Source organism: Nyctibius grandis, chromosome Z (assembly GCF_013368605.1).
Source record: "Nyctibius grandis isolate bNycGra1 chromosome Z, bNycGra1.pri, whole genome shotgun sequence".
Lineage (NCBI taxonomy): Eukaryota > Metazoa > Chordata > Aves > Nyctibiiformes > Nyctibiidae > Nyctibius > Nyctibius grandis.
The window spans coordinates 81,493,952-81,638,130 of NC_090695.1; the positions used below are offsets into that span (position 1 = coordinate 81,493,952).

Consider the following 144,179-nt stretch of genomic DNA (forward strand, 5'->3'; position numbering starts at 1 on the left):
CTGTAACATATTTAACTATGAATTCCTGCTATTCAGAGGTTCTCTTTTTAAAAAAGCACCACAATGTGTAAAACAACGATGTTACTTGTAGATTGCAGTCACCCCATGCCATTTGCAGCAGCGCAGCCTTTCTATACCCCTGTGCTGCTGAGAACCAGGGACCAGACGTTTTGCAGTGGGGCAACCTGTGATGAAGCAATACAGACTGACTGGCTGATACCAAGACAAATCCCACACCATCTACCTGTTGTTTGCTCTTCTCCGGAGCTGTGTAAAGCTACTGAAAAATTCATCCAGTTTTGGGGCTGTGCATTTTGTTTGCTTTCCTTGACAAAGCAATATAGCACCAGATAACTAGGATGGGGTAAACCTGCATCACAGCTGTGTAAGGTGTGAAGGAAGAACATTTTCCATTAAAATCCTGCTAGGAGGGAAGTGGAGCTCTGCTTCTGGATCTTAATGGGAAGTTAGAAAAAGTAAATTATGGGACTATCAACACGGTGTGATGGAAGATCAAGAAAGAACAGGTCCTGTTTTCACTTTCACTTATCTGGGTTAGAGGAATGTTCCTCTTGCATCACCAGCAGGCCGTGCTGCCATTCAGGGAGACCTGGACAGGCTGGAGAGCTGAGTGGAGAGGAACCTCATGAAGTTCAACAAAGGCAAGTGTAGAGTCCTACACCTTGGGAGGAATAACCCCATGCACCGGTACAGGTTGGGGGCTGATCTACTGGAGAGCAGCTCTGCAGAGAAGGACCTGGATGTTCTGGTGGACAACAAGTTCACCATGGGCCAGCAATGTGCCCTTGTGGCCAGGAATGCCAATGGTATCCTGGGGTGCATTAGGAAGAGTGTGGCCAACAGGTCAAGGGAGCTTATCCTGCTCGTCTACACGGTCCTGGTGAGGCCACATCTGGAGTACTGTGTCCAGTTCTGGGCTCCCCAGTTCAAGAAAGACAAGGAACTACCGGAGAGAGTCCAGCAAAGGGCTGCAAAGACGATCAGAGGACTGGAGCACCTTTCTTATGAGGAGAGGCTGAGAGAGCTGTGTCTTTTCAGCTTGGAGAAGAGAAGACTGACAGGGGATCTTATCAATACTTAGAAATACCTTTGGGGTGGGTGTCAAGAGAATGGGGCGAGAGTCATCTCAGTGGTGCCTAGTGACAGGACAAGGGGCAATGGGCACAAGCTGAAACATGGGAAGTTCCCTCTGAATACGAGAAAGAACTTCTTTACTTTAAGGGTGACAGAGCACTGGAAGAGGCTGCCCAGGGAGGCTGTGGAGTCTCCTTCTCTGGAGATATTCAAAACCCGCCTGGACACGACCCTGTGCAATGTGCTCTGGGTGACCCTGCTTTGGCAGGGAGTTGGACTAGATGATCTCCACAGGTCCCTTCCAACCCCAACCATTCTGTGTGATTCTGTGATCTTTACCTGTGGGATTGATGGGTGTGACGTACAATGTTGGGAAGCCAGGAAAGATCAGTCCTGTACTAGGAATTCAGGACAGTCTCAGTGCAGTGGCCAGAAGAACCCAATTTTAACTGGACTTGAAGGGGACTGCTATTATCCTCTTGAACCCTCAGTGGGCAGTACCACGTATGTCATTAAGAAGTTACCGCTAATACTGAGGTATCCCTGCTCTACGGAGCAGCCTCCAGAGAAAAACATCCCTTTAGGGCTACGAGGTGTGCTGCCTGCACTCCCGGCCACTGGCTGCCTCCTGCTAAAGAAGTGCTCATAAAACTCAAATCGATGTACTTGATCTGTGCTGAAAATTGCATGATGTTCCACCATTGCTGCGAAAGAGGTTATTAGTTCTGCAAAAGCTGCTATATCATTTCACAGAGACATTTCCCATTGCTAAAGTATTTTTGAATTAAATTAATTTCTGAATAAAAAATTAACTGAGAATTTAATGGATGGCACCAGGGTCAAAGTTTGACGTTCTGAATTCTTTTTGTGTTTAAAAAAAAACATGAATGAAAACATAGTTCACTCCCACCCTATTTTGTGTATCTTTTTGTTAAGTATCCATATAAATGACTACCTGTGAAAATGTTAATGTGATTATCACCACTATCAGAAAATCTTTTCCACATCTTAGAAATAATTCTTTTTTTTTTTGCTTCTCTTAATATCTGAAATGGAAAGTGAGCGCAGAAAGATAACACCTTAGTCATGGATCATTTTGTTTGACCTCTGTGGAGAGAAGCAGTTTACTTTATGGTGCTTATCTTGTAATAAAAAGTTAATACTAACTTTGTTTTGTTTTGTTTTGCTCTGTTTTGTTTTGCAGGTGAGGTATCTTAGCTGCGTTCCATAAAAGCACTTAAGACGGATTACTGGGAAATACATCTACAGTTCTGAATGTTTTGGAAACAAAATATATTAACAACAAAAAGAAAACTTGGTCTTTATCTGCGTTATGGAATATTTTTAAGGCAATAATTGTTGGTAAACTGTACAGTGAGATGTGCAGGTTGCACTGCTTTGGGGGCAGGGATAGTTCTGCTTTTGGACAGCACGTAGCATAAAAAAAAAAATCTTTGAGAGGAGGCACTACCAGAATGTAAAATAAGTAAAAATCTGACTTTCAGTTTATTTCTAATTTTTCTTCACGGATTCATCAATCATCCCCAGCTTTTGAGCAAATCCAATAAGGCATGTTTAGCACATGCACTGTTCCTAGTGCATGCAAAATTGCAAGGTGTGTGTTTCTTCACACTGGAGTACAGTTAAGGAGTCCTGAAGTCAAAGCCATGCAAGGAGAACCTGGAGAGTGCACAGAGACTGCTAATTTACGTGCATCTGCAGGGACATGCATTAACCCATGCGTTTACCCATGCAGGTCTGAGTACTTGGCTGGGTTCTTCAAGTCGGAGCAAGTCTACTGAGTTGATACAGAGTTAAACTAAATGGAAGATGAAAAAGCTTCAAAATACCCTTGGGATGCACTTACAACCACTGTACCAAAATATGTATTTATCTGCTTGCTTTCTGGCATATATTTATTTTCCGTGGGATTTAACAGTAACTTTTACTTGGTCCCTTTCATTATTTACCTATTGCACCGTGTACTGGAAATGCAGCTCTTCTATTAAATTCCTATTTGTTTTCTTTCTTGCTTGCTTGCTTTCAGCACCAAGGGCCCTAATGGACAAATAAGTTAATGACATAGTTTCATTCTAAACATATATAAACTCCAGAAACAAGCTGATTTACAGCCAGTCGTAATTTTGAAATGGAAATGAACTGGGAAAAGCTACAATCAGTACCTAAACCATGATTCTCCTATTTTATAACATTTATAAATTACATCTTAAAATTAAAAACTGGTTTGTTTCTATGAAATGTGGTTAAGTATGTTTCATTCTTTAAAGGTGTCTAGAGAACTATCTTCATATTCTCTATGAAATTACTGTTTTTTCAAAACTTCTTGCTTTATCCTTGTGTTTCTTACACTCAGCAATAACATTATAGCTTTATATTAAACAAAAGGTAAAATTCAATGAAAAAAAACAAACCATTTTCAACTCACAATTTTTATTACTATTTTATATTAATTTTCTAAGTATAGAGTTTAGCTTTTTAGAAATCCTGTAGATCCTTTGCATACAACATCTTTTTTTGAAGTTGCATGAGACAGAAATTATAAAACTGAGCTGTGAGATTAGCTCGGTGTGTGTATATGTGTGTGTGTGTAACACAATCCCTGATGATTTTTCATGCCATGTCCTGCTGGCTATTCAGAACGCTTTTTCCACCAATACAACTTAACTTTAGGTGTAATTAATGTATAAATCTTTCCCAGTTTTCTAATAAAGTAAACAGCTCATACTGCTCAAACACGTCTCTTTGCTTGGACTCCTAATTAAAATCTTTGAATTCTTTTAAATTCCTGTTTCTAGGCCTTTCAGGAAGTTGAGCTGATAAAAAGGCTCCTCTTTTTGATCTTGATCTGTTTTAATCTGAGTATTATGGTGACGGGTACAGTCTAAAGTTCTGTGCAGCACTTTCCTATAGTGACAGAAGAATTAAATATAGCACAGCACTAATTAATTTTAAATAAAGTTTTTTTAAATATTCAGGACCACTCAATACACGACCACAACACGTTCATAGCTGTTTGTAGTATAAATGGCTTTGAGAACCGTGAATTTATTTCTACGTATCGCTGCTGTTTTGGAAAGAGCAGTGTTCAAACCCGCGTGGTGGCAATGGTGGAATACAAGGTGTCCTCGGCATCGCTTCTTTGCAGCCAGGGCAGAACTAAACTCTGCTCAGTGGTCAATTCAGAGAAAATTGAAGCAGCGTAGACTTTCTGTCGATATCAGTCTCTACAGTCTTGCTTTCTTACCCTTAAATGAATGAGTGGAATTAATGGGTGGCATGACTGTGAGCAGGGTGCGTTTCGCTGCAGGTTCAGCTACATTTTCATGCAAGGGATGGTTGAGGATGTCAGACAAACTGCAGGTCACAGTCAGGAAAAGAGGAAAATCTGCCCATGGACAACCATCCTACTCCCCATTAACTCTGAGACTTTTGCCTGACCTCCAAAAGCTCAAGCTAGGGCCAACACAGTGTTGATCAAGGAATAAACTGTGCTGGCCAAAGGGCTGCTGAGTCCTGCTTCCACTTGAGAAGAGAGAAAATCAAGGACTGAACCGTGACTATAGACTGCCTCTTTAGAGCATCTTTCATGGGAGGTCATTTAATCCTGCTTGCTTAGGAATAATTTAAGGGATAAGCGAATCTGTCTCCAGATTTGTAATGGATATTGTGCAACAGAAAGCAAAAAGGCAAAGAGCATAAAATTTGGACCTTAAGTGTACATAAACAGTAAGAGTATTTGAGGGCAAGATTAGTTCTGTTTTACTTAACAGAAAGCCAGAAGACCACCGTGTATGGATCTACAACACCGATCAACAGCCTTCTAGGAGGATGAAGGTGATATCACCAATATCAAGCAATGTGCAATCATTTAGCCACTTTAGCCATTTTCATGCCACTCCTCCATATGAGCCAGCTGCAAACAACTCATTTTTGTATTTCCCTTTTTACTGTTGTTTTAATCTTTGTGCCAGTGGATCAAAGAGTTAGTAAAATTTCACTGCTGCTGGAGGTCATTTCACAACTAAACGCAGCAATTCAAAGTGGGAAACTGAATGAAAGCCAAGGAGATGTTCAATGAGGTGGCAGTCTGGATGCACTCTTTGAATAACATTTGCAGAATTGTTTGATTGCTTTAGAGCATGCAGGAAACAATGAAACAGGCACAGCACTAGCATTGACTCTAACTGTTGCATTCAGCTCAAATGTTGCCATTCCACTCAGAATTACAAATAAATCTGATACTGAATTACCTAATATCAATGTTACTGTGTGTTTTTGCATAGCAAAATACTCAGAAAAATGGCGCCTCCTTCAGCCTAAACATTAAGAAGGTAAGACTTGAATCTGCTTATTCATATTAAAACAATTGCAGGCTTCACCAGTCTTAAAATTGTCGAACAAGTTGTGTTCTAACAGAACAGAACTGTAATTTAACCACATCTCACACGAGTTAGATCTTTACATTTTGTTTCTGACAGCAACTGTAGAAGAGTATACTTGGAAACTGTCAATACTACACATACTGGTTTTATTTAAAAGAAGCAGTCTGGTGTAACTAGCCTTACATGTCAATGTGTGGACTCCAGTGCCTACCACTCAAGGACAATGTTCATCTCAGCTTCTAAATCTCAGCATGCAATGTACGGAACTCAATCTCCAGCCCAATTATTCTTGGAACAGCAAGAAACCATAGATATCTAACCACACTGGAACTGACTGTGCTAATGAAAGGAGTATAGTTTTGTGTCAATCTTGTTGCCATCAGTGGGTGCCAATCAAACCAGATATCCTAAGTGGCAGCAGAAAAAATAAAAAGTAGACCCTAGTTCTTTTCTTTTTTTTTATTGACTATCTCAAATTAATACAATTGTTTAATTGTTTCTTGGCGTTCTTCTTCATTTCCCACCACACTAGTAAAAAAAATAAATTATAAGCTCTGTCTTTCTTACACCACTCATGGTACAGCATGGATGCTATACCATGAATTCAACATAAAAATCCTGTGGGATGAGTAATGGAGGGAGGCAAATTCATTAGGGGAAAGAAAGTAGAAACATGAACAAACTTTAAAAAGGTCTATTAAAAAAGTAGGTTATGTGATATTTTTTGCCCCCTGCTTTTCTCTTGGTTAGGTTTGTTTTTGAAAGTGTAAGAGGTGTCTGTGCAACTCGGTTTTGTCTCCTGCTCGATCCCGCAGCGAGGTCACAGTGTCTGTAGTACTTTGTAGGTTTTGCTAGAGAAATGGCAAATGTTGGTATTTGAACTGGATAGGAGTCACTGACCCCTGTCCTCCTTGACTCCTCCAAGATCTCAGATAAATTGTTGCAACCAGCTGCCTAGTACCTCAAGGTGAATTTCATCAATTCTGGTGACTCAAAAACAAGTAACTTAACCTAAATCCTCCCTGATCTGCTCTTTCCCTACAGTAGCTGGAATTTTGCCCTTTTAACATGACTGCTGGCCATGACAACTGATTTCAGCCAAGTAACCTCTGAAAAGCAAAACCACATGAAACTCTTTTGCTGGAGTGCTGTTCATGTGTCTTTTGTTCTCCTGACCAGTGAACCAACCCTTCCCTTTGCTTTCTGCCTCACTACCACTGTACTTACAGAACACTTCCCAGCTATCTTTTATGTTTCTGGTGACATCTGAACTTGCTTTGTGCCTTAAGGACAGGACAACAGCTTCTAGTGAGTCATATCCAAGGTCCATCTGGCCTTTTATCCTGTCTCCAACCAAGGTCAAGAGCAGCTGTTTAGGAAATAGCATAAGAACTGGGCAAGCGTGTATTAATTTATCAGCATCTTGTGGTTGAGGAACATCCTGACCAAGAGATTCCATCTTTGCATATAATAGCCCTGAGTGGATTTTCTTTTTCCAATTAATTTTCCCCATAATTTAAAGGCATTTTTAGCATACGTGATACTCCTCAGTATGAAGTTCCATAGCAAAACTGCACACTGTCAGAAATAACCTCCATAGTCTGTGCTGAACCTACCACCCATGAACCTATCCAGTGTATTCTTACTAATTTATCACTTTTCTCTCTCTGGTCCTTGATTCTCCCATGTTTTGTGAATTTGCACTTCTTTGGGATGTGCCAGCTCTTATGCCTTCTTTGTGCCTGTGTGTAGCAGAGTTAACTCAACTGAAGCTCCCATTGAGATGTCGACACCATTAGATTTCCTGTGCTCTCTTGTGAAAAGGTTTGGGTTTGGTGAGGTGGCATCTTCCAACTCTCCTTCCTCTTCTCCCAAAACCCTGACTGAAAGAGGAAAGTTGGGAAAATTAACAGCGTTTTTATTTGTAATTCAGCACTGAAAAAATAACCTTAATTTCCCTTTGACAGTTACCTCCATATAGAGCAGAAGTTTGCAGTCAGAACGGGAGGATTTTGCAGCCAGTTTGCATTTTGTAAATCACTGTTGAAGCCACAAGACGAGAGAACAATACCTCATGCAAGTGAGGGCAGTGGGTTCAGAACAGAGATACCTTGAATAAAGCTAAAGATGCCAGCTCAGGGTTTGGCATCAGTGAGCCCAACATAGATTAATTTACCCACCGAAGAAAAAAATTATCCTGTATTTAGCTCCATGATACCACAAGAAGACATCCATGAGCAGCAAGCCAGTAGCGTAACATCAGCTCGCTGAGCAGGGGCTGAAGTGAAGGCATGTTTGGGGAATCAGATCCAGCTGTAGCTGTCAGCCTGAGCACAGGGCTTTCACAGGGGACATTTATAGATGGACACAGACGTTTCCCAGTCACAGGACTTCCTTGAACACACAGTCCCCCCCAAAAAAACGGATCAGTATTGTCCTATATCTGATTCTATATCCTCGCCAGAAATAAGCCAGCCAATCCCAAAAGAGCATGTCTTTTCTTCATTGATCCAAATCATGTATTCTCCACATAAATAACTGTTTCCTTTTTATTATTCATTCCAGCTGAGTGGACTGCTTACCTGGCCACATAAATGTCTTCAAGTAGATAAAAGTCACTTAGCTACAAACCACATGCTTTGGAAGGGAAAATTAAGGAAATTCCAGGAGTAGTTTACAGGCAGAGGTTGTGCTCCTACGGTTGTCATTCTAGGGAGGATAGTTATCTGCTTGGTTTTGCATTATGTCCCCAGACATCTCTGTGTGTGCGCACACATCTGTATTAATAAACGGCAAGTTTATATGCAAATGCACGCATGCCAGCAAAAGAGCGTGTGTATATTTCCATATATGCTTATGTTATACAAACTCAGTTTTTCAGAACTGGAAATAAAGAAGCTATGCACCCTTTTAAAATTGCAAAGCCGGTGCAATGTCCCCTCATTTGCACATGCAATTTTGCAGACATCATTGTTGACAGAGTTTAAACCTTTACACCGGGACTAATCTCTACTAATTTGTGTTACCTAACTGTTAGGCACTATCGGTTAGAGAGAGGCACCTCCAGAAATCAGAGTCCAAAGAGGTGGGATCATTTATCATCTGGATGCTACACAAGCACCTTAAGAGCTTGCTTATATTGGATGTCTCACTTCAAGACAGCTAAAGTTAGAGGAAATAAATCTTTTTGCCAGCTACTTGATTGCTGCTAGACATCTCAGGAAGATCATCTGAGTATGCAAATAACTGGATGGGAAAAAATGAGAAAGATGGGTAATATCACTTGTGCTCCAGCAAAAACGTGTCAGAGAACTGAAGAATCCAGGCAGAGCTGAATTTCCAGCCTCCTAAAGCATGCATGTGTTGCAAAGTTGCACACAACATGTTTTCAAAATCTGCATGCAATACCAGCCTTCTGTTACATGCATCTATTGCCACATCCATATTCTGGCAAGAGCAAAGAAGTTTGCAGATAGAAATGCCGCTGTTGGTTTTAATGGGCATAAAGAACAAAACAATAACCAGCACAAGTGACTGGAGCTGTTAAAATGTATCCATTGCTGCTTGGCTTCTTCAGACTGCTGGGTTTTATGGAGGAGCCAGGAAAAGCGTGGAGCTGTCAAAATCTTGTAGAACATTTTCCTCCATGAAAAGGAAATTTATACAAAATATTTGAATATTCTTATTTTAAACAAATGGTATTGCTAATGCTCCTCAATATATTAAAAACAGAACTTAGATGGAGAAATAATTAAAATGTGCAACTCAAAGAAACAAACACCCCTCTCAACACTCTGTTCATTCAATTTTAATGATGTCCAATACACGACCTTTTATCTAATGCTTTGACACTCTTTCAGATGTTGAATCAAGAGAACATCCTAAGTCTTCCTTTCCAAACGGTGGGAAATCAAATATTAACCTACTGTGAGAAAAACTAGTGCTGCACATCAACAGCATGACCCTTGGTTTTATCCATCAAGAAAGCTTCAATTACAAAGCTGTTGATCCAGCCCTTTTTATAAACGCTCCATATGCAACACAAAACAAAAATAGCTAGGCCATTACCACAATCATCAATGATCTTTTACAAGAGAGATTATTTAAAGTATCTCACCCATGGAAGAGAATTCTGTATTTACAATCATTTATATTGCTACTTAGAAATTAACAAAAGATTTCATCTTTATCGAGGCATTTAGACTGTGCTTATCAGCGTGGGATTACCCTTAATGACTTCAGGAGGGTTAGCTCAAATAGAGGGGGAAGAACTGAATTTTGTCTGGTTTGTTCACAGTCATTTCTGAAAGTTAAGGAGCGAATCAATGTGCAAATCTAATTTGTGCAAAACAGCAGAATTACAGCTTTGTTCATCTTTGGAAATTATCACCTGAGTGATGCTGCACATGTCCATATAACCGAAGACACGTTCCATGGCCTTTGCAAAAATATAACATAAAAGACAGTAGGAAATAAAAATGCTCATTTCACATGGAGTTGAGTATATAACTATCTTCAATATTTATGAGAATATTAATTTTTATTTGTAGGGTTTATCTTGAAAAACATCATTTGAGGCTTTTTTTTCCTACTGGAAACAAGACAAATGGGAAATGTTTTAGCTGTACGTGCTGTATCTCCTACTCTATTGTGGAGAGTGGCCGAAGGAATCGTGAACACGTAAAACAGCTGTGCCCTATTAGCAATCTGTCAGATGGTTGCAAGCAATACATTTCCAGCCACTTTGAACAAATGCCCACACCCTCAATTCTTCACAGCAGAGTCTTGCATGCCCATTTTATGAGCAGATGTGTTATTGTAATCACACACAATGCAGCCATTCAAGGAAAAAAAAATAACCAAAAACCAGAAAGATCATCTTTTGAGTTGGAGTGGACTAGCAAAATCCACTTCTGTAATATAATGAAAATGTTTTTATGTGAATCTAAGGAAGCATTTGAGGAGAAATGTCTTTCCAGGGTGACTTGCCCAGGCACAGTGGCAGGAGAGACACTTAATTTTGGAGATGGCAAATTGAAGTCTGGAGATCCTTGTTTTCTCCTGCTGCCTGTGGCAGTCTCCCTTCTGGATTTAAGCTGCAGCTCAGGGAGATGGATTCCACTTTGGACCGATTTGCAACCATGCTAGAGGGTCAGGTACAGTCAGTCACCCAAGATGGGCTCCTCGGCAGTGCCAGGCATCTGCAGGGAAGGAGGAGACGGTCACCCCAGGCTGCCCTCGCCATTAACAGGAGCAATCAGAGCCTGATTCATATGGCCTGTTTTAGATGCTTACCTTTGCACGAGACTTATGCCTATGTTTGGTCGAATGATCCCCACCCCTGGTTTCCCTTTGGCCAAGGTGACGTCCGATGGGTTGCAAATTTAAAAGCCATCTGTAAAGTCCTGCATTTTCCAATACGATTGAACATTTTATACTCTAAGGATTGGGACTTGCACACCAGTTGTGTTTCAGGCTCTGATCTTGGTAATTTAACAGCAGATTCCAGTGGAGTTGTTGCACTAAAACCCCAGCTCTCGTCTCCTAAAGAAATTCAGTGCTTGAATGCCTTTAAACCAGCTAGACACAGCAACTTCCACGATAGTGTCAGTCAAATGCTCTCGTGGCATTTATGATGGAGAATGGGACCGTCTTTGTTACTAATGCACACTAAGAATTATATATGTACTTGTTACTATGAGTACATGATGGACAATTTCATGTATCTATTTTGCTTTTATGCTAAACTATAATATTTCATAATGGGAGAGAAAAAAGCGTGGGGATTACCTGTTAATTCTCAAGTACTCATATACTGCCCATCAGTGTTACAATAACCCTTAAAAACAGCTAAGTATTCAAAACTGAGCAATTAATTCATTAATTAACTGCAAACTTTGTTCTGTTGACATTTGCAGACTTTTGTTTTGCTAGTGGGGCTCCTTTTTCTGGCCTATTTGTTTCACATGAGAGACTTATTTTCCCCTGTTCTCTGACAACACAGGGATAAATGAACAACACATATAAATGAAAAAAGCTGGCTCAGTCAATGGCATTTCAAACAAAGAAGCAGAGGCTGTACTTTGGGGCTGTACATAAATGTAATTTGAAGGGGTAACAATGAACTAAACCATATTTACACAGGCATTTGTAATAACAACTCACAAGCTTCACAGGATGTTTTACTCTTATTAGCTCAATAGCACAATTTGTTCGTCACTTGGTATCTCACCCAACCTGTAAATCTTCCTGCTAGATAGGAAATCCAGTCCATTTTGCCATCATCCTTCACATTAAGCACATGTCTGCTGCTGCCTTACTGGGGGAGAAGTAAAATCTAAGGATCCTTTAAAACAGTTCATTATTTTTTAATTCTACACTACAGCACATTAAAATTAAAATGAAAAGCCCTGCACCTTATATTACTTGATGAGCTTTACAGAAATTGTCATAATTGTGTGTGGGGTTTTTTAATGACTGCTTCTTGTAAAATACCTTTGGTAGTGCAAGATCAAAGCAAAGCAGAGATGTCTGCTACAAGAAGATAATTCAGGTAAACACACTCAATGGTAAAAATGCAAATGTTGAAATGTGATTGACTTCACTTCTATTTAATGTTTATTTTCCCTGCCAAAGCAATGACAAGTTCAAACTAATTCCAGACCTGCTATAAATTAAATCAGAACTACTGTAAGTCAACTTGTTTCCATCTTTTTTTAACTTAACCTAGATCTCACATGGTAAAACACTGCTCAAAGTTTTCATCTAGTCAGCGTTCTATTGTGCTCCAGGAATGTGAGAAAGAGCTCAAAAGAAATTAGCCAGGCTATAAATATTTCCAAAATAATTCTGTCATTAATTAAAATCATACAAGATGAAAAATCATCCCTGTTTCCTATATGACAGCAGCTCTGACTTCTGCACGTACCTCACGTCCCCTAATTGTGATCTGTCCTCACAACTAAACTTTTTAAATCAGTAAAATCCCCTGTCTGGGAATTCTAAAACTGGGAATTCTCAGCATCATTTGCAAATTTCACACCATCCTTTTTTTTCTTCCTGCCATACATGCTACTGCAGAGCATCACCCTTCAGGACAGCTCTGGAGTTATCTGAGAAACCTTATTTTATTTCTAAGGAGAGATGGCTGAAATTGGGTTTCCTGCATGTATCTGCATTAGGCCCAATGCTGTAAATCCCAAGCACGCCCACTGCAGCCTGCAAGTGCCTTGGATGGGTGCAACATCTTCACATGACACCTTCCACAGAGCCTACAGCAGCATAAAAATAAGCAATAACAACGCTACAATTAATTACCATTAATCATGACAACCCTGTTTTTTCAGACATCAGGGATGAGTTGTGTTGTTGCCAGATTAAAGCTTCCCCTGCAGAAAGCTGCTTGCTATTTACTGTATTTGCCTGTCACCCTTGTTGTGTTCTCCTGCTTCATAGAAATATTAATATTCCCTCCAAAACAGGATTCTCTCTGGATGAGAGCACGTTAGCGCGAGGAAATGTCAAACAGCCTAATTCAAGCGCTTTTAGAAAACAGACATAAAATTGAGACTGTAATAGTATAAAATAGAGAGGTGAAATTACGTTCCAGCAGAGAAAGAGAGGAATCAGTGACACGGAGACAGAGTTATAGACAGCTCGACTTCCATTACATGTCTGTACCGAAACGCACTTATTCACAATAGGAAACACACACCTACCCACAGCGCCACACAAAACATTACACTAATTTTCATTTATAGGAACCGCAGCACCGGCAAGGACTGTCATCCTCGCTTTGCCATCCGGTGCAAATCCCTCCGTGAGAGGACAGCGCATCTCTGGGCCATCAGGGACGTGGCATGATGCCCAGCACGCTGTGCCAGCACACATGTGCTTAGGGAAAGCACCTTTGGCAACAGCCCTCCCAGCAAGAGCAAACAATCCAGAGCTAACCTGGCTGATGTTTTGTACCTCACGTACAAACTTCTGTTGTTTTGTTTTGTTTTTTTTTAAATTGTCCCATTTGTTAATGTAGTGAAGAGACACAGCAAGGAAATTTAGGATGGGTAAGTAAATGAAGCTGCTTTTCAGCGGTGAATCCCACCTTCTCCTTCTGACCCCACTGGAGGCTGGGAGAGGAGGGACTGGAAAAGGAGGAACGGCATGGGGATAAAAAAAAATCTTTGTATTTGCTTCTTATTTAGCAGATTTTGACTCAAACAATACACTTTAAAATAACTTTAAAAAGTGAAGGGTTTGTTTACTTATCTGTTGATTTGGGCAATTTCACTGACCTGGTGCCCAGCGCGACCCTATGAACAACAGCATCAGGGCAACGAAGAGGACGGTGAGCTGCAAGATGAAACTTTGTGAGCCGTCTTGGCTGCCAGTGAGGAGATGATGGAGCAGGAGCGAGGGCTGAACTGATGTCCAGGACTGTGAAATAGCAAGTGGAGGGAAGAGGATGCTGGGGGAAGACATTGTACACTCACTTTTCTACTGAACCATCAAAGGGCTTGCAAAAAGAGAGGAAGAATAGTAACTGGCAGTGCCAGACATTACGCACTTTTCTTCAGCGTATTTTCTCCCTGTTACAGTAAAGTCCAGTTTCAATCAGCCATCTGCTTGAATAGTTGCTGAATTGTGACCCTGGTGGAACAGACTGTTGGTAAGCAAATCACATGTCTTTTGGAAAAAGGTGGACTACGACGTGCAGGATCCACATAATCATACACTTGAAATTACAGTTTGTCTAAGTGCACAGATAAACCTAAAAATGAAAATAATGAAAAGGTTTGGCTGTGGTATAGCTCCCTAGGAAGACACTCCAATTGGGTGCAAATTATTGAACTTCAAAGCGGTCATTCTCTGAACGGAAGGATGGCTTCCACTCCCCAAATCAGAGTGAAAACACCTCTGGTTTGATGTATGCAATGTAACCATCACAGCAGTTTCTTGTGGCCTCCACATCGGTTGAGCTCGAACAGCAATTCCCTAAACAAAATATTTCAGTGTCTATATGAACACTTAAAGTTTGAGGCGCATGTAAGAAAAGACAGAGGATTGTATTTCCTCACAAAAGACAAACACTCCTCCAACAGAGAAAAGAAGATGAAGTTCACTTTCACCTCAGTCAACTCTGCTTCTGCATCAAATTTTATCCATGTTTTTTTGCAGTCAACCTCGATATATATATGGGGTCTCTTTTACAGTTATTTGCTCTCACATAATTTTGCCCTTCTTCCAGAGACTTGTATTTTTAATTTATGCTTTATCAGAGGCTCTGAACCGAAGTTTTCCTTAAGATGTGATCTGATGGCTTTGGAAAGCCATAGAGAGCTGCAAGTTGCCAGAGCCCCATTGCCTTTCAGGCTGGACCTGGTGGTCGCAGGCAGAGGGCTGTGAGCTCAGCCTTTAAACACCACTGCTCTGAAGGGGAAGGAAAAAGAAATAAAAGAAACTTGGTGCAAAAAGGCAAGCAAATCTGAAAGGAGAAACCGAGATTATCTCGCAAGAGGCAGAGTGAAAATCAGCCGAAGGAAACCAGAGGACAGGAAGGAATCTCTTTAATTTAATCCCTTTTCTTCTCTTTAATGTCTTCTAGCAGAAAATGTAGGATAAAGTAAGTGACAGAAGGACCCTAGATATTTTCTGAAATACGAAGGATATAGGATGCAGCCTCAAATACAGATTTTATCCACGTAAAAGTGGCTGGTCACGTTACACGCGACTGACTCCACTGTGATAAGGCAGTTCCCTGCAGATGAGCATCAGTAAAATGTTTATACTGTACCTCCGCATCCTGGATTCTGGATAGGCAATATGCACTAACAAAAAAATTATTTTAGGAGTGTTTAAGACAGTGTTAAAGTATTTCATAGAGACTATTTTTTCTCTGCCTCTGCCTGTAGACCCAAGTTCCCTAAATAATTATCAGTCAAAATACAGCAGGCTTAGAGAGAGGAATGAAACCCTCGAAAAGTGCCAAACATATCTTTTCTGGGTACAAATATATGCTGCCTGGAGAGCCTTACCATGGGCTTTTTTAGGGCTAGAAGCACATGATGAATCCCTTTAGGAAAATACCTTTTATGCAGACATAAAACTTCAAATTTCATCTTCAGTTAAGATGGCAGATACTAAAACCATTATATCTTTGGATATGTCAAAAATTTGCAAGCCACAGATAAAATTTCCTCTCTGTTTTTTTTTGGGCATGTGCAGCTGTAATACCAGGACATCACTCACCCCTGGGGAAAAAGAGGGAATTTTCTCAATTTAAAGTGGTGGAGTCCTGAATTTTATTTAACAAGTCCTGGAGGAGATGGATCTATAGTCAGCAGGAAGGCTAGATGATCAAAGGGACATGTTAAACCGTTGTTTAAGTTTTTTTTAATGTATTTCACCTGTTTATCTCCTTTATCTCATATTAAACTGTGAAGGTTGCGAGGAAGGGACACCCCTCTCTAGACGACTATTTTTAACTGACAGCTAAACAGATAATCCACGAATTTTGCTGGCTGCTGTGAATCCAGTTCTGACATGCTCCACTCCACCCCCAAAAATCAGGGCAGTGCGGCCAACTGTTTTGGGGTCAGGAATGGCAAATATTTTCACAGCAATAGCCTATAGTGCAGAACCAGGACATAAATGTCCTGCCCGTGGGCTTTATCTGAAGCATCTGCTCAGTCCCACTGGCTTTCCAGGTGCTTGAGCACTTTCTTAAAGTTAAGCAAGTCCTCAAGTACCCTTCCTGAAACAAGGATGCTTTCCTAACTTGGAGTCTTCACCTGTTTAAAGCAAAACTTGACACTACTGCAAAAACACGTTTATGGGAGGATGTGCATTATATATTTTAAATTAGCTTCTGCTTCCCCAGGTTTAACATAGTCATTGGTCACTTCCTTTCCTCAGATTATCTGAAGAAGGGAGACCAAGCTGCAGTTTATGGGTTAGTAATTCAATTCCTTGAATATTGATTGAGTATTTCTTATTCAAGCAAAAAAAAATCTACTTCTAGGGATCAATATGTTCCTTGTACTGCAGGGTGAGCAAAATAAAATGAGGGCGCAAAGTTTCTAAAAAAAAAAATAAGTGTAAGTGTTAAAGCTTTTTCTCATAAGGAGTTAAAGACGTTTTGCCTGAAGGTACCAACCAAGGCTGGCACAAGAACTGAATCAGTCTGGGCTCCCTTCCACCCACATTCCTCTTTCAGAGTCCTACGTAGGCTCCCACGGTCGCTGTCATGTGCAGAAAAATCAGTGAGCTGTAGGAGGGACTTAAGTAACGTGTTTATCTCTCTGCTAACTCAGGACTATTGTCTACTTTCTGGTGGTCTGTTTTTTTCTCCTTCTGGTTAGTTGCTTTTTAAAATGGCGTAAGAAATTGGGCTTTTGTATCCTCCTTTTGAAGGGGAGTAAATGAAAGGGTGCAGAGTGCATAACTGAGAAAATATCTTTTTTTAAATGGTTTCCAAGATAACTGCAAAACAACATTCAGGGGAAAAAAAAAAGAAAAAATGGGCTAAACCACATTTTTTAAATTTTTTGAGTGTAAAACACATCTTTGGTTCCTATAAAGTTAGAATAGTACTATCATTCACGTCCATCATAACTAGGGAATTGAAAATAGAAATTCTTTGTGACAGATTAATTATCATTGAACTTTCTTCATTGTTTTAGATGCATGCATATTTAAACACCATTACTAGTATTAATATATTAATTTTATATACAAAATTATCCAGAATTAAATAGAATAGAATCACAGGTACAAAACAAAGTGGAAATATCTCTTTGCGCAGATGGAAGTCTACAAGCAGGTGACACACTGTACAGTTGGTGCAATGAACAATTTTTTTTAACAGGAAAAGCCTAATGAAATCTTTACCTCCGCCTAAAACAGAATAGCCCTTGGTTTCTAGGCTGGAGAAGTTCCCATCATACATCCATTAAAAATTCTTCAGATAAACTCTAAACTAACCAAACGAAAAAAAGCATTTATCTTCCTTGTTGTGGAAAATGATGGTAATCATTGGTAATGATTGGGGAATGACTGTCAACTCATTCGTAACGCATGTCAAATGACATGATATTTATTCATAGTCTTCCGTTATATTAGATATGCCAACTATTCACATAAAAGAAACAACTGAGCTCAACTCAGCACAGGGAGTAAACACAACGGGATAAATTCAGACCTGATTTACCAAATGTGATTATTTTGGATTGCAACCATTTCACTCTATGGTAAATGTACACAGCTAATTTTAATTTACTAACACTATCTTTACCCTTATGTAACTGTACCAGCTTTAACAGAAATAAGCCAACTTTATGTCAGTGTGACGAGGATCAGACTCTGGACCAAACAGTCAGTGTTAGATGTAGGATTTAAAGATAAAATTCTCCTGAATTTCTTTTACCACAGAGGAAAAAAAGGAGCGCTGTTGCCATATGGTCTCCAAACAAAAATTCAATTCTGGTTCCAAACAAGCAAATTGATAAACTACATTACTCTCTTAAATAAATGTATCCAAAAGTGGGCATTTTATCGCAAGGAGAAGGAAAGAGATAGAGAGAATAAGTTATTTCCTTTAGGAGATGAAAGCATGATGTGGAAACCAAGAAAATAAACTTAAATGGTGGTGTAATCCCCAAAGAAAAACCTTCAGTAATACTGTGCCCACAGCAGATAGCTCACAAACATGTAAATAATTTTATCTATAAATAACTGAAGATTACAAGAAACTGATTTAAATAGTTTTATTCTAACTTGAACCGACAAACAGGGTGATTGGAAAAACAGAATTATGACAGACTAGAGGTCCCACTTGATAAAAACTCTATTAGCTGTGCTGATGTGAAAGGATTATTTTAGGAATGAGAAAGAGGAAAGGAAGAGAGAAAGAAAGGAGAGACAACCGCTTCTGGGTGATGGGGAGGCAAAGGCGGAGAGGATGGCTGCGTATCATGCCTGCTTCCATCGCTTCAGGCTTGCCACATTAAAGCATCACCATATGGAAAGGGGCACATAGTACACACACTCCTCAACCCAGATTAATACTCAGGAAGGCTTCTGAGATATTTATTAAAACAATGCTTGCTAGTGTAGGTTTTCTGGGCATCTATATTACGCTTACCACTATGATATCTGAGCACTTGGAGTCTGTGCTATAGTTTCTTAATTACAGTCTCAAGTGGACACATGACTGTATGGTGATGGGAACCTTTACCTGCAAACAGCCACGATGCTTGTAGCAGATGTGCTAGGATGCACAGGGCAGTGAGCCACAACGTTGGGCAAGGGCCTTTATTTTATTTTATTTGTTTGTTTATTTATTACCATGAAGGTAGCAGGTTGGCTGCAGCCTCTCCACCCTTGGAGCTATTCTGAACTCAGCCGGATGTCCCCGCACAGCCTGACACGCCTGGTCCGCTCTGAGAGCAGGGCTGGACGATGTGGCCTCCGTGTAAAATAGTGCATGATTCAGTGAACGAATTTAACTGGATTTGTGCGTGTGCAGCACTCTCAGTCGACATTCATGTATAAAAGATATGCAACTCACAGGGCAATACTGCACGAGTTTTCCCACTGTTCCTCGTGTTACAGCCCTAAGTAGCTAAACGGCATCTCAGGCTGTGACTGGGACAGTGGCATCAAGCCACAAAATTTTTTTGCTGGGGAGTCAGCTGAAATTGCCCTGTACCTAGACAAAGCTGACCACTAATTACATGTGCCAGCTGTCCAGGCTCCCGATGTCCTCCCTGCCACCAGCAGCTGCTTTACTCCACCCCAAAGTGGCTTTTCCTTCATGAACCCTTTAGCAGAACGGATCTGGCTCTGCACTGGTGGTGTGCACGGCGGTACCCGTCCTGGCACCCGCGGTGATGGCTATAGGTCACCATGAACTGGCGTTTTTTTTTCTTCCAGCCACCGACTCCTGTAATTGCAATCATAATTCCACAACCATTTAACTTGCCTGACATGCCAAGAATAAGCAGTAAATCACTCTGCAGGTTTGTGCAACCTTCTGTGTTCACCAAAACCTGGAAACAAACTATTATTTTTTTCTTTTGAGGTCAGAACCTAATTTGCCCACAGCAGGAGGCTTTGTGTTAGACCCTGAGGGAGAGGGGAGAGCTGGGGCACCATGGTTTGGAAAACCACAGAAGCGGACGTTTATCCACAGGTCAAGAACAGTGCACACAGCTAAGATGTAGGTGCTTTCTTACACTTTTATTTTCAACCTCAGAGACATCGACTTTACAGTCAGGCAGGGGGAGTGGAAAGAGAAGAAGGAGAGAAAAAGAGAAAGCAAAGCAGAGAGATGGTTTTGTGTGCTTTATAGGGACAGCGTAACTGCTCTCAGAGTCACGTAAGAGCAGATCACAGGTTGGTGGTTATTAGAGTCTAACCAAAGCCTCACAGGTTAATTTCAATTAACATGATTATTTTAATCTAGTGGTGCTCCATTGGCAAAAGTCAACTCATCGCTGTATTTTTCTATCAGATCTTATCAGCCCTCCAGTTCCCTCCACAGAAGTCACCCCTTCTATATGCCTGCTTCCAAGCCATCTGATGCAGCTCCTGAGCGCTGTAAAGCCCTTGTAAATTCTGCCGTATGAAGGGACATCTGCAGACACACCGAGTGAGAAACGCCGTGCGGTGAATGCCCTTCGCTCCGGGGACGATAGATGCTGTCGTGAGGAGGCTGACAACCAAAAGCAGGTTGTCTAAACCAGTGTGGAAGGACCATGGCAAAGGGGCCCTTGGCAGGAAGCGAGTGAAGTTTGCAATTAAGCATGTTATCAAGCAGTCCATTATTATCAATGCCTTGGGCTAATCACGATTAGAATTTAAAAAAATATAAGAAATAGCCCAAAGATTGCCCCAATGAGTTTCCAGTTTAAAAAAAAAAAAGAGAAAAAACAGTGGGCAGAGACAGGTAAGATGAGTGAAAATTGAGCCATTATTGCTTAGCCTGATAGGCAGCAGGCATCTTGCCAAGGCCAAACAAGATCATCTCGGGGAGTACCTACCCACGGAGTGCCATTTTCAGATAATAAAGTTGCAGGCATAGAAAGTCCACAGATTTTTCCCAGACTGTGTGTGGTGCAGTTCCTAAAACTTCTTCAGCATAGTACCTTGAGAGGGTGGTTTTTTTTCTTTTTCTTTTTAGTTATCATTGTCTGTTTCTGGCTAAGATGACGTTTAGGTATTAGTGGAAAAAAAATCCCCTTGTGACACAGTGGCAAAATTCGTGTTAATTGACAAAGCTAAGTTCTGTAGCACTTTCTTTCTCATAGGTTTCTGATGCTTCCTCCTTTAAAAAAATTTAAAGGGTCCTGCAAGTCTCTAGCACAGGCCTAATTCCAGCTTCAGCATCAGCTTCAGTAAGTGAAAAGTTGAGCAGTCTGCGCTCCTGATTACAGCATAAACATTTAATAAATATTCTTTCTTTTTATCCTCTGCCCTTTTCAAAAACAAAAGGTTGTAATTTACACGTACGGTGGCTCCTAATTGCCTCTTCACAATACCTGCTTGTTTTACTTATTTTCTATCTTCTTTTGGGAAGAGGTGGAGCACGTTAAAAGACAGCAACGTTTCTACCCTCACCTACATGTCTTCTGTAAAACAGTGCTCCCCACAAAAGCACCCCCAGCTCCCTCCGCCCAGAAATCTGCAGAGCCCCAGACAGGATTTCCTACGCACCCACCCGTGATCTCAGGCGATAATTCTACTGAATTGCATTTTTAGTTACAGAACAGCTATCTGCGAGCATATGTGTGCCTATATGGGCACACAGCTACATATTTGGTGCAAAAGCACCAAATTTGTTTCTTCACTTTTCTGTTTCATAGCTATTCTGCAACAGACATGATTGCTGCAGGATGGATTTGGTTTGTGGGGCGTTTGTTCATTTTTTACAGCAAAGTACGGCTGCAGGAATGGTTATGTTTGGGCTCCATATGCAGGTTCCAGCCATATATTCAAGCTGGACAATAAAGAAGGGAAAAAACAGCTGATACACAAAAGGGACCGTCTAGACAGTGCCCCATCAGTCTGGGTAAATTTGGTGCTGGCATTCCCAATGGGATTGTAATATAATTGTTCTGGTGTCTGCCTTCATTCCCCCTGTCAAACACCATACCAAATATACATCGTTTTTTCAATACAATAGGCCCAAACTGTACCATTAGATGGAAGAAGCTTTGAAACAACCACCTAAGCAAATATCTCCTAATATGCAGAAAACCTGTTCGTTAATTGCTGGAAGAAAAAAAAAAAACACAAAACCGAAACCCACTCAGTTTTTAATCGGAATTGAATTAATTTGACTTTCAGTCAAAATATAATTATTTAATTTAAGAATCTAAAAATATTTTGCTAGGAAAAAAGTGAAAATACACTTTTGTACGGGAGCAAAGTAAAGGCATCTTCTGTAAGTTTATTAATCTCCCAAAGAAAATTTAACAGAAATTCAGAGATATGAAAGTGGAGTGATAGCTATGGATCATAGATGGTAACGACGGAAAAATTAATGAAAAAAGAAAAAAAGCATTAATGAGCAAAAAGTAAGGAAAAAATGCTGCCATTTTACCTTCTCACAATTAAACCAGCGGTTTCTTCTTGAATTTCTGTGAAGTGACTATCTTATTTAGTTGTAATGTGTTCAAAAGACATTTGACAAATATTAGAAGCACAAATTTATCTTGATTAAGACTTGTTCTATATATTTTGGAAAAATCTGTGAAAAATCTGGAAACCATGAAAATTTTATCAAGAAATTAAAGTAAAAATAAGGAGCTTCAAAAAGGAAAAAAAAAAAAGGAATTAAGAACATTGGCTGTGTCACTGATGTCCACAGACACAACGGTAGAAGTCAAAATACGCAAATAGAATGCAAAGACATAAAACCCCTGCTTTAGGAAAGTAAAATACAGGAAATGTGTTTCCGATTTGTCCGTCTTTACAGTTATGTGTTATCTTTCATGCTGTTTTCTCCTTTGTTTCAACAACAAATTATTCCAAGACCTTTAAATAGGACTCAGGCATGATTTTAGTCATTTCAAAGGGATGCTACCCTGACTAACTTCATTTTAGAGTGTGTCGCTCCCAACGTGCATCAATAGCTATTTATGTGGCATATGGAGAGTCCACACAGGCTACAGCTCAAGGCCATGGAAAAAGCCACGCTGTCTGAGGCCAGGCAGCGCCTGCACCGTACCCTTGCACGACCACGCTGCTGACACTGCGAACAGATTAACGTGGACTTCTTCCCCATCGTTCACCTATTCTGACAAATGGTAGCCAGAAGCCTGAAATACCACAATAACCCCAAAAACAGGTTATGTTGCAAAAAACCCACACAAACAAAAATCTTCCTCCCAAATCCTCTCATTGTGTTAAGTTTGCTTTGCAGAAACTTTGGTCCCAGCAACTTTTTGCAGGATGAGTTATGGAAAGGAGAGGGAGGAAACCCCAGGTAACAGGAGGGGAAATAAATCCCCCCACCTCTGCCCAGAAACACCTTGAAGGAGCCGGCTGAGCTGTAGCTCACACTGAGGGGAGAAAAATCCCAGGTGCTGCCCATCGAGAAACACGAAGACTAGGAGAAAATAACATAAATGTGACGACAAAAACATTAAATAAATCAAGTGCACGTTTAATGTGGGGGTCGCCGGCCCCGCTGGAGGAGGGAGTGCAACAACGAGGTGCGGTGGGGGCAGTCTGTGGGGTTTGGGGGTGCTATGGATGCTGGTGGTGGGGGAGTGTGCGCCCTTCGGGCCAGGGGATACTGAGGATGGGGGGTGCGGGGGGGGTCGCCGGCACTCTGCAGCTGCCCCTCTTGCACTCGAATAAAGGATAACTTTTCTTTCGGGAGGGGGAAGAGATCCGTGAATAACCTTATCCAATAAGAGATGGGGCATATTGAAAACTATATTAAATTACCCTGATTAACAATTTAGCCACGAACAGGGGAGCTTTGGGAGATCTCTATAGGCAGGGCTGGGGGCTATTCATGCCAGCAGCTAAGAGGTCGAAAGGTTTCTGAAGTTCACAGGCTCGGAGCCTTTGTTATGCTAACAGACAATCTCAAATCAGCTGCCTGCTGGAGTGTGAAATATAAATGATTCCTTGAGAACTTCCAATAAGTTGTCACTCTTGTTCTCCAAATACCAGGACAGGCTGCTAATTTCTAGCAGGGCCCTTTTCTCGCGGCATCGCGAGCCCTAAATGGATGCCTTTGTGGTTCAAATAATCTTTTTAAGGAAGCTGCCCTGCCGTAATAGCCCAAACGCGTCTTGGTTTTTGGCCGTGAAACAAAAATCGGGGATTTCTCCGAACTTGAATTTCCCCTTGCCGGAGGTGGTTGAGGTCGGTGGGACGGATGCTCCCAAATACACCGAGCCAGCACCCGGGGCAGGGCGGGGAATCAACAAGGGGCGATAGCCTGGGAGCTGCCGAGAGCCAAAAACTCACACCCCCCCCGCCCCGCCTTGCTCTGAACAAAGCCCGGGGCAAGATTTACGGCTCCAAAGCCACCCCCTCCTTCCTGCCCCGTTAGGTGTGATTTAGGGAGCGCCGAGGCAAAGGGCGTGCAGCCGCACCCCCGGGGCAGGGGCGAGTTACCTGGAGCTCTCCCCTGCCCAGGGCAAGGCTGCGAGGGGGCTGCGCCCAGGCGGTCGGCGAGGTTTGGGGGTGGGTCTGAGGTCTGGGCACAACGAGAAATACTCACACCCTTCTGCAGGACATGGGCGCTAATGCCATTGCGAGGAGAAGAATTAGTTAATCGTCTTTATACACATGGAAATCAGTCTATTAGATGATGTGATCTGCTCATACCCTGGGAGGAGAGGGAAGCCCCGGAGTGGGGGGCGAAGTGGGCGCGCAAGGTGCGGCGGAGGCTCCGCGGCCGCTGAGCCCCGGGCTGCCGGAGCGGGGGGAAATTTCTCCTCATCGAGATAACAGTGATGATAATTATAATAAAAATTACACGTATTTAGTTTGCTTACACTGTTAATAAAAATACTGCCCTCCCGCCCCCCCCAGGCACCCGCTCCCTCAGCCAAGGAAGACGCACACGGACACGCGAGTTTTTTGGGGTTAAGTTTGGTTAAAGGAGGAGTTGCGCGTGCCACAGGCAGGTCCAGGCTTCTCTGATAAACGCGGCGCGGGAGGACGATGCCTTTTGCCCAGTCCTGTACCGATACGGACCGGAGGGTGCTTTATTTCGGGGGCGGGGGAGAGGTGATAATTGTTTTCCTCCTAATCAGCATTTATTTTCCCTTTTGGAAGTGGATCTCGCCAATTGTTGTCTATAAAGCTTTTAGAAAAATTCTCCGAAAACACGAGAAATAAAAAGTTTGGTTTATGTTGTTTTGTCAGAGGAGAAAGAAGGTTTGGGTTTTTTCCCCCCACCCTTTTTTTTTATTATTTTTGTGTGTGTGTGTGTGCGCGCGTGTCAGCTGACGGAAGTATGAGGTTTATTATTCTGAAACACCACAGTCACGAATTCTCCATGTCCTCAGAGTTATTAATAACGCTGAGCACCTCCAACGCGCTTTACATTTAAAGAGGGCTGACGAAACACACACTAATCAGTGTCGCTGTTCTATTTTGCATTTCAAGACCTTTTTCTTTTAAGGTAAAAAGTTTTCCATTTTCCCCGCAAGTTTTCAAACAAATTAAAACCCGCTACGTTCAAGCTACTATTGAAGGTTTGTTAGTAAATTGCCAATAGTGGCATAATCAATAACGTCTGTAATATCTAATCCTGAACGGGACAGTCTGCTTGCTAATGACGGTGTTGCTGACGGCATTTATTTCATTGACAAATAGCTTCGCACCCTTATTCTCACATTTTTGGTGGTAGAGTCTTGAAATTCAAAATTTAGCTTTCCTTCTTTAAAAAAAGCTGTAACAAGGTAGGAACTGTGTAATGCTCGTTGGTGCAATTATTAAGTTACAGTAAGTAGTTTTCTTTTTAGGAAGATTTTATTTTTGAGCCGATATCTTTAAACAATACGATACTTGTACGAAGTTAAGAATTGGAATAAGTATTGCTTTTGTTGAAATACGATCGACATATTGAAATAGAAACGACGTCAACAGGAACCAAAGCTCTTCAGCTTTCTACAGAGATAATGAGAACGATTAAAACAGTACATAGGTCTTTCAATACATATCAGCAATTTAGCCAGAATGAAGTTCATTTGGGAGAGAGAGAGCATTCAGATTTCCTATTTTATCATTCCTGAATGGTACATGTGCATGTTAGTTTGCAGACAAATTAATCTCGTTCGCAAGAATAATATTTTGCTTACATATTTACTTTTTGTAAATACATTTCCACAAAGAGCCACTGAACGCAAAAATTATGTTTCATTCATATGTATGAGTAAATATAAAGGAAGATGTAGTTTGCTTGTAACCACTAGACAGCGATTGCCTGAAGTGCCAAAGGGGAACGCAACTTTTCTATAGGATACGGAATGATGAAACTACCTTTTTGCATATCAAATGCTATCTTGGAGGCTAATTAGGGTGAAGGCAATAAGACAGCAAAATGAAAGACTGGGTGGAAAAGAACCGAGGAGAAAAAGTGCAATATGACACCCAGAAGATGGCTGCCTTTTCATTCTTTCTCTATCATTATAGTCCAATATGTGTAGGAAGATTAATGGAAAAGGTTCTTTAGCAAATCAGCCAGAGGAACTACAGTTGCGTTCTCCTAACGCATATGCAAACAGTAATAAAACGTATTAAGCACAGTTAAGCTTATATAAACACAGCAGAACATCTTTATGTTTAAAAGTTTCTTTATGTAAAAGAATCTTTATGTAAAAGTATCTTTATGTTTAAAACATCTTGAGGATTTCTTTAGGGAGGCTTCTCAAACTCGGGCAAAAAATATGTCTTTATATGATCGCATTAACGTCTCTCCTCTCAGCCGAAATCTACAATTACTAAAAATAATGGCAGTAAAATGAAGAGAATGTTCAACGTGGGATCAGAAGCTTAATAAAAAAGACCCATCTATATTATGAAACATTAGATTTTTCCGCGAGTTTAGACAAAAATAAGGCTTTGTATGAACTGTAAATAGTTTGGATTTTAGTCTATTCAGCAAAAATTGTTAGGTTACAAGGTTACTATGTGGGCTAAGACTACAGACGAAGAACAAAGCAAACGGTTCAGTTTCAATAGGAAATATAATAAAACCCCCTTTATCTAAAAGCCATCAGGGACAAGCACTCAATACAAGTTAACAAGCAGGAACTGATAAGATAACATTTATATGAGGTCAGAAGTCAAATGCCAGTCAAAGGCTTTTAACCTCTTGGGTCATAAACAGGAATAGTTAAAACACATAGATAGTTATTTATCGGATTTTAAAGGTATCTGATCATTGTGAGTGAATGACGCGATGATTTAACTAATTGGGATTTATAGAAGAGGAACTTTGTCATCGTTAACATAAAATGCAAAGCTTCTAGCCTATAATTCTTCTTCTTTTTTTTTTTTTTTTTTTTAATTCGCGTTTCTGTCTCTCGTAAATCTATAAGACCAAAGCAGATAGGCAATCAAAACGATAAACATTGTCTTAAACCAGGCGCATACTCAGTCAATACGTGGATTGATCTGTGCAATCCAAGGCTTGTCTGAGGATTCAATAAGCTAAATATTTACAGTCAACATACATAAAAGAACAATAACCACCCTCCCTATTGTGGTGTTAATGCCACTGGAGTTTTGTTTTGTTGCTTTTCTTCGAGTCCGCTAAAGTAAAAAGAAATCTCGCTCCACAGTAAAAACGAAGGAATTTCCCTTCATAAAAAACTCCCAGCATCTGATATTAAAAAATTACCTATTTTTAAGTGCATAAATATTGCGGCTGGATTTAGAAGAGCTTTAACCACACTTCTAACCTAGCCGGGAACAGTAATTTCTCCTTTAAGTAGTTTTTATTTCCGCTTGCAGATTGAGTCTCCAAATTCTGTAACTTGACTACATTTATGTCCAAACGTGCATTTTGAAGGTAATACAAAAAGTTACTGAATAAAATATAATATCCATCATCCAAGAGAGAAACGGGGATTGATGGAAGGCCTTTCTAGGCCCACTGTTTCTTTAAACAGGGTTCACAACACACTAGGCGAACATTGTGGATTTAAAATGCTTTTAAATATTTATCAGAAGTATTTTATCACCATATTCAAATGACACCTGGAGTGCACTCACCTTTATTGACAATTCCTGTTCTGAAAGTCCATTTGCTTCACGAAAGCCCCCCAAGCAGAACAACAAGGACCAACCGCTTTCATTCAGTTAATGTTTAGTAAAAAACCAAGCAACCTTAATCAGCATGCTGATTGCATCGTCAACTAACAAATAATTTACTACTCTGAGCATTGCATTCTATTAAAAGCTCATTAAATTTTCTGTTCTCCAATGGGATCTTTAGCTTTTGAACTGCTTGCTTTTGCTCCGAATTATCACTTATTCCATCCTTTTTGCAATTTTTTTTCCAGAGCATACGTGAGAATTTAAATACCTAGACCATAAAAGTCACGGAAAAACAGATCTCAGATTTTGATTTCTGTTGTAAATTCAAGACGCTTGTGTGTCGGGGGTGAGGTGCAGAGGGAAACTACTTTGCTAGATTCTCACTCAAGCAGTTTAACTTTGGTGAAACACCCCTATTCCACGGAGAGGAATGGTGGGTGATTTAGGTGTGGGTATGCTTTGAACAATTGCGGGGCGGGTGTGGGAGGACGTGGGGAACATAACGGCAACATTTTGTCCTGTAAGTTGGAAGCGACGCTTAACGAAAAAGAAAAAAAAATGTAAAAAAAGTCCAAGCCCCTTCTATTTTATTCGTGTAAACAATGAAGAAAAGGAAAAAAGAACACCCTTTGGGTTACGGAGTACAAAACTTCTTGCCTGTCCTAAATATCAGGATGCTTTGGGGGGCTCATGGGCGGGGTAATAAGCTCATCGTCCTCAGTCTTGCATACTAAGCTGCACTTAATGGTTATATTTAATAAGTAAAACGCAAGAAAATGTCAGCCCCTAAATTAACATGCATCTTTGGATTGCTAATTGTGCTCATTGCAAATTTGGGTCATTTTGCATGAGTGACTCTAATGTAGGGCTGAGATTGCCATATAGCGCGGCGGATTCCCGATTCCCTGGGCTAATCCCGAACTCGGTGATTGTGTCAGGTGCAGTTCTGTATGCTCCAGCAGCTGGTTCATCCTCATCAATGCAAATAAGGCAACTCCTACAATCAAAGCCTCGTGAGTCTCAAGCCTGATTGCTGAGGGCAGGCTAAACCGCTGCACAGGCTCACTTTCAAATCACACCGATAAGACAACTGTAATGTCCCTCCGGTTCAAAACCAGCCTTTTGCCAAACAAAACAAACCAACAGCAAAAAAAAAAAATATAACAATATAGGGACATGCATCAGTTTGGGGGTGTACGAAACGTAGTCAGGTCTTCTGTGGTACGTGGGTGAAATAATATATATATATATATGCCCTCTGAACTTGAAGAAAACTGTGCAGTGGAGATAATTAACGTAATATTTGAATACTTATGAGGAAGACGGGCAGCCAGTGATTATATGTAAAGCGGGGGTCGCCGCTTTTCTCAAGGACGTTTCCTCCAAAGCGCCCGTCCATTTCCAGGGGGGCAGCGGAGAGCCCGGGCGCCGTCCGGGGGCTGTGGTCCCCCGGCCCCCCGGGCTCTGCCCCGCCGCCGACCCCAAAGGGGAGCCAGGTTTGGGGTGTCCCTCACCCACCCACTCATCTTTTCCTCCCGGTTCTCGGGAAAACCCTAAGGAGACCCCTCACTGAAATCTCCCCTCTGCCTGCCCCCAAACTTCGGGTGTTGTCCCAGCTGCCTTTCCAGAAAGCCTCCAAACGTGAGCCAGACGTTGCCTGAAAACGATTAAGGGCGTGATAGAGACTGTAAAAACCCAAAGGCCACTCCAGTGGATCAATGTCTATAACACGTGGGTATACTATAAATATAATACATATAATAACATAAGTATAAAACAGGGGGAAATCAGCTGTTGCAGGAGGAGGTTGCAAACGCTCATGTACAGGGGAAAGCGGCGACCTGCAGCCTCAGCAGCACTACCCAGGGGCTGAAAATCGGGCGCAGGCAATATTTGGTACTGGAAAGCCGCCCCAGGCAGCGGAGCCGCGCCGCATCCCTCCCTCCTGCCCGCAGACTGGCATCAGGCGGGCATGCGGTGATGAGCAGATGCAGGGATGAGGGGATGCAGGGATGAGGGGATGCAGGGATGCGGAGATGAGGGGATGCGGGGATGCGGGATGCAGACGCCCGCAGCCCGGCCCGGAGACAGCAGCACGGCTCCAAGCGACCCCCGGGCGGGCAACAAGGGGAAAGCAAACGTCCCCTGCAAAGTTTGCGGAAGGAAACACCAAATTTCTCTTTTCCCTTGCCCCTTCCCTCCACGCATCACCCCTCCTGCCACCCCCGTTCACGGGGTTTGAGGGGCGGCGGAGGCAGCGCCAGAAGGTGCGACAAGTAAACCCGTCCCGCAAATCCCGGATTTCCACAGCGGCTGCAGCCACACACGGGGTCCGCGCACACTCGCGCCTCTCCCCCTCCCTTCCCCTAATAGGATCAACAGACATTTTCCTAAAAGCAAATCAGAATTTGTCAAATCGTGTGTGACAGTCGATTTGCTCACAATATCCGCTTCCTTCGGTAAGGAGACAGCACCGTCCTCAGACAGTTTAATCCTGGCTGACACAGGGCATCTTTCAGGCAAACGTTTGCCTTGGCAAAGCACCTACACCCTCCTGATTTCTTCACGTCTCCTTCCATCACCCCCGAGCAGGGTCCCGGAGCCTGGGGGACCCCGGGCATCCTGGTGATGCAATTCGTGTACAGCATTATTGCTGTGAAAAGTTCCCTAATGTTTTTCGTAATCTGCTTTCTGCTCTGTCCCAGGTTCAAGAACCCCTTTTGGGCTCCTCGAGCCGTGCCGACGGGGGGGCGCGGGGTGGGGGGCGGTCCGTGAGGCAGCACCATGCCCATCCCCTCCCCAAGACCCTCCGACCCTTCCCTACTGCACTAGTCTTCAGACACCGGTGCGACTCGCACAGGCTGCAGGAGGAAAGCAAGCTCTGTCCACCCAGAACAGGACTGAATCCTGCAAATTAATACACCTGGAGTCCAGCTTTCAGGTCGTGCCCGCTCAAAACGGGACGAGGCAGCTGCCCCCGCTGCCCTGGGCTAGCGGCAGGGCTGCTCGGCTCGCCACGGGCGGTGCCGGACCCCAGCAGGCTCAGGGGGAATGCTCTGCTTCCTCCAGGCGCTGCAGCTATGTCTCCATCCCCTTGCAGGGCTGTTAAAAATAAAAACCCCTGTTCCACACCGAAATTCCCTTTACCTCAGGGATCGCCGGTTTCTTTGTTTTGTTTTTTTTCTTCTTTTTTTTTTTCCCCTGCCCCCGAGCAGGAAGATTTTTCTGGCTCTCTTTTCTTTTTCGTAAACAGGTGCTGTTAGGCAGCAGAGAACCCCCAAAAACGTCTCTCTTACACAGAAGCCCATACAAAGTCTCTTACCACAGTTAACATTACAGAGAAAGTTTCTTAGGTTGATCTGAGCTCTAATTTTGCTACACATTGTGAGGACACAAAGAGGAGTCTGAGATTGTTTAACTTCCAGTTACATCTGTACCTCTATAATTTTGTGCTGTTTTCTCTGTTCTTCACAGGTGAGGACATCACATTTGAATCAAGGGTTACTTGACTTTTTAGTAACCTTCTTATAAACTAATTAGAACTTGGTGAAAATAACAGTAAAAATTATTTGAAAAGGTAATTACATCAAAGTTTTCCACCAGTCATATTCGTTTCTAATGTCATTCTCCCTCCTGCTTTTAAAAGCATTTCCTTTATTTGCAACTGATGATCTTTGAAGAGTTGGCGGGGTAACACATTACCAAAATGATACACTGACTTTGAAACTTAAAAAAATAGAGCGAGCCGCATATCCTGAGTAATTCAGGGTGAGCTGATGGAGCAGTAGCTCCGTAGTTAGCAGTCGTGAAGGTCAAGGCACAAAAAGGCTTTAACTGCATCCAAACAGAGGAAACAATACCGCATATGCAAATAATCTTTACAGCAACCTCCTAAATCCATTTGACCTGATACATGGGCAACCCTTCCCAACATAACCAGAGAGCCGTTTGGCTAAGAGTTTCCTAGGACTAGTCAAGAGATTGCAAATCAGATAAATTCCTCCCCTCTTAGGAAGACTAAAAGCTATCTCACACTCATTCCTGCAAGCCTCTTGGTGCGCTTGATAAGCTCACTGCAGCTTGAGCTAACCTCCCATCTTCTTCCTGACCAGAGTGTTACCGGAAAATAGTAACCAAGAAAACTCCCTAAACCAAATGATAGTTTAGAAAGCCAACATTGGTTAATTGCAGCACTGGGTGCATGCTCCTCCTAGCATGCACACCTAGGAACAAAAGCATACTCATTATATACATTATAGAAAAATGAATATTCATATAATTCCAAGAAAAGCCCACTTATTCCAAGAAACTTATGCATATGCTAATACATTATGTAATTGTCTTTGTGCATGTGTACTAAATTGGGGAGGGGTCTGGGGTGGTCCCTGGGGGTCTCTAGTCGTCGCAATCCCCCTGTAATTGTGCTTCTGCGCAAGTGTGGTCAAGGCCTTCTTGTTGACAAGTGCAGGTGGCCTCAAGGAGAAGATGTTGTTGTGGTTCTCACTGGACTTATCTCTCCTCCGGCGCCAGAGTTTGTGAATCAAGTTAATTTAGACATCACAAAGTTGTTTTTCACAGTCCTGTTTGTCTTTGGCCCTTCTTTATAATTACCAAGGAATTTAACAGAGACCCTGGATTTTCTAAGACTAAGTGCAAACAAGAATCGTTGATGACTATAACGCTGTTATCAGTCCCATAAGCAGACTCTATCTACAAAACATGCAGTTTGCTTCAGAACGTACTGTTATTCTCTGTTATTCTAGCTGAAAGGAAAATTACTGACAGCAAAGTTGATTCTGTGTAAAGGCAACACAGAGCAGGCCTTTTAGAGCCTACTCTGAGGCCTACTCTTGCTAAGCCGTTGCTAAACCGCCTGGTATCAAGAGCAGAAATAGAGGCGCTAAACTCCCTCTGCTTTTTTTATAATATCAGCTAAGGAGTTCTGACTTGTCCCACAGTAAGGGCCATACATTACTTCTTCACTGAAGGAAAAATTGTGACAGAGGTTCATGCACATCATAAACACATAAAAATACTTCAGGAGCCTGCTCCTGGTCAGTGACTCTCCTTGAAAAGGTTATTTAAGTACCTACTGTTAACAGACCTATTTTAATGTGGCTCAACCTTTGCTCACACTCCTTAGAGCCACCCTGTGTAGGTGATCTTGTAGCAAATGCTCACTATGTATTACTGTGTTCTTACACTCCATGAGTTATCCCAGCCATTACATTTTACAGCCTGAACAAACAAAGCAGGCAGACCAATAAAAAAAGTAATGTAGCTCAAAAAAAAAGCTAGTAATGAATACATGAAGATGATCTAATGTTGAAATGGCTCAGTGATACACACTAAACACACAATTTCTAGATAACAATAGTATATTCCGTGGTCAGAGTCACAGCTTTGGTCAACACAGGCTACTGAACTGACAGTGCCTGTAGTGAAATATTAGCTACATCCAGAAAGTCAGCCACCATGGACAGAAGTTGTACCAAACTCGGTTTTCCCTGTGGGTCAAGTGCAGAGAGGGATATATACCAGGGTACACACAAGAAAAGCTCAGCAAGACACAGGTTGCAAGACAGCAGGGAAAAGACAGATTGACCCGGACTAGCAAACAGGTGAGGAACCTCCCAGCAGAGCGCTGGGGATAGCTGTGTAGGATGGGATGTAAAGCTTGGTGCCAGTGGCTGCCTAAAAGCCCATCTCTCAGCTAGTCACAAAAAATTCAGCCCTGCACAGACAAGAGGGAAAAAAGAGATGCCAGAACATAAGGTTGTTTTAGGTACACGCTGTAATCTTCAGCATTTATAATTCCATCTTTATTCTGGGTACCAACCTTAGTTTGAAAGCACTGCCATAACCCTTACACATTCACACAAGACAGGTTCTCTAGTGTCTTCAATTTATCCTATTTGCACACCAAAATGCCTTAGCTGAAGCTCATATAAATACTGGAAAATGATCATATGATTTTTAAAACGACAACTCTGACCATTAAGGCAATACCCAAGATACTCTGCTGGTAAACAAAGAGGAACAATCCTTGCTATGAAGGAGCAATATGCCAAATCAGAGCTATCAAATCAATTTCATTTTCCATTATTTCCTGATTTTCTGCTCTTTCACTGCACAGACAACTAGCTAGTATTTAAAGGAACACGGGAGGGTGGATCTGGTTGTAACGTATTTACTCAAGTAATACTACTTGGATGTAGTAATGAGTTTGTTTTAAAATATTCATATTATATAAATGTTAGTTGAAGTTGACAGTAAATATTGAACAGACATATCAAAAGGGCAGCATGTCATCTTCACTTCTCCTATGCTGTCTAACATCCAGGCAGCTGTTTGCTCTGTTGGTATCCATTTTCTTACAGAAAATTAATTTTTAAAAATTATACCAAAACGATGATTGAGTATGACAGAAGAAGAAAGGAGAGAGTTTAAAGATCATGCTGCCCACAAGAGCTTAGGACCAAATTCCCAGGACTGCTGTATGATTTGTATCAATAATTAATACTTCATTATTAGGTCTCTTTTTCAGGACATTAGAATGGAAGACACATGGAAGAGCCAGGTCTAAAGCTATTGTAATTTTTCAGCACAAGGGAAGCATCAGGAAAGTGATATTACTAAAAAAACTTCCATATTTTTTTTCTAAGTGATGCATGACAAATAAGTGTTTCATAAGCATTCGCGCAGATACGGCAAAGATCAAAAACACTCCCGAGACAGGGACAGAAAGAAGAAAACAGGACTAAAAGTGGTGTGAGAAAATGTCTTAGCTACATGTTCCCCATTGTGTCTAAAGGCAAAATGCTCTGACTCCCTCCTGTTTTTTTACGATACGGCTTCTAAATGTGGCATTACTTACCAAGACAGTCGATACTGTTTACATCCTTTTTAAGCTAAAAAAATTCTCCCACGCCCAAAAGACCTCAGCGTAAACGTCTTCACAACACTTATGCTCCTAAAGATGCTACACACAGGAGTCTGAAATGGAGGATGGGTCTACTGGACTCAAAATACTGCTTGTGTGATGTGAACAGGGATTTGAAGAGGGAAGAGATAGTGCGATCTAATTTCCTCCTAATTTAATATTGACATAATTCTGTCTGCTACTTGTGGGTTACTGGGGGTGGAGTTCACATTCCTTGTGCCCTCCACAATCCTTCAGAATTTATATGGGCAGATTGTATTAAGCATGTGTAAATGCAAATGTATTCACAATTACGTTTGTTTACTTTCATGACTAAAATACTTTTTGTTTGTCTTTTGGGCTTGTTTGTACTTGTATATTACTGATGTTACTGTTTGCAAAGCACTTCTGAACTAATACCCCATTATGAATGCTTCCTTGTTCAGCAGCCAGGCCGAGTTCAAACATTTTTGTAGCGAACTTAGTTTTTGTGGGGTTTTTTCTTTTTTTTTCCCCTCCATAGACAACCAAACCAAAATGCTTTGAAATATTTATAAAACACTCACAAAGGGGGGAAAAAAGCCTCAAATGGTTGCAGTGAATAGAGAAGCATTTTGAAAGCCGAGGGGCTATTTAAGCATTGTCTTAGCTCTTCTTTTTCCCCTCATAGTCAGCAAAGTCTTTCTGCAGAAAAAAACTATCAGAATCCTTCTCTGTCAAGCTGCCTTGTGCACTTTTGGTTAGAGAACTGCTATTAACCGATTGTTTTCCAACAGTCTTACACCGACAGAGGATATAGTTGCATGTAAGTGCCAGGAAATTGAGACACGTGAAGCAAAAATTATTCTTCTTGGGAGGCTTTTGCCACCAGCAGTTTCATGATTTTAAAGTCTCAGATTTAACGTATTTCTCATTTGACACAGATGGTCACAGTCTTTGGGCTGTAATTGAGCAAACACACTTTCTTTTGCAAGCACTCTCATGGCACTGGCATGCCGGACTCACCTCTCCTGACTTAGGTAAAGGTCCACTCCTCTACTTACCTGGAAGAGAGGAGGTGGAAGGGAAGGGGAGGGGAGGAAAGGGAAGCACTTGCCTGATGCAGTCCTTCTGCCTGAAGACCAATTTTGCACAAGCGGTACATAAACTAATTTTGATAAATCCATTTTTTGGTCTCCTAAGTGGCTCACTTTTCAAAGATCCAACTCAGCAGTATTCACTGGAGTCTACTTTTCTGTAAATATACAGTACACAGACACACATATGTGTACATAAACACACAGATATATATCAGAGCTTTTCATACATACATACATATATATACAAAAAATACATACAGTATTTCTGTCTCTCTATATATGTACTTCTGAGTATCTGCAAGGCCAGGTGCAGAACTGCCTATAAGATTTCTGAAGAACACTTCACAGACTATTACATAAAAGACAGTGCATAAATTCTAAAAAACAGACTTTAAAACAGCCAGCTTTCTTTTCCAGGGTGCTGTCAAATGACAGAATCAAATTTGCCCGAGTACAAATATCACATTAGCAGTGGAGCTAATGAAGCCTGCTCTCCTTTGTATTTGTGTCTCGTGCTTGGATTTGCTAATGTCTGAGTAAGATACGAGGGCCAGCTGATGTTTTGCCTGCATTTAGCGTGCTCTTCCATGTAGATTTTAATAAGGGGTGAGCTGACATCATAGTGCTGCCCTTGCTGGTAGCAATAATGAGGGTCTCCTCCTGACGCTGGGTTCACATTTTCATCGGACTTGCAAGAACTAAGTATTTTTCAGGCAGGTTTGGTAGGAATTGGACAACAAGCTCTAAAGTATCCAGGTGAAATGATGCCAAAACTATCATGTACACACTCACACACTCACATGGAGCAATTACAAACAGTTTAATTCCTTGGGAAAGAGGCTGAAATGTTTAAGAATGAAAAACATGCTTACTTCCAGTGTGTTTGAGCTTTCCTGTGCTCCATAGTATTGCAGGCTGTTAGAGAAACATTTTAGAGGAGGTACCTCTATAGCAGAGAGTTTGCCAGCAGAACTGTTTTTATTTTTTGTAAACCTTTTTCAGTTTTTATTAGTGCCTTTCAATCTCACAGAACTAAAAGGGCATGATTGAAAACATTCAGCTTTTTCAAACATGTCCCAAAACTCCAGGGCCCTGGCATTCAGAACTGCGTATTCCTGGTTAACACCCAAACACTGACTATTTCAGCATCACTTACCCGAAGCCAGTTTATAAAACTCATTAATCTCTCCCTCACATACCGGAGAACTAATGCTAACCCTGCCTCTGTGACAGTTCACAGTACAGCAGCATGGCAAAACTCTCACGTTTTTACCTCAGGGCTACACTGGAATCACAATAAGGCACACGAGGGCACAGTTGAAAGCACTCAACAGATGTGTTGTTCTTTTCCACTTTTTAATTTGAGCCTTACATCTCGACTACATTTATTTTAGACATTTCTGACCCAGATTCATCCTTAGTGTGGCTGTGCTGACATAAATGGATTTACATCGGGGATTAATTTGGCCCATTCTGCTAACATTCCTATTTCTTCATAATCAGCCTGTATCGAGATGTTTTCAAGGTTTCCTTTATTTTAACCTGAGTGAAGAATTGCTCCTATAAATAACACTGATGGGGGGGAGAGAGGAGAGAGAGAAAAAATAGAGATAAATAAGTACAGGCAACAAAACTCCTCGATAGCTTTTATTCTGTGATCACAGAGCATCATTTCCAGCTAATGCCACTGAAGCAAAGCAAGACTTTACTATCGGGTATAAACAACACATAATGAGCATCTATGGGACACTGGATAACTCCCATTAGGGAGGAAAGATCTTCATAACTCACATGTTGGTTTATCATGTTGTTTTATTAACTCTCACTCATTAGACAGCAGCGGTGCTTTCAGCTATGACAACAGCTAACTTCTTCAGGGCCCCCTGTGTGACGGGTTTCCTGCTGCGGGCCTTCTGGGGATTTTTCTGAAGAGCGGATCGCATGCGTGATTTGCTTGCGTGTTGTCAGAAAGGTAGCCAGGGCTGACAAATAAAACAAAGGGCTGCTCCGTTTTCTGTGCATGCAGCCCTTGCCGCTCTGTACACAGCTGACTGAGCCAGCCCTGTCTCCTTCCCAGACAGCAGAAAATTCGTCACTGACCTTGATCTCATCTTCTAGCAGAGGGACCAGGACGGGGCAAAACTTGTCTCCTGACCCTCGTCTCCCCTTTGACAGCATGGGACTAGAACAAGAAAAAGTCACTGCCTGATCCCCACCCACTCACGGTCATTCATCCTGGGGCCCCTTTCACGGCTTAGAGCTCTACAAATCATCATTCTTGTGAGGAATGCAGAGGCATGTGCTCGGAGTATCAATAGGGGGTGGAGGACTCCAGAGCCTTGCAAACACTGCTTATTTAATCTGATTCACAGAAGTAAAGGAGAACAATATTCCTGGAGTGTCAAATTTTTGTTTACTTTTTTTTTTTTTTTTTAATCTTACAAACAGAACCAGCTGAAGGCTCGTAATAATACTTGCAAGTGCTTGGAATATATTTCTGGCTGCTCAAGGAACTGAGACACTGGGTAGAGGCCTATGGGGCCCATGGCACTTTCGCTGAGTGTTTGAAGAATGCTCCCATCTGGTTGTTAACTTGCTCCCAAGCCTCCAAACACACCAGAGTTACTTTGTTCATTACACTGCTTCCCCGTGAAGCAGAGGAGTGATTTTAAAATTCTCTTTCTGACCTGCAAGACCTTCAGCAGTCCTGTTCCTGCAAACCGGCACAAGCTCTTTTCCCCACTTGCACTGCAGATTTGAGTGCGCTGCTCATCATCTGCTGCTAGCTCTCATACCAAAATACCAAAGAACTTCACTTTTTTTTTGCATTACACATCTGGAACACTTTGCCAATTTGTAGTCCGCTTACTCATGGCAAGATTTTTTTACACAGGAATGCTGCTCCGGGAAACTGTAGCACATACTGGCCGATAGCTCATATAATTACATTCTGATTGCTGCTGTTATGACTTCGTTTTTCAAACATTTTAGTGTATATTAAAACAATGTAGGTGAAACCTTAAGGTACAGTACAAAGAAGAAAACATCAAAACCACTCAGTGCTTTTTAGAAGGAAATACTACTGTCAGAGACTTTTTTTTTTTAAATTCTTTTAACACATGATGGTTAAGTGAAGTCATAGAACTGAATCACAGAAGCGTTTTGGTTGGAAAAGACCTTTAAGATCATCAAGTCCAACTGTCACAACACACCATAGGCCCTTCTAGATCTACTGCACTGCTCAGCAAGAGGGCACTTGCAGCTCAGTAACTTGATTTTTTTAGGAAAAAAAGGAAATGTGGGCTAACTATCAGAAAGTACATTTCAAGTTAGCTAAGTTGAACAGAACAGAAACCACTACAGAAGTGACATATAGATAAAATGAGGAGTACCTTGTTTTAAGTGGCAAATCTGGAGCCTACAGTTTGATTAGTCTGTCATGCTCACATTTATACATTATATATATAGATATAACACAAATATATATACACATTACATATACACATATATATGTGCGCACGTGAGCGTGTGGCATAGCTGTAGGAACCAACATATAAAACGATGTACTTTCATACATAGTTAAAATAATTTGCTCATAATTTCAAAATATGATAGAGAGGTTGGGGGTGGGGATTAATATCTAGAAAAATCATTCCAGACCTAGGTCCTCTTAGGCTACTTAACACACACACAAAAAAAATGAACCTACAGCCTTTGTAGTCGTAACTTTCTGTCTTTTGGCATGGTAAGACATGTGAAACGAACACACTGGTGGCACAAATACAGATGTGTGCTTTTTGGTCTGATTTCCTGTGGAAATAAGGCATGTACGGTCCTGCAGTGCGGCTATATGTACATTCATATGTATGTGTCAACCTGCCTGCTTGTAGTATGGTCAGTGCTTTCAGTTTGGAACACACTAGCCTCTATCAAACACATCTGTAAATTAAAATTCTCAATTATAATTGCACTGCCTACATGTAGGATAGAGACATCATCATAAATGCCCCAAACACAGACACACTTAAATCATAAACTTGCATTTCTAATCTATCAATCCTGAGATAGAAACCACAGGAAACCAAGCTTCATGAGCCCAGCTACTCACAGAAGTAGTTTAAATAAGCTCAGCAGCCACCCACCTAAGTCAAAAGAACAACCAAGTAAACCCCCTCTCATTTTGCATGTTAAATGCCCTGTGTTTTCATTTTAAAATGCTGGGAAATATTTTTATTTTACTCAGAAGATTCAGAATTATTCATCAAAATGGCAACTTTCCAGTTTGACATGCTGTCTTCCAAAAGAGAAACCAATGAGCCCTCTCTGGAACAGATTTTGATGGTTTTGCCTTCATTTTTCTTCAATATCCTCTCATACATCCAATAAGGCTTTAAGTGAGTCTCTTAATAGCCTTTACCTTACAAAAATGGAAAGTATCCCAAAAAATGGAAAGTTAAGAATAAACAGAACACATTGCAATGACATGTGTTCTCATTGTTCCCTTCCAAAATAAACTTTGTACCAACACAGGATTGTAAATTTTCTCATATTTACAGGCATTTATTCACCCATAGAGAAACACAGTGATTTGAGGTCAGCCCTGGCTTTATCTCAGATTCCTGTTCACAAAATAATAGTAACTTCCCCTACCTGCTGGGTAAACTCTAATGCCAAATACATGAGAGATCCCCATGCTAGTAAGGGAGATTACAGCCTATTAGTGCATTCAGGGCCTTGACAGGACTGGGGAAAATATGGGAAAATTTTCAGGTGGCCAAAATCACACCAGTTTTCAGCGGGTGAGCAGGGGGCAGACCGTTCAGTATCTGATTCAGATCTCTAAGTGACTGTCAGGGACAGTTAAACTTCTTCAATAACTGGCCAGAGAGACTCAGGAGTTATTTAGGCCACCCGAATGTGAACAATAAGATTTACAAATATACTGCAAGTGACAAGCCTGGTGTTACATTTCATCTCAACTTTTAGAAGTCTTACAGCTGGCTATGCTTCACTACATGGAAGAAATTCTTCAGAGCAAGCAAAGGTGCTCTTTATTTTTTTCTCACAGATCGAACAAGAGGCAGCACTTCCACAAATCTAGGAAAACAGTCAGGAATATTAATTTCTTCAAGCAGCTCTTGTTCATCCTTTGTGCAATAAAAATGGGGCAGCTGGAAGAAGAGATTCCTTAAATATGTCTCTGTGCTTGAATCAGAAGAATAGAAGAAATTTCTAGTATGTTTTATGTTTCGGCTTATGCTAGACAACTCAAATCCCAGCATATGGTAGGCAGTGGAGCTCTTATTCTTTCCTTCAACGTATTCTAAAATGTTGCTAAGTAACTGCATTCTGTTTTTTACTTTAATTAGGTGACTTGGCCTTTGTTGATCTAAACTTACCTGCTGCTTACTGTCCTGTCATCTAGGGACTGTAGATAGTATTGAAATAAAATAATTCTCTTTTAAATTTTGTTTCAGCAGCTCGGTTGCCTTGCTTTAACATTACATTGCAGACTTCTCCAATGTCTGCAAGCGTTTCAACTCCTTCCAGGCTCGTTTCCCAGAGGGAGATTTCTTGGGCTTTTTGCTGCGTGGGAAGCTGCGAGATAAAATGCCTCTTCAAAAACATTTATAAAATTTTATCGTTTTCCAGTTATGAAGATCAGATGGGAGTCACTGAAACCCCCGAACTCCTGACAGCAAAATGCTGTCGCACTGATAACCATGAGATTATATCTCCTTACTTGAAAAAAGGGAATCTACTCGATAGAAGTTTTCTTTCTCTCCATATCCTTGAGACTCTGCCTTCGTCTGGAGCAAGACTGCTGCCGTATCAGAGTGCAAAGTTATTTCATAACGTAGCTGTGTCGGAGATCAGAAACAGTTGCGCCACAGCCCTGTGTACCACCTTTACCACCATCCTTTACCACCCCAACAATATAAAGGTCTGCCAGACACAGAAGTGAGGACGATCCTTGCCAACACATTATCACATCACGAGGAACTTTGAAGGCTGAGGACTCTGTTTAGATACTTTATCACTAAATCTGGCTAAGATGATGTTGTCTCCCTCACTCTCTTTGCTGGAAGTCATTGCCCACAGCAGCAGAATGAGACCTGTGGCACAGCTTCACTATGGTCACCTGCACCTAAACTGCTGATGAAACAGCTCATCTTGACTCATGGCAGTGGAAATGTTCTTTGTAAAGATGGTGGGACGGTGATCAGCTCTAATACCAAGCTTATGGAAGAAGCCTGTAGAGACTGTAATGAAGATGTTCTCAGAGCTCGTCAAGTGTTGTGAGTCCTGCTTCTTCCTACATGCAGAAAATTTTTCTGAACCCCTAATGATGTAATCTCAGCATACATTCGGCAAAACTGGCAAGTTTACGTCTGCTGAGACCTAAAGCAGAGTTTAAGTCGTGCTAGTTGCCGTATAACATGTTGCATGTTACGCAAAAAATTGACTTTTTCCCGTGGAGATTGAAGAATACTTGGTGTGGGGGAGGAAATGGTAACCTGGAGTAAAAGAGTTTAGCAACATGGAATAAAGAGAACAAAGAGGCTGCTGAAGCCACATGTTACAGTCCAGAAATGGCTAGGTATTTCTGGGGAGCCTTGCCCGTTTCCTGAAGAATAAGGCATATATATTCTGTGTAACCCAGCCTTGTATCCAGGCAGCACAGGCTGCAAGGCCGTATTGGCTCTAACAGGTTTCTTAAAACTTGCCTGCTGTGAGAGAAGAGGGTTCAGGATAGCACCAGCACAGGTGAGATTCTGTGTGTATCAGCAGCACTTACTAGTGCGTGGAATAACCTTCTTTAGCTTGCTCGCTGCAAAGGTCCTACTCAGCCCATATAAATCCTTTCAAAAAATCAATTTTTGCATAGTGATTACAACAACTTTGGCCTCGTTTTTGTGTGAAAATCGCTTGTTTTTGCTAAAGACCCTTTAAGCATCACTAGAATTAAAACACCAGGGCTCTAAACTCATGCTCGTTAGAGTCCAAGCCCACCATCACGCAATTGGTGTTTCTGTTAATGAAAGAGCTCTGCTTATTATCTATTTCAATTGCGTATTTTTAATAAAATGCCACCAAATTCTTGTCAGCGATGAAATCTCACGCCAAGAGTTCCACAAGTTATGAATTTCCTTTAAAACACACACACTTCTGAGACTTTTACATTCAGAAGTCTTAAACAGGTCTCAGATTGGTTGCTCTTCAAATGCATCTGATCTCTTGCTATTCCTACACCAAAACCAAGATCACTGCTTTACAGTTGTAAATTTGCTTTTTAAGAACTGATTTTCTTACTATTCTCTGTATGCCAGGAACATGATTAATGGTGTAAACAAAATGCCTTTAGAATTTGTTTTCTTAAACTGACGGTGCTCTTCTCTACCATGCTACATTTGCCACAAAAGTCATCAAATTAGTGTTAATAAATTGGGAAGTCCTATATGAAATGGCTTGACTAAAATGAAATGGTTTGAATAGGTCAAAACCATCTTGTCTCAGATACCAGATATCTCTGGTATCAGATATCTCTGGTATCAGAGAGGATTTCCTTTGAAGTCTGCTTCTCTGTTGTTTTATTATTGTGATGCTGAGTCGATTTTGCTGGGTTTTTCTTGTAGGCGCCACGTATTTCAAATGGAACAATTAAAAATGTCAGAATGTCAGAGTTTGTATGTCTCAATGACAGTACTAAATTATCTTTTCCTAGGTGGAGTAAGATTTAGACTCACTGCGAATCCCCCTCTTGGGATTCTCTGGAAGGCAGGTAAAGTTTGTCAAAATACCAACATACGTAGTTAAATATTTTCTATAAAAATACTATTTATCCGTTGAAGCAGAATGCTTGCGCTTCAGTTTTCCAGTTCACGCATGACAGACCATGGCGATACGTTTAAAGCACCAGGATTTACACGAAAGCTGTTTTGTTATTGTAGTTTGAGATAATGACAATTTGCCACCGCTCTTTTGGGACAGCCGGGACTGTCTATCAAACTGCGTCCTCTTATGACAGGAACTACGCTGTAAGCGGACCAGAAATCAAACGGGGAATACTGTTTTGCCTCGGGAGAGCTGCGGGCAGCAGACTGCTGCCGTATCACAGCCATACGCTACATTTCCCGCAGACCAAACGCCTCCTCGCCCTTTCCCGCCTCCACAGCACATCGCCGGGCCCGTGAGGCGGCGGTAGGCCTCACTCTCCTCAGAGCCGTCTGCGGGTTCCTCTAGGCGGGGAGGGCTTTTCGGAAGGCCTCGCTACGCCCTCTCTACCCTCAGGGAATCACCGGGAACCGCCGCTCTCTCCCGGGTCAGAGCCGCCATGGCTGACCGGGCGTGAGCGACGGCGGAAGTTGGCAGCGCGCGGCTTCCGGCGCCGCTCGCGCCCCACTCGCCCTTCTGGCTTCATCCTCCAGCTCTGCGCATGCGCTAGGGTCGCTGCCCGCTTTCTGGGCTGGCGGCGCAGAGGCGCATGCGCAGATGCGCCACCGCCCTCCGTCCCTTCCCGCCGCCCTCCCTTCGCACCGCCGCTGATTCTCGCCCTACACCCCCTCCCGCCTCCGCCGTGACCCCGTTTCTCTCCCGGTCGACACTGACTCCGCCGCCCCGCGGGGTTAAGTAGGGAAGTCAGCCCTTCGGGAGACCTGCTGTGTCACGTGGACGGGGGTCGTGCCGGTGCCGGCTGCCATAGAGGGGCCTGATGGAGCTCACGCAAAGGGACCGGCGGGCGCTGTGTCCCGACGGGCGCTCCCCCTCGCCGCCTTCTCCTCCGCCCGCGGGGGCGGAACGGCAAGGGCGGGGGTGGCCGCCGAGGCTCGGTCTCGGCTCGCCGCGGCACCGTGCGCGCAGGCAGTTGTTTGGAGAGCTTAGCCGGGCCTCGGTCTGGCGGGGTCCTGACGTGACCTCCGCGGTGAGGCGGGCGCCGGGCGGGAGCCGGCGCGGCGGGGCCTGGCGGGGCGGCGGGAGGCGGCGGATTTATGTGCTGGGAGCGGGGCCGGGCCGGGCGGCTGGAGCGGCGGCGGGAGGGGCCGACTCGGACACCATGGTGAGCGGGGCAGCGCGGGGGGTTGGGGCGGCGGGGGGCTGTGGGGCGAGGCCGGCCGTGCTGAGCTGATGTCCCGCTGATGTCCCGTGGCTCGGGGCTGAGGCGCTGCCGGCCCCGGCCTGCCTCGGCTGCAGGCGCGGCTCGTGGGTTTGGGGACGTTCCGGGGGGAGCGTTGGTCGCTGTTATTAGTGCTCATTAAGAAAACGCCGTGCCGCTTGCTTCCTCCCTGCGGCCTTACGCCGGCGCGTTCTTGCTTCCCAGGGGTTACTTCCCCCTCCACTGCTTTCCACTGAGAAGCAGGGTGAGCCCCTGCACTTTGTGGTTTATCAGGCTTAAGATGCGTTTTTATAAATATATAGACCTGCCTGTTTACATATGTTGTAGACCCCCTGTAAATTGATCGTTTAATTAGCTGCGGTCTTGAATGCTTCTAGAAACCTTTGCCAAACACTTTGGTTTTCATTACTGCTAGTTCATTTTCAGTGCTCTAGGTTACTTCGCAGCTGTAGTCTGTGCTGTGGCAGCACACAAATACGTTGGGTTTACGAAAAACCCTGCCTCAGATTACTTTTCTTGACAGGTGTTTTAGCACAGATGCAACTTACTGCACTCGGCATAACGCACAGTAAATGAACTCGTAATATCGATAGTAGCAGAAGAGCGAAGTTTGACTGGTGTAATGGCTGCTAACGACATGAGCTTGTTGGGTATAGGTAGCTTAAATAGTAGAGGCTGAGTATTTCATGAATGGATCTCCTTCGTTATAAAGATATGCTGAATGTTGTATTTAGGTCTTAGTTACCATTTAAAACACTAGAGTTGATGGGTTCTGTTTTTAACATACTTATTTTACAGGTATGAGGTATGTGGAGTACCATAGGGATGTGAGAGTGAAGGTATAAAAACATATTTTGTATGTGCCAGTAGTACATGTATTTCTCATCTATATGGATATAAATGTCAATGTGTCTTTTTAACTATGGTGACATAGTGTTTGTTCAAATGATGGAAGTCATGCTTAGGGAATACACTTTGGAGTTATACTTTGAGTAAAATCTGACTTTCAGCTGTTCTAATCCTTAAAGATTTAATCACCTAAATACTGAGGTATCTTTTAATAGTGTATGTTTTGAAATCTGAGGGGAACTGTGTAGTCTTTTCCTCATTTCTTTTTTTTTTTTCTTATCTGTAGAGGTTAGAACATTTAATCAAAAGGTCTTGAGAGACTCCTGTCATTTGCAGGAGTGTGTGGGTGCTGTCGTCTAGCTCTCTGTTTGAAGCTACTTTTGGGAAGCTGCAAGCAAATACAGCTTTTCCTCTCAGTGTAGGTCCTTATTTAAATAAACTGAATGCTTGCTTCTGTTGCCTGATGGGGTTGAAAAATCAGGTCTGATCTTCTTTGCTAGTTGCTGGCAGTGTGGACAAATAATCTTTGTGCGTGATTCCATGACGTAAGCAAAGTGACAAAACGATAGCCTACTTTTGTGCTGTTTGGAAGTTGTATTCTCCAGTTCCAAAGCAACAGGAGAATGAAATGTTCATCAGTTTCTTTTGCACCAAGAGGCTTATAAATCAAGTCATTTAAACAATTTACTGGCAGCGTTCTGCCAAGCTGGGACTGCCAGGACTCGTCTATGTAGTTGCAATGCCAGTTATGCTCACCACTTTAAACTCTGCGCAAGAATCTTAGTACTATGTAAGGCCATGGTGTTTCAGACTGTTCATCAGAGGCATTAAAGACTTTTCACTTTCTATACCTGGAATGATTCCTGTAGTGGCAAAGCCTGCTATTTAAAAAGGAAACATTCTGGAGAGTGAGAGCTTCCGTAGCTTCCGTAGTTCCTACTTGTGTTAATTGGGGAAGTATGGGTAAACTAGATTTAAAAAAATCTTTGAATGGTAATAATAGAATATAACCTTGTTTTTTCCTTTCTAGTAGATCAGTTCTCTGAACTAGCTGTAATTTAATAATACGTTGGATATGTATGAGTGTTCTGCGCAGCAGACGTTCTGTATTGGCTTCTTCAGCAATAATGATAATTCTGTGATTTTATAAATGTCCTTGTTCTGGTCATGAGATTTCTATAGCAATAACTGGATTTGCCTAATGATCACTGGTTCTGTAATCTTTGTGCTTAGAGAGCCCTAGTGGAAAAAGAAGCGAGGCTGTCAGGTAAAATACAGTTGGCTGACTGGAATGTAGTTTTGGTTTTAAACAAAAAACCTTGTTTCAAAGGGAGTCACGCTGCTGGTGACTGCTTCCATCTAGCAGTTTATGGCTCTTCTTTGAATATGTGGAAAGATGCTGGTCAAGAGAGGTGACCTTTGTGAGGGAAAGACCTGCAAAGGTGAGCAGTTCGGTGGTAGTCCTGAATTCCTTCTATGTTCATGCCACTTTATGCATCTTTTGTTCATCTCTGCTGTGTTGTAAACAGTGGTAGGTGCAGGGAAATACAAATTCAAGGAAATCTTGGCCACGAAAAAGAAAAAAAAAATCTGAATTTTGAAGAGGTTTCTTGGCATAGGTTTCTTTCCCAAAATTAGATTATGAATGTCTGATTTTTACAAATTGTGGGATTTGAACTGCCTCAGATTGCCAACTATACAAGGTATAGTTGATATACACCTTGAATACTGTGTCCAGTTCTGGGCCCCGCACTTCAAGAAAGATGTTGAGGTGTTGGAGCGAGTCCAGAGGAGGGCGACCAAGCTGGTGAAAGGTCTGGAGGGTCTGACCTATGAGGAACGGCTGAGGGAGCTGGGGTTGTTTACCCTGGAGAAGAGGAGGCTCCGAGGTGACCTTATTGCCGTCTACACCTACCTGAAGGGAGGTTGTAGTGGAGTGGGAGTTGGCCTCTTCTCCTGGGCAGCTAGCGATAGGACAAGAGGACACAGCCTCAAGCTTCGCCAGGGGAGGTTCAGGTTGGACATTAGGAAGAATTTCTTCTCAGCAAGGGTCATTAGCCATTGGAATGGGCTGCCCAGGGAGGTGGTGGAGTCACCATCTCTGGCTGTGTTTAAGAAAAGCCTGGACATGGCAGTTAGTGCCATGGTCTAGTTGACATGGTGATGTCAGGGCAACGATTGGACTTGATGATCCCAGAGGTCTCTTCCAACCTGATTGATTCTGTGATTCTGTGATATCATTCTGACTATAGGTATTTTTTGTGAAAGTAGTCTTTTTCACAGGAGGCATTCATTTTAGGACTTCGCACAGTGAACTCACTTTTCTTTGGCCATCCCATATAATGTTTTCTACTGTTCAGCAAACAATTTAGAATTGCATTTATGTTTCAGGAGAGCACAAGCTTGAGCATGGACGTATACATACGGAGAATATTTTGCATGTGGAGAAGTCTCATCTAATAGCAAGAGCAATAACGTGTCCTTGATTAAATGGCATTTCAAGTAGGTTGTACCGATTTAGCTTTGAGGCTTCACAAATGCCATTTCAATTTTGGAACTGCAGAAGATAAGAGTATTTGTTATATTCTTCTAGAGATCTTGCTGATTGCTACTAATATAAAAGCTTTGCCATTTCTTGAAAATTCACAATCTAGTTAGTGTGTTTGTGTGCTGCCATTGAAAGAGATTGATATGCCCTGAATTAACATCTATAGGATACTCCACTGCACTTGTGTAACAATCTTGTTTTTACAAGACTTACCACTTCAGAAAGTAAGTAGCTGGCATTGCATTTCTGAAGGTGAAGTTGTAAATTGGATTCTACTAGCTGCTTTTTTAGGCATGCAGTTGTATTGCTACTGCAGTCCTGGTGCATACAGCAGTTGGCTTCAGCTCAAGGCCCTCGTCTTGCAATGGAGGAGGTGGTTATCGTTAGAGAACAAGTAGTTTCAAAGTCCTGTGAGAAGCTCGGTGTTTGAATTATTTGTAATATCTAGGTATGTGGTAAGGGAAAAAAGAGGGGAAAAACCTGAGCGGTTACTACAGGTGTGGGAGAACAACCTTGGGCAAGGTCAAAATGAGGAGACTGGAGTGGTGTCTTGGCATAAAACTGTTAACCTTGGTTATGTTTGCTCCACATGTTCTGTAAATCAATTCATGATGAAAAGAAAAATGTCCTTTAGGCAGAAGTACTTTTAAAGATTTGTTTGGTTTTTTTGGTTACTATTCTGAGATAGCTGTTGGTGTATTATAAGTACACTTAACTTGTAGATAAAAGTATTGTAACTTTATCTTAATTACTTATTCTGACTTTTTGTTCTCTGAATTATCAGCAACAGTGTCTCTAGGTATGTAGTATAAAAGGTATAGACTGTGAATACCAAAGTCCAGGTTATACTTTATTCAACCTTATACTGTTACCTTTTGGACCTGTCATCATTTTTCACGATTTTAAGAAATCTGGCAATCTTCCCTGTAATGTAGCTGCCAACACCTTTCTTGCAGACCACTTATGCATTCTCTGCTGTGTTTTATTAAAAGCTTTCTTGTAAAACACGTGCTGTGTTGCACAAGCAAAAGTGAGAATGCCATACTTGCTTAAGGTCCTGGAATGGAGCACAGTGCTCACGACTTTTTAAAACACCTCTAACCGAGGACCTTCCTTTGTCACGGAAACACAGACAGACTGCAGTTTGTTAGACAGTGTAATCCCTACGTGGCCGTACTGTTTCAGTCTCATCTTTGACCACGAGGTTGCTTGTCAGCCTCTGTTTTGCAGAGAAACTGATTTAATTGTCTTACGTAGTTGTCTTTTCTTTGGGCCGAGTGCTTCTCGGTGTTATACAGACTGACAGAAATGTCTCTGACCAGCGAGACACTGACTGCTTTCTCAAGTGTCTTTAATTTGGACTTCAAATTCCAAGCTGCAAAGCTGAAGCATGATAGGGATGTGGATGTGTGTGGAATCAGAGAGTGCCGAAGGTCTTATGAAATGGATTCAAATAATGTAATCTTCCACAAACTGTTCTGTAACTGCAGACACTTTATTTAATCTGTGCAGCAGTTCCGCACCTCTAAGAGGTGAGTAATGCTTCTATTACTTTTGAGTCAAGCCTGTTAATGATTTTGTGCTCAATTACTTTATCACAGATCACACGAGTTGATGGGTTCCAGGTTTTGTTCACCAGAGGCCCTCAAAACCCCCATGTGATCGTGGACTTTGCTGTTGAGCATCTTCTTTCTCAAACATGTATCATACTCTATTAAGCAGGGCTAGATTTTTTGTTCCAGTCGTGGATTTCTGTCTAAATTCTAAACTCTGTGTCCTCTAATTTCAAGTATGGCAAGTAGAGGATATAAGATACTGGTGGGAACCAACACATCATCTTCATTCATGTTCCTGAAACAAGTGGTTTTGAATTTAAACTGATACTAGTGGTAATGGGAAGGCTTAAAAATATGTGGGAGACTTGATCTAGACAGAGCCTAAACTGGAATGAACCCTGTGTTTTGTGTATGTGTGTGTGGGCGGAAAGATGTGTCCTAGTGTTGTGATATGAGATAGTTAGGGATGTTGTAGATTTTTCCAGAGTGTATTAATAAGCCAATAAGTAGTGCGTAACCACGTACAGGCAAAAGAGTAGAGTTGGAAAAATGTGCTTTGCACATAGCATGTTATTTTGAGTGGGCGTATCACCTACTGTATTCCTGTGCCACGTGTTCTTGGCTGATTGCAAGAAGATGAATACAGTGGAATTTTTAAATTTCATGTGACAGTTCTACTGGTACCATATTGCTTGTGGTTGATTATTAACCTTCAGGAATCAAGAGAAAAATGCCTTGATCAAGTGAACGGGTATATCCATTTTTTTAATTGCTTGTAGAAAAATATCAGAAGTATTTTTCCATCACAAAGTCAGATTTAAAATTAAGATAAGGGATATCACAGTTATTTTTTTAAATTAAAAAAAAATTCTTTAATGGCTTAAAATATGCTAGGTTGTTTTCAGTTGTAAGCTGAAATATTTTTGTAGGTATTTCTGTTTCTAAGAAATACGGCAGTAACCCTTATGTGAGTGAGTACAGTGAATTTATGCTGAACAGGGGTGGGGAGGATGCAGACATTCAGTGGCTTAAGACGGAATGGTCCGCATGGGTTCAGTTACAGCTTCCCATTGGAAGTTGTAAGGAAATGGGTTTCTGTAAGTGCACTTTTAAATAGTCTGTTGAATTGTAGGTATTTTAGCTCAGCTAGTGGACCTGCTACTCTGTATAAAAAATAGCTGCCTTGATTTTCATCATTGTCCTTCCTGTTATCTTGAGTTGAAAAGACATTTTCTTCCCCTTACAAATAGGGAGTCCTAGGAGTAATTGAAGAGACACACTGGCACCTAATTAGACAGTCCTAATAAAAACAGTTTTCTGGAGAAATATTAATGTAACTTTGTGCTGAGATAGTGAACTCTGAGGGTCATGGCTTAGTAGGCAGGGTGAATGGAGGGACAAGGGTTTCTGTCTCACATTGGGTGGAAATGCTTAGGCTTATCGTGAGGTGGTCAGAATAAACATTTGATTTTAAAATGCATGGTTTGTTTTGTAAACAAATTAAAGAGTATATGCTTCCTGAGCAATTTAGTAATTTAAATATATCAAATATATTATGCGGGCAGCTTGTTTTAATAACGCTTCCTTTCATTTTAAATACACTTCCCCTTAGCTAGGGATTTGGTTTGAGTAATCTTATGCATGGGACTCCCAAGATGCAGAGAATCCCAAATAAAGGTAGAGTGTTTAAAATAATACATCGTACAGCTTTCAATCCTGATCTTGATCCCTGGTCTTGGTGACGCGGAGCATAAACAAAAGTGAGGTGTTACTTTTTGAGGTACCTCAAAGAATTGATGGCATCAATGTAAAGGAGCAGTAGAAATTTCAAGGAGGGAGGAGGGGTTAGCAAAGAAGGGCTTGAATACTAAAGAAACTGAATGATATCTTAAAAAAAAAAAACCCCAAAGGTGTTATTTCAAGTTATAAAAAAGTAACAAGTACTTGTAAATGATACTTGACACTTTGTTATGAGATGTGTGGTAACATATTGAAAATGTTTACAAATACTGAAAGGTAATTTATGCTATCTTGATCTCCCTCAATCATGTTTTATTAAGGATGATACTGGACATCACCTATAACTTTTCATCTGCCTATAATTTTTCATAAAAGCAGTATTGACACAATTTCTGATTTAAATAAATGAAAAAAAAAAAGCGCTGAAGGGAAAAAAGAGAAGAACTTTCCTTAGTACAATATTTGAGACCAAAGAAGATACTGCTGGTGAGGAGGGGTAAGGTTGACTAAGAGTGGTGGATCCTATAGGTTAACAGCTGGTGGCATAGCAGGTGTTGACAGCAGGGACTTGGCTTGTGTGGGCCATCAGACCTTCTCTGAGGTTCAAGGACTGCTAGGAAGGGACAGCATCCACCTGACCAAGTAGGGCAAGAACGTCTTTGCCAACAGGCTGGCCAAACCGGTATAGAGAGATCTAGACTAGGACTGAGAGAGGAAGGAGGTGATGACTTACAAACAGAGAGGAAAAAGTGGTGGACTGAGTTGGTAAGCAAAGGATGCAGGTGATGTGGAGAGGAGTCCTTGAAAACCACTAAACAGGGCAGAAGGGTGGCTGCACAAGTATATAAACACAAACAAGGAAATAGCTGTACACAGATAATGAGGCCAGCGTTATGGGGAGAAGCTCTTATACCTCTTCTGGGAAACTGGCGTACTTGAGTGCATCTCTGACCTGCCTGTACCCTAATGCATGCAGCGTGGGGGGAAAATGGGAAAGTAGGGGGCTGTATGAAGCTGCAGAGCTACAACTTCATTGGGATAACAAAGATGTGATGGAATAGCTCATACGATTGGAGTGCTGCCATGGATGGATGCGGGCCCTTTAGAAGGACTGGCTGGGATAGTGAGGAGGGGGACTTGCTCTTAAGTGAAAGAGCAGTGAGGATGCATGGAGGTCTGCCACGGGATGAATAATGAACCATCTGAGAGCTTTTGGGTAAGGAATAGAGGGCAGAGCAACATGGGTGATGTTGTCGTAGGTGTCTGCTGTAGATAGCCTTAATCATGAAGAAATAGATGATAAGGCCTTTTTCAGACAACGGGAAGAATCCTCAGGGTTCCAGGCGCTTGTTGTCCTATAGGGTACTTCAGCTACCCCAGTATCTTCTGAAGAGACAATACAGCACGGCACAAGCAATCCAGGATATTTTTTGTGTGCTTTGATGGCAGTTTCCTAACACAGGTGATTGAGGAGCTGATGAGGAGAGGTACTCTGCTGGACCTCAGACTTGTAAACAAGGAGGAACTGGTTGGTGATGTGAAGGTCATGAAGCCTTTGCTGCAGTGACTGTCAAATGGTAGAGTTCAGGATCCTGAGAGAAGGAGATGAGGCAAGTAGCAGGTTCACAATCCTAGACTTCAGGAGAGCAGACTTTGACCTGATCAGGCCTTACCTTGGAAGAATCCTATGGGATAAAGTCTTGGAGAGAAGAGGGGTCTGGGAAAGCTGGTTGACTTTCAAGGATCACCTTCTGCAAGCTCAAGAACAATCCGTCCTGATGTACATGGGTGAACATGGAGCCCATGACAGAGCTCAAACATAGAAAGGAAGTATGCAAGAGGTGGAAGCAGGGTCAGGCGACCCAGGAAGAATATGGAGAAGCTGTCTGAGCATGCAGGGGTGGGGCTGATATACAAGTATGTGAACAGGAACTGTATTATGATGGAAGACATGGGCCCCTGCTGACTGGGGCAGGAGACTTGATGGCAAAGGACATAGGAAAGACCAGGATACTAATGCAACCTTTGCCTTGGTCTTCACTGATAAAGTTTATTTTCAGAAATCCCAACCTCCTGAAACTGGTAGGAGAGTCTGGAGCAATGAAGGCTTACCCTTCATGGAAGACTGTCGTGTTAGGGAACATCTAAATAAATTGTAGATACACAGTCCATGGGTCCTGATGCGATGCACCCACCAGTGCTGAGGGGGGTGGCCAATGTTGTTCCGAGGCTGCTCTCTTTGGCCACCTTCACTTGGTCTTTGACAGGTCATGGCGATCAGGGGAGGTTGACTTCAGAAGTCAAGTGTTACTTCTGTCTTCAAGAATTGAGAATATGGGAACTACAGGCTGGTCAGCCTCCCCTTGATCCCTGAGGAGGTAATAAAGCAAATACTCTGGAAACTAAATCCAAACGTATTAAAGACACGATAAGTTTGGGAGTAGTCAGCTTGGATTTATGAAGGGAAAGTCATGCTTGACCAACTTGATAGCATTCTACAATGAAATGACTAGCTTGGTGGACAAGGGGAAAAGTGGCACAAAGTCCAGCTGGAGGATGGTCACTAGTGATGTGCCCCAGGAGTTGATACTGGTGTCAGTGTTATTTAGCATCTTAATTAACAACCTGGAAGGTGGAAGACAGTGCACCCTCAGCAAATTTGCAGATGGTACAAAACTTGGTGTGGCTGCTATGTCAGTTTGCCTTTCAGAGGGACCCCTACAGGTTGGAGAAAAGGGTCAACAGGAATCTCGTGCAGCTTAGCAGAGGGAAATGCCAACATTCCTGAGGAAGAGTAAGCCCAGGCACCAGTACATGCTGCGGGCTGTCCACCTGGAAAACAGTTTGGCAGAAAGGGACCTCGGGGTCCTGGAAATCATTAAACTGACCATAAGCCAGCAGTGAGCCCTTGTGGCAAAGAAGGTCAACAGCACCCTGGGCTGCATTACGCTGAGAATCACCAGCAGGTTGACAAAGGTGCTCACCTCTGCTCAGCATTGGTGAGACACTGGAGGGCTGTGTCTGGTTGTGCGTTCCCCAGTACGAGAGAGACATGGGCATACTGGAGGGAGTGCAGCACAGGGTCACAAAGATGGTGAAGAGACGGGACCACCTGTTGTGCAGAGAGAGGTTGAGAGAGCTGGGACGGCTGAGCCTAGAGTCATCAGGAGGCATCTTGTCCATGTGTATAAATACCTGATGGGAAGGAATAAAAAGGTGTAGCAAGACTCTTCTCAGTGATGCCCAGTGAAAGAACAAGAGGCAGTGGCACAATACAGAATATTGCATTTAAGCATAAGAAAGAAGAAAACTATTTAAGGTGAGGATGGTCAAACAGTGGCACAGTTTGCCCAGAGGGGTTGTGGAGTCTCTGTCCTTGGAGACATTCAGAACCTGACTGAACGCGTGGCTCTGAGCAACCTGCTCTAGTTGACCCTGTTCAAGTGTATGAGCTAATCTGTGTTTTATTTGCCGACGGTTAATTGCGTACCACTTCCATATGTGGAAATACTTTTGCCTCCTGACCTTCTATAGCACATTCCATCAGTACAAAGCTAGTGAAGTATAATTCCCAACGTTTACAACTATAGAGGGAAATATTTTATCTTCAAAACATTGTTAGTAACTACCAATAACCAAAAGTTGCTATCTGAGAACAAAAGCGAATATGAACTTTTATGTGCCACCACTGAAATGTGGCATTTTGTGTGCTGATTGAAAAAGTGCCTGTACTCCTTTCCATGAGAAAGTATTCTGAAAAACAGTTTAAAAGAGTGGAAATAGCTTATGTAGTTGATTCTTAGTGTCTTTTCACTTGCATGTTTTTGTAAATTTCCCTTGCGTATCTCTGTTTGATACTTTTTCTTTTTTCTATTGCTTGTGATGTTTTAAGCGTGAAAAAACTTGCATGTAAATAGAGGAAATATGGTGTACATGCTTCATGCTGGTGTTTAACATGGTGTTAGTGGGTAGAATTTCATGTGCAGGAGAAGAGTAATATGATGCAACTTTTCACTCATCGTTGTTTAGCTTTAGAAGTTTAAAGTTGCTCTATTAAAAAAACCCACAACAAACAACCAATAGTCAGAATTAAAGCTTGCTGAGTGACTGGGAATGAGATTGCTGCTGGCTCTGCTGAAGTGCCAAATCCTGATCAGGAGCTGGATGTTAGAGTGAAGCTGTGCTTGTTCCTGTGTACCCTCCCCTCCCTTACCCACTCGTGCCTGGAGTTCAGCGAGGAGCAAATGCTCTGCACTAGTAGAAGGCTGAAATTTCATGACGTGGCTGTTGTAAATCATTGTTAATTCCAGTGGGTTTGTGTGATGTCAGCCATTAAATCATGTCAGAACTGAAGAGATCACAAAAAAGAAGACTGTAATCAGTGATGTAATTTTAAGGCATAATGTCTTGTGAAATGCTGTGTCTACATGTGGCCTTAGAGTCTGTGAAGCAGGGGACATACGTTACCAGCCTTGTGACCTGGCACTGCCTTTTCCCTTCGATGAAGTATGTAACTGAGTATAGCAAGTCCCAGGGGATTTATTGAAAAAAGATACAGTATGTTTTTTTCCCCCTCTAGTTTAAAAAGAACCAAAAAATGTTATCTCTACCATACAAGGTGGTTTTAATTTCTTTTCTTTTTTTTCTTTTTTTTTTTTTTAAAGGTACTTCAGCACTTTTCTAAAATGCATACTGACTTGTTATTAACTTATTCCTCTACAGGGTGTGATAGGTGTACAGTTGGTGGTTACCATGGTAATGGCTAGTGTCATACAGAAGATCATACCTCACTATTCTCTTGCTCGTTGGCTTCTCTGTAGTGGCAGGTAAGAGAAGAAACAGTTGCTACACTGTGTGTGAATATGATAATGCAATTATGTATTAGAGTAGTAACAGTAACACATACCAATTTAGATTGTTTTCTTGAAAAATAATTAATCTGCTGTTCTTAGATTTACTACCATAGTCTTGTGACACCTGACTTACAGGCTCAAGGTATAAAGGTAGTGTTGCTGTAAAAGAACAGACTTCTTTGTTGCTATTAGTTGTGTCAGTCATGAAGTTAGCTGTTGTCCAGCTCTTATATTATTAAAGGCACAAGCTACATACTTTAATATTAAAAAGCTAAAGTGAATACAAGACACTGAAGAATGGAAGGATTTTTTTCTCTACACTGCCTCAGTGTTCTTGATAATCCACCTGCTGATTAGCCTTGCATAGAGAGAGTGCTTACGTATTTATTAAAAATTCTATTTTTTTTTAATACTTCACAGGACAGGATTAGTATAAATTTCAATATACTACTTCCTCATAACAACAGATCAAACAGACATAATGAGTTGCAAGGGGAGCATTCCCTGTGTGGCTGTATCCACAATAATAATGAAAACCAGCAGCTGTTTTGAATATAAATCAGTATCTTAAGTATTAAAAGAACCATAGACTCTGTGTTTTTTTCATTTGGGAAGAAGAACACTTTGTATGATTAGAAGGTAGTGTGCTGTCTTTTGTAATTGTTAAAATTTTGAGCATACCCGGTCTCAACTCTGTGATTTCTGAAGGAGTATCCTTGAATAATATGCTCCATGGGAGTCTTAACCAGTCTTGTGTAATTTTCCATTGCCTTTTTTTCTCTGCATCTTGGTATTACCAACTTTTTTTTTTTTAATTTTTCCCATTTTGTCACTCAAAGAGTTGCTAATGAAAAATGACTCTAAATGTTGTTTAGATGCGGGTTAGGTATCACTGGTTAGGTGTAATGGAAAACAGTAATTGTGAGGTGAATACTATGAACAGGAATCATAGTTTTAATTGTTGTGTGATGTTTCATTGTTGACCGCATCTGCAGATTATTGATCCCCCTTTTTGTGCTCTAAAAATGTTACATTAATGAATGTGAAATTGCATACTGTTTATTTTTAAGGTGTGTCACTACCATAGTGTTTTTTAATGAGCAGTTTTTCAAATGACATTTTCTACTTTTTATGTCCTAATTAAAAGATTTATTTACATTTTTATTTCAAAATTTAAATATTTAACTGCTCTTTTTACAGAATTGCTCAGTATTATGTCCATGTTCTTCATTCTTGTGAAGTTTTCACGTTCTGTATCCTTGTTCCAAGGCACACCTTGTGCCAATGACAGGACGAGGTTTGCTGTTCAAATATTTTTCATAATCCTTTTCTCCTTTTATCTTTGCACACCTGCAGATTGATAAATACATAAAGCAGGATTTCTGCACTTGTGCTTGTGGAATTACGCTGCCACTGAAGTCGATGGGAGTCTTATTATTGCCTTTCATGTTAGTAGCCTTGAAAGTCTCATTTTTGCTTTTCAGTGTCCTTCTGTTTATCTGGTAACTATTTTAGTGCATTGTGATTTCAGTCATTGCGAATAACCTCCTGAATACAAGAATTATGTAAAGAGGCAGAAATAATTCTGTGTTCCAGAAATAAAAACAAGTCAGAAGCTTCACTGCAACAAGAATCTGAATTTTAATGGCAGAAAGAAAAACAGTTATCTTAGTTTAGCTGACAACTATCTTTTATCTTAGCCCATTTTCCTTAGTGCTGTCTTTACTGCCAACAGTGTTTTCTTTGACAGACCTATGTGAGTGGGGTGGTGGAGGGTTTTATACATACATAAGTGTGCAGGGCAGACACATTACTAAGCAGTCCAGCATTCCTAGGAAAAGTTACCCCCTGCTCCTCCCTTCCTTCGTCAATAACTTCAACTAGTCTTTGGTTCCCAAAACTTTTTTTTTTTTTAAGTTATTTGGCTTAAGTGTCTTTCTTCCAAAGGGTTGGGAGGCTTTTCTAAGCAAGATAGTCTGAAGTGTCCACAGGTAGCCCTTGCCAATTGGGAGGGAAGATAAACACATTACCAGACAAGCCAGAAGCTCGTAAGTGACTAGTTGATGTCAAGATGCCTGTATGTGTATGTTCAATGTCTGTTAAAAGGAAACATAGACAATTTAAAGAATTGTTAGAATAGATAGACATAAGATAGTTATTCATTTACAGAATGAACAGCTATCATTGACGGTTGAAAAACTACTTAAATTTGTAAAGAAATACAAACTTTTTCAATCAATACTATTTTCAGAGCTTGAACAGAATTTGAGTATTCATATTTATTGAAGTCAATGAATTGGCAGCCTAAGGATCTGCATAGGCCTTTGCATTTTTAATTAAAAAACCATTTTCTACCAAAATACTCCTTTTAAGTTGCTCAGCTACGTTCTATTTCAGGCCACTTCAGGAAGACAGGAGAAAACGGATCTTTTGGTGTGCATTCATTAATGACCTTCATTCAAATTAACTGGGGCATATCTGTGCTGCCGTTGCTATTCAGCTTAACTTGGATACGTCAAAGCTACAGAGTAATGAGTTGTGGGATCTCAGTTTTAAACATATATAAGCTAAAACAGCTCTTTTTAGCGCTACTTTTATGAAAATGTTTGTTCAGATCTGTTGGTTTTGAGATTTTAAATGCAAGGTTGTACAATCCTATTAGTTGTAATTATGTATCACTTGCAACATAATTCTGTAGTGTAATTAAGAGCAAATTGTGGTTTAAGTGTTTGATGTGTGTTAGTATATTACACAGAACAAGAATTTTGTCTGTTCTGCTGTAAGAGCTACTATTTCTCTATCTGTGCAGAAAAGATTGTGAAAAATTAGCTTCCAGCACAGGTGATTTTCATCATTACAGAACTAGGTGTGGTACTCCGAGCATACCAAGTTCAGATCTGGGAGATGGTGAATGACAAAGCAGAAGAGTATTTCGCTGCTTTCCCCCATTTTCTCTAGGTCGTGTGAAAGATAGGAAAAAGTTAGTATCTCCAATGTAGTTTGTCTCCTTGGATGAAAAGGTAGATGCTCTGGTTTTTGTGTGGTTCTCAGTCTTAACAGTCTTTTTCAGCGAGGTTGCAAACAGCAAATTTTTCAGCTGAGACCACACATGCTAAAAATAAATTAATGGAATAACTTTCACTCTTACCAATGTGTCAAACCACAAACAAATTTCAGCCCCTCTTCTCCCCCCCTCCCCCCCCTCAAACTCCTTGTTCATCCAAAGTCTGTAGTAGTTGCCATTTTCAGTTTTTGAACTGGCAGTGAATTCCTTCAAGGGAAATTTGCAGCGTGCAATGGTCTGGATCTCTGTGATGTATTATTGGTTGGTACTGAAGTTCTTTTCTCTTGAAGAAATCCCAGCATCAGCTGATTCTTTAGCCCAGCAATACCTACTGACACAGGCTCATGGAACTCCCTATTAACCTGGTTGTATTCTTAGTGATATTGCTGGCTTGAACTCTTACTTAACCATTACGCTAGTTCTTAAGTTATTTTAAGATGATGTCCATGAGCTCTGTGCAACTGCCTGTTTAATGCTTCATTATACCAGCAATTAAACTGCCAGAACTGGGAGCTCTTCCTGAAATGTGTGGTATTTTTGTCACACCATTTTTCTTCATTCCCCCTTCCCTGTCCTCAACCAGGTTTAGTGTAGTGTCAAGGACAATGTCAGGACAGAGGGGCTATGTCTCCTGTTTAAGATCTGCCAGGCAGACATGTGCTCAGTGATACATACATTTCATTAAAATTGTACTTATTCTTTCTTGTAGTCTTCATCAGTGTCTCTTGCAGCACATGTGTAATGGTTATTTGATAATAGCTGTCCTGGATTCTGGAAAATTACTGTTTTTTCTTGACAGGCATAATTATACTTTATAAAATCATTTAGAATATGGTTCTCATGGGTAATTTTAATGGTATAATTGTTCTAGTGAACTTTTTCCAATATAGATACAACCTTGTTTGCTGTATTTGATGATCACTTGAAAATTTGGTGGTTTAAGACTTGAAGGGCTTTCACGTGAATGACAAAGTGGCAAAGCTTTCTAATTATGAATAAGCATCTCATATGCTGAAGAGAACTGAAGTTTAGCTGTGGTTGTTCAGTTCAGCCAGGTTAGTACTTGCACGTAAGGGTATTTTCACAGAATCATAGTGAAGAAAAGGGGGAGTCGAGGGCGCGGCTCTTGGGTGCTGGGCGACGGTCCCAGAGTAACGACACAATCCCAATATGAGTATGGAAGTTCTCCGTTTAAGGATTATACGTACAGGATATATATAGACTCTAAGCAGAGAGCACGCTGATCATGCACCAAAGCCCGCGTTTCCATTGGTAAAGCCTTGCTGTCCACGCGTACTAGTAGCATATACAATTGGTCTATAATTTTAGATACACAGAGCGATGAGCACCCCCTCCCCTTTTCCTGTTTCTCTTATCTGTTTGTTACAACTGCCAAGTTCTTGTTTTGTTGCATTTTTGCAGCGTTCAAGGAGAGTCCAAGGTGACTCGCTCCGGGCCTAACTCTTGCTCAGAGCCTGGATTGCTCAGACTGCTCAGAAGCATGAAATCATGCCCCCTCTCACTTAACCAAGCCTCCACATCATAGAATACCAGATTGGAAGGGACCTCAAGGATCATCTGATCCAACCTTTCCTGGCAAAAGCCCGGTCTGGACAAGAGGGCCCAGCGCCCTGTCCAGCCGAATCTTAAAAGTGACCAGTGTTGGGGAATCCACCACTGCTCTGGGGAGATTATTCCAACGGCTGATTGTTCTCACTGTGACAAATTGTCCTCTTGTGTCCAGTCAGAATCTCCCCAGGAGTAACTTGTACCCGTTACCGCTCGTCTTTTCCATGTGACTCCTTGTACAAAGGGAGTCTCCATCTGCTTTGTAGCCACCCATTAAATACTGGAACATGCTGATGAGGTCTCCCCTAAGCCTTCTTTTCTCAGGGCTGAACAAACCCAGTTATCTCAGCTTTTCCTCATATGGCAGGCTTCTCAGTCCTTTGGTCATCTTTGTGGCCCTTCTCTGGACCCTCTCCAACCTGTCCATGTCTTTTTGTATAGTGAGGACCAAAACTGAACACAGTATTACAGGTGTGGCCTGACAAGCGCTGAGTAGAGTGGGATAATGACTTCTTTATCTCTACTGGTGACGCCCTTGTTGATGCAACCAAGCCACCCATTGGCTTTCTTTGCCGCAGCAGCACACTGTTCACTCATATTGAGCTTGTTGTCCACCAGGACCCCCAGGTCCCTTTCCACAGAGCTGCTCTCCAGCTGGGTAGATCCCACCCTGTGCTGCACTCCTGGATTACGTTTTATCAGGTGCAAGACCTTATGCTTGTCCTTGTTGAACTTCATAAGGTTCTAGTTAGCCCACTCTTCCAGCCTCTCCAGGTCTTCCTGCAGAGTGTGAGCAATTCCTTTGCTTCGGTGTTGCAAATTACCAGTGTTTTAATATGCATGTAGGTCTTTGTTGATATAGAGTTGTTTTGTTTTGTTTTTTCTTTTTAAAAAAAACCCACTAGATTGCTAAGACTGACACTGTTTTACTTGAGATTTTCTTTTTCTTTAGTTTACGGTGGTATCAGCATCCTACTGAAGAAGAACTACGGATTCTTGCAGGGAAACAAAGAGGGAAGAGCAAAAAAGATAGGTAAATACTTGTTTTAAGATTTTTTTCTTTTTCAGCATGATCCATATAATAACTTTGCCAGCCAACTTCTGTTGTTGTGTGAGTTAAGAACTGCTAGTTGCATATGACTGCCCTGCTTGTGACAGCTCTGTACCAAATTCTGTTTTTTCAGTTTAACAGAGTTGAATAAGCCCAAATTGTGCAGGACTGTATGATTTCCAGTCCACAAAACTGGTCTGTGAAATTGCTAATTTGGTGGCAAGGAGTCTTTTTAGTGAATGTATTTATTTGGATGAAAATGGAAGAAAGCCAATATTCTGCAGGATTGAAGCTCTTCATCTTTAAGCCAGAGGGGAAAGATTTGAGTATATTAGTTCAACATAGGATTACTATGAGCCACCACTCTTACACAGCTGTGAAAAAGGTAAATGTGCTCCTAGGATGTGTTAAGTGAGGTATTTCTAGTAGAAGAGATAGGGAAATATTAATCCTTTTGGACAAGGCACCACTGTAGAACTTTATCTGGATTATTATGTACAGTTCTGATCACTCATGTTCAAGAAAAATGAATTTGTATGTGAACAGGTGAACAGAGGGCTGCTGGGATCATCTAGGAAACAGAAAGTCTGTCTTACAAGAGGAGGCTAAAAGAGCTTGGCTTGGATAGCTGTCTGTCAGCTTAAGGTGGAAACAGATTTCTGATGTTCAGGTGTGAGGTTCTTGAACAGCCTTCCACAAGTACAACTGTGGCAAGAACCAAGCCATCTTGAGGTGGTGGAGCTGCTATGTTGATGCAAGGTTTCTGAATTGGCTATGTTTAAAAAAAAACCAAAAACAACCAACCCCTCTGGCTTTCTTTTTGGTGACAAAGGAGCTTTCCTTTAGTCCTTTTATTTCAGTATTAACTCTCTTATAATCCACAAACAGCACATATAATCTATTCATTGTAATGTGATTTTTTTTGTGTTTTGTAGTTCTTAAGCTACATGATTTGCAACCTTATTTGCCGCCCTTTGGGGTAAAGAATTAAGTTGTTCCTTTAATATTAAGTGACTAATTTTCCATGTTTGTTGCAATATTCTTTCAAATTCAGAAACTCATTTTATCTAACAGTTTTCTGTAACAAATTGAGGCAAAATAGTTGTGAATAGCACACAGTTTATAACTGTTCATTTAACCAGTAATATTTATTCATATATAAAATTAACTTTAATTGCATAACTATAACATTTAAGTCCACCCATAGGAGCCTTTAACAGAAAAACACAATTGCATTGCCAAGTAATAATTGTACCTTGCTTTTATTGCCTTTCCTCGGTCTTGCCAGACTTTTGCCATCCAAAACATGTGTGTTCTCACTTTCACCAGAGCAATTACATGCTGTCAGCTGAGTGGAAGCATGGCATGTTAATGTATACTGACAGATAAGCTTAAACTTTGTAATCTTTGGAAAATTTACTGTGAAAGTTAGTAGGAACCTGTGCCACAAGTCATCTATATAATTATTAAGTCCTTTTTCAGTTACTAAAATTCTACATTTAATGTTTCAAATGCAATGCTATGTTTTCATGTCTGTGCAGTCAGATTTTGTTTGTGTTATTTGGTTATTATTGATATAATTATCTTAGTATATTAACATGTAACCAACAGATACCATTGTACTAGTTGTATGCAGTTGTTTGTACTAGGGTAAATGTTAATCACAGGGGGATATGAAGCTTCAAAGAAACCAGGGTGGTATCGTGGAGGCTTAAATGATGCTTTCTTTGCTTTGCTGTTGTAACAACAGGATGAATAATACATTTACTTTTTAGTCAATAAATATACCTCTGTGTCCTCTAAAGAAGCATGTGTTGTTGGAGGAGAACTGTAGTTTAAAGTAGGAATTGTTCCCACTGAGTTGGTTTGGATGTACCGTTTTAGGTTGCACAAACCATAATGCAGTGCTCCTTTGAGCCAAGGAGATGCGAAGCAGATAGTGTAGGAGAAACAAGGACGCATCTATTTGCTTTTCTCCATGTCTTTTCAAGATGAAGAATTTGCTTTGTCAAGTTCATAGTCTTGCAAAATGTAGTACCTGCTCCTTACTTAAATACTTTTCCAATTTGAATTAATTAAAAGAGAAATGGCAAAAGGAAATCCAAGGAACTTGCTTGAAAATGAGCCTTAGAAACAGCTGTTTTGTGAATGTGTAGTCCATTTTATTCAATGCATATTACACTTCAGTATTATGCTATAGGTTATAATAGCACATGAATATTACGCAGATTTTCTATTTCAGAATCATTTGTGTTATGTTAAATTGTTAGACTAATGAAAAGGTCTGTAGCTACTATTAATTACTTTGAATTAAAGCTGTCAATGATCCTGGGTATATTCTGACTGTGTCTCTTGGATTATGGGTCCTGTGGGATAATTAAAGCTTAGGAGCACAAAATTTTGTTGGGCTGAAATGGCTTCAGTTATCAAAATGCTCATCAAGATGATGGTACTCCTGGGTGCATGCAGTCAAAAACATCAAGAGTACAACTACGGGCAGGGAAACACACAAAAGCTTGCAGATACTCAAATGTCTGGGCAGTGTTTGGACTTGAGCACCTGAATTTTTTGAGTAATGCTTTAAATCCCTATCCTCAGTTTTCAGTTTGGCCATTAAAATTCTTGTGCTTCAGATGATACTAAGAATTAATATTACCAGAAAAAACTAATACTTATTAATGCTTTCTGCTTCTATTCTCATCTCACACATTGACTGAGAGGACATCATTCCTTAAAAATAAGTTCACGATTGATTGAATTTCTTTTTAATGCTTATGTCCCAATAACTTGTCTTTCCATGGAAAATCCACATCTCCTTTTCTAATTTCAGAGGTGCTGTTCTAAAATCTGGCAGAGTTTACTGTTTCCTTCTAGCCATTTTGCGGTTTTAAGTTTTGCTTTTGATTTTTTTTTTTTAACCTGTCAAAACATTTTCTGATCGGCTTTAATGATATTTTTTTTTTTAACAGTGTTGAGGTAAATTTTATCGTAATTACTAATGGTAATCTCTCAGCCCAGTTTCATGTGACTTGACTTTGTTCAGGTTCTTTTAAGAGCATGCTTTTTTCTTCAATTTAAAGTCTAGTAGTGTGGCTTATTTTCAGGAAAGTGAAGATCATGATGTTGGTATAGTTTCACAGCTCCAGATGAAAATGCACCTTTTACTCTAAGTAGGTCATCTTTTACGGCCTTTACATGCATCTCTGCTGTGAAAAATGATTCCTTAAAGATGTGTCAGTTCTAACCAGAAATTTGGAAAACAGTCTTAACTTCATATTATACATACAAGACATAATTTTGTTTATACTGTATTTCAAAGATCATTCAGTAGAACTGGAAAGGGGGGATGATAGTGGCTAGAAGAAAAGCTGCCACACAAGGAGGAGGAGCGTAAGGTTTACTAATCTGGGAACTGGCTGAGGGAGAGTTTTGCAACAGGTACGTATCCAGTGTGCATAGAAGGTGGATAGGGAGTAGTAAACTTACTACTATGTTATACAAGGAGGCACCGAATGACATTACTAGAGTAGATTTAAGGACTTCTCAATTAGTGACACATAATTGTGGATCTTGATGCCACAAGACACTACGCAACTCAACAAATTTCAGACTGGTTCAGAAAGGGATTAGGCAAATTCATGTAAGTTTTGAAAAAATGATGGTTTTGGAAGATGCAATCCCTGGCTCAGATTATCCTCAAGTTGCTTAATTCTGGAAGCCAGGAAGGGTTTAGCAGTGTGAGGGTCAACCTTTGGTTGCCGTAGTCCTTCCATTTGTATAAGCAAGTAGCCACCTGTATGATGGGAGCAAACGAATATGCTGTTACTCTTTATGAAGCCCCCAGTGTGCTGCTGTCAGGCTCTGCAGCAATGGCTAAAATCTGGAACACAGTTTTCAACCCTGGTGCTGTGTAGCAATGGACTTAGCCTTGTCTGTCTCCCCAAAGAGAGCAGGATGGATTATTTCTTTTCAAGATGTACTGATTCTCTAGAATTGCTAGTAATACTGCAATAAATATTTTTTTTCCCCTATTTTTGTAAGCAGAGTATGAATTGAAACAAGTCTATAGTCTTTCTACACCATATCCTTTTGGATTAGAAAACTATCTTAAAATTGTCCTTGCTTGATGGCTAGTAGGATGGATCTTTCAGGGATCTAGGTTAGTCCAGCTCACGTAACCTACTTGCTAAGCACCCTATTGTGACAAAAAGGCCTAATGCTTTTTTTGGAAATTATTTTTTTTGGGTTTTTTTTTTCCTTATCAGGTATCTTCCGAGGTAGATTACTGCTTGTTCTTATTTCCGGTGGATATTCTATAAATTAACACTGCCAAGCCTGTCTGTCTTTTTTACTTACTTTCAATCCAAAGACTTTCAGCATCCTGGTCTAGACCTCAATTAAAAAGTCTCAGTTTAGCTTTGATTTTCGTCAGGGTATCTGTGTGGCAGGGTGGATATATTCTGCTCTGTAGCTGTACTGGTATCACTAACCTTTTGAGCTTACTAGAACACCCTATAGCTCCCTGAACTGAGAAAATCAGTGGGCTGAAGTAAATACTGGCCACCAGATCTTGCCCTAATACATGCTCAGGGTGCAGCCTAGAGAAGCCATTTAAACCCGTACCACAGTAGTATGCCAGAGCCTTGCAAGATAAAGCTAGGAATCATTGACGTACCTGGTTGTTTGTCAAGATTTGAACTTGAATTAATGCTTTTAGCTAGTGAGCTAAAAATGTCAGCATTTCGCAAAAAAAAAGTGGTTTGTGCTTTTCTTAAATTTGAAATGGCATCGTATATTGAAAAAGTTTATTTTTTCTTATCCATGTGTGTATTGTTTATTTATTTATTTATTTTTACAGAAAATATAATGGTCATATTGAAAACAAACCCCTAACCATTCCAAAAGACATTGATCTTCATCTGGAAACAAGATCTGTGACTGAAAGGGACACTATTGGTAAGAATAAGGGGATGCGGATGATAATATATTATTTTAAATATATCCTGATTCTTTCTATCGAGTGTTTATTTGCGATGAATGATGGAATATCTTTTGTTACAGACAATGAATGAACAGAAGTACAACTGATAATAAAGTTAAATGAGAAGGCAAGAATTAGGGTTAAGTCTGCTTTGTTGTTCCAGGAAAAGGATGAGTGGGTGAAACCCAGCATAAAGCACATCTCTTGTTGTATCAGGCATCCATAGTAATATGAGGCAACATCAAAAGGATCTCATCATAGTCTATTTGAAATAGAGATCATAGCATTGGACAAGAAAATGACAATTGACACATGTCGAAACATATACTTTCTGCTCATCTAAAATAGGAAATGTGCTGTAGCATTGAAACCTAGACCTTTTAACCACATATCTGAAGCATTGAGGTAAAATGCATAGAAACGGAAAGTGACAGTATAGAAATAAGCAGCATTAAGTGTTTTGGAAGTTGCTATTTTTTTAAATGGTAATGTTTGATTCCTTAATCATAACCAGTCACTCTGTTACAGAAAACTCGTATATGGATATGTATGTATGTATGATACATATTTTCTTCCTGTCTACATTTCTATATGCATGTGTTCTTTGCGTAAGTATAGAAGGAAGTGAAGCATAGAGTTATAGAATCGTTTAGTTGGAAAGGACCTTTAAGATAGTCCTATGCATGAGATTTCTCAGTTTCAATTACTGGAGACCGTAGAAAACACCTTTAACGGAAATGCAGAGTTTTTTGAAGCTGGCACATAAATAAACAAAGCATTCACAAGTTTCAATTAGTGTTATTTGCTTGAAATCATAGCATTTAACTGTCTCCCTGAGTATTTATGCATAGTGATACAGGGTTTAACTGTCTTTAAAAAGTTACGTGCACAGACTTTTATTGAATCTAACCAGATAGCTGTTTCAAAATAAGTATAGGACTTGGAAATGCTTGAGTTTGGCCAATTTAATGTGTTTGGGATCAGGTAGCTTGTAATCAACAGACAAATGCTCAGTAATATTTTGCGACTTTTTAACCGTGTAGATGTAGGGAAGATGTTCGGGAGGGACAGGCTGCACTTCATTGTTACAAGTTGTTCTTCGCAGTTCCCAGCGGCTGTGAGAGCTCTCTCTTCCTAAATTGTCCAGCCTGCATGTGACACAGTCTGATCTCCAGAGTTTTTACAGTGGAATTTACACAATGGTTTATTGCTGTGCAGGAGATATTAACAAAATCTGGAAGGACAAACCATCAGTATCTTAGATGTTGTTTTTTTTTAAAGAAAAAGAGGAGGTGATTATATGTAGTATTTTAAATTATTGCTGATGAGCTTTTAATCTTTAACAAAGAGTCAAAAAAACTCTTACCTGGAACTGCAGCTAGACTCAACTGGAGAACCGTTTTCTGTCGTGATGTTGAAATCTAAATTAAGTATGCTTTTTGAATTTAGGATGTTAATGTATAAAGGCTGAGATGATAAAATAGTAAAATCTTATAGCCTTATAAATTTGAGTAGTAATCAAGTATTGAATAACAGAAGTGAAGAGTGAAGTTCAGGTTGTTGAGTGGAAAAAATGTGGCTTTTTTGCTGTTGTTGCTCTTTACTTGGACAATCTGGGTCTACCTAGACCTCAGTTATTTGATAACATTTTTTAATTGTTACTCCATTCTATGTATGTCAGTAACTGGCTTAAAATATCACACCTTTAACATTTGCGAACTTGTATTTTTCAGCGTTGCATTATTTTCCAGAATATCAGTGGTTGGTGGATTTCACTGTTGCAGCTACAGTTGTATATGTGGTGACGGAAGCCTATTACAGTATTGTGAAGCCCTCACAAGAAATGAATATCAGCGTAGTGTGGTGTCTGCTTGTCTTGGCTTTTGCAGTGTATCCTTTTCTGTTGTCTTAAATCACTCTTATCTGTTCCAAATAGTTTACATCATTCTGCAATTCATATAAAGCTCTGTATTGTTAATTGGCAGGATACACAAATATTTCCCATTTGGAAAAAGGATCATGTAAGCTAGTGCCATTGTTGGGTAATGTGTATGCTGTACATGCTCTTTGTACATGCTGATGTCAATAGCTTGTTAACATTAATACCAAACCATTTATGGAAAAAATACGTGTACATGAACATACAGTTACTGCTGATCTGTAGTATGTAGTGGTTCTAAACTAATTTGGTTTTGCCCAGTTTGGCAATCAGAAATAAATTTCTGTACAGAAAGTATTTACAGCTTTTGGAGAAGTGTGCAATTTACTGCACACTTTTTGTTTTCAGTAAGTTTAATCTTATACTTCCTGAACAAAATATTACAGTAGTGTGTATACTAATTTATTGCAAAGATACATGCATGAATTCATAGTTTTAAAATACATTCAAGACACACTTACAACGTTTACAGAAAGTAAAATGTTTAGACAGTTGTAGGAGCCAAGATGGTGGTTTTCAAAGCTTTATGAAAAGCTGAACTCCCCTCTGAAACTGGGGGAAACAGAAGTGGAGTATTTAGGAAACAGGTGATATCAAACCATAAAAAGAAGCTGTTGTGTTTGTTTTTACTGGAGAAGGCAGTATCAGACATGGATGCTTGCATGGTGATTAACTGCTTTCCACATACCAATCCAGACGTACACTTTAGGGAGGAGAGTTGCCTTTTAAAGACGTGGTAGGTGATTAAAGTAGTGGAATTGAATAAGGGCCTGCAAAAGTCCAGGTTATGGAAAGGTGAGTTACAAAATGAATTTCTGCAGCTCCTCTGCTCCCCCAACAGCTGACAAGCAGATAAAGTGCTAAGTTAGGGTCAGTATAGTACTTGAATATTCAAAATTGATTCCTCTCTATGAATACCTGTTCTTCAATAGAGATTCTTACTGTGCTGTGGGGTTTTTTTTTGGTTTTTTTTTTTGGTGTTAGCAATAGCTTGTGGTGTTATGTAAAACCCTTGAATTCTAATGTTTGGTTATATTTGGCTAACAGTTCTGGATATGCTTAATGCTTCTCTGTACTTGATAATTCTTAAAATGTGTGCTGCCTTTATGATAAGGACAGGAATTCTTTTTCTAAGTAGCCCGAAGTATAAATGATATCCAGAATTTTCCTTGTAATGAGTAAGAACTTGCTAGAAGAGGGAGTTAACTCACATTATGAAAAAAAAGACTGTCAGTAGCTTGCTTCCAGACCAGGTATTTCTCCTTTGACTTATCAGTGGACATATCCACAGTCTAAAAAGTGTTTTTTTCTGGTCTGTTAGGTAGTGACAGGAAAGTCGGTGTCTGGCTCTTGTGCACCTTATAATGCTACTATAGCTATATTACAACTAATATATAGCCGTTAATGCACAGCCTTTGTTTTAGTTGTTCAGGTGAAGTCAGAAATTCTAGTTTAATCTTGGCAAAGGGAAGGAGAGGCAGCTACTGCTTACGAAATCAGAAATGAAAGCCAACACCTTTGACTCCCATTTTGAGGATGAGTGGGAGGTTAATAGAACTAATGGAAAAACAAGCTTCAAATACTAAAGCCACAATGTGCTCTTAAATTTATTGTTGGCAACGCCCCATTTGCTTCATCTTTCACATCTTGGGTGTAGCCAGCTTAAATAATACCACAGTGATTGCAACTCTAGGTGAAACACAGTTGTGAATCACAGAATCACAGAATCAACCAGGTTGGAAGAGACCTCTGGGATCATCGAGTCCAACCATTGCCCTGACACCACCCTGTCAACTAGACCATGGCACTAACTGCCATGTCCAGTCTTTTCTTAAACACCTCCAGAGATGGTGACTCCACCACCTCCCTGGGCAGCCCATTCCAATGTCTAATAACCCTTTCTGAAAAGAAATTCTTCGTGATGTCCAACCTGAACCTCCCCTGGCGAAGCTTGAGGCTGTGTCCTCCTGTCCTAGCGCTAGCTGCCTGGGAGAAGAGGCCGACTCCCACTTCACTACAACCTCCCTTCAGGTAGGTGTAGACGACAATAAGGTCACCTCTGAGCCTCCTCTTCTCCAGGCTAAACAACCCCAGCTCCCTCAGCCGTTCCTCGTAGGTCAGACCCTCCAGACCCTTCACCAGCTTGGTCGTCCTCCTCTGGACTCGCTCCAACACCTCAACATCTTTCTTGAAGTGCGGGGCCCAGAACTGGACACAGTACTCAAGATGCGGCCTCACCAGTGCCGAGTAGAGAGGGATGATCACTTCCCTAGACCGGCTGGCTACACTATTCCTAATAGAGGCCAGGATGCCATTGGCCTTCTTGGCCACCTGGGCACACTGCTGGCTCATGTTTAGCCGGCTGTCGATCAGCACCCCCAGGTCTCATTCCGCTGGGCTGCTTTCTAACCACTCTTCCCCTAGCCTTTAGGCACGATCCGTAGCTGAAAACATGAAGTATCTAGGGAGTTATAAATCTGTTTATAGCTTAGGACTATTGATCACAAGCCGTTATGAAGTCCTTAGTGTAACTTCAAGATTTGAAGTTAATGTGTTTTCAATTTGTGATTGATGTCCCTAGCTCTAAAAAGACACTTGGTTTAAGAATGTATTATTAGAGAAACAGAGCTTTCCAGAACACAGTCTATGTGACCTATTATGTTTCTCTTTTTAGGATGATGTAGCTCTTCCTTTAGATATACCAGTTCTTTCTGTGAAGTATGAAGGGAGCTTAAGTTAATTAGTGTGAACTTAAGACTTATTAGATTCTGTGCTTAGGCCATTTTATTGTGTGCATATGAGTATCTCTCTGCATATACATGAAATACAGCAATGTGTATGTTAAATATGTGCTGCCTAATGAAGTGCAATATTGCATAATCGTGTAGTTTCTAGAGAGATTAACTGATGACTGTTCAAATGTTTGACTGAATAGGTACTCTAAATCATGTTTTCATGTATTCTACATCTTAAAATACTTCTAGTATTAAAAGTGCAAATATGAATGAATATGTTATTGCATAGTGGGAAAAAAGGGTACAGTTTACACTTAAAATCTTCTCTTTCCTTTTTCTCTTTGTTTTTTCAAAACAAGTAATGTCTGAAGTGATCTGTGAGTATTTATTTAAATATGGACTAGATATCACCTGCCATTTGCAAAAAAAAATTATAATGGGCTGCAGTTCATAGTAATAAGAGTTGACAATATATCATAAAATAATTATGCTCATCTACTGTTTAACTTTGGAGCTAATTATGTTTAGGAAAGTGTTAAGGAGAATACTCTATAAACATCTTAAAAACAGCTTGATAACAGAGCAGGTGATGTTTTAGATGTTTGTATTTGTGTCACTGGAGTTACATGAAAGGACTTAATACATCATACCAGACTATATAGGTTTTTTTTAAAGTGTGTTTTTTTTTTTTTTTCCCCAAGATAAGCATGGGATAGATCTTTCTTTCCTAGATAGTACTAAATGTGCTGTTGTTTTACTGTCTGTGATAGCTGAGAAATCTCAAACGCATGTGAAAGTAGAGAAATATGTGTGTCATCTTTTTATATGTTTTCTGTTTAGTGAACAGTCACATCATAATACAAGCAACAGTCCTATGCCATTTGTCATGATTTCTTGTAAGGCAGGTCTACACTCCCTGTGAGCAGTAATTCTCATAGCTGAGAAATTTTATCCCATTTTTGATACAAATGCTTGTTGGAGCATCCTATTCTTGCTGTTTTGTGTGTGTACCTTAGGATTCTGCATCCAGGACGAACATATATAGCTCCTCGTTGGTTAAAAAATGTGTTTATTCACTTCTCTGCCATCACAGTTGTTGCATTCAAAAGTAATATTTTGGGTTTTGAAATTAAGATACTCAAGATAAATCTTGAGTTATGTAGTTTGATGGAGTATTTTTCATTTAGCTCAATATTTTGCATTGAAGATACAATTGTCTGTCTTCTTTGTTTGATGTAACTTATGATTATGTAATCATTTACATTTAAACTGTGGTTTAATTCTCCTAGGTTGATAGTGAATATTGCTGCAATTGACTGTAAGTAAGCCTAAATCAAAACTGTGCTCCAGAGTAGTGTATTCCTGGCTACTCATTCTGTAATTATTATGCTTTACAGTATTCTGTAATTTTAACCTGAAATTGGCTGAATACACATTACTTTTTTAAAAAAATTGCACATCATAGAACAGTCCTAGTATAGATGACCAAAATATAGCTTGTAATTCTTAAATATAGTTATTTTACAAACTTAATTTTCCTTGACCTTTTCTTGTGTAGTAAGGTACTGTTTTCGTTGACTACCCATTATTTCAAAGTAGAGGATGGAGGTGAAAGATCAGTCTGTGTCACCTTTGGTTTTTTCTTCTTCGTGAAAGCAATGGCAATTCTCATTGTGACAGAAAACTATCTAGAGTTTGGACTGGAATCAGGTAACTCCTTTCTTTAGTGTTTTCAACAGCTTTAGTGATTGCATGACCTGAAAAATTTATTTCCAATCTTTTAGGTGTTTTTGAGAATATCTGTGTTAAAATGAGCTCTGTATGTCATACACTTCTAAGAAATTTTGCTTTAGAGTGCAGATTTTGAAGGACATCCTGTATATTTGTCCTGCTTTCCTTTAAATAGTGTAATCTTTGCCTAGGTTGTTTGTTCTGTTAATTATATTTGCCTTCCAGTTTTACGTTTAACCCGTTTTGCCTTTCATAGTAAAGTGAAGCTCCTTTACTGAAAAAATAAACGAAATACTTCTGTCTGTAAAAATGTTAATTTTATTAATGTACCTGAAGTGTACAAGTATCAGATATGTTAATAATCAAGTTTTATTGCATTATAGAATGCTAATTAGCACATGAAAGAGCTGTGCTAGACATACGAAAATTTGGTTAAAAGACTACCTGTTGCCTAGCATTTTATTTCAGAAAAGGGGTACTGCATTTGTACTGTAATAAAATACATATAATATATGTGTCTCTGCAGGATTCTCGAATTTCTCAGAAAGTGCTATGCAGTTTCTTGAAAAGCAGGGTTTGGAATCCCAGTAAGTTTCTGGAAATACATTTGTCTGTTTTATGTGTGCATTTATAACTGAACCACTTGGATTTTCTTAGCAAGCATTTGTCGCATGTTTTGCTCTTGTACACGCTTCTAATCTCTAATAATGTGAAGAGGTGGGTTAATGAAAATAATTCATCACTTCTCACAAGTACCTTAAGTTGCATTTGTGTTTTCTCGTTTTAATTTGGAGGTAGTTCCTACCCTGACATTTTGGTTGTAGTTCATAAAATACCGTTCAAAACTAGAAACATTTTTTTCATGGTAATTCCCTTCGTCTTTGCAAGGATTGCTTACAACAGGTGATAGGTATTTTTTGCCCTTCCTGTGGTATGCAGGAGGATGAGTGTGCAAAAGCTACAGATGGAGCTTTTGATAAAGTTGGCATTAGAAGTAGATTTTGGCTTTCAGTCCTTTTTTCGGGTTGTAGTAGTGTTTTCCTAAGCAAAACCATCTGCTTGCTACAGGACATTCAAGTTTAGTATAGACTGTCAAAGGAACATGCCATAGCTTGTGATGTTACATAAATACACAATTGCTGTTGTAGACAGCCTTTATATATTGTAAAATGGATTTCTGTTACAACTTTTTCCTTATATACATGCTCTAAAATGCATTTATGCATAAGTCATCACTGTGGGAGTGCGACTTCGAATTTCTTGCTTGGAAGATCTCAAGTATCATGCAGAAGCTATGGAATCTCTTTATTTTTGAGGAACAGAAGTTTCCTCGAACTAGATTAGTGTGTCATTTATGAATAAACTCATGGGAAACCCTTAACTGAATCCCGTGTGTTTCTTAGCCTTTCTTCACTCTGCTTTTCCTAAGCTATTGCAAGTTCACTAACTTCTGTATTAATTTTCCCGTTAAAATGTTTATTTTTGGACTTTTGCAGTGCTTTGGCTGTTTACAGCAGCAGTTGAGTTGATGATGGTGTCTCTTGGTAGTTTATATGACGTAGATTAAGAAAGAATCTGAAACTCACGTGGATCGCCAGATTTGTTTTTGTTCCTCTTTAATCTGTGTTATTTACATGTCACTTGTTTTTTTTGTGTAATCCAGTGTTTGTTGATTCCATAATTCAGTTAATCCTGGCTATTTTTTTCTGTAATTTTTTAATATACTCCAAAGTTCATTAAAACAAACTATATTAATCACTTAGAGAGACATGTTAATTAGCCACATGGGTGTTTTAGATAAATCTGTGAAAAACTGCAGTAATAACAGTTTTATAGAGCTTTTTAATGTATAAAGGTAGAATGTAAGTAGTATAACTTAAATATCCATTTTGTCTTTGACAAGTTAAACTTATGATGCATCTGTTCCTCTCTTAAAAACATGATCATTAAATTAATTCTATTAGCTATTTCTGTTATATAATTTGTTATTAATTACAATATAAAATTATTATTTTTTTGTTCTTCTCTGCTAACAAACTTAACATCTTATAGGCAGTAGCTTAGGTTTTTTGTTTTTCTAGGAAATAAACAGGTGACTTGTTTTTTTTTAATTTTAATTCCTGATGGGTTTGTAATAATGCTGGTATTCCAGAGTAAAGCTATAGAATACTGTTTGCTTTTTTAATTAAATGTTAGATACTGTTGAGTTGAAAGTAGTCTCTGATACCCTACCCCCCCAACTTTCTCCCCAAGAAAATGCTTATTTCCTTTCTTTTCTTTTAGGGGTCCTGTGTCTAAACTAACCTTCAAATTGTTCCTGGCTGTTCTGTGTTCACTTATTGGTGCTTTTTTGACATTCCCTGGCTTGCGACTGGCTCAAATGCATCTGGATGCTCTGAATTTAGCAACAGAAAAAATAACACAGTAAGAGAAAATATGTGCACATAGGTATATGCTACTCAGTCTTAAGTCTTTTAATGTCTGAAAATAAACAAAGCAAACTATTCCAACAAGAAGGTAGCGACTAAGACTTCTGCTGCTGCCCGCTTTTCGTCTCTTGAGCAGACTTGCCACCTGCCTCTTTCTGCTCAACCTGTGCTCTGCCAGTCTGTTACATTCTTTGCCTTGTAATTAGAGTCCCAATTAAAGGAGCTTTCCTTTCCTCCTGCAAGAGCTCCACCGTGAATGTTTCTGCTTACTGCTTCCTTCTCCCCATCATATCTTTTTGGAAGTTAATATAACTTGCAGGAAGTAGAGGTGCAACCACAAACTTTTTTTTACACCCACACCTTCAGGTGGACATCATGCCTTTAATAAATTTAGGGTAAGATACAAAGAAAAGATGACCCAGAATATTTAATAAGGGTCAGATGTTAATACCAGTTTAAAGGAATATTTTCGTTTTCAGCTCTCCTTGAGTTTGTTAGTAAAATGGTTTCTCCAATTTAACTGTTTCTCTTCAGCATTCTCTGGTTGAGGGAGAAACTCAGATGTCTTTCATAGATCTTGACCTTTGATGTTTAATACATATTAATGACCAATTCTGCAGCATAGGCCATTGTGATAATTTAGTCTGGTCACTTTCCTAAGAGGACCGTTATATCATCTGATACAAAAATTATTTATGTTCAAGCTGCATATTTTTACTTTTCCCCCAATAATGCCCAGCTTAAAAATTAAACTGTGTTTAAAGTGGGTCCTTCACTCTTGGTAAATTTATAACCAAGTACTCTGTGTTATACTTGCACTCATTGTAGTTAAATGCATCCAGACACAGCTGCAAGCTGTTGGCTTGTTGTATCTGCTGTTAAGTTTCTGTCTATGTGTAGGCTGTGACTGAGTCACTTCCTAATCTGTTCTTTTCAGCTAAATAAACTGCTTAGTTTTTCATTTTTATAGTTCTCAATATTTTAAAACTTCTTGTGCCTTTTCTGTAAGTATCCTCTAGTTTCCCAACATCTTCCTTGATCTATGGACATGAGATCCTAGGCAGAAATATAGAATCTCTGAAACAGAAGTTCATTAATCAAGAACTAAAAGGGCAATTAATATCCACTCTAATGGGGTTATGAAAACTAAATCTTTTCTAACTTAATATTTAGAGGATATTGGAACTGGTTGTTGAAGGGCACTTTGTGCATCACCAAGCAAATTATTTTCAAAAGTCTACCAATATTTTGACTATTCAACTGGAAAAATATAAAAATTACATTAAATGGAGTAAAGCTTGGTCAGTCAGATATCAATGTGATAAGGTGATGCAATTACAAACAAAGACTCATTGTCAAGTGATAGGTTCTAATTGGCCTGAAGAGATCAGTATTTGCCCTTAGTGATGTGTTTTTATCAATGAGTAGATAATTTTTATTGACTGTTTGCAGTTTGACAGTGACTAAAGGGGAGTAGTAAACGAGGATGATGTGTCATTGATACAAAGCTCTCTAATCTGGGTGTAGGAAATCAATGCCTTTCTCTGCAGTCAAGTATATGCTCTACTTTTGAAAAGAGAAAAAAAAAAAAGCAAAAGCAAAAAACTCAAAATCAAACTCCCTCAAATCCCCAAAGCTGTCCAAAAAACCCACCAGCCCCCAAGCCACCCCAAAAACCAACAAAAAAAAACAAACCCAAAAAAGAAAAAAAAACCCCACAGAATTAAAAAAAAACCAAAAACAGAGGGAACAAGCTCCCTTTCTCATGACATTACAGAATGGGAGACTTAACTTACAGGGTACACTGAGGGGGGAAAAAAAAAGTTCAAAATTATTAGTGTGGTTCTCTTACATATATAGGGAGTAAGCTTTTTTTGAGTAAACAGAATAAAAATAGTCTTTGTTCCCTTTTGGTTTTAATAGCTGGTTTGATTTTTTTCTTTAGCAGCAGTATCCTTCCCTGCATATGTTTTGGAATCTTCTTAATCAATTTGTGCCATTTTCATACAAATTCCCTCATTCTCCAGAACCTGCTTCAAGAGCCTTTCAGCCTTTCTCCCTGTACTCAAATAAACAGAAAAGGATTATTGCCACTCTTTGGCACATTCCAGTCCCTTAACTCAGTAGGTTGTCTTAAATAAGTAGAAGCTCAGGTAAAAATGCTTTCACAAGTTACTGAAATGCTTTGGACTGTTCTTTGATGCTGTTGTGTTCCCTAGCAACACTAAATAACTAGCAGTGCTTATTTCTTCATCCAAAACCAATGATTTACATGTGTCTGTGATGACTTCTTCTGCAATATGCAAATATTTTAATGGTTTTAGGAAGCTTGATAGTTTGAAATCAGTAAGGTCTTGTGTTTTTTAGAATAACTGTTGATTACCTCATTTTTTCTGTAGTGTAGAAGCACTCTGGTTGGAGATGGAAGTATAGACAAGCTGATTCTGTTAGTGAGGAAGCATTGCACTAGCAAAACCACCAGATCTACAGCACTGAAGTCTCCAGCTGTTTTCATTTCATTTTAGTAATGAAAAATGATTGGGATATGGGGTTCAGAAATGAAGGAGAATTTTAACTTCAGGAAAGACCCCAGAAAATTATCTCCTCTCTTTAAATTCTGCTGTTTGTACTTAAAGATTACAAGAGTACTACTTTTACGTTAACTGTGCAGTTTTGTACAATGCTTTTAAAATGGAATAGTTGTGCTGGCTTTTTTTTTTTTTTTTTTTGTTCGAGTATCTTTGATTGAGTGTAAGTACCAACTTTCATTTAGTCAAGGTTCCTAGGTAAAAAGCTTTGTTAAACTGGGAAATCTGACCTTTGAGAGCTGTCTCCCCTGGTCTGTATAGATAATGGAAATTAATCTGAGTAGCTTTTTAATAAAGCAAAAAAATAGTAATATAGCAGCATATTGCCTGTAATCATCTATCTGAGATGCTGACTCTTTAGATTAAAACTGTAATAGCTGGTGCAGTTTGGTGTTATGCCATCATATGTAAATTTTCAGCAACTGTCTCTTACTGCCGTGTGGTATAATGCAGGTAGCTCCTTTGGTTAGATTGTGTGGAATAAATCAAGTTTTTGGATATTCTGAGAGCACTTTTTTTAAGCCACAACCAGTGTGATTCACAGTATGTAGTATTACTGTTTTGTTGAAACGTGAGTCATACCTATAAAATAGGGAAGTAATTTTCGTATTTACCTTTCTGCCAACTATTTTAAAATTTGGATTTCTCTGTTTGAATCTGTACCTCCAGTTTCAACAGTGTGGTAATTGTGTTTAATAACTACCTCCCTTCTTTTTTTTTTTTCTTCTTTCAGAACATTGCTACATATAAACTTCTTGGCACCTTTATTTATGGTTCTACTGTGGGTAAAACCAATCACTAAGGACTACATTATGAACCCACCCTTGGGCAAAGAGAGCATCCCTTTGTAAGATTCCCTTTAAAAATTCTTTGTGGGGTATTGAGAACAAAACCGTAAGTCTAAGTGGTGCCCTGTGAAAGTCATAGAAACGTGAAAGACTTAAAATTTAATAGCAGCTGCTGTCAAAGTATTGTGGAAGTTGCAGCTGAGCTCTAAAGGGCTTCTGTTATTTCAGAAGAACGAGAATTAGTTGCAGTGTTGAGTGTTAAGGTGGTGGATCACAAAAAGCTGCTATCTTCTGGTATCTCCTTGGCAGTGATGGGTTGTTCATTCTAGGGGTGGAATGCCACCTCACTACCACCTTCTGGAACCTTGTGTCTTACATGTTGGTGTAGGAGAGGAGTGGTTTCACTGAAGGCAGTCGAGATACATTGGCATGAGAACTGACCTAAGCAGTTTGTCTTGAGATCTATGTGTAGATGAAGTGCATATGGAATTGAAAGCTAAAATATTTAAAACATAAAAAGGGGAAGAATTTTCAGGAGGAGTGGTATCTGAAATAAATATTGTATAAGTAGCATAGGTGATTGTCATTGTCACTATTAGTCTAGATAATTCAAAACAGTAGTATTCAAATAGGCTTGAAACAGATATCATTGGCTGACGCTTTTATTGCTTTCTAGGTCTAAGATATGCTTTCTTTGTGATTTTGTGACCGCTGAACTGTTACATAAAACATTGCAAATATAGGTATTTTGTGCTTCCGTTTGGTTCATCAGCTCATCTTAAAAGGAGGGTTGTGCTATAACAGGGTATCTAAGGCAACAGAAATACAGGTTTGCTATCTAGAACTGTGTGTCTCAAAACCTGTAATTATTTCAGCGAGCTTGTTTTTTAGTGTTCTGTCTTCATTACTCAGAATTTAAGCATTTAAGAGCTGTTCTTGTTTACAGACAAATGGATACTAATTTTTATTTAATGCTGTAACAGAGCTACTAAGAAGTAGCAGTAGAGAAAGAAGTGGAGGGCAAAAGTGAATATTACTTGCACATGAACTTCCTAAGTGCACATTGTGTGTTAAGTATTTTTGACAATATGCTTCAAGATTTCTTTACAGATGATACAAACAAAAAACTCTGTAGCAGTAGGTGACCTTTGGAAAACAGCATTACCCTTTTTTTTTATTCACAGAATGTCAGAAGATACGTTTGACACCATGAGGTTGTGGATTATAATCCTGTTGTGTGCTTTACGGTTGGCTATGATGCGTCATCATTTACAGGCCTATCTGAATTTAGCCCAGAAAAGTGTGGATCAGATGAAAAAGGAAGCTGGCAGAATAAGTATGGTTGATCTACAGAAAATGGTGAGTATGGTGGCACTGAGGTTACATATATGGAGTGCTCTGTCTGTACAGATGCTTTTTTTCCCAGTTTGTTACGTCCTCTGTGGCACCAGAGCTGAAATCTGAATGAGGCTTCCTAACTAATCTCCTATAAAAAGAGTACCATTACAGAGAAATTTTGCAAATTAAAATATGCACAGGTGTATCATCCATATAATGCAGATGGCTTGTCTTAAGTTATTCAGAAGTTGTTATAAAAGATCCCTTCATGAATTGTTCTTTACAAATATGATGTGTTTCTGTTCAGCATGAATAGATCTTGGGGAGGGTCACAGGGTGAGTAGTGATCTGTAGCTACAACACGGAAAAAAAAAAAGTTGTTGAATTTAGCTAGAATGATAAACTACTGTTACCTAATCCTAACTGTGCTTTTTAAATTGAGGCAAAATTGAAGATAAGATGGTTATATTTTGGAATAAAATGAGACATATTTAATTCTGTTAGACCAGTCTCAGGTGCACTAATCTAGTTACAAAACTAACTGCCCATCTTGACTGTGGCAAAGGAAAAATGTATTTGAAAAAAATTTTTTTTTTAAAGAAAAGTAATAAAACGTATCATCAACAAACTGAGGAGGCTGAAATTTGTAAGCTTGTTGTAGAATGATGTTACATGTTGCCTGCAAAATAAACTTACATTTTGAATATTTCATGATAGTGCTGCCTGATGATCCTGCTGAGTTGGGGTATATTGCAGGAGGAATATTGAACTAGGCCATAAGACAAAATTTCTCTTAGGATTGTCACTATTACTTATAAACTTGTCCTTGACATCACTGAGTATCTGGAGGTCATAACTGGAGTATGCAATAGTTATTTACAAACAAAGTGGCTAGCAATTTGCTTCAGAAAAAAGGTTAGGAAATACAGGTGGTAGCGAGTGGCTAGGACAGAACTGTGCTGATTGCTGTGAATGCATAATTTTAGTTTTGGGAGTTTCGTCCTATCTATAAAACGGTAATGTCTTCTGTATGTGGAGTATCCTAAACCCATTTATCCAGTATCTCTGTATTTTCTCTTTAAGAAGGCCATGACCACAAAATTGAGGTCCTGTCTCATTTTACTAGCCATGTCTGCTTTATCTTCTTCTGGAACTTCTGCCAGTAAAGTCTTTCCTGTCTGTCGTCCTACAATGATCATTACTTTTTAGTTTCGTCTTCTTATCATATTCCTTTAATTATCTTACAGTATTTTTGTCTTATGCTTTTCTTCTGTCAGTGTCTTAGAACTTTTTCTTCTCATGTTAGTGTTTTGATGCTTGCTCATCATGAAGCTCTTTGAGGTTTTAGAGGTATTTCCAAAAGTGTCATGTCTGCCTTCATCTTTTTTTGCCACCCTGTATTCTGTTCTTTTCTAAAATCCAGTTAGCTTTGTTTCATTGCTTGCTTGCTATTGATTTTATGACTTTTTTCCTTCTTTATTTGATCTAGTCTTTTAGGTCAATAGCTTATATAAAATATGTAATGTAGCAATCCTGAGAAAGATGGAACAGATTGGGAGCAGGGGGAGGGATAAATCTGAGTGGATTTCAATAAACTGTAATGTATACCTGAAATAAAGACCATTTAAATGCTGTTATTGATCTGCTACTAATGAAAAATTATCTTGTCATTGTTTTTAAAATACTGGTGTTTCACAGTTGGAAATCTTAAAAATATCTCACTTTTGAAAAGGGACTGCAATATTAACCAAACTTTCATTTACTTTTTATGAGGCTTTGGACTGTGACTACTGCTTCATTTTTGAAATGGGATTTAGTTTGTACATCATGAGGACTTCAAAAATGAAACATATATTTAGCTTTGATTCTGGTGTATTGAAATAGGAATCTTTGAATGATGACATGCAGTTTGCAGAAGCAAATTGATTGTTTGTTTTAACAGAACCGATGCTTTCAATTATTTCCTTTTACCACTTCCTCTCAGATTTGTAAATGTCCTGAAACCTAGAGTTCTTTATAGGGATTTCTTCATTAGGTCTTTCGAAGACAATATGTCACATGCCAAGATGTGCTAGAAAACTTTTAAAACAGCTTTAATGCATGAGTATTGTTTTTTTTTTAATAAACAGCTTGTTTTTCCTAGACATGTTCATAAAGGTTTGCTTTGATCAGCAAAAAGTCATGAATTACTCTCTTCTGTTTTCCCAGGTGGCTCGGGTATTCTATTATCTTTGTGTAATTGCACTGCAGTATGTTGCACCATTGGTAATGCTCCTTCACACAACTCTGCTCTTGAAAACACTAGGTAGGCAAAATCGGATCAACAAAAATGTGTTCTCTTCTACACAGGGCTGTTATATTTTCAGCTTACTAAAGAGAATTAAAATGTATGGGTATTCATAATACAGAAATACATTCTGGTTTCCTGCAATTTAAAACATACTGATGTGTGGCTTTTAAGCTGTCCTCTTCTGTTGCTGCTATTGACATCTTTCAATTATATGCTAATTTGTTTGATTTATTTCTGAGAAACTCTGTAATACAACAAATTAAGCTGTTTACTGCTGTTGAAACGTTTGTCTTTTAAAAAGTATCTTAAAAATGAGCTGTGTAAAGCATTATTGATTTAACCTTATGAGGATCTGATAAAGGATTTTTTTTCAGCTTTTCAATCTAAAGTGGGCTTCTTGAACAGAAATTGTGAGATATAGGGTTCATTTCGTTATTGGGAGATCTGATGTCACTTTGTTGGTGGTTTTTTTTTTTCCTTTCTTTCTTCTGAGGGATGTCTTTCACAGCCTGCCATGCAGTCGTGGCATTCTTTTTGCAAAATGTCAATGGAGAGAGGTAGGCTTTATTAGGCTGTGATTCATCTCATTCTGGAGTAGACATCTGCATCTGGTGAGATGAATCATACCCAGCACTGACAGGGATCCCAAGGCAACTATATCACTATGTGTATAGTTAACATAGATAGCTATGTAGATGTCAGGATGTCAAAAGGTAAGATGAATCCTACCCTAATAGCTTACTAGTATGATCAGGAAACCATGCAGATGAATACAGTTAGTATTTGCTAAGTTGTAAAAACTTCAAGTTTTTTTTATGTGAGAGAAAAATATATCTAGGATGGTCTATAGAGTGATAGAAATAACAGAACTTGAATTTAATTCTACAAAAATCTGTTACTCGTTTCTTTTTAACAGGTAATTATTCTTGGGGCATCTACCCGGAACTGAATTCTGACACTCCAGTAGAAAACATTCTGCTTCCCAATTCAGTTAATTCTGAGTCTCCACCTGCTGATGGAAAGATGAAAGTAACTGTAGTACAAATAACAATGGCTTTGGGAAGCCTAAAGAATATTTTCACTCCTCTCCTGTTCCGGGGACTCCTGTCTTTCCTCACCTGGTGGATTGCTGCTTGCCTCTTTTCTACAAGCCTTTTCGGGCTTTTCTATCACCAGTACCTGACTGTGGCATGAACAGGTCAACTGACAAAGCAAGTGTGAGGTCAAATACTAGATACAAACCCAGGTACCCAAGAGGAGACGAAGAGAAAAGAAGAAAACTATACATGAAGAGAAAACATATCAGAATTTTTTTTAAACACTTCCTCTGTGTTCTCAGGGTGAATATTCGTATAATGTTTAAAATCGCAACTGGGTTTGTTATTTTTGTTACCCAAGTGGTAGGTAACTAATTGAATTATAGTATCGGGACTGACCGACGTTATTTTGTGGCAGGTTGTGGTGAGCGTGCTGAAAAGATAAGACCTCTGAGTATCTTGGTTTCCATAAACAGCAAGCCAACCTCAAAACTTTGTGTTTTAAGCATCAACAGTCAGTGACTGAATTGTGTTGGAAGGGTACTGGTTATAGCGGTGGCTGCCTATCGTTTAAATCTTGAATCTGAGCCATACAATGAAAGGAGAGAGGGGATTTAAAAAAAATCTGTTGGATAGTTATCAGTCACTTTTCTCCATGAAAAATGAAATAATCCAACAGGACAAAAGAGATACTGTATATTACAGTAAGGAAAGTTATATAAAATTTAAATTTAACAGGAATAGATATACAGACCTGACAGGTATTGCTGCCTAAATATTTTGCAGGAATGCTTGTGCGGTAAGAGGAGAGTTATAAAAAATATATTATTTCAGTCCCTGCAGTCATTTTGAAGTAATGGCCATCTGTATTGGTGCTAATATTGATCCACAGATTCCATTTGGATCTTTTAAATTTCTTCTTTTCAGGTAACAGATAAATTCCATTGAATTCACAAAATAATAGTAGTAGATTAGTGACACCAATCGAACATTTCAAAACAAAACGGTTTAATCCTGCTGACTGAGAGTTTATGTATCTGTGTAATGTACATATAAATATATATTATATATTAAATATATAATATATATGAAGTTATAAAGTATGGAAACTTTATTTTAAATTACTGAATGTATTTTACAGGGCCGTGGGAGAGGGATATATGTGTATCTAGTAATTTCAAGATCCCTTTTGAAATGAAAATTAAATTTTTTTTGAAAGTTCAGTTGAAAGGGCTATTTGTTTTTGGTGCCTCTTCAAAGGTACTTAGCTATACAGAGAACTTATGCTCTTTTGGAAGAAAAGATCTACTTAAACTCTTAATCTTGAAACTTCTGCTCTGTCAGATCATCATCTTTTGCCACTCTGATCTGTGTTAACTTGGCCATACATTAATGACTAATATATCTTGGCTTCAGAAATAGATTTTCTGTATAATAAAACAGCTATAGCAAGAAGGAGCAAAGCATTAATTTTACCAGTTTTGCTTAACCGGAGGGGTAGATTCCAAATATAAAACCATTGCAAAACAAAGTAGAATGACAATTTTTCAGATGTTTTGTGTAATTGCAAAACAAGAATGGGGATATATATGCAGTAGCATTTTTAAAAAGTTAATATTACACTTTGCAGAGGTCAGTGGGTTTTTTAACTAATACTTGCTGTTTTTATGTTACTGTTCTTTTTCTCTTAAATTTGTGTACAGCTTTGGCATATAATAAGCATTTATAAATGGAAAAGCTTAACTAAATATTTAATATGTAGCAAACCTGCCATATGGGAAAATGAACTGTCAGTGAATGCAGAAAATCAAGAATTTAAGCTGGTGATAAACTGTCTTACTGTGTTGAATGCCTTTTAAGTTATTTATTAGTTTATTAAATTGCACTTACTGATACTAGGGAAAGATTTATGTATGCCAGCTAGTACCGACCGCATGTGTTTGGGATGTTTGAGAACACCTTGCATGATTCTACCAGTTTCATTGCAGTATAGTGTTTCAGTGCTACTGGTGCTGCAAGCTTTGTTTTTTCACACCAACTTTTCATAACTAATGGGGTCAAAGGCTTAACTGTGTGAACTGGCCTGAAGAAAAATATTTGGCTTCATAGATTCAGATCTTGAAACATTCCTAGGAAATGTCTTTCAGATGAATAGAATGACAAAATATGACAGGTCCAGCAATACTGGATCCACTTTCTGTTAGTTTGAGATGTATCATTGCTAATAGAATTAATAAGGACAGCTTTTAAGTTATAGTTAGGTATCTAATGTTAATGTTTTATTCGGGAAAATAAAACAGTGTAGTCCAGTTTGATTCTGATGGTGAACTTGGCTGAAGCAGCTCACTGTGTAGGAGGTGTCACCTGCTGTTGCAATCTGAAGGATAGGAATAAACTTTGGATACTGGAGAAGACTTCAAAATAATGTTAAGTAACAAGTTTCTGTTGGCATAGATGCTTACTCTGAAAGCCCGTAAGTAAAAGTGAACTGTAGTTATATAATATTGCATTCAGCAAAGCAATTGATTTTGTGTGTAGCTGAGCTTCGCAGAGCTTTTGATAAGAGCTCACTCTGTCTTACTCTTCAGATGTCACACTGATCACCGTGAAAAATAGGCACCTGGATGTTGCTAATGTTAAGATCAACACTTCTGGCCATTGCTGTTTCATTGTTCTGCAGAACTGAATGGTTGACCTTCTGGTCAGCAGTCTGATCTGAGCGGGAGGTGGTCTTTCTTTAGATCCATTTAATCCTTACATGAGTCTAGGAGGCTTATTAAAAACTAAAATATAGCAATAAACGTCTTTGAAATGTGAGGTGACAGTGAAAATGGAGCGTATTGCTATGGTCGTGAGCAGTGCTTCCTACAACTACCTGATATGCTCAAAAGTGACTTTTAAAGGACAATGGCAACCCTGATTATGTAGGCCTCAAAGGACTGTCTGCTCACTTCTTCAGTAAGTTCTTTAAATTTAGTAAGTTCCTGTAAAACAGCAGGTGGCAAAAGCTTCCCCCCGCCCCCACCATGGAAACCTTTATAATGGAGACCCCACCTGGGTGGGTGGGGGGAAGCGTCTTACAGAAATAGAAAAGCATGTAAAATGTGTCTGAGAGGTTAGTAGTTTTTATTCAGGGTTCTTAAACATTTTGTCATGCTTTTTGCCCACTACCTGCTTAATTTCTGACACATTTTGAAAGGAAGAGATGCCTTTGAGAAGGAATCAACATTTCTTTCTTCCTTCCTCAGTTCAGATCTCCTTTTCTCGCTCCAGTAATGTGACTTCTTAGCTTGGCTCCTTTTTCCTGTCCCCAGCTTTTTCCCTACATTCCCTACGCAGCACTGACTGGCATAAGTTAGTTCAGGATTGTATTTTGACTTTTATTGTTTTGGTTTAAATTAATCTATTTTTGAAGGGTTAGTTCCTTTAAATAGTATAAATAACTTTGAATTCCAGCTGAAATATGAGCAAACTTGTTAATGATTTTTTAAACACTGCACTTTTATTATGGAAGTCCCTTTAGACAAAGTATTAAGGTAGTGATAAATCCAAGTCTTCCAGCAAGTTCAGGCAAGTCCAAACATAACACTTAGGCTATTTCTGAGCTTGGAGAAGTTGATTAGGAAAAGGAGAATGGATTATAACAACCCTATTCTTCCACTTTGCAGGCTATGTCTCAGGCAGCACTTGTCCTCTTTTGATACCTTCTCAAGCTATAGGGTTTGCCAGGTTTTGAGGTATTTTTCGTTGCACAGTTTTTCCTCTTCCAGACTTCTTTTGCACAAGTATCAACAGATAAAGTCACGGGGCAAAAGCAGGTAGTATCAGTACAAGAGAACATCCTTGTACAAAAAGACATACTTTAGAAAATTAGTTTCTGTCGCAGTTGTTCTTCACCTTCTTTGAGTCACAGGTACTGGAGGATGTGTGAAAAGAGATGCATGCTTACCGGGGTTGTGAAGTCAAGCTCGCTTACAAACAAAAACACCACCAAGACAGATGAATGTAACAATTAGGGAGCATAACCTCAGTGTATAAAATGGTTAGTGAGTACAGAAATTTCAACTAACCTCAAAGTTTTGTATTTTGTCACAGTAACTACAACTAAATGGTAATAGAGCTCTTGGATTTACTGCATAGAAAATTTACAGTGTCTAATTTTAAAGCTGTTGTAAGGCTCTACAAGGTAAAAGGCCTTATGCCTCTTTATTTTCAAAGGCCTCTGTTTTCTTTTAACACTAGCTTGTTTCTCCAGAGAAGATTTTGACAGTTTTTAAATGCTATGCTTCATGTTTTGTCATATGACACAAGTTGCACATTTATTTGCTAGCTACAAAAATTCTAGACTTAACCCCACAGTTCATTTTGTCACTTCAAAGTTACTGGAATATTTTAGTTAAGATAGAAGAACTAAGTGCATGGTGAAAAGTGGAAACATGGAATGAAAATGAGGCCAAAGAAAATTGTGTGTTGTCTTGGAGGAATCTTTCTATTATGGCTGAGCAAAATCTTAACAACAAGAAGGCAACAGCAGGTCACTTGTATCCGAAATCAAATACTAGATGTGAATGTTTACCATTATGAGTAAATAAGACTGTTATTTTCAGCATCTGCAGCCTAAGTCCTAAATCCCAAATGGTAAATTAAGAGCAATATTTCGACCTCACTGATATTTATTCTGAAGAGCATCTAGGCAACAAGTATTGAAGCCAAATGTCTGATCTAGTTACTCAAGCTGATGCAGAGTAGTCAGTCTGTGCTTCGGAGTGATTTTTGTGCAACTTCTTCTTTAGGAAGGTCTGCCGTGGTTTGTGGCTTTGGCAGCGTTGCACTGAAATGACGGCGTGTCTCATCTCCACTCCTAATACTAGACTGAAAGGTCTTCCTCCTCTGTGGGAGAGATCGTGAGGCCAAGATGTTATTTCAAGGCTGCTTTTACTGACATCTGTATATGCTGCACGTAACTTTGTTCAAGTCTCTCACTGTGGACTGCCAGGAGAGTAATGCTGCACTGGCCATTGTTTTGCGTGCCAGTGTATATGTATTTTTATAACTTTGATTTCAATGGCGTTTTTAATTGAAATTATTTTTAATCCTGATACCATGGATCATCTTTTCATTTTTTTTAATTAATACCAGTGCCTGCAACTAGAAGTCAAATACTTCTACAGTAAATTTTTTTTAAAACATGATGTCCAGACTGAAGTATTAACAAGTATGCAGTTTTATATTGAAGTGTGAAATCCACATGTAAATACCAAACTTTTTCCATGTGTGATAACACATCAGTCAAGAATCCTTATTCAGATTTGCAGCATTTCTTTCAACAACATTCTATCTGTATGACTCTGCTATTTATAAAACAAACAAACACCTCGGTAGAGTTTTGAGAGTAGCTTTTTACAAACCCCTTAGTAGTGGGCCATTTCTATTTATTTTATGATGCTGCGAAGTATTTTTTAAAACCTGGCTTAAAATATCCTGTGTTTAGAAGTCAACCTTGTTCTCTTTTCCTCTATTCATTGTAACTCTGCTTCCTGTATATGTTGTAAGCTTCCAGAATGCATATTTATGGTATTTTTGGTAAAAAACCTAGGATAAAGAAAAACGCACCAAAAATTTTATTTCGTAAGTGCAGTTCATCCCCATGTCATGACGTGCCAACAAAGAGTTTTTATTTTTCCCATCTTCAATCATTCCTTTGTCCTGTTGTTAAAAACCTTTCACGTTTTCAGGATGTAGGGTTTTCTAGGAAGAGCGCATGTGGGGAAACACTCTGTAACAGCAATCATGGGAAACTTTGTCTAACGTTTCAGTCTTCCCATTTATGTGAGCAAACATTAATGTAAAGATGCTATTAAATAATTTAAGCCTAAAATTTCTCATGAGGTAGAGTTGTCACAAGTTGCACAGGGAACATCCTCCAAGTTGTAAATATTTTACTTTAATTATGACTCTTTGTTGCTAGGAACGCACAGAAGTTCAGTGGTGGTGTTCTGTTGATAGTCTTTTTTGTCTTTTTAAGTGAAAAGCACATAATACTTCCTACTCTAGAACAAACCTAAGAACAAAAGGCTCCCCTCCCTTCATTTCACTATTTGCCAAATGGGAAAGACTCTGATGTTATTTGTGTAAATTCTGGCTTCCTCTTATTCCTAAATTACTGTTAAAATACGATTTTTATAGTTACAGCTTTACAAGTATCAAGACTGTCATGCTTCACAGTGAAGATGGCATCAAGTGGTTGTTGCAATATATTGACCTGTCCTGACTGGTGTTGCATTACCTGCTGTTTCAAAACAAATTATCTCGTTTGCTTTATGCTTTAGAGCTTCATGGGGATCTATGAACAGGAGAGTGCAGCACACATTGGAGAAGCTGGGGAGATGCTCTATTTTGGGTGGGGGTTTTGTGGTCATTTGTTGCGTGTGTTTTTTTTTATTTTTTAAGTCGATGTGGATAATACTTAGGTACAATTCCTGCAGAAAATAAACAACCTACAATAACATTGCGTTCTTTTTGTACACGATAGACTAAAGTGCCTAAATGTGGGTGGTCTCTAGAAGACATGCTTTAAATTCCTTGCATGTACCTTTGTAGGTATTTTGCTACATTAGTAGAAAATTAACTTTTGGAAAGAAAACGCTAGGGCTGCTAGCCCTTAAAATGGGGTTTTCTGTAAAATAATTGTTTCTTTACAGTTTTTGGCATATAGAATGTCCATGTGTGTTTATGGGTTACTACACATTGGAGGCAAATAAGATTTTTGCAGAAATCTTTTCTGTTCCTGTTACTCTAATGATAATCTGGGTATTACTTATGCCCCGGTTGTGCAGGCACGCGGGTGGCTCCAGCCAGGTAAGTAGTTCTGCCTGAGCTCAGAACGGCCACGCTGAAGTTCGCCGCATCCACGTGGATTTGGGGCACAAAGAGTACAGAAGAGCTGGATTGTAACACGGCTGGCTGGCACTGAGCAAAGAGGGTCCAGAGCACAGGCGCGAGTTACACCTTGTACTAATTTTGTAGAATGCTGTTAGGGTATTGGATAGCGAAACCACCCTCACCTTTCAGCTACTTCCCCACCTCCAAGAATGGCAAGAGCCGAAGGTGAAACCTGCCAGGTCTGGTTCAGCAGGGAAATTTAAAAAGTGAGGAAACAGCAGGTGCCTACTCCTGAGTTAATTACGCGTTCTAAATGTGAAGTGCTTGTAAGTTGACATGGTGTTGCTGATTTAAATCTACCAAAGGAAGCCTTCCTCTGAGGAGGGCTTATAAAAGCATTTTGAGCTTTTAGCTCTAAAACGTGGCTGTAGCAATCTGTACTGGATATAGTACGCTGTTTGGGAAAACTTGCTCCAGTAAGCTTACTAAACATTTCCTTACACTGTGTGTAAGAAATTACATTGCTTTTTTTTACGGTAGAGCATTTAAGAAGCTGGTTTTGTCTTGCTTAATGTTACAATGTATCAGGCAGCATTTTATTAATTTGAAACTAGTAAGAGTTGATTTGTCGTCTAAACACCTAAATTCCTTTAACATCAGTTAATTTTACAAAGTGAAGCAAGATTATACTTTCTTGTTCCCCTTTCATTCTGGTGAAATGTTATAATTTAACGTTGTTTTTATAATGCACAGATTATTAAAAATAAATTTATATCTATTAGTTGCTAATGGTAATACCACAGCAAATCTGAGAAACTCTGATATCTGCTGTATATCAACTGCCCTATCAACTTACTTGCCTTTGTAAAGCGTTGATCCATGTTAGACATTTAATGTCTACTGCAGTGATGCTCATAGTACTTTAGTATCCTTACATGTACTCTGCATGCCTTGCGTTTGTGCACTGTAAAAGGATAGACTGTTTTACAGTACTTACTCTAGGTTTAAAAAAAACTTCCATTATTTTATATAGTATTTCCCATATCCAAAATAGGACAATTTCTAAAGCCAAAGATCAATAAATGTTTATTGTCTATCAGTGTGATTTTTTTTTTTTTTCCTATTTTGTATGATACATCCCACTTGATATCAACTTGGGCAAAATCACCAGGTTTGCCAAAGAGCATGTGGTAACCAGATTTTTGTCAGTTTCTATGCTAGCCCAAATCGTTTATCTTTTTTAGAAATAATTGAGTAGACCATTTATCCCCTCCGTGTTTGGGGTGCAGCAGAATAAACAGTTTTCTAGTATAAATGTGGATAGTGTCTTAATCACGTGAATAGCACTTTACCCACAAAGAACACTTACAGACTGGGTATAAATGTTTTCTGAGTGTTTCAGAACTAAAATTTGGGAACAATTTTAACATCCTGGCAAAAAGATCGGCAATTGGCTGTACACCATGGTGAGTGGAGGAAATTCTGAGTTTCCCAGTGCACTCACAGTATTTGTCACCTTTCTGGTTGACTGTCACCCTGATAGGAAACCACTTAAAAAGGGGTTGTATTTGCTGTCTTAAAAAAAAAAAAAAAAGAGAAGTAATGTGTTTAAAAACACATCTCTTCTATGTGTGTTATCCTAACAGCACAAAGAGGGAATATATTTAAAGTAGTAATGTCTTGTAACCTTTGTTTTTTTAATTTGATTTTTGGAATATCAGATTTGGTTATGCATGGATTTTCTTTCCGTGTGTGCAACACGTACAGATGAACGATGCCAAAACTGTTCAGATAGTTCTGCAGCAGTTAAAAAATCCTTGAGAAAATCATAGAATCATAGAATGGTTTGGGTTGGAACAGACCTTAAAGATCAGCCTCCTTTAACCTACAACCAAAGTGGTACCAAAGACCCCTTCAATTATAAAGGACGGTCCTGTTGCAGAGAGGAAAAATGCCCCACCATCCCTAGGAAGAGCCAGTCTTGATTTTTGGGGTGGGGATTTGAAAATGTACAAGGTTTTTGAGCTGTAGGACTCCCTCCTGAAAGTGATCAACCTATCTCGGATAATTGGGTGATTTTAAGATCATGGTTAGGAGGATGGTAATGAGCTGTGGTGGGAGATTTGTTTGTGTCTCAGAAGCCATCTCAGCCTTCTGCTTTGTCCATGCAACCTGAAGTTTGAGGCTGCCTTGAGACTCTACAGTCGCCAAGACTTTGCACTAGTGTGGATGTTTAGCCCGGCATGTTCTTCTCAACAGTTTTTATAGTCCGTACTTCTACTTTGGATAATGTGTTGATGCTAGTTTGCTACTTCAAAGTTCAAGTTAATCAGTGGGTGCCATCACAGTGTAGGTGATTCTCAAGATTTTTGTCTAGGCTGAGCTTCTGTGCTCTATAAAGTTTGTTGGGTTTAACCGTCAAAAGGACTTCACCTGGAGCCATACTGGACACCATCAGGTTACTTGGGCTGTTGACTCTACAGCGTCTTTTCTACCTGTGAAGTGTGTTCAAGTGCTGCAGAGCTCAGACAGTTGAGCAGTTGCCTGGGGAAAAAGCTCAATCCCTCTGCTAGGCACGGCCTTGACTGCCAGGAAGGTGTGTGCTCTGCTCTTCCAGCTTTTTGCTCTGCAGCAAGAAGCTGTTGTGAAAGCTGTGGCAGCACGCTCCAGAAAGTCTGGATTTTGAGCCCCTTGGGTTCATACTCTAAAGCCCCACTGGTCTGAAAGGTATTCAGTGAGGAAAACCAGCAAGGCTAACCTCTGCTGTAAAGCACAAGTATGTGTTTTTCAGTGTAACAGCCTAGGAACTATCCACTTTTTGTAAATGTTAATTTTAGCAGAGTATGGTCTGTAGTAGAGGAAGGCCTGGAAGTGTGCTCCAGCCAAGAGGGCAAGCTGGTACCTGTCCCATGCTAGCTGGTCTGGACAGGGCTGAGAAAATAGCAGAGACATTGCTATTTTGATGCAGATTTTATGAAGAATTTTCAAAGAAGGTATAACACAATCATTGTTGCTTGCTTGCTTAATAGACAGGCTATTAACTGGTGGACTGCAAAAGGGATGCAGCAGAGACTGGGAGATCACTCTTTTGGAGGAATATTCAGTTTCACTCTAAATCTACATTAAAAAATAGTAATTTATTATACTTGTTCTGGAGTCAATCCTGCAATATTTTCTGCTTCTAATAATATCTTAAAGACCCCTGAAACACTGTTCTCTGAGGGTTAGCATTTTGCTTTCCCAAGGGTGCAGCCCTGATGGGTCTGGGGGAAAGGCGGCTTCTTAGTTCGTGAAGTGTGGGGCCAATTTGTGATTCTGTCTCTAGCGAAAGCTGGAAGAAAAATAAAGCATCCTTCTCTCTGAGTTATGAGATTCGCCAGCTACTTCCAGTGATTCAAGATAACCAGCCCATGCCCGTGTTCTTCCCACCTGTCAAATCTGAAAGCAGTTTTTCCATCAGTGTAGAACTTGTGTGATTTCCTGAAATGCTCATTTTTATGGATGTAGCGGGTATAGTGTGAAGCAGTTGTGCATATGTCAGAAACTAAAAGAATACCGGCTCTTGGTTGGAGTTAGATGTATCTGATCTTTTAGGATCACAGACGCCCAGTTGCTTCCCCTTCATTTGGGTTATATTTGGAATAGGTCATACTGCAAGTTTTGGTCCTGAAATCTGTTTTTCTTCCACGCGTGATCACATGCCATTCCACTCCTACTCTGTTTTTAGTATCAGCCTGATTAGAAGAATAAAATATAAAAATATTCAGCCCAAACATCTGTAGGTTGTCCGGATTGCCCGTTGCCCTGTCCTCTAGTTCACAGAGCAGGATTAAGCTGTTACTGTCATCTCCCAGGCAGCATGAGCTCATAGTAGTGGGGAAGGGATCGTGGGGGGACATAGGGAATTTGGGCTGCAGTCTACAGAATGAAAGATGCAGAAAGCAATTGGTCTGGACGGGGGTTTGTTGGCCACAGGAAAGCACAGTGTGGTGATTCGGTAGTTCGATATATGCTGCTAAAAACCATCTGGTAGGTGGGGAGTGAATTAAAAAAACAAGGGGTGAGTTGGAGATTGTGTTGTGTAGCGCAGGATAAGCAGGACCGGTGCCATAAAACTGCAGGGTGAAGTGTGCATTGTTGTTTTTCCTGTGGAAACGTGGGAAAGTTGTGGAGGATTTAAGGACTAGAAAAATGAGTTTTAGTGAGAAATGTAAAAAGAACTCTGCAGAGTATCAAGGGGAGATTCAGAGGTTGAAGTACCTGAATGTGGAATAAAAACTGCACAGAGAAGGACTCTAATCTTAGAGGAAGACAGAACAGGAACCACAGGCTGGAACCTCACACTAGATAAATTACAGTAGTAGAAAATGTGGTTTTAACCAAGAGAGTCACTAACTGCATTATGACATGAAGTGGTGAATTCTCCCCTGGGGTGTCTTCAGACACCCTCTCTATGAGCTGCTATGGGTGAGCAAGTTACTGCTCTCAATACAAGGGTAATCAACAAAAAGTAAAGGAACCAGGAGACAAACAACTAAACCCCTGTTTAATTCACTTTTATTATAAAGATTGGAATTTTGGAACTTTTGGATTGGCACTTCTGTGTCTGGATTGCCACATGAATGGGAGGAAACGCGCAAACTTAATTTCTTTAACCCAGACTGTCTAGCCATTTTTTATATTGTATGGGTTTTAATGCCTTTGAAAAGCTGTAGGCAGTGAAAGGTTTGAAAACACAGTTTTGCTGATATCTAGAAAAAAGGCAATGTAAATTTGAAAATAAAGAAATATAAAGTAAGGAAACATAAATGTTACATTCTGTCTGTCTAGAGGCACAGCGATATCTTAGAAAAGAAAACTTTCTCTGGAATTTCTTTTTCTACAAGATGCCGAATTGAACTCCATGTCAAGAGCGGAGTCAGAACATTGCTAACACTACAAAGTTAGAAGTGTAAGTCTTCAGCACTGGAACTTGTTCTGATGCTACAATTTTATGATTCTTACTTCTCGGCTAAAAATAGAGCAGATGAGTTCCTTAGGTAAGCAGCTAGATGAGAGATCAAGAACTGGCACTTAGATTTGAGTTCAAGTTTTGGCTTTCCAAGCAGCAGGAGCTGTAAGCAGGAGGAGACGTGCTGTTGCACTCACTGGCTTCAAGTCGGAGCTGGCAATTTGAGGTTCCACTTCTCTTAATTGCCTGGAGGTAAGAGCCATTTTGATCTTTTTCCTCTATGTATTATCGTCATTTATTAACCCTTTGGTGGCTATATTATTGAGACTTTTGTGCTGCTGTCGAGAAACTCTACTTTGGAGATGTATTCTCCTCCAGCCTCCTGCAACACCCGTCTTCTCATCAGAACCTTGCTGGAGAAGCGGTGGCTGATGGCAGTAGTTCAAGCAAGCTGTTGTGGTTGGTTTAGGATGTTTCGGTAGGAATTCAGAGGTTCCTTGCCTGTTATCAAAGTCTTCATAAGCTGGATTGGAGACTTCCTCCCTTAGTAGCATCTATATTCTGTTAAAATTTTTTTACTCATATATACTGTTTTTTCTTTCATATCTTAGTTTCCACTGAGGAGTCTGCTCTCTAGAGCACAGCTTTTAGCTGCAGGGTGTTGTTTTCAGCGAGGTAGCCTCCACAGGTGCCTGCTGTGTCCCCACCTGGCGTTTCACCTTCAGCTGGCCCAGGCATGTCCTTACCATCCATCTCTGCATCCCGTACTCATATCTCCTCCTCACCCACAAAGAGGGACACCAGACGTGTGCTCTTCCCCACGTATCTGTAGTTACAGATTTAGCCCGTTATTACCCACCCTTTATATACCTGTACACACCACTGCTGTGTTCCTGGTCTTTCTTCCTCCCACCCTTCACTGCAAGCCCGGTTGTTTCAACCCTCCCAGACGGTCACCTCCCAAGTGTTAATAAGACAGCCCTATTAATGTATCTCACAACTAAATCTGCCTCTTGTTTTGCAACAACTTTGCAACACTGGTTCTTTTCTGGATGTTTGATAATTCCCAGATCCTTTTATGCAGTACTGTCGCAAGACCATTATTTCCTATTTTTATATATATACTTTTTTATTAAGTGTAGTACTTGGCACTTTGTTGTGTTTCTTTTTTTAAAAACATTACTTTTAGACCATCTCTCCAATGTAGCAAAGTTACTTTAAATTCAAAGTAACTGTAACTTGGGTCCATTAGATTTATCATGTTTTCTACGCAAACAGACTAAGATTGTACAATCATAGAATAGTTGGGTTGGAGGGGACCTTTGAAGATTTGGAATCATTGAATCATAGAAACACTTTGGTTGGAAAAGACCTTTAAGATCATCAAGTCCAACCATCAACCAACCGGTCATCTAGTCCGACTCCCAAGATGCTAAGGAAAATATTGAAGCGTATTGTCCTTATAGGATTCTGCATTATATATATGTTTACATGTATGTGGTTTTGTATATAAACACCACGCCCATTATATAGTCCCTGTCTAGCAGTGAAATGCTCATAGTAGTTCTTCTGCATCATGTCCTAACTGGCATGTACGGGCTTCATACTCAGTCCATATATTCTAGTCTGCTTATGAAAATTTCCTGCTGGATTGCCTCGAAGACCTTGATAAAGGCAAGACAGATAGCGTCTCTTACTTTCCCCTTCCCCATCAGACCAGTTGTGTGAAGGAAGGAAACTAGACTGGTTTGATGTGATCTGTCCTTGGCAGATCTCTGTTAGCTTTCTTGCTTCACCCTCTCAGAGATTACAAACTGATTAGGAATCTTGTTTGGGGTTTTTGTCTGGGTGTTGAAGTTAGGTTGGGTGCTTTAATAACCCCTGTTTCCCCACACTTTCTGTAGGTGGATCTCATATTTCCCTGTCTTCAGCCCCATGAAACTTCTTGTCCTCCATGAGCTTTCTGGGGCTGGTCAATAATTGTGTGGTGACACTTTTGTTCAGAGCAGTAGATACTCCAGTGACCTTCCTCGAGCACTCCTGATTAAATGCATCTAACCTTTCTTAATATTCGTTAGTCTTTTCTTTCTGTATCCTGGCCTGACATTGTGAAAAATAAACAAAAAAAGAGCATTCCAGCAGCTTATTTGTTTAATTTCCCTATTAAGTAATAGACAGCTATTAATTTTCCTTCTTATTTCCGTTGTCCCTTAGGTATTCTTAGCTTCCTTGGCTTTGTCCCTGTCTGCCTGTTGTAGGTTTGTTTATGCTTCCTCTTATTTGTGTACTGTTTGGCTGGTTTTGTTCTGAGTTTAGTTATGAAAGAAATCCCAGCTTTCTTCTTGCTCTTTTTCCCTTCCTTCCATGGTACCGTTATTTATCATCTCTTCTGACTCCCACTACAGAAGTCACTTTTCTTACACATTTTAGAGAATGAGCTGTTGCAAGAGTTGAAGCCCACTTAAGTCGCTCTGCAGCATAAATTTATCCTTTTGGGCAAGCGTGTGAAGTCCAACCTTGCTGCCTTTTGTAAAAACCACCAGTCTCTGTCAGCTCCACGAGTTCCTGACATGTGCATCTATACCAAAGTTACTCTAAACTCACAGAAAAAGGATTCTTATTACAGAAATAATAGTTGCTTTCAGTGGGATGATCTTTATTTTTACCAGATTTTGATTAATATCGTGCTTTCCATCTGTGTTCTCTTAACTTCCCAATCAACACAAAAAACTCGTAGATATTTTCTCTCCATTGCAAAGCTGTAGCAAAGAAGGAAGCAGCCTTCTGTGGCAGGCATTAAATAGGAATAAATATGCCCAAAGTCAGCTGTTGGTGTCTCTGATGCAGACCTGTGTTAAACAGAGCAGCTCTTCAGCAGGGCAGGAAGAAGTGCCCTGAAAGTTGGCTTATTTGCTTAAATGGATTGACTAGTATTTCTGCTTTTTAACAAACAAATTAGGTTATTTTAACATCACTCTGAAAGACTGAGAAATAAGTTTTGAAGTGGTCAGGGCATGTGCTGCTTGTATAAAATACCTTTCTTCGAATTTTATTTAGTCTCTACAATCCGATTTTAGTTCTGTTTCTTTTGATTGAATGGCATAAAAGCGTAAAGGGTTTATTTTTTGCAAGCTTTTTGCTGGGAGAGGGATATTATATCTGAGAAAATGACTGCGCTAAAGCCTTTCACATACAAATGTTTCATATACTTCATAAAAAAATAAAATTGCCAAAACATTGAACGAAATTTTGTGTGCCAGTGCTTATGTGTTTCAGAGCGTGTTTGGTTGTAGGTGAAAGTGCAGCTGGTAGAGACTGAATATTCTTATTTAGTGATGGTTTCATTGCTTGTCTTGGGCCAATACACTTCCCACCCATGTGGGACTTGCCTCCCTGTCCTCCATGAAGCTTTTCGTAGGCTTTCTCACCAAAAGGTCCCCCGCCTTTCCGTGGCATGCTCAGTTTTGAGGACGTTATGTGGTTTTGTGCAGTGAAGGCAAGAAAAAATAAGGTAAAGCTGTGGAATTACATAGTGTTAACTTCTAAACTCTTTTTAAACTCCATTTTAAAATTCCTTGACTAGATTTCATGGTTGCAGTGTCTCTTTAGCCTGTCTGCTACCTGGTGTAAAATTAAATGCAAGGGAGGAAGGGAGGGGTAAAAGCTGAATGCTGAAAAATGTCCACTGCTGGTGCACGTGAAAAATGATCGCTATGCAAATGACCTTTCCTTTAGGAAATTTTAAAATAATGAAATCACTTTAATATACTTCTAGCAGGTCATTCATTTAAAAGGGTTTTAAAATTAAGTTTCCGCTTCTGAACAAACAAGATTGCAATGAATCTGAATTAGCAACGTAAATTGTTTGTTTGGTGGGTAAAAACTAGACCACTGTGAGGTAGAAACATGGAGAGGGAGTTTTACAGGGCAAAGCGTTCAAGCCTGTCTGCCTCAGGGTGAGCTCTTAAATCTGTACAGAGGTCTGGTTTTGGTGTGCCGGTGTCTTTTAAACTGGGTATATACCTAAATGTCTGAGCAGAAGCAAATTGATATGGGGTTTGGAGGTAGCGGTGTTGGGCCCGGTGCCACTTACAATTGAATTCTCCTTTGTTTTTCCCCATGAAAAGTCACCCCTTAGGTGAGGGCTGGACATTGCCCCAAGGACGAGCAATCCAGGATGCAGTAGGTTCCCCTTCCACGTCCTGGGCAGAGATGGGGTTGTAGTACAGAATCACAGAATCAACCAGGTTGGAAGAGACCTCTGGGATCATCGAGTCCAACCGTTGCCCTGACACCACCATGTCAACTAGACCATGGCACTAAGTGCCATGTCCAGTCTTTTCTTAAACACCTCCAGAGATGGTGACTCCACCACCTCCCTGGGCAGCCCATTCCAATGTCTAATAACCCTTTCTGAAAAGAAATGCTTCCTAATGTCCAACCTGAACCTCCCCTGGCGAAGCTTGAGGCTGTGTCCTCTTGTCCTAGAGCTAGTTGCCTGGGAGAAGAGGCCGACTCACACTTCACTACAACCTTCCTTCAGGTAGATCCACCACATTCATATGAGGGTTGTTTCAGTTCTAATTCCCACAGCGCGTGTCGTTCCATTTCACAGGGCTGGTTTTAAACTCTCAGGATACCTGAGGAATGTTATTTTCTTACTTTTGGCTGTTTTTTCTTTGTTATGCAATCTTCTGTGGGATTCCCATTCTGGTCCTGCTTCATCCTATGCTTTTCGTTGTACTTTGAGTGTATTAGCATGTTCTGACAGCAGTTTCCTTTTAACCTGTATTTCGCTGACAAATGTTTGTATATGTTTTGCACACTATGTACGTGGAAGGTGTGTAAGGGAATCTGGGCACTGATGCTTCCTTAGTCCCTGCTGAATCGAAAGGGATCAGATTTGATTAATTTGGAAAAGGGAAGAAACTTTAATTGAAGTTTGTGCAATTTAGTGACTAGTTTATTATGTCATTTGATGCAAAATATATCTCCAAAATTAGTGTGGAATACTGGTTTTAAATGCACTTGTGAAAACCAAGAGTAAGCACATTTAAAAATTGATTAGAGCTGCGTGAAGCTGTTCCCTAGAGATTTGAACTCTGGTGCAGATGCCCTCCCAGCTATCTTGCTGTTTTGCCCATTCAGTTTGCAGCTGGCTCACCTCGTTCATTTGTGCTGACCTGGTTTATATGATTACTTTAGTTGGCCATGGCAGAGAGGAAGAGGGGGAAAAAAAAGGGGAGAAGAAAAAAAAAATACAGTTGCTGCTTCCAGTTCTCATTCTTCTCCCTTGCAGCCATCTCTGTTGTTTCACATCTTTTAAGCGTGAGGTTGCTTATACACCACACTGTGTTGCTGCATCTTAATAAGCTTCGGGAGGACGTCTCTCTTCAGGCCTGTCTCGGGGGCAGGGACAGGAGGATTTTTGCAATAACAGTGTATGCAGAAAGGCATATACTTGGCAAAGTACGGTTATACCTCAGCAGTGAGCAGCATGAGAGGGGAGCGGTGTTTTAATAAAAACCAAATGCCAAAAGACCATTCTGTTCAAGGGACTGAAATATTTGTGAATTAAATGAATCACTGTGGCAAAACTAGTGTTTTCTTATTATTTTGATATTCTTTTTTCAGAGCAGAAATTGAACTATCCTGTTCCCATCCTTCTTTAAGTAAGAGTTTTGGATTTTTGTAATTGATTTTTTAATTGAGGTTGAACATATCTTCATGTTCTTCTGAGTTATTCTGAAATTTCCCCTCCCACACACCAATATTCCTTTGGTTTAGCGGCTAAACTGAGATACCCATTATTCACGCAGCTTCCTAGTTACGTCTCAGCTAGACAATTCAATACTGCTCTCTGCTGTGTGGTGTGAGTTATAGGAAAAAAAAATGTGAAGCTTAACATATTTGTTAACATACTTTCAGTACCTTGAAGCAGCATGCTTCAAGTGTGCATCTCCTCCTGACTGTAAAACACTTTCACTACTAAAGGAAAATCTCTGGAGATTGTTCAGCCCCTTCATGGTTTATTTTTTTTTGTTCATGGGGTGGATATTAAAAAAAGGAAGTTTATGATAACTTAGCAAGTGTTGCGTGAGATAACTGTGATTTTTTTTTAATCCACAAAGGTTTTGAGTTTGATTACATAGGAATCCAGAAAAGGGATTTTTTTTTCCTTGCATCCTTATGACCACTTTTTTTTTTTTTTTTTTGTGCTTGGTGAATAACAAAAATGGCAAGCGAAAAATACAGGACAATTTCACACCTGAGATTGAAAGAGTTGATTACCGTTATTTTAGAGCGATTCAAAATTATTGAAGAGCTACAAATTTTGTAAAGTGCTTCAATTTGTTAGTGACTCAAGCAGCATTGTAGTGAGTTCTGTAGGGCTTTTAGTACGGTTGTATGCACAACCTATAAATGTTCTTGTAATCTTCCCTAGCTTTTTTTTTTTCTCCTCTCTGTGTGTCGGTGCTGTCGCTTGTAAGGCTCCCTCTGCTAATATCAACATTTCTGTTCAGCAGCAGCATCCTGCACAGAGCCTCCACCTTGCCCAGGTGCAAGGGAGGGGGATTCACTGCAAAGCAACCGTAACAAAAACATCCCGATGCTGGTGGTGACATTAGTCACGTTAAAGGCACATCACCCCCTTGTTGTGGGAAAAAGAAGATGCATTTCACTCTCACATGTTTAAAGGCTAAACAGTTTGCAAAAATGAGATGAGAAAAGGCTTGCTATTTAAAAAAATAATCCTAGCACACTTAAAAAAAAAAAAAAAAGTACCAAGTTGTCACTTTCTTACTAACTCTTACAGACATGGAATTACTTTTTTATTCAAAGTGGTCTTAGGTATTGTAGAGAAACTGTCTCCTTATGTGATGACATGATTTGGTTATTCTGAGTGTAAATCATAGCTTTCGTGCATGCTCTCCCTTGATTTTTCTCCTCATTTTGCAAAGCAGCATGAGAATAGTTCAATTTGCTTAGCAATCTCAATTGCCCATCCTAGTCAGACAGGAATGTCTGAAAGTTGTGGTTTTATAATACAGATGTTCTGCCTTGAAATAATGAGGGACATTCACATATCCTATGAATAGCGCATTTCCTACTCAATATTGCACAGAGCAAAGTAAAATTTCCTAACAAATATGCGCTAAGTTTTCTGCAAAAACTTGGTTTTGTTTCAGTATTACACGTTTGGAATGACCTGTGTCTCCCCTTTCGTTGGGTTGCTTTTGACTTCTGAAATCCAGCATCTTCTTAGCTGTGATGCAGATTGCATTTTGTCCTCTGAATGAGTACAAACTCAAAATCATAAACCCCCTGAGTAAGATTTATGTTTGTCTGTTTGGGGCTTTGTACTTGTTTTCTTGGGGATTGGCTGGAAGGAAGTGTGAGCAATTTGCAGCCCTCGAAGTTGATGGGAACATTCGCCCCAGGGTGGGAAAAAAAAATCATGAGTATTCACATAAAATTTGTATCAGTATTCACCTAGCTCCACCCATAATAGTGAGCCTGAAGAGTTTCCTCTTTGGAGCACTTTTATTAAGAACACATGTATGAATTAACACATAATTACAGATAGGCCATACTCTGTACAGTTATAATTCTGAAATACTGGCAGTAAGGCACTGTCAGTCTGGTTTTTATTTGTAGCCTCTGACACATATGACCTCTTTAGGGGTGATTAGCAGAGCAGTGTTCAAAGACAAAAGCGGCAGTAAGCCAAACACAGTTACGCACAGCCTTACGGAAAAAAAAAGAAAAAAAAAAGAAATAAAAAGAAGAAAAAAAGAAAAAAAAATCTCAGTCATGAAGCTGCAAAACCCAAGAGGTTTGAGACATGGCAACAACTATCAGCTTGGTGAAAGCAGATCTGAGGCGGTGGCGAGCGCCTGCTCAAAGCCCCACTCAAAGCGCACTTGGGCCCCCAAGTGAAGGGGTAAGAGTTGTGGCAGCTGGGAGGGGAACAAAGAGTTGATTTGCTTTATTTTATCACTCGGATAGTGAGGTGGATTGTGAACTGGCTGAAGGAAAGAAGCCAGAGAGTTGTGGTCAATGGGACAGAGTCCAGTTGGAGGCCTGTGTCTAGCGGAGTCCCTCAAGGGTCGGTACTGGGACCAGTTCTAGTCAATATATTCATTCATGACTTAGATGAGGGAATAGAGTGCACTGTCAGCAAGTTCGCTGATGACACCAAACTGGGAGGAGTGGCTGACACACCGGCTGGAGGCTGGAGAGTTGGGTGGGGAGAAATTTAATGAAATATAACAAGGGCAAGTGTAGAGTCCTGCATCTGGGCAAGAACAACCCCATGTATGAGTACAAGTTGGGGGCAGACCTGTTGAAGAGCAGCATAGGGGAAAGGGACCTGGGGGTCCTAGTGAACAGCAGGATGACCATGAGCCAGCAGTGTGCCCTTGTGGCCAAGAAGGCCAATGGCATCCTGGGGTGTATTAGAAGGGGTGTGGTTAGCAGGTCAAGAGAGGTTCTCCTCCCCCTCTACTCTGCCCTGGTGAGGCCGCATCTGGAATATTGTGTCCAGTTCTGGGCCCCTCAGTTGAAGGACAGGGAACTGCTAGAGAGAGTCCAGCGCAGAGCCACGAAGATGATTAAGGGAGTGGAACATGTCCCTTATGAGGAGAGGCTGGGGGAGCTGGGTCTCTTTAGCTTAGAGAAGAGGAGACTGAGGGGTGACCTCATTAATGTTTATAAATATGTAAAGGGCAAGTGTCATGAGGATGGAGCCAGGCTCTTCTCAGTGACATCCATTGACAGGACAAGGGGCAATGGGTGCAAGCTGGAACACAGGAGGTTCCGCATAAATATGAGGAAAATCTTCTTTACAGTGAGGGTGACCGAACACTGGCACGGGCTGCCCAGAGAGGTTGTGGAGTCTCCTTCTCTGGAGACATTCAAAACCCGCGTGGACGCGTTCGTGTGTGATATGGTCTAGGTAATCCTGCTCCGGCAGGGGGATTGGACTAGATGATCTTTAGAGGTCCCTTCCAATCCCTAACATTCTGTGATTCTGTGATTTTAGTTCGTGAAGCCCAGCAGCCGTTCGGTCGACAGGTGCCCACGCTGTGCGCTGGCTACACCCTCAGCGCTGGGAATTTGCATTCCCACCAACGAAGCTCGACTCGACATAACGAGGGTGCAAGTCCTGGTGAGAAAAGAAAGAAGTGGTGTGAGACCAGGTGAGAATTCATGTGATATGGTAACGAGGAGGAAGAAATAGGGCAGGAAGTGGTGGCAGAACAAAATACTACAGTATCAGGCACACTGCAGGTGGGTTTTTTTCCCCCCCAAATGCGTGCCATCTCTCTGCAGAGGATGGTGGGCAGATGCATGGCAAAGTCCTGCTCTGGCTGTGACAGGCTCTGTCTGAGAGCTTCGTCCTTCCTCCAACAAGTCGGAGCAATTCCTCTTCTCTAGGGCCACTTGGGAGCCTCCAACAGCACAATTTTACAGCTTATGCAAATTACAACCTCATGGGACCTTCTTCCCTCACTTTTCCTCTCTTCTGTCAAAACTATTTTCCACTGTTTGTCTTCTCTAGCTTGTCTGGGTTGCTCCACATCACAAGAGGTATCCCTCACCCTGTCACAGCTGTAATTTTTCATCATATGCTCCTTTATCAGAATTTAGCAGCATCATTGTCCTTTGGGATACATCTGCCTGCTCCAGTGGTGTTTCCGTCAAACCTCGTTGCTCCCTTTGCTGCAGTTGCTAGCATCTTCTGGCACTACAGCAAGTCACTGCTCTGAAGGTCATCACTTATTATTGCACCTGATCTTGCAACTTGATCCCTTCCTCTGTGTATATGTGTGTGTGCAGGGTTGTGTATATAAAGAAGAAGGAATTGCAGGGAGGAAAGAACAGTCAGAAAACTGACTTGCCTCTTGATGTAGTGCCCTCTATTCCCATCCTACCACCCGCCTTTTCCTCCCCTCTGAAGGCAGAGACCTGCTGCCACCTCATATATCTCCTTGCAACTTTGTCCAAGTGAGTTTGTTGCCAGGTTCCTCTCCGCAAAGAAATCTCTTCTGGACGTTGCTGAGCTGTGGCCTCAGCAGCAGGATTTGATTTACAGACGGTTCGTTCCTCCAAGGAGTTATTCAGCGATGCTTATGTGCTTGGTGGTGGTGATGCCCAGGTGATGTATATGTGTCTGCCTGCATGAGGATCAAGCCGTCAGCTTCTGAGAGGAGATAATTTAACTCCCTGCACCTGGTTTTGAGAGATCCCAAATGCACAGCTGGGGATGTGGGTGTAGCAGACAGCTACCTCGCTCCTCGTTGTAGGTCATCTTTGGAGCTTGAGCTCTGGCTTTGCTGTACTGCCATGGGGCTCTAAGTTGTTTTGTTAACACAGAATGAAAAAAAAAACAGGTGAAAGGGAAATAAGTGAGAAGTGTGGCTTTGGGGTGTTTGTCACTACCTGTCAGTGCTAACAGGAAAGTCTTCTCGAAACCTTGTGCTACGCCTAGAACATAAAACTGCACCGATTTTAACAGCCAGCTTCTTGTGAGTGGCTTTGGGATGTACTGCTCAGGGAAAAGCTTTGCTAAGACACTTTAAGCATAGACTATGTGCTTTTTAGGACAGAGTCTCAGAGGTGTAAGCAGGAATAACCTCTACCCACAGCCTGACTTTAAAGACTATTGCACAATGATGTGTGAATTAGCTGCAAGACCTCTGGGTGACAGAGTAGACCTACGTGGCCAGCTGAGGTGGTCCAAAGTAGGGGGCTTTTGTTGATCACTGAAATGTAGAATAATTGGCTGACTCTGAATAATTTTTTTTTTTTTTAATTATTGCTATGTCACCTCAAGAAGGAACCAAAAATACCAGTGCCTGGAATCAAATTCTCAGCTAGTTAAAGTTGCCGAGATCCTTTTTAGCCACTACGTTATATGAGCTTTACAGTACCAACTGCTCCACGTGCAACAAGTTTTTATTTTGAGATAAATAGGGCCTTTGGCCACAAGAGTAAGTCTGTACCGAGAGGCCTCCAAGTCTGTTTAGGCTGCCAGTTTCTCTTGGAATTGGCTGGGAAATGCAATGGCAACATTGCTTTGCTTCCCTGCAAGTGACTTAAATATATGCATTGATGAAGGCAACACCATTACTTGTATGTTTTACGTCAATCATAATAAAGTATGCTTAACTGAAATATGTTTAATTAAGTATAATTAAGTAAGCTTAATTAATAAACTGAAAATGCCTTTGCATCAGACTAATCAAAGGTGTTTTGGGAGAATCAAATAATTAAGATCCTTATATTTGTGTAACTTTTAATCATCTGTTTAAATAATTTCAAACAAGGTCTGACTTGTCAAAGCAAAAAGTTTTTTTGGGATAATTTTTTTTGCTGTGTCACGCTCGTGGCGCATCACACGGGGCTGCCAAGGGGCTGCAGCCACTAACTGAAGCAGAAACATCGTCCTCGCAGTCTGCTTTCTACCAGTGGTGGTGGTGGGCAGATCCCCCACCCCAAGCACAGCGCTGAGGGACTGGGCGTTTGTGGGACCTGAAGCCACTGCAGGCAGTGGGACTGCTGGGACTCACTGGCAGGGACTGGAGTGACTTCCTCGCTTTGGGGGATGCTGCTTTTACGCTGCGGGCACGCAGAAGTGGCTGAGAGCTTGCACAGCCTCTGGTCTGAGGATAAAGGGGATTTCAGTGCCGCTCATTGTCAGTCCTGCACCTTCCCTGGGAACGGATTTTAACTTAAAAAAGTAAAAAGGTGATTTTTTGCGTATTTGCCAGCTGAGAGTTTACCTTTAATAAATGGTCCTGCATATATGAGGAGAGCCCTTTGGAAAAAAGGGGTAACAATAAACACTCAATATTTTAACAAGGGGATCCTACAAAATTTCTTTTTTTTATCCCATTTGGCCTGTGAAACGTATTAGCTTTTGAGGAAGGTGTGGATTTGAGAAGCATAAAGGTTTGATGATGATGATGATGATGATGATAATAATAATAATAATAATAATAATAATAATAATAATAATAATAATAGCAGCTCACACGTGTGGAAAGAAGCAAGCCCATCTGAACTAAGTGCACTTGCCACAAGCGTTCCCACAGTCTCCGGTGCACCTACAAAGCAACCCAAACCCTGCCAGGCTTTACTCATTTTGGTCCGCAGACCATATTCCTGTTCCCCGGAGGTGGACGTGAAGTTGTTTTGTTGCTGGAGGAAGAGTACGCCGAGGGAGCATCCACAGCAGCCTCTCTGGACCATCACCACACAGAGATTTTCCCAACTTAGACAAATTTCTGCGGGTAAATTTTCCAGCTGTTAGGTTATTTGTGAGGATGGTAAAGAATCTGGAAAGAAAATAAAAAGGATTTAGTCTTCAATATTTCTGTGAAGCTTTTTGGTTTAATAAAATCAGTTTCTTAGCAAATTATTTTGTGATAGGAAGAGAAGGATCGCCACTTCCCTGCCTCTGAAGTGGATCTGTGCCGAGGGCTGCTGAGGGCATCGAGCGAGCCGTGGTACCCCAGGCTCCGCTGGCGGACGTGGAAGGCAGGTCTGAGGCTGAATGCGCCTGCTCTTTCTGGAGAGTTTTCCTGAAATCATACAAATTTGCTATAGGAATCACTTTGGTGTTTCTTCTGTGTGATGGCTACCCTCGCTGCCCATGATATTTTAGGTTAAACGAGATCCTACCGACCCACAACAGAGTTTCAGAATATGGCTGAAGAAGGAATCCTCCTTTGTGTTAGTATTCTTGGGTCTCTTTTAAAATCAAAATGTTGTGAATACACATTTTGTAGGAATATGTGTGATTTGTTTGGAACTGAAGAAAGGTTAAAAGATTTTCTGTCTTTATTTGAATTTTTTTTTTTTGGGGGGAGGGGGAAAGGCTCTCACTGCAGACTTTTCCTCTCAAACCTTAAAGGATTATAGCTACAGCAACTAACATAAACTACTGTGTATTTTAGCGTGATCAGTCTGCAATGGTTGTTTAAACAATTGCTTCCTAAACGTATTGCTCCAGCTGAAGAAGGTTTCTAACAGTTGTGCAGACTGCTGACACCCACGAGGATGCATCTCACGCAGTCCTTGATTGCCTAATTGATGAAACGAAGCCTTCATTCTCAAGAGAAAATTACACAATAATGAAATGTATTAACGCACTCGACTCCAGCAGCCACGTGTCCCCTGGCTGAATACTTTCAAGCCATTGCTAGGAGTGGGCGATTCTGACACGACAGACCTTTCCCATGAACTTCCCCCAGACGCACTTTCACCGAAACAAAAACTCTCCAAAGGCCTGGAGATGCCAGCACAGCTCCTTTTAGTTCACACGGCGCTTGGTGCTCCGCAGAGCAGCTTTCCCTGAACTCTCTCCTCTCTGTGGAAAGGAGTTGCCCTACCTGCAAAAAGCCCGGTGTTTTTCCCAGGCGAGCTCCTTACATCTGTCTTGACAAACGCCGATTCGGAAGCTCCAGGTGCTTGTATTGATGCACAAGGATGAAGCAACCATTGAAAAAATCTCTGAAGAAATGTATTAATTTAAATTCAGTGTATTTTGAATTAACAATTAAAACTTTCATAAAATCAAAAGACCCGGTGCTCTGGGTTGTTTTGCAAACACATCTCTTGTGCAAAAAAAAAAAAAAAAAATAGTTATGCACACCCCCCTTATTAATTTAATTAGTAACCATAGTGGTAGTTTTCTGAAAACTACAGTAATGTTATTGGTACTTTGTGACTAAAACAACAAAGCTGGTGATTTTTTTTAAGCAGCATTCTAATTCTTGCAGATACCTTTGTAATCCTATAGTCTGTGCTGTTTGTTTTCAGGAGTTAGATTTAAAAAATTACACTTCTGCTATGAATCTAGACATGTAGGTAACTGTATTTGTTGTACTAACAGAGTGTATATTGCCAAAAAAATCTGTGTTCTGTGTTTAAAAAAGTTAAGTGTCTTCCTGGCATCTTTGCAAAAGACCTTTGGAGCTCTCAGTTCCAAAATACTGCAAAATGTTGTAATTAGATTTAAAGTGAAAGCAAATTGGAAAAATCTGTAAAAATTATGATTTAATTTTGTTCATCTCCCATAATTGAAGGGAATTGTGGAAAGAAAGGAAGAGGTCAGCTTATGTGAGAGCTTATTCTTTAGGTGAAAGGAAAAAAAAAAAGAAAAAAGATAAAGTGTCTTTTACATCTGTATTTCATATTGAATTTAATACAGAATTCACAGTTGTGGGAGAAAAATACACAGTTTTATGTCACGATTTTTCCTGTTGAAGTAATTTATTTTATAAGGCATCCATTTAGTAGCAAATCCCCTTTTTAACACCAACAACGCAAATATTGGAATAATTGTGATCTATAAACAATCCTGGATTACTAAACAGACAGTACTATGAAAAACAAATAAGTAACTCAGACGTGATTTAGCATGGATATGCCATACATGCAACAAAGCAGAACTCCGTGCTGGGTGGGGGTCATATCTATTACTATTAAATTACCCAGGCAGTGCAGCATGGCTTTTTATAGACCAAACTATTTTAATCCGCTTGTGTGGAAAGCCTTCTGTAGAGCAAAACAGAAACATTGTGTTTTTTCCCCATCATTTATGTGATGCCTCACATTAAAATAACTTTCCTTTGCAGCTCCTTCCGCTTCAAGTGAACTGAAGCGAGACGAGTGACAACATCAACTTTAAAATAAATAAAATAAATAAAAATAGCGTTTCTCTGCTTTTGCTATCAGGTCGATGCCGACACTGCCCTCCCGACCCTCCCCTCGCCGGCGGGGAAGGATGCTCTTGAACTTCTGGAATGTTGTAGGAAAATGAGTCCGTGCCTTCACGGCATCCTCCCTCCTCCGCCCTCCTCCGCTCCCTCGTTTATTTTTTTTTTAATTTTCTTTTCTTTGTTTAGGGTTTGTTTTGAATTTTTTTTTGGGGTGTGTGTGTTTTCTATTTTTTAAATTCTTGTTTTCTTTTGAAACACGGCTCTCGGGGGCTGATGAATAAGCGGCCGGTCAGCCCCAGGGGTTCCCGGGCGCGTCCCCGGCGGAGTCCCCCGGACCGCAGCCAGGCTGTGGAGACGATCCCCTCCCAAGAGCATCCTAAATGCTTCTCCTGTCCGCAGAATTTTTGGTCCTTTCCCTGAGTTTTAGGGACCAGCAGAGCTCGGGTCGCGGGGGGGGAAGGCTGTGCCCGCTCCCTCCCGCGCCCCTTCGCCGCCTTGGACTGCTCAAGTTGTGCGCACGGGCTGCAAGGCACGGAAGTGCAGCTCTCATCCCTTTGCAGTGTTAAAAAAAAAAAAGAAAAAAAAAAAAGAAAAAAAAAGAAAAAAAAAGAAAAAAAAAAGAAAAAAAAAGGAAAAAAGGAAAAAGGAAAAAAGAGGAAAAAAGAAAAAAGAGGAAAAAAGAAAAAAGAGGAAAAAAGAAAAAAGAGGAAAAAAGAAAAAAGAGGAAAAAAGAAAAGTAAGGAGGTTTCTAGGCTGGTTCTCCACAGTGTGAGAGGGGAGAAGACATCCTCGGAGACAGCAAATGCTCCCCTTTATTTTTCCCTGGGGGTAAAGCCGCACGACAGAAGAAATAAGCAGGGAAGGGGGGTGAGTGCCCTGGGACCCCCTCGCCCCGCAAATGGCCCAGGGAGGGGAGAGGAAAGATTTTCCGGAGGAAGAGCAGGGACGCTCCTGGCCGTCAACAGTCTTGAAAGTTTTTTTTTTCACACTGCGGACACGTCTTGGGAGTGGTGTGAGGCAAGGGACAGGATGGCAGGATTAGCTAAAAGAAATGGTTTCAAAAACCTTGATTTTTCCCCTTTGCACGGTAGAAGTTGGGTGTATTTTGCACTTTTTATCTGGGAAGTGTTGCAGGACCAATCCGGCAATAATTACTTTCTAAGTTGTTTCTTCAATGGGTTAAAAACTGGCTGGATGGCCGAGCCCAGAGAGTGGTGGTGAATGGGGCAAAGTCCAGCTGGCGGCCGGTCAGTAGCAGTGTTTCCCAGGGCTCAGTTCTGGGGCCGGTGCTGTTCAATATCTTTATAGATGATCTAGACGTAGGGATTGAGTGCACCCTCAACAAATTTGCAGATGACACCAAGCTGGGTGGGAGTGTCGATCTGCTGGAGGGTAGGAAGGCCCCACAGAGGGATTTGGACAGGTTAGATAGATGGGCTGAGACCAACGGCATGAGGTTCAACAAGAACAAGTGTCGGGTCTTACACTTCGGCCACAACAACCCTCTGCAGCGCTACAGGGTGGGGGAAGAGTGGTTAGAAAGCGGCCCGGCGGAAAGAGACCTGGGGGCGCTGATCGACAGCCGGCTAAACATGAGGCAGCAGTGTGCCCAGGTGGCCAAGAAGGCCAATGGCATCCTGGCCTCTATTAGGAATAGTGTAGCCAGCCGGTCTAGGGAAGTGATCGTCCCTCTCTACTCGGCACTGGTGAGGCCGCACCTTGAATCCTGTGTCCAGTTCTGGGCCCCGCACTTCAGGAAAGATGTAGAGGTGTTGGAGCGAGTCCAGAGGAGGGCGACCAAGCTGGTGAAGGGTCTGGCGGGTCTGACCTACGAGGAACGGCTGAGGGAGCTGGGGTTGTTTACCCTGGAGAAGAGGAGGCTCAGAGGTGACCTTATTGCAGTCTACAACTACCTGAAGGGAGGTTGTAGTGAAGTGGGAGTTGGCCTCTTCTCCCGGGCAACTAGCAACAGAACAAGAGGACACAGCCTCAAGCTTCGCCAGGGGAGGTTCAGGTTGGACATTAGGAAGAATTTCTTTACAGAAAGGGTTATTAGACATTGGAATGGGCTGCCCAGGGAGGTGGTGGAGTCACCATCTCTGGATGTGTTTAAGAAAAGACTGGACATGGCACTTAGTGCCATGGTCTAGTTGCCATGGTGGTGTCAGGGCAGTGGTTGGACTCGATGATCCCAGAGGTCTCTTCCAACCTCATTGATTCTGTGATTCTGTGATTCATCACCTGGGTTTTTCACACATCATCTTGACAATTGCTTGCTTATTTTTTCATAATAATGACCAGAGCCTGAGAATAATCCTTGTACATTACAACATTTTTCTATAAAATGCATTTTATGTTGGGCTGTAAAAGCGCTTTGCACTCCAACACATACACAATACAATGCTTTTTTTTTTTTTTGAATAAAAACTATTCAAAATGCTCTCTTCAATAAAAGTATTAATTTCCATGCTAGGTTATTTTTGTAATTCAACGATACTCATATTAACATCATTTAATGGCAAATTTAACTAATGTTTTGCTACTACTCTAAATTTTATCTACAGACACACATGATGAAATAATGGAAGAAAATGAATTTAATACAAAGTGTGAATAATGAGTGTTCAGAAAAAAAAAAAAAGAGAAGGGAGCATTCATTATTTTGGTGTCTCCTGGGAGGTGGATTATTTTTTAAGCAAGTATAAAACTGACCTTAAAATATTTTCCTCCATATGATTGTAAGATCTAGTCATAGTGATGATAAGTAGTAATGGTATTTTACATTAACTGTGGCAAAAGAAATGAAAACTTATTCAAAAGAAGAAAGAACAGGTAACTGAGGCATCGCTCTTCTCTTCACCTGTTCCACAAAACCCTCACACTCTGCTCCACATCCCTTCATCCTCAAATATGTTTAGTGATTTCAAAGTTGAACAGAATGGTAAAGATGCAGGAAGGCCACAAAAATGTCATGCTTTTAATTATTCTTTTTTGCAATATGGCCCAGACAAGCTCTGCCACACGTGTCCTGCCTGTGTGCCCTCAGCACCAGCAGTGCTGGGGACCCTTGGGATAAATAACTCTAGGAGCAGGCAACAAACTTGGACTAAACTCCTAAATGCATCCCATCTCTGGTGGCACCCAGTTAAATTTGCATCCATGCCTAGGAAGGGTCAGGTTTGGTGAAGTATGATCGCACTGAGGGAGCCACACGTCTCCACCAGCAGTATGATTTGTGCACTAAAGCGTACATGAACCAGATCTTGCTATCAAAAGGGAAGAGCAGAAAGGGGTTTTTCACCAGAATTCATCCCAAATCTCTGAAATGCTTAAAAAATGAGCCTAAGTTTCAGTTATGTATGTGTATCACTTCAGTGATGTCGTGGGTCACACCCAAATAGATTCTGCTTTCTCTGGCTGGAGGTGAATGAGGATTTTCTTTGTGTGATAGCTTTAAATTGGCGTATTCCAAAGTGTGCAGAGAACAATGACAGTGTTCCTCCACCATGGTTTCATCAAACTTAGTCATCATTCATCTTCATGACGATGATTTCACAGGTTAGAAAATTCAAGCTTCCTTTAAAGTGGTAAGACAAACCACTAAAAAAAACCACCATTAAAAAATGCCTGTTTGAGTTAGAATCCATCTTCAAGGGCTGCATGAGTACACAGAGATGCCCACATCTTACTGAAATTTTATTGACCTTTGTTCGAAAATTTGCCTTGAGCTCCTGGAAGGAGGAAGTGAGACTTGAGCTAGCTTTTAGTGCTTTGGAGCAGTGTGCTTATTCTGAGACTTTTCCAGCACATTCTTCAGACAGCATAAACTTTCACTTAAGGATAGATGCAAAATTAAGAGAAATTAAGAGAAAAAAAATTCTGAGTGAGAAAGGAAACTATCTTCCATCTCCACAATGAATTACTGTTTTTAAATGGCCATGCCATGGATCAGGAGAGATAATAGGACTTTTTAACTGTAATATAGGATTGACTTAATGCACAGTTACTGTTCGGGTTGCAGACTTGCTGTCATTGGCTTTTTTAAAAAACAAATGAGATCAACACCTACCAGGACTTGCTTCTAAAAAAAACCACTGAGATGGATTATTAGATGTCTCAAAGTACCCCTTCCCAATGTATTCTTTATGACTTGGACGATGTTCAGGTATAAGCTGCCTTTTTCTCACATGGAAGTCATTGCACAAATGAAGTCGCTTACTTGGGTTGATGGGAACATATTTTTGGTTTATGCTCATCACAACCATCCCACTGATTCTGGCAGTTTTTTGACAGGGATTTGGCACTATTTGACAGTAGACATTGTATTTTCACGTTTTCAGCAGTGCACAATTATCCTCAGGGAAATGTAAAAGGATGGGAGCAGATCCTTTTATGAGATGGGAATTACTAAGGCCATCACCCTGGTATTGAACCACGTTTAAGTTGATGCAGTAGCATGAATACATCTATCAAGACTTGGGTCAGATGGGTTTTTTTTTGTTTCCTCCATGACTCCTACAAGATAGCCCATCTAGAAGATGATTTTTGTGATTACCTTCACATTTCTATCTAAGTTTATTCATGCTTATTTCACTATCTTCTGTGCAAAACATTTCCTTTCTGTCCTGGCTTTCTTCACTCTTTCTTCCCCACCTTGCCCATGTATTTCCAGAGGGTAATTGTATTCTCCTATGGTTTTGGTAGGCCAAAATGTCCCTTTGAAGACATTGCTTTGGGACCTTAATACACTCATCTCCCCTGGAAACAGAATGTGAGGTATGTGAGATAAACCAGCAGAAACGGTGAAGCACCTAAAGCGTTTCTTTATAATAGATGCATAGCAGATCTCCTGGAAGTCACAGTTTTTAAGTTCTGTGGTGGTATAAGCCTCAGGATGACAGGCTTGACACTCCTTGTTGGCTCTGCAGAAAACAGAGCTAGATTTCAATGTTTTATGAAATGTTAGAGTCGTCAGATAACTGTGAGGGTACCTGAACCAGAGAGAAATAATATTGCAGCGTGAAAGAGAAGCCACTCCTGCAAATGAATTAACATTTCAGGTTTGGATTTAAAGACAGTAAACATGATGCTAAGGAATTTTAATCTTTTACTTCTAAGCTGCAGTAAACCAGCAAGATCACTTTTTTTTTTTCGCAATGCCACAGCAGTGAAGTAATGACATCTCAAGGCCTGTGCGCAGCCTTAACAAGCAAGGCAAGTCCCAGAACTGGGTTGACTCAGCAATACCTGACCAGACTGCTGGATGAGCTGAGGAAATATCATTGCCTTCAGGAACTGAATGTAAAGGCTCCTTTAGCTTATGTAAAGTTCTCTGTGCCATTTGAAAAGGTACTTGGGAAAAAAAGTAGGCTGGTTTTTAATTTTAACGTTTTGCTCGTCGGTTTCAGTACATCTCTGGTTTGCTTTGTTAAATGTGAACATGCATCCCAAGTGAGTAACATTTAAAAATTATCAAATCCTCTGTTTATTCTAATATCAGCTCGTGAATGTGGATATCAATGCCTACAGTTCCATCTTTCTAGCATTAAAACAATTTCGGCAGTTATTAAAAATATGTCACTTTGTGTTATCTTCTAAATGTGCAACTTCTTTATTACATCCCCATCTAAAAGGATACATGTGGAAGTGATATTCAGGTCCTGTTATTCCACAGGCTGTTCCAGTTTCGATATCCAGAGTGTTTCTCCAAGTACAGAACAAACGTTGGCGAGACGCGCAGAGGGCTTTTTGCACGTGTGTGGCTACTTCCTGCGGTCGTCTGTGTTCTGTTAGGACAGAAGGGAGTGCCTGAGGGAAATAGCTGCAGTTTTATCGCCATCCCCACTGTCAGAAGGAGAACTTCATGCCTTGCCTCAACAGAAGTCTTTCTGACAATCCCCCTCTCCTGCAGCAGCCCTGGCGCCATGCCCCCATTCTTGCCCACTTTCTTCTTTGTGTACTCTCTCCCATGACGGATGCTGCCAAGATCTCTGCCCGTGTGGTGTGGATGATGCCAGTTGCTTCAGATTAGTGGGCAGTGGTATTTGCTGTCCCTGGGTGCCTCAGAAGAGGCAGAGAACTATATCCTGTGTGAGCTCTGTTGTCTCTTTCTCCTTTTCAGCCACCCACTGCACAGCTGGCAGGGGACAATTCTCAATATGCCTTTGTCACTGCTGCCACCGCCAGATCGAGAGGAGAAGGGATTAGGGCTGGAAAGAAAAACGGATTAAGACAAACCCCCATGAGACCCTGAGGAATATCAAAGTGGTGGGGAAGAAGAGCAGGGACCAGTGCTACTGTGGTGTCAACAGCTGTGATTTTTTCTCAGCTGTGAGTATTTCTGGCCCTTGTTCTTGCTGTGCGAAGGACATTGGGGAGACGTCTTCCCTTCTGATGTTGCTCACTCTCTACCGTGAGGCCGAACTTTTCTCTTTCCAGCCCTATCTTCTCCCTGGCCAGATCCTTCTATTTTTCCTGTACAGATTTCTAATCCGTAAAAGCTCTTTGCCACCTCTGACTTCTTGCTTAAAAGCTCATCTCCACCCCTGTCTCTCTCTTATTTTTCTTAGGGATTTATTATCTCCCTGAAAGAAGGATTGGCACCATCTGAAAGGAACTCTCTGCCTCTCATCTCCCTCTATTTGTTTTACTGCCTTTTCTCCTTCGGATTTGAGCCCCTGCTGTACTTGGAGATTTCTGAAGTCCTCTCTGATTCAGGCTCCTTGACTCATTCACTTGGCCCACCCACTCCTGTCGTGTTTCTTCTTCCCCTGTTTCCTCTCAAAACCTTCTCCATCTCATACTGATCCCTCCTCTGGAGTCCCTGTTGATCCCTCTCTGCTCTGCCCTTGGCGTTCAGGCAGGCTGCTGTCCTACCTCTCCTAACCTATGACCAGAGCTCATTTCTCCCCCGTGCACACTGTCACCCTCCCTTGTTTTGTCTCCAGCATCCTCGATCCCATTGTTCAGTCTCAACACCCCAAATTCTTCCTTCTTTCCTCAGCACTTCTTTAGTACTGTCTAGTCCGAATGTTAAATATTTCCTCTCTACAAAAACTGTCCTACGGCTTTTTTTCTTCCCCTTTATGAAGAATGGACTTTATTTTGTTTAGTTTTATAGGTTTGAAGGAAAATGTGAAGTGTGGGAAAGTGGCACTGACTTGGCCACTGTATATAGTGTTTCTGCCCATTAACCCTGTCTTTGTTAATGTAACTTTTCAGATTTCCACCACTATAATTTTTAATGCTGCCTGTCATCATTTATGCCTTGAACTTGGCTGCAGAAAGCTGTGCAAGAATGGATATTTCTGTTCATTATTGTTATAGCTAAAGAAGGGACTCTGAGCCCAACACCTCTCTATCTTTTCCCCCAGTATTTGTAGTTCAAAGAAGAGATTTTAGCTTTTCCTACAAATCCTGCTTATCTACATTTGAAAGTGCTCTTCACAGGCATCGCATAACGACCTTCCAATTGTGTTCCAGTGTGCACGAAGGTGTGGCACTAGGTTCAGATTTCCAACACAGTCTTTGTGGCTGGTACATGTTTTCTGCTAATTTCAATGAAATTTGTCCAAAGTGCTTTTGAAACTCTGAACCTCTAAGTGCAGAGATTTTCTGCTGCAGATGTGGGGCAGGGAGAGTTCAGAAGCCAAAGGGTAACTCTGGTTTATAATTCTGCATTTGCCGTTCTTGCACCTCAGAGTAGGCTGTTAGCTCAGAAAAAGTGATTTCTAAAGTTCAAAGCCCAATTATAACCAGTCCATTGCACCAAAATAATAGGCTCTGTTTTATTTCAGTTTTCATGTCTAATCTTTATGAAAACTGCATGCGTATGTCTGAGGGGTGTGTTATGTGACCCCTGTTCCTTTCTGAGGAGAGCATGGTTGTATCCCTACCTGTGTGCATGAACCCTGGGTCTCAATAACGCACATACTTTTGAGGGCACAACCCACGCCTGATTTTTAAGAAAAATATGGCAATTATTGTCCTACAGAAATCCAGCTTGCCATGAATCCTGCCTGGGATGTAGCACACTCCTGAAAGAGCTCTGGGCTGCTCCTCCAACAAGTCTTCAGGCAGCCTGAGGGTGTTCTCCGCCAGCAAGCAATCACTGCCCCTTCTCTGTGTTGTGATGGGGCAGTGGTACAGCAGCTTGCTTTCCCACCCTTTTTAAATACATCATTTGGCATTAGTAAATCATGCAGTCTTATATCAAGCCCTGCAATGACCAGCAGAAAAGAGAGTGCTTAGGGGTGTGGATTTTTACCAGCTGCTTTGGGTGCTGTTACCTGTCAAGCTTCAGCACCACAAGCAGAGACCCACCAGAGGATTTGGGTAGATCAGCCCATCTGGAGCCCTTCTGCCCACTGCTGTTACCATACGCTAAGTGCTATACTACTGCAGATCCAACCCTGAAGCTGAGGAACCCCATGAGGTCAGTCAAGTGACTCAGGCTTCCTGACTTGCTCCAGCATGTCCTGAAGATGTTTCCCTTCACCTATAGTAACTGAGAAGAGATCCAGAGCTAAGACTGGCAAATAGTAAAACTAGAGACGATGGCAGAACGGCCTCTTTTCTGCTTGTGTTTTTTTTTTATGTTGTGATGTTGTGTTTATTTTTTTCTCATTTACTTTTTCCTGGGGTGGGATGGGAGGGGGAAACATCGCTGGATATAATTAGAATGGGAACCTAATCTCTGGCTTTGACCCATGCAGCTGAATTCATTCTCAGTTTAAACTGCTGCAGCTATGCTTTCACTGCTTGTGACATGAGCAGAGCCCTTCACAGAGACTACAGCTTTGTAGTCACTGTTGGGCTGTCTATTATCCAGTATCTTCTGTTGGTTTTGACAAACTTAATAAACTCACCGTAGGAGAGCTGTGTATTAAGTGTATTTTTTCCCTACATTTTCTAGTTTTTTTTTAAAGCCTGTTTCACAGGCTGCAGTGCTGGCGCAGTTATGATGCTAACGTATGCCTCTTAAATGGAGGAACAGTGTGTGCAATCCTGACAGCAAAGGGATTGGAAATCTTCAGGAACCGATGATAGTGTTATGAAACCGCCTTTCCAGCTGAAATGAAAGAGCAAATTCTGTATGCGCACCTTGTGTAGTCAGATGTGTGGGGACAAGTATTTAGGCTCTTCTCCGTAGGGCACTCACACTGAGTGTGACACATTCCAATAACTGAAATGCTGTAATTTTTTGCTTCAGAAAGGCTGCGTTTGGGTGGTTTATGAGCAGGCACAACTTGTATATCGTTGCTAGGTAAGCTCGTAGTTAACTTTTGCAGGGAGAAAGCTGAGAGTTTAGAACTGCAAGGCAAACTCAATCACATTTCTAAACTGGAAATCTCCATTTTAAACCTGTTTGTGGTCTGGGTGAGATGCTGTGTTTGCTTACTCCTTGTGGACCTGAAGCCAAAAGACCAACCACGTTCTTGTTCATGCATTACTGGCCAATATCGTTGATTTCTGTGTTGAAAAGGCTTATCTGGCCACTGGTCTCACGTCTATTGGTAGCTTCTAGCAGGAGGACAAGTATGGCCCTGCATTGACTCGGGGGGGAACCTCTGCTATCACATGCAGGTGGGTGGCGGGTGACCTGTGACTGGGTAAGGTAGGAGGGGAGGATGGAGCATCTCTTGATACACAAATCCGTCTGTTCCCTCTAGCCTCTGCTCGCTGATGGTGCCCCTTCAGCAGTGGTGTTGCCATAGGTCTGTTTTGTCTGCAACGCATATGTTCACACAGCACACTGGGCAGGCCTTGTGCAACTTCTCCTGAGAGTGTGATGGAGAGCTGTCTGGAAAGGAAAGCTTAGCTTTCTTGGCTTGGTATAACTGGCTTTGGGGCTAGCTGTGTTAATGTCACATTCACAGTTCTGACAGGAACACCTGCAGGTTAAGGCAGGAGAAGAAAATGTTGTCTTATAATCCTCTCGCTGCACATCCATACTGTGACATGTCCTAATTTTAGCCTAGTGTTAATTGGCTTTGGAGATGATGGAGTTAATGAGTCATTCGCAATTGTGGTAGGATAGATGGAGTTAATTTTTTACCCCCCTCATTAAACACTGCATTAAGGCATGTCCTTGTTTGGGCTTTTGTAAGAGGCGTGGGCGATGGGCAGGAGTGCGGAGAAGCATCGTGCCAGGCTGTTGGCTCGCTCCTGCATGTTCCTGCATCACAGGAGAAAAGCACTTCTACCCATAAACCACCAGTGGCAAAATGCCACCAGCTTGTTTATTAGTTTTGTGAAGGAGGATGAGAGGGTAGGTGAGTTAAGCGTATAGCAGGGGGTGACTTCATGGTAGTTACCATAGCTGTTTTGTTCTTTGTTGTACCAGAAGAAAGTTGTGATCCACTGCCTCTGGCAACAGCAGAACAAAAGCGCTGAGGATCTGTCCTGTGGAGTACGCCTCAGAAACTTTTCCCCAAGCACCACACAGGCTTTGATTAGTCTTCAGATGGTAGAAATCCTTCACCTTACACCTAAGACTTTGTTGAAGAAGAACATGAAGTATTACAGCTTGGCTACGGACATGGTAAACGCTTTGCAGGTGCCAAAGATTAAACTGACTCATATGGTTGCTTCACAGACCATGGGCATTCAAGGAAATAAAAGGCACAAAAATAAGTAGTCAACATACATTGTGCAAGAAAATGAAATCCTTTTACTTCAGCTGCCTTGAATAACGTCTTTCTTGCAAAGAGCAAGTCAAGGACTTTGCAGACAAGGCACATAACAGATGAGTATAACAGGAGTTAAAAAGAAATCTTTTTACTTTTAAAGTTATCAGATTTGGAGCTGGAAGTCACAGAGAGTTGAAAAACATGCATTGTGTGGTATCGTTTTTACAAGTGTTCTTCTCAGACTAGAAAGGCACTTTTAAACAATAAAAAAAAAAAGTCCCAGAAATCAAGCAACACAAATCCCATTTTCTGTTAAAACTTGGGATTGTAATTCTACTATCTTATTAAAAATCTAATGTTGCAAAATAATTTGAGTTCTTAATAAAAGTATTTTAAAATTAAAAAATAAAATTATTTTCTCTACTCCAGGCTATAATTTGGTGTTCCATAGTCTGGAAAATGTTTTCAAATTACCTTTTATCTGATGAATAGAAAGATTAAGCCAGTGCTGGAGAAAATACAGTAAGTAATACATCAAGGGATTAAAAATAGATGTTTCATCGTCTGTCTGTTTTTGGGTGGTGTCCCAGAATTATGTGACATAGATTGTCTTAACTGCCAATACTGGGATCCTTCGTCAAGGTAGGGAATGTTTATAGCAATATTATTCCAAGGAAAGATGTGGGAGAGGAATGCGACTCTAATTCATCTTTACCATGAAAAAAAAAGCATTTTGTTTTGTCTTGAGGTGACTAAGAAGAGGAGAACCCCCTCCCTTGCAGGAAAGTCACAGTCCTGTACCTGGCTGCCTTCTGGCCCCCGTGAGCAAGCAGTGGTTTAAGGGCTCAGTTCACCACCACTTCGAGGTGAGATTTGGGGCTGATTTTTCGAGTTTTGCTGCCCATACTTAATTACCTAAGTAGGCTTTTCTCCCTCAGTACTAGGTTTGGTGGGCATCTGACATGCACGAGAAAAAAGAGGCAATAAGGCATTATCTAACATGAATGGGTACAGCCAGTATTGCAAAACACATCATCGTGTGAGCTGAGAAATAAAATGCAAAGTAAACTTAGCCCAAATGAAACCCATGTATGAGAATTTACTTTTCGTTTTGTTTTCCAATTTATTTTCACCATTGTCTAATGATGCTTATTTGGGTTCATTCTTCTAGAGATGGAGTATGATGATGTTTAGCAATAGCAGAAAAAAAATAGCAATGCCTACTTTTGCAGTGCTTTCTTATCCATGTAATTCAAAGAACTTGTCAAGCATGTATATATCTTTGCACCCACTTTACAGACAATAGTAGCGAAGAATTGTAACTGTTGGCTCAAGTGATCTTGATTTAATTTTTGTCGCAACGACTTCTTTAGTTGAGGACCTGCCATTAGTATTTAACGATTGGCTGGAAACTGTAATTTGCAAAGTTGCATGGGAGAAAGAAAGAGGTGATTGGAGGGGATGTAAATGCAAAGGATGGTAGTGAGCCTGATCAGCTCTGCAAAATGTGAGCTAGGAGGAAATGCAGAATGAAATGAGGATTATATCAAGGATAGGGGGATCATTAGGGGCAGTCAACATGGCTTCACCAAGGGGAATTCATGCTTAACCAACTTGATAGCCTTTTATGAGGATGTTACCCGGTGGATAGATGATGGTAAAGCTGTGGATGTGGTCTATCTCGATTTCAGTAAAGCGTTTGACATGGTCTCCCACAGCATCCTCGCAGCTAAACTGGGGAAGTGTGGTCTGGATGATCGGGTAGTGAGGTGGATTGTGAACTGGCTGAAGGAAAGAAGCCAGAGAGTGGTGATCAATGGAACAGAGTCCAGTTGGAGGCCTGTGTCTAGCGGAGTCCCTCAAGGGTCGGTACTGGGACCAGTTCTATTCAATATATTCATTAATGACTTGGATGAGGGAATAGAGTGCACTGTCAGCAAGTTCGCTGATGACACAAAACTGGGAGGAGTGGCTGACGCACCGGAAGGCTGCGCAACCGTTCAGAGAGACCTGGACAGGCTGGAGAGTTGGGCGAGGAGAAATTTAATGAAATATAACAAGAGCAAGTGTAGAGTCCTGCATCTGGGCAAGAACAACCCCATGTACCAGTACAAGTTGGGGACAGACCTGTTGGAGACCAGCGTAGGGGAAAGGGACCTGGGGGTCCTAGTGGACAGCAGGATGACCATGAGCCAGCAGTGTGCCCTTGTGGCCAAGAAGGCCAATGGCATCCTGGGGTGTATTAGAAGGAGTGTGGTTAGTAGGTCAAGAGAGGTTCTCCTCCCCCTCTACTCTGCCCTGGTGAGGCCGCATCTGGAATATTGTGTCCAGTTCTGGGCCCCTCAGTTCAAGAAGGACAGGGAACTGCTAGAGAGAGTCCAGTGCAGAGCCACGAAGATGATGAAAGGAGTGGAACATCTCCCTTATGAGGAGAGGCTGAGGGAGCTGGGTCTCTTTAGCTTAGAGAAGAGGAGACTGAGGGGTGACCTCATTAATGTTTATAAATATGTAAAGGGCAAGTGTCATGAGGATGGAGCCAGGCTCTTCTCAGTGACATCCCTTGACAGGACAAGGGGCAATGGGTGCAAGCTGGAACACAGGAGGTTCCACATAAATATGAGGAAAAACTTCTTTACGGTGAGGGTGACCGAACACTGGAACAGGCTGCCCAGAGAGGTTGTGGAGTCTCCTTCTCTGGAGACATTCAAAACCCGCCTGGACGCGTTCCTGTGTGATATGGTCTAGGCAATCCTGCCCCAGCAGGGGGATTGGACTAGATGATCTTTCGAGGTCCCTTCCAATCCCTAACATTCTGTGATTCTGTGATCTTCATTTAATGAAGAGGTGACTAAGAGGAAGCTGATATTCTTTAAATGTGCCAAAAATCTTGGGAAAAAGAAGAATAAACTCTTTTTTTTGTCTGCTGTAAATTAGAAGGGAATTACTAATTCACATTGAAAAAAACACAACTGAGGTTAAACATTAGGAAAACCTAATGGGCAGTAAGGAAAGTTAAGCACTAGAATCTGAGTTTTGTCATGGCAAGTGCTGAAACACCAACCGTGATTCATTTTTAAGAGCAAGGTGGGAAAACTGGTGTTGGGAAAGATAGATATGAGTCAGCTCTGCCTTTAGGCAGCACTGTGGACTGGAAGGTACCCTCACAGGACTCATTTTAAAACTTATACCTACGAAGAATCACTTCTGTAAGTAAATTCAGATCTGTTTTAGGAATCCAACAAGCTTTTCACAATTAAGATAATATACATGTAATTTTAAAGAAACAAGATAGACCAGTTCAGTAAATGAAGCTAAAGTCCTGATCACTTTGAAATATTAAAATACTAATTATAATTAAAATACTAATTATAAAATGCAATTTTGCCCTTCGGTTGTAGTGGGGTCTTGCAAACCTCTCAGGGCTTGCCCTTGTAATTTATGGTGTCATCAGAATCCATCCACAAAAATGCAACCTTTATTCATATTCATTTTTACAGAATAAAAAATCTGCTGACAATTTGAAAAGAAGGATGTGACAAGCGTCAACAACGACATGAGCCTTTCCTGTAGATCAGCCATCGTGGTCTGAGCTGCCCCGCTAGACTGATAATGAGATGTTGGGGCTGTAGTTAACTGTAGCACAACGTTACTGCAACTGGACTGCTTTTTCCTCCATCATAGCCTGACACAAAAGTGCTGGTGGGCCTGCTGAAGGACATGCACCCAACTTGAGACAGAAAGGTGAACAGAGCATGTGCTTTCTATGGTAGCCTATTTATTCTGGGAGACATTGCAGTTGACTGAAACAAGCATGCTCCTAGCACAGAAACATGTGGCTTTTTTAAAGTAAGACTGGGGAAGTGGGACACTGTGTCCTCCTCTCTCTGATCCTTAAAGAGTTGCAGCCAGTGAGTATCCAGTGGCACTGTCCTTATGTTTTTCTGAGGAGTGGTGCACCTGTAACGTTAAAAACGCGGTCTGTTTTGCATGGTGGTGGAGCCCATGCCACAACCTGACCCATTGGTGCAAGACAGCTCTCTTTCATAACCCACTAAGCGTCCTTTCACTGTCCACAAAGGGGAAGGCTGGCAGGTACCTCTGTCTTCCCACTGTGCAGACATCACATTTTCTCCCGCACCAAGTGATTGTTTTAGGACAACTGGAGCACAGCACACAGGCTCGAGGAAGTTCGTCTTATGGTCTTGAGCAGAGCATCCAAGGAAAGGCTGCCTTTATGAGGGAGTTCCCCCACTCTTCCCCCCTCCCCACCCCTGTTTCTCACTGAAGATCCATTATTAATCCTATAGAAAGGGTTATTCATGCCCAAGCGACATCAATCATTCAGAGCGTGCAATGGCTGACTGTAAATTATGACATTATCTGTGAACAGGAGGATGATGACAATAACAACGATAACAAAGCTCAAGGCACAACACCAGTAAGTTGAGAGCCTCCACTAGACCTGTCAGATTTGTTTCCATCATGAAAGGGTGGATTATTTCCCCCCCCAGTTCCGAGGCCCATACATCACTGGGGCTGTCAGGAGTTTCTGTAGAACTAGTTGATGCGGCTGAGAGCAGCAGCTGCCTGTTGGCTTTGGGATGTGGGGCTGTGGCAGGAGCTGCTGGGGTGCAGGAGCTACAAGCATCCTCCTGCAGATGGGTGCCCCGGTCAGCCATCCCGCTGGTGCCCTCCCTAAGTCACAACCAGACGTAAACTGCTGCCTCCGAGATGAAAGGTTCCTTTCCTCTGACCTCCCCACTACAAAATCACTTCAGTGCCACACTGTATTTTATGTCAATACCTGTTTTATTTTTCAAAATTGAAAAAGATGTAAGTACATTGTTCCCTGAATTCCTGATGCTGGGGGTAGCCTAGCAACTCCCGATGCTGTGTGGCATGCAGTGGAGTCCTGTCCTGCTTCACATTCATCCTAACGAGCGAGTGGTGCAGCATTTCACTTGCAGGTGATTTACCTAAACTTATGGTCCTCATTTCCCTTTAATTTCAGCAATGATAAAGCTCCCTCCCTCCCCACGCCCTCTCTATCCCCATTCTCGACATATTGTGGGGAGGAGAGAAATGTGGTCGCTAATGGTTTTATTCTCCTTCTTTTGGGCAGCCCTAATGGTCCAAGGGCTCTCAGTGTTCACCCGAGCTGAATAGCTCAAGCTTGTGGCATGAGATTTGTAGCCTGCAGCACCCTACAAACTGATAATCACTGGAAAAGTGAGAATATATTCAGAAGCGCATTTTCACATCATGCAAAATTTGCAAGTTCAGAAGGTACCTGTGGAAACAGCCTTTTGGAAAAAGCCTTTAAGACAGGGATTGCTCTCAATGGTCGGGTGGTAGAATCACAGCGATGCAAGGCCAGGTCACCCCGCAGAAGGCAAGGCAGCCTCTTCTCTGAGCCCCTGGCGGTCGGGTGTGCAGGGCATGTCGTGCCAGGGGCAGGGTGGACCAGCAGCAGCTCAGGAAGAGTGGGGGTGACCCCACTGAGGACTGGGTAGGAAGGGGGCTGGAGAAGAGACGTGAAACCCCACCAGGGATCAGCTCTACCACTCGCCTTCCATGACTCATCATGAAGCAGGGTCTCCTTGAGAAGGCTCCGGGGAGACCTTCTAGCACCTTCCATCACCTTCCAGTACCTGAAGGGGCTACAGGAAAGCTGAAGAGGGGCTTTTTACAAGGGCATGGAGTGATAGGACAAGAGGGAATGGTTTTAAACTGAAAGAGGGTAGATTTAGATGAGATATTAGGAAGAAATTCTTCCCTGTGAGGGTGGTGAGACACTGGCCTAGGTTGCCCAGAGAAGCTGTGGCTGCCCCCTCCCTGGCAGTATTCAAGGCCATGTTGGATGGGGCTTGGACCAACCTGGTCTAGAGGAAAGGTGTCCCTGCCCATGGCAGGGGGGGGTTGGAACCAGATGATCTTTAAGGTCTCTTCCAACCCAAACCATTCTAGGATTCTATGATTCAGTTGTCCACTGCTGAGAGCCTTTCTCAGAGGGTGTGAGATGTCCCAAAAGCCCCCTGCCTTGCCTGATACCATACGGGTGTCATTTTGGTGCCCTGTACTCTGCGGGGGGCTAGTGTGTGGGTCACGAGGGCTGTGCCCAGGGGTGGGTGCGTGCCCAAATCTCTGGGAAGGGGGCAAGGAGCATTTTGCACTTGTATGTCCCAGGGCTCTTCCAGTGGCACAAGATGCTGTGACATTTCTCTAACCCTACGGCTACCCAAGCAGGGTGAAAGAAGCCTCACAGATGCTTTAAATTAAAACAGCTGACAAACCAGGGCATTGTGGTGCTGTGAATGCTACCGGTGAGGCTACGTCAGCTGGAGCCCAGAGTCTTGGGGAAGATCTGTAGCTCCATGTTATCCGAGTAGTCTTACACAGGGGCATCAGCTAAGACAAATTTATGAAGCATGGTAAAGCAATCCTGTCAGAAAGGATGACTAAAATACTTTATTCTATTTTTGTATTTAACAAATCATACATGTAGCTCTTTCCTCCTTATTTTTTAGTTCAATGGCATCGAGTATTTTTTTTTTCAACTGTGTTTGGCCTCATGTCATTAAATATAAAGTAAAATTAAATATTTCCCCCAAGTTTGTTTTATATTTCTTTACTTCCCCCCTGCCCCCCTCCCTGGGAAAAGAAACTAAAACAAACCATGGAAAAAAATCTCAAATAAAAAGGCCATCACACTCAGGTCATTGTTTGGTGAAACATCAGAAGTTTCAGTGAATTCCTCCAGCATTTTCAGAGCCGGAAACAATCCTTTGAATACCCGTGCTGTATTTATTTGTACTAAAAAAGAAAGTGGATGTGGTTTGAGAAGAGAGTATTTCATTGCTGAAATGTCTTTCTAGATATTAATGTTCTACAAGAAAAGAAAATGTTTTTCTCTCTGGTGGCATTTGTTGCCAACGTCATTCCCACAAATGTCTCTTCTCAGGTTCACAACAGTATTGTGATACTATATTCACTGTCTTAGCAATACAGAATTAATGTAAGTTTACTAATATGGAGGTGAAACACAGCTGATCCAGATTCCTTATTTACTTTGTTCTAACAACATGAAAAGGGCCTTAAATTGTGAATAAGCAAATTACATTTGCATCCTTTTTAGACAGGCAAAATTGTGTAAGACTTCATTTGAAATAATCAGTATAGCTCTTTTTTTTTCCCCGTCTCATGCTCACTATTCAAAATCACAATTTTTACACATTTTTTTCTAAAAGCCCATGAACATTTGGATAATAAAAGTTCAGTAAACAAGCATGTCCCAGCTTGATTTCTCAATGACTATGATTTGTGCCGAATAACAAATGACCCGTTTCATTAAGCCTGTTGCCACTGACCGACTGACAAGATGGTAAATATTATTGCTAATGCAGCTTACCATTGTGATACTAGGAGGGCAACAATGCTGAAAAGCATGAATACAATGTACAGTCTGTCTGGTAAATGGCCAAGGGGTAATCTTAGTCCTGAAATCAACTGCATTTGAAGAAAAGGAAGGAAAAAAAAGAAAAAGAAGGACACGTTAGGCTTTGCGAGATCCCAGTATTTTAGGAGGCAGGGGTTCCCATGCTGATCCTTTCAGGCAAGTTTGAAATCTAAAGTAGTGCATGATAAGAAAAGCATTTGTGTTTCTGTATCAAAATACCACAAAAGTACAAACGTGAGTAAAGCCGAGACCACCCATGGGGAGAGGGTTCTTGTTAGAGCGGCTGCCAACTGACGTGTGCACCAGAGGGTGGCTGTTGCTGGAGCGATGGGACGAGGGCTGAGATGGGTGATCACATTCCCCGCTCTCAAGAACCTTTCAGGGCAGGAGTTCATAAAGTATGAAGTTTTTTTTCCCTTTCTTTCTTTTTCTTTTTCTTTCTTTCTTTCTTTCTTTCTTTCTTTCTTTCTCTCTCTCTTCTTTCTTTCTTCTTTCTTCTTTCATTCTTTTCTTTCTTTCTTTCTTTCTTTCTTTCTTTCTTTCTTTCTCTCTTTCGTTCTTTCTCTTTCTTTCATCTTTCTCTCTCTCTTTTGCTCTCTTTTTTCCTTCTTTCTTTCTTTATATCTTTCTCTTTCATTCTCCCTTCCTTCCTTCCTCCCTTCCTCTCTCTCTCTCTCTCTCTTTCTTTCTTCCTCATGTTTTCTGGAAAGGAAAACTTAATCAAATTATTTTTATGATATGATATTCGGTCTGACAGTGATACAAGGGAAGCAACAGAGGTCGGATACAGATCTTGACCAGCATAGACCTACTTTATGGTGTTCTATCAAACACCTACTCTTTCAAGTGTTTTCTAAAGTTGCAAAGTCTCTTTGGGAGGATGGTAATGTCAAAACCTAGTCAGAGCAACAGGAAAGCATCTGGGAAGTATGTCTGAAACATAAGAGCTAAGATAAATAGCAAATTGGGAATCAGGCAAAATGTCAGCAGTTTTGGTTATGGTCACAGGTGTGGCAAACCAGACACCTTGTAGGGGACATGTAATCGGTGGTGTTTTCAGTGCTGCTATCAGCACACCAGTACCCGGTGAGGCCGTGGACAATACCAGCCCTGTGATTGCCAAGGCTGGTCTGGCCCTGGTCCAGCTGGCTATTCAGAAGGCTTTGTAGCAGCTAACAAACAGCCCAAGCTCAGACTTGCCCAACCCCTGTGTTCAAAGAGGGCCTTTCTTCCTCTGCTGAAATGCCCCTGGATGCCTCTGCTGTGCTACCTCCCAGGGATGTACAGAAAAAACAGTGGGGAGGGAGGCCAGGACTGGGGTGCAAACGTCCGACCGGGAACTGCAATTTGGGCTCTCTGCCCTAGAGAGGCTCCTGCAGCATGGATGTACTCGACACCTTTGTGAAAGGAAAAAAAACACCCATATGAAATAAAAGCAAGCAAAAGAAAACAACAACAAAAAAATACATTGGGCTCCATTTGGTCCAAAACAAAACATTTTTTCCCAGTTGAGCATTTTGTTAGAATCACAACTCCAGATGAGTCAGGGAAGCCTGCAGAGAGAAACAAGCAGACAAACAATGCTTGCTAGCTTTATGTTCCTTGGAAACAAAGATCCACAGGGTTTCAGACATGTTTGTAAAACTTTCGGAGCCAGCCTTGTTTCCTCTTTGCCCTTCATGCTTCAAAGTACATCTAGAGACCCCTCGTTAGTCCAGGTCATGGTGACCCTACAACATCGGATAAGGGATACTGGCTGGGGGACAGCTCACAGAAGAACCAGTGAAACCACAGATTTCATAATCAGCTCTAGCTACAAAGGAACATGGTACAATTCAGGTCCATTGGCTGAAACAGAATTAAACTTGCAGCCAGCTTCTAGGGGAAACAGGGCCGCCAGCACCTTGGCATGGATGGAGAAGAGTCTGCAGCAGAGCAGGGCAAAATGTGGTGATGTTGGCTCACAGGCACACTGAAATATGGTCAGGGAGGGGAAAAATTGTGGAGCTGGGATAGAAGGAGGAGGCTTTTCAGATATTTGGCAATACAGCAAAGGCAGGAAAACCTGCTTTGGGCAGCCCCCTGTGTGTAATTCAATCTGAACACTAATTTTCCTTCATGTTATACTGTGCTGTTCATGTTAGTTTGTTAACAAAAATTGACATTTCTAAGTGGAAGGTGAAAAGTTTCATTTTTGAATTATAGAAATGAAGTGTTTTTATGGAATGAATGCACTCTTCCTTTTCTCATGTCTTGGCTGTAGACATTTTCAATCTGCCTTTCCAGTCATCACTCAATCCACATCTAATCTGCTTTTTGGTCTTTGTTTTTATTTTTACTTTTTTCTATCCTACTCTGGATCAGACAATTATAACAAGCTCGTGGAGAGATGCCCAGAAGGGCTGTGCAGGTTATGGTGGAGGAAAGTTGCGTGTGGATCGAGCAGCTCTACTGCAGTAAACAGTACTGTGGATTTCAAGGCAAGTGAACTCTGACTGATAAGAAAAAAATGCTACTGCTAGAGCAGGCATTCGAGGCAAGCAAGTGAATGAGTTAGTTACAGCTCAAAGAAGTTAGTGGCAGTGAGCTGGGTTTGCACCTCGCCAGCCAACATTGACAAAGCATTACTGGCTGATGCAGTGAAATGCAGGATAAACTCTGACTGCTGCATTGGACGGGGCAGTGATGCCCCTGCAAGGAGACCTGCGAACACCTTGCTGCACAGACCTCCTTCTCCCAGCTAGCTCCTTACCAGGGAGAGCATTTCCATTGCTAGAGACAAACCACGCTTGCACAAAACATTCCATTTCTTTCCTCCCATTACCACAGAATATGTTCCCTGTGGTTTGCAAAAGGCTATGTAAGTACCTCTCCAGCATTTTATTTCTCATCAAACATTACTTTAGGAAGAGAGGAGACCATTCCTTGCAAAGGCAAATTTCAAAGCAGGGCCTGATTTTTTTTTTCCTTTTTTTTTTTTTTTTTTCGTTTTTTGACCACTCAGCAAAATACAATAAAAACAATCTTAGGGAGAGAAGCGGTTAGGACCTGTTTTCAAAACGTGTAGTAGGAAAAGACTGCTGAGCGCATGACAGCTAGGCATATCTTTTTTCAGACTACTAATGTGTTTGAGATGAAGACAGTACCCTGCTCTGTGTTTCTGTGCCTCCAAATCTGGATAGCAAGCTCTCTCATGCTGGGTCATGAGCCATTGCAGGGCTGACACTGGTTACGCTACACACCACGATTTTTACAGCACAAAGCAAGGAGAGATGTAAAGACTTTCTCCTCCAAGAGGAGCGCTAGTCATGGTGATCAACTTACTTGTAACCTACATTCTCAGTTACTGTAGTTCATTGTACCTGGGCATGAATCCTCTACCCTTGAGCAAGCCACGGCCAGCTCAGCAGCAGGTTGCTCAGCAGCAGGAGTGGCAGTGATCCCGCTACCCATTGCCACATCCTCATTCCCAGGTCAAACCCAAGGTTTCCTCGTTGGTCCCCGTGGGGAGGGCCTGAGTAGCGCCCACCGATCAGTCACCACCCCCCTGTCACAGCGTTGTTCTGCTTGGACAGCGCAGGCACGAGCCCCGTCTTTAAGAAAAGAGAGGTAAATATAATTTCTACATATATGTTTTACGATTTTTGAAATGCATACCCAACCTGACAACATAAAATGGTTGTGGGAGGTGGGAGGCACAGGCTCCTTTCAACTGGAAAGAAAGCATACGTTTGAGTTTTTAACAAATCCAATATTTTTTGCCTGCACAAGCACTGGGTGGTATGCTACATGGACAATAACACATGATGCAGTTTCCTTTGCAATTTGGCTGGTTTAAACCATTCTGCTCACCAGAAAGAGAGGTCTTGAAAAACAAGCGTTTTAGTACGCCTGTAAAACCGTATGAATATCTTTTCTCTACGTTTGAAACTGGGGCAAATTATAAAGACAAATACCCATATGTTTACTGAAAAGTTGATACCTACAAAGTTTTGCAGGTGGATGTGCTAGCTCAGCTTCTGACACGTCAATCTTGGGCGTTAAAATAATGGGTCTGTTGTTTGGTACCTCACAGCTGTAGTTTTCTTATCTTTCACACCATTTTACAATGTGAAACAGAACTGACTGGGTGCCAGACTTTATGACAAGCTCACATCAGAATATCGGTATTTGTTGTAGCTCGTGTTGGCATACAGGTCTGAGGGAACACTAAGAAAAAACATATTTTTTTAATTGTGACTTAACTAAAATGGAGTAGTTCTTCTCCTAAAGGAGAAAAGAAAAGCAAAAAACAAAATCGTGATCTAGCTGTTTATATCAATGCCCAAATTATTAATGCTGTCACTTTGAAACACATACAACCCTCTTATACTTTCTGTATATGTTTTAGAAGGACATCTAATGGAGAAAACTTGTGCAATGGAGATCTCAAAAACTGTATAGTTAGTAGTGAATTACACAGTAACAGTTGCAACACAACCGCAGTTATTTATATTACTATATCACCTTTTAAAACATGTGATGTATAGTTATTCTGTACACCTTTCCCTCACAAATACGAAGCATTTCTTTGCCTACCAGCATATATCTCCTGAATTATCTCCACACAATAGGTAAGAAAGATGAGTATAGAACCCCTATCAAGGTTTCTGGATTATTTCGTACCATTTAAAATTAATTCCCTTCACGTTTTCTTTTCTTGTCTCTTTAGATTATCTCCCGTTCAGCCATGGTGCCTTCTAACAGTGAAGCCACTTGTTCCCTAAATTAAAGAGAAGCATGGCAACAAGTATGGGTAAGTTTAGCGGGTATAACACCAATATAGCATCACGGCATGCATGTCTCTGTCTTGATGTAGTCTCTGGACCATGTCCATTTCATATGCAGTTAACCTCTGTGCAATCCAAACAATTCCATATGGGATTCCTGTGTATTGCTTGGAAACACTTAAATAAGACATGGGATACACAGTGCTGCAGAACAGCAGCCTTCCCCAGTAATACACTTAAGATTTCATAGTGAGGATGCAGGATTTGAGACTGCTAGTGCTGAGAAGTGACAGATTCACCTCAAAAATATGCATATTTACGTGGGCTTTTTATATCAAGTTTTAGCACCCAGTTTTCTAGGAAGTAGTCCCAAAATATCTCCTTCCTTTTCACATTCTTCAAGTTCCTTTCCTTCCTACTCGCCTGTCTCTACCTGTTTCTTCAACTCCTAAAAATATGTATAATTTTAATAATTTAGTCTGGCTTTCTGCTTTAAGTATATCTTCTGTTCTTTCGTGTATTTTTTTCTGAATGCTCTTCTCTTTTCAATGCTTTCTTTCTTTTCAATGATTTCTCATCATCTGGTACTTCCCTATGTGCACCTGTATTTATTCCTATATGACCCAGTTCCTCTCAGGTACTTTCTGAGATTTTTGGATTTTCGTGGTTTTCAATCTCTCTCTCAGAGGGACAGTTGTGCCACCATCTCAAATTTTTTTCCTCCTGCCTTTTAAAGCATCTTCTCTTCTCGTTTATGAGAATTTACATTACTTTCATCTGTTTTTTGTGCCTCTCTAGATCCTTTTCTGTCTTGTTCTCACACCTACAACTTTCTGCTTTCTAAGTTTTTCACATTCCTTTTGTTCTGTCACACATTCCCCACTTTGAGACAAAGCTGTCTCCATGAAGGTATCTGAGAACATCTGCAAACAACATTTTATTCAACTTTCTGAACGAGCCAGTTTCTCAGGGAGATCAATATTTGTGGTGTACTCTTCATACTAATACCAGTACTAACTGCAGGTGTTATGCACAAAATCTCCGTTTCACTGCACATAAGAAGCTCAGTTCCTTGTATAATTGTCTTTTTCTTTGTTTCTTTTTCTTTTTTTTCCCCTGCAGGTTTACTAATGATCTATATTTTGTAAGTGGACGTTGTCCAAATAAGTGGTAGTTGTTTGAATATCATCTTTTCTCTTTATCCACGTTGCCTGCTTCATCTCTGCAGACTTTTATGTACTGACAATCAAGTTTTCATGTGCATGTATTACCCTACAAACTAGTAATCTCAACAAGGTGAGCAGGACTGGGAGAATTAGTGCAGTATCTTTTTTTTTTCCGTCCCCAGCAGAAATATTAGGTTTTTCTCTTTTTACTTCCAACATATATAATAAATGCAGCACGGGATTACCCAGCCATACAGTATTATTGTCCTGATTCTGACTTTTTTCCTTGACCTTAGCGAGAAAAATTCTTCCCTGACTGCAGCTATGCAACCTCATTGAATGCAGTGCTGTGCTACAATGAGGCTGCTTGGCTGTAAAGGAGAACAGAACCCAGCTCAGAACTATCATTCTGCATTATTTTTCTCCTATTTTGTATTGTGTATCCCTTCCATAGCTCCTTTGCTTTTCTGCTTCAAGTCCTCCTGGTCCTTCCCTAGCCATCCTGTACATCCATCGCTCTCTGCCCAATTTAGTGATGTTTCACCCAAACTGAAGACAGACTGCTGTCTCTCCTGCGATTCAGAACGAAGCAAAACAAACCCAAATGAAAACTACATAGCTTGCATCAATCTTACCTGCTTTTACAGCTACGAAGAGTATAGGATGGAATGGCAGTATCCACAGAGAAATATTTCTGTGTCAGCCCTGGACTAAATGGAATAGGTAGGCTTGATGAGACAAGGAGGCTTCATCCATAGGTTCTTCTTATGTATAGAATGAGACAGGTACAGACAGGTACACAGGCTCAGGTTCCCTTTAGGTTCCCTGTAAGGGCCTTTTTAGCCAAGAAAGAGAAGTAACTTCCGTCCAAGTCCACAACCCAAGACCGCTGTCTAAGAGAGGTGAAATCTGCTGTCTGATGGAAGTACTTGTACAGTAAGGATGGCACATGTAGATGTTGATTTTTAGACATCTGAACTTAGGTGAATTTTGGTACAGTGGCTAAGTTTAAACAGATCACCTTCCAAATAATAGATCCCTCTAACATGTATACATATTTAAGATACTGCTACTTTATTTTCTTCTGCTACTGAATAATTACTCCAGTATTTTGCATGGCACAAGAACCCTTCAGGTCCTCATTCTGAGACAACTCCTGGTGTGCTGCTATGTAGTTTTACTTTCAGTGATACAGAAGAGAAAAAGAGCTAGAGCAAGCCTTCCCCTCCCAGCCCTTTCTTCTTTCTACTAAGAAAGGTGACCTCAGCCTCCAACAAGCCTTGCAGATCTCTCAGTTGCCCAGGCAGGCTTTCACAACCTGGGCTGGTTCAGTAGCGCTTATAGGGAGCTTTCCAAGGCAATAATGCTGTAATCTTGTGCCTGTCTCCTATTGCTCAAGCCCAGCCTCTTCACTGCTCCACTTCACGCCATCATTTTATCCACTGGGGATCTGGGGAAATAAAACAGGTGGCTGCAGAGCTCTGTTTTTATTGAACAGCCGTTCATATTGGGGAATGTGGTATGCTCCTCCATCACACAGGATTCACATTACAATCAATAACATAAAATAGCAAATTGCACTAATCTTGAGTCTTGCTATTGAAGCAACTGCCAATTCGCTTAAATCTTTTTACTCCTTGTACTTAAACAAGCAATACACAGTTTTTGCATTATGAGAAAAGTTTACTCCAGAGGTACAGATGTACAGAAATATGTATTACTATAATATATATATTGTAGTTATCAGATTTTACAAAAGTTTTCTAATCATTTTAGTATTGTCACATACTGTCAGAAACAGTGTAATTTGGAAGTAATGAATGTTGAAATGGAAATATTTGTCTTGAAGAAGAAATGTCAAGAACGTGTGCAGCCATCTGGGCTTTAAGCTCAAGTATTGATCAGTGACTAAGGCTGGTCAAAATGAAAACTCCTGTTTACAAAACATTTTAAAGTTATTTTAATTTGAAAAGTTACCCTTTTTTCCCCCCACAGGTATTCATCACACCATCAAAACTGATCCTGGCAGTGAAAATTTCAGTAATGAGCTAGGAAAACTACTCTTTGACATCCTCATTTCCTATTTGCTTGCAGAGAGCCATTCACTGAGTGTTGTCTGGGTCAGTTCACAGAATGAGCAAGCTCCAGGTACTGCTGATAAACTTTCCAGGCAGAATGACCTATGTGCCATGGGTACTGCAGCACCCTTGAAGTCATGTTATTTACCTGGAACCCTAAGGTGACTCATGCTGGTTCACACTGATATTCTGTGAAGGCTTAAGGAATAAAACCGCTGGTCTCACATCTCCCAGGCTAATACATTGACTTCAGTGAAGCTAAGCTTTCAGCCTTTGTATGGAGATCAGTATGTGCCTTTTCATGAGCAACAAGACTTTATAAAAGTTACTGAAAAGGGTGGCAGAGGAATGCATTTTCTCTGTTTTTGCTGTGGTTTCTTTGTACATATTTCCTAGAAGTACATCCTGACCATCTATGGCGGAAAGCAGCTTCAAATTATCTGCAAATCTTTATGACTGTGAGGTACTATAAATTGACAATATATTTATTACAAAACGGGGTATGTATACAAAGATCCATGAAAAACAAAACAAAAGAAACTACCCCCATGAAGTTGTGCCTCTAGTCCATTTTTCCTGTAGGACAGATGATATGTGGTTTAAGAAAATATATTACATTGGCTATGTACCCTGAGCATCTCCAGTCAAATGAGTAGACTGCAGAATTAGAGATGTGATAACACATCTCCTTCCCTTCTCTTATTCACCAAGGCATCAGTGAGGATGGGGTGTAAACTTCAAACTGTTACTCTTCCAGCACTTCTCTAGTTGTGCCACAACCTTAGCATCTAAGCACCATGTGCATTGCATTTATGAGCTTAAAAAAAAAACTGATCTTGTGCTTTCACCAGCCTTAGGAACTACTAGGGGAAAAGTGGACAACCACACAACACTATATAACAAATCTCATTAAAATGCAGGAGGTGTATTGAGGTTCCTAATTGTATTACAGCATGGACAATGAATGCATTTGTGTTAGTCAGCTTCCCACTTTGAGGTTAAACAAATCAGTGAATGGAAATGTGGGTGGCAGCAGAAAGAGGTACTACAGATGATGATGCAGGCAGACAAATGCCAGGCCAATGTTTCTTAGGGAAAACACAACCTTCAACCCTTTCCCCTCCCTCCCATGAGTTCCCACTAGTTTGGAGTCTACACATGTTTGAATGATTTCTGTCTTTTCCTAACCATTTCTTTCAATAGCTTGGTTTGAAGGCTCACGTGATACATTTATCTCTGTGTCTGACTCTTGCAAAATATGCCTTATGTGGAGAGTAGCTGAATAAGCCCCAGTGCATTTGTCCTGCCTCTTTCTGTGTTAATATACATCACTGCCCCCAGAGCTGCTGTTTACAGTGATTACCAGATTGAATAACATACTGTATTTTCTCTACCAGCGCTACCATGGGATTTTCCCTGCTTATTTGATTCACCTATCATACTGCTATTAAATTAAAACAAAAACTCCTTTTAGATAATAATGCAACCTGAGTTCCAGGCCTTTAGCCATTATGCCATCCATCTGTTGTTTGTAAGAACCACTTTCCCTGAAGGGAGATGGTGTGTTGAGGCTGAATCTACCACCTGCCTCTTTGCTCAGAAAAAATACCCTTTTCACTCCATGCTATGAATCAATCCTACTGGGTCACAGAAAGCTTTCTAGAAAGACTAAGGATTATGCGATTAACGGGTTTGGCTTTTTGATGACTAATCCTCATAGATAAGGGGTAGGATATCAGGATGCATGGAGCACAGGAGCAGGAATATTAGTAATTTTTTGTTTCTGGTTGCCTCCAACAGTGTAAGACGTGGTCATCCTACAGTTCTGACCATGAGGTGACATTTTCATGACTATTCCTATTACACTTTCTGGCTCTGTCAGTGCTGCTGGGACGATGACCCAGATGTCAAGTTTTACACTGGTCCACCTACAAAAATGCAACCCAAACACATATTGCAGTGTTTTAGTAAATTCTTCACATACAACAGGATGGTTTGGCATGGTTAGACATCATAGAGGGTTAGCATTTAGCTGGAATGGGGGGCTCTTGAGAGGAGAACTTAACAACCTAGTATTTCATGGGATTTCTGAAGGTTTTAGTCATGAATCCTCTAAGGCTGAGTGCTCTGTAGGTCTTTGCATGAGTTAGACTCATGGATAGGAAGAACTTTGAATTAGGGACTTTATCACTGGAATGAAACTGAATTTGGAGTCTGTGATTTGACAAATCTTTGCCTGTTCTTCATTACAGTGATGTCAAAACTGGCTCTACCATAGCTTTGTCAACCCATTTCCTTAAAATCTTAATTAGTTGGGTGACTCAATATATCAATCAGACAGATACTAAACATTGTTAAAATTGTTACATTCACTAAAATGATATAATTCAGTGAGTCATATTTGAAATATGATTGTCTATATGCCATTCCAGTCCATTCAGAATCACTGGATAAATTTGTATCTTGGAAATATCTCAGTAAAAAATTGACTTAAATACTACTTAACAGTTTATCTCTGAGATACTCATTGAAGAGTCTTCATTAATGTGAAGTGGGATGCAGAAAGGCTCTCATTTTTTAGTGTAATATCTTAGCTTCTTCACCAGTCTTCCTTAACTTCCTCAGCAAGACTACTAAAAAGGAAGAAATTCACCCAAAGGCAGATTTTCTTTCTTTTTCCTGCTGTCTGTAATTTAAGAAGATGTATTGGATGTCATATTACCAGAGTGGTTTTTTTAAACGTGAAAACCTATTTTATTAATTCATTTACTGTAAGGCCTAGATTTTAACAACCTAGATATAAACAACCACTTTTACTGTCCTAAATCAGCTAAGTTAATAATCTACATCCTAGTGGAAAACAACTCTTAGGTGAGCTGAGTTGCTCTCTAGAAGTGCTTATCACCTGTGAACAGAGTTCAGGGTTCCTGACACTGGGCCCTCACGAATTGCTTAAAATTACGTGGGCTGAATCTAGGCTGGAAGCCAAAAGGGACTCATGGTGCTAACGGGGTCTGACCTCTTGAGCAGGTTATGTAGTTTTTCCCCAGATACTGGATTCAGAAGATGCAGGAAACCTAGATATTTCGATGTTGATAAAGACTCAGCATCAAGAAATGAAATGAAAATGCAAAGGTAATGTCTTAAATACTGTGTTCTTCATTTCATCCAAATACCCAGACTGGCTTTGTTGAGATAGGGTGCTGCCTTGCCCCTTCTAGCTCTGCCTTGATACGTCTAACAAGAAACCAACGCTTCCCCGAAGAAATGACAGGGCTTGTCCTATAAGAGCAAACCTGTCCTGTCAGAACCAATTTTCAGTCTCAGTTAAGAGACTGTATGTATCATGGTGGTACCAACCCATGCAAAATCACTTCCAGAAGTCAACTGCCTGCTTATGGGGCAATTCAGGACTGGACCCACGAAAAATTTGCATTTGGTCACTTGGCCAAAGAAATCCTTTTCACTCAGTTTCAACACTGTAAATACATGAATTGCAGAGATTTGCCATAAATTAATAGTTTGCTGATGTTGTTTCTGCCCATAGGGAAACAAGCAAGGGCACTTTTTCCTGCATCATATAAAAAAAAATTAAATCAGCAATCTTTCATCTGTTGAGAAATCCACACTTCAAAGTTTCTTAAAAGCTTTTTCATAAAAATAATCTCAAAATAAAAGATTATAATGAGCTATTACTGCACCTGTTCTGATATTCTGGGGGAAGCAGTGCTGTATTATGTTAGTAGTAGAGCAGAATAATCCATCAGACTCAGGTATATTTGGTGCAGACAATAATGAGATTTTATTACTTCAATTTAAATTAGTAGTTACAAAGAAGCTACCAGAAAACCACATTAAAAAAATACAACTAAACAAACCTCTGACAGAATAAAATGTTAAATTGATGTAGAAAAATGAAGTTAATGTCCAAATGAAGAGTGTGGGAAAGTGTTCCTGTTTATATGTGACCGGTATACATTTATTTTAGTGCAGTTCAGTATAACTCTGAAGTTAGGAGACTTCGGCTGAGCTGATCAGAATATGTTGAGTTTTCATCCAATTTTACCTCACAATCCAGGCTGTATGTAGTTGAACATAATACCATGCAAAATCAGAGTCTTTGATGCCATCTTGTTTTGGCCACTGCCCTCATTCCAGCCCATTTACTGTGCGTGTCCCCGGGATGATGATGATGATGAGGGGACAGCAGTGGATGTTATCTACCTTGACTTCTGCAAGGCTTTTGACACTGTCTCCCATAACATCCTCATAGGAAAGCTCAAGAAGTGTGGCTTAGAGGAGTGCACAGGGAGGTGGATCGCGAACTGGCTGAACGATGGAGCCCAAAGGGTTGTGGTCAGCAGTGCTCAGTCTAGTTGGAGGCCTGTGGCTAGTGGTGTTCCCCAGGGGTCAGTACTGGGCCTGGTCCTGTTTAACTTATTCATCAATGGCCTGGATGAAGAAACAGAGTGTACACTCAGCAAATATGCTGATGACACAAAACTGGGAGGGGTGGCCAATACACCAGAAGGCTGTGCTGCCATTCAGCGAGACCTGGACAGGCTGGAGAGTTGGGCGGAGAGGAACCTCGTGAAGTTCAACAAAGGCAAGTGTAGAGTCCTGTACCTTGGGAGGAATAACCCCGTGCACCGGTACAGGTTGGGGGCTGATCCACTGGAGAGCAGCTCTGCAGAGAAGGACCTGGGTGTTCTGGTGGACAAGAAGTTCACCATGGGCCAGCAATGTGCCCTTGTGGCCAGGAAGGCCAATGATATCCTGGGATGCATTAGGAAGAGTGTGGCCAACAGGTCAAGGGAGCTTATCCTGCCCCTCTACATGGCCCTGGTGAGGCCACATCTGGAGTACTGTGTGCAGTTCTGGGCCCCCCAGTTCAAGAAAGATAAGGAACTACTGGAGAGAGTCCAGCGAAGGGCTACAAAGATGATCAGAAGACTGGAGCATCTCTCTTATGAGGAGAGGCTGGGAGAGCTGTGTCTTTTCAGCTTGGAGAAGAGAAGACTGAGAGGGGATCTTATCAACACTTACAAATACCTTAGGGGTGGGTGTCAAGAGAATGGGGCCAGACTCTTCTCAGTGGTGTCCAGTGACAGGACAAGGGGCAATGGGCACAAGCTGCAACGTGGGAAGGTCCATCTGAATATGAGAAGGAACTTCTTTACTTTGAGGGTGGCAGAGCACTGGAAGAGGCTGCCCAGGGAGGTCGTGGAGTCTCCTTCTCTGGAGATATTCAAAACCCACCTGGACGCGACCCTGTGCAAGATGCTCTAGGTGAACCTGCTTTGGCAGGGGGTTGGACTAGATGATCTCCAGAGGTCCCTTCCAACCCTTGACCATTCTGTGATTCTGTGAAACTTCACTAACTTGCATCTATGCACACAAGTCAAATGATTGAATGCCGTTTACCAGTGAGTAAATGAACTGATACAATTAAAGAAAAGACAAAGAATCACAAAATGTACTTTTTCTAACTGAATTTTATGTTTATTTTCTTCCAGTGCATAGTAGGATTGGAAAAGAACTCCAGAAAATACAGTAAAAATAATCGACCTAGTAATATGCCGTGGCGTCTACTACTAAATCTTTCCTAGGAGATGGAGAGACACAACCATACTTTTCTGTAGAGCATAAAATGTGTGTCTGCGTAAACCTGGATTATTAGTAAGGTTCTGTTATAGAGAAATCTGTCTTAAGGATGACTTGTAAAGGGAAAGAAACATATTTGGTCTCCTATTTTTCTTTTTTTTTGCCTTCATGATAGATAAGAAGTGTCTATGGGAAGAATTTTAAAAGAAAATGTTTCATTTGGGGTTTTATTTGGGCTATAAATTTGAAATCTATGTCTTAGCTATTCTTGTGGTAGAAGACTCCTTTGCTGACTGGAAAATTCATAGCACTGTCATATCAGGAGCACAAAGGGAGCCTGAATAATTGACGGAAACAATTATCTTTACTACTCCATTTAAAACTTTTTTTTCTGTTGTTAATAGTTATTTGATGTGAGTGGCTTAGAAACAGGTGTAAAGATGGTCTTTGTTAAGTTTAATCACTCTCTGCCCTTTAAATTATGTGTTGACATGCTCACAGGCTGCACCTCTGAAACCTCCAATGAGTCCTCCAGGAGAAACCAAAGAAGCAACGTCTGGAGTTTCTCATATTTTTATTTAAGTTGAGGATGAGAGAGGGAAACAAGGAGGGAAAACAGACAGCACTTTTCCTCAAATGGCCGTAAGGGTCTTCTGTATATATAATTCAGGAGGAAATAATGTATAGATCCAAGGACTCTTTAAGTACCCTCTTCAAGACCAAAATAATTAGGTGTTTTGGAGTGGTAATTTCAGACAGGAAATAGTTTGAAAAACATAAGGTGCTTGTACAGATTTTACTGTAAAAAAAGGTGTGTTTTATCACCACTGAATGTCACTCCAGAGAATAAGGAGAATAGCATGGAGAATAAAGTAAAGCAGTGTTTCTTGCTGTTATCCTGAATATTCAGGTAGTGAAACAGTCACAACTTGGAGAATTATTCAGTGTGTTTTCAAAGGCAGCTTTGAAAAGCCATTTTTCCATTAAAACTGTCAGTTTTGTAATACTGTTACGATTTCAAAGCACAGTAATGCACTATTCTGGCTCAAATCAAAGACAGATTACGTATTTTATGTTTACATATCTCAAGCCTTAACACTAAAGCTGGTTGCAGGGCTTTTTTTTTTTTAGAAATTCAATGTAATAAGAAAGGAAACCACCGTGATGAGGCTAAAAGGGAAACAGCAAGTGAGATGCCTCAGGAGGAGTATTTTTTTTTAGGTCTCCAGCTGAAAACTGGAATTCTTTCCAACAGCCAGATTTCATTTCAGCTGCAAGTTTCTGGTCTGGATATAGAAAACATACAATGATATTCTTTGATTTATATTATGAGGAAAGATAGCCTTCATCATCCTAACAGTCAGTACGGATCAATCCATGTGTACTCCTGGCAAATAAAAGACAACCACTTTTTCTTACACGCCACCCATATATAGACAAATTAATCACGATTTATATAAAACCTCTGTGTCTAGTTGATCACAATAGTCTAATACAATGATTTTTCAAGAGTGGGAATTATCCTGGTGCAATCACCATAACCTCCTTTTCAGATGGGAAGAGCTAATCTTTCTACCTTGCCCTTCTTATATTTGTAACTATACTGTAGATAAACGAATTTTTAAAATAAAACATTTTAATAGGTATGTATATATTTTTTTTCTGTCATTGAGAAAATGTCTTACCAAAATCACCGACACCATTTATTTAAAAGGAACTTTAACCCTGTGAAGAATAAGCAGCAGCTTGTGTGATGAAATTGCCACACGTATCTAAAATGTAGAGGATAGATAGCCTCTTCATTCAAGAAGTGAGATATCCACTTTCCAGAAGCTGCTACTATCCTGCCAGTAGCAAATTTCTAGTTCATTCTCTGAGCAATCATTTTTAGATAACATGATGACCCACCTCCAAGGT

The 144,179-nt window shown here is 40.8% G+C and overlaps 1 protein-coding gene across 1 annotated transcript; it reads left to right on the forward strand.

Moving 5' to 3' along the window:
- Positions 1-44,738: 44,738 nt before the first annotated feature.
- On the forward strand, positions 44,739-90,499 carry TMEM161B (transmembrane protein 161B). Its single transcript, XM_068423059.1, has 12 exons — positions 44,739-44,850; positions 56,323-56,426; positions 62,039-62,119; positions 66,996-67,093; positions 68,852-69,008; positions 73,351-73,502; positions 74,050-74,110; positions 75,807-75,947; positions 79,274-79,387; positions 80,513-80,687; positions 82,875-82,971; positions 83,873-90,499. Exons 1-12 carry the CDS (start codon positions 44,848-44,850, stop codon positions 84,148-84,150), a joined length of 1,461 nt encoding a protein of 486 aa, XP_068279160.1. The 5' UTR covers positions 44,739-44,847; the 3' UTR covers positions 84,151-90,499.
- The last annotated feature ends 53,680 nt before the right edge of the window (positions 90,500-144,179 follow it).

Bases quoted from the DNA above. Each gene is read 5' to 3' on its own strand.
- TMEM161B (XM_068423059.1), top strand. The intron at 69,009-73,350 runs GTATCCTTTTCT...TTTCTTGTGTAG, and splicing joins CTTGTCTTGGCTTTTGCAGT to TAAGGTACTGTTTTCGTTGA. The intron at 75,948-79,273 runs GTAAGAGAAAAT...TTCTTCTTTCAG, and splicing joins GCAACAGAAAAAATAACACA to AACATTGCTACATATAAACT.